The sequence below is a fragment of the Dipodomys merriami genome, unplaced genomic scaffold (genome assembly GCF_024711535.1).
Source record: "Dipodomys merriami isolate MVZ:Mamm:240054 unplaced genomic scaffold, mDipMer1.0.p SCAF_17, whole genome shotgun sequence".
NCBI lineage: Eukaryota > Metazoa > Chordata > Mammalia > Rodentia > Heteromyidae > Dipodomys > Dipodomys merriami.
In genome coordinates, this window is record NW_027203048.1 from 13637586 (window position 1) to 13762642 (window position 125057).

The window sequence follows — 125057 nt, forward strand, 5'->3', positions numbered from 1 at the left end:
AGTTGGCTCAGTGGTAGAGCGCATGCATGAAGCCCTGAGTTTGATCCCTCAGCACCACATAAGCAGAAAAAAGCTGGAAGTGGCACTGTGGCTCAAGTGGTAGAGCGCTAGCCTTGAGCTGAAGAGCTGAGGACAGCGCCCAGGCCCAGAGTTCAAGCCCCACAACCAAGAAAAAAAAAAAAAAATGAAGAGCCAGGCACCAGTGGCTCACTCCTGTAATCCTAAACTACTCAGGAGGCTGGGTTCTAGGAATATGTAATCTAGCTGAGAAAAATAACAAAAGGAGGAAGAGGAAGAGAAGGAGGAAGAGGAGGAAGAAGAAAGGAGAAGGAGGAAGAAAGAAGGAGGAGGAGGAGGAGGAGGAGGAGGAGGAGGAGGAGGAGGAGGAGGAGGAGGAGGAGGAGGAGGAGGAGAAAGGAAATCATCAAGGTCTAGGTTGCATGGAAAACAGACTTCAGGAATGCAGAGGGGAATGTCAATTAGAGAAAGATAGGAAACAAGATTTCTTAGCAAATAAACAGTTCGTTCCAGAAAAGGTGAGAAAGTACTGCTGGAAAATGAGAAGGAAAAAATGGCATACTCTTAGATAGCAAAGGAGCAAATACCAAGTAGATTTGCTTAAAGAACTTATAAAGAACAAATTAAAAAAAAAACTCAGGAAAAAGACTTGCATGGTCTAAATACTCACTGGTTTTAAAGCAAGATACTGCTATCTGTAGTAAGTTAGTGACCTCAAACAAGATTCCTCCACTGAAATTGTTTTCTAACCTGGAAAAAACACCTACCTCATCATGGTAAGATGGCATAAGATTACACCACACTAAGCTGAGGTTTGTAAATGATGGCTGAGTATCAGAAATTTCAGGTAGTTCATAAAGAGTCAACAGTGTCTGTCATGTGGTAAGTGCTCAGAAAGCTTATTAAACTACATTGCCTCATTTCACAAAAATGTGATTTAAAAAGGAAAACCAGGGCTGGGGATGTAGCTTAGTGGTAGAGTGTTTGCCTAGAATTCACAAGGCACTGGGTTCAATACATCAGTACTATATAAACAGAAAAAGCCAGAAGGGGTGATATGGCTCAAGCGTTGGAGGCTTGCTAGCCTTGAGCAAAAGAAGTTCAGGGACAGTGCCTAGGCCCTGGCCAAAAAAAACACATAAGATACCACTAACTCTAAACAAAGCATTATTAAATAAAACCAAAGGACATGAAATCCTCTGAATCCTCTTAAGTATCATGCCTAAAAAAAGAGAAAAAAGAAAACCAGGGCTAGGCACTGATGTTCCACACCAGGAGGCTGAGATCTAAGACTGAGATTCAAAGCCAGCCTAAGCAGAAATCTTTGAGGCTCCATCTCCAATTAACCAGAAGAAGAAAAAAGAGCAATGCTGGAGGCATGGCTCAACTGGCGGAGTGCCAGCCATTAATAAGAAAGCCAAGCAAAAGAATTAGGCTTTACAATAAAGTTACCAGTACATCCATATTCACTGCAGCATTACTTACCATAGCCAGGATATGAAATCAGCCCAGATGTTTCTCAATGGATGAATGGATCAAGAAAATGAGGTATATATACACAATGGAATTCTATTCATCAACCAGAAAGAATGATACTGAATCATTCATAAGGAAATGTAAAGACTTGGAAAAAAAACTGTATTAAGTGAAATAAGCCAGCCCCAGAGAAACACAGGTTGCTTGGTTTCCCTCATTTGTGGTAGCTAGAGTGTGCCTATAAATCTACAAGTAAACACTGGATGGTTTAATTAAAAAAAAAAAAACACAACAGGACATGATGAATTATACAGGTCTCTAGGCATTCATACAGTGAAACAAGAGGAGGGTATTCACAGGTGCAATACCGATGTGCACCTGATCATAAAAACTAGTATTTATCTAAATGAACTCAAGGAAATGGAAACAAGAGGTTTTTTCTTAGTTGCTATTTTTGTTTTCCTTTTGTCTTTGGGAGCCTAAAAGGAGTGAGCACAGAAATGGCAGGACAAAAGGTAAACAAATGCAGCAGTGTTACTTATTAGACACTATGTTGAAAATGAACAATACAACTTGCAAGTGGGGACTGGGGACAGGAGGAAAAAAATGAGAGAGCAAGCTAGGGAAGAGGTAACACTGCTTTAAAAAAAAAATGTACTCTTAGCCGGGCACCAGTGGCTCATGCCTGTAATCCTAGCTACTCAAGAGGCTGAGATCTGAGGATCGTGGTTCAAAGCCAGCCTGGGCAGGAAAGTCCATGAGACTCTTATCTCCAATAAACCACTAGAAAACCGGAAGTGGCACTGTGGCACAAGCAGTATAGTGCTAGCCTTGAGCTGAAGAGTGTAGGGACAGCGCCCAAGCCCGGAGTTCAAGCCCCACGACCGATCAAAAAAAAAAAAAAAAAAAAGTACTCTTTATCTGACTTATATAACTAACTCCTCTGTATCTCACCTTTATAGTAATAATTAAAAATGCATCAAGAAAAAAAAAGCCGTCTTGAGTTCAAACTAGTACCACCACCAATAATAATTCATGTACTGGTTCAGCCACTTATTAGTAGAGTGCCAATAAATCAGTCACTTAACCTTAAATTTGATAAAAAAATAACAACAATAATCATAATTTGGGGCTTCTTTCAAGGATTAACCTGGCAAAGAATAGGTTATCAGATGGTAGCTAATCTTAAAATTCCTAAGTATGTAACACAAACCAGTTGGATCGATAATCAAAAATGTGAAAACAAGCCAGAGCTAGAACTTCAAAGATTTAAAAAATAGGTTTTCAAAGATAGGGTCACAGGAAGGAAAAAGACAAAGACATTTGGGTTAGTAAGAGATAAATATGTTTATCTAACTACATATTTTACATCTAAAATGTATATGATATATACATGTACATGTAACTATACATATGTGTATACACATTTCTAATCTTTTATAAGAGCCACATATTCAAAACAAGAATCACACATACAGTATGGAAGAGCCATTGACAAAACTTAAGAGATGAAAAGAAAAACTTTTGTTGTGAGCAGTTGACTTGGCCAAGGTGAGAAGACAAGTGGGTGCTGTCTAGCAAGCATGAAACCTTGGGCTCAAACCTCAGCACCAAAAAAAGAAACGTTAGCGTTTGTTCAAACTGAAAACTTCTCAAGGTCGAGATAAAGCAAGAATGAAAAAAACAAAGGCATGGACTGGGAGGAAATATTGGCCAAAAAAACCCACAACCATATCTGATAAAAGATTGTTACCCCCAAACAACTCTTAGGGCTGAAGAATATGGCTCAAGTGGTAGAGCAAGTATAAGGCCCTAAGTCCAAACCCCAGTACTGCCAAAATAAACAACCTGTACCAAACAAAAATTAAAAATTCAATCTTAAAACAACACTTTGAATGTGATGACGAGTGCTGGTAGCTCACGCCTATAATCCTAGCTACTCGGGAGGCTGAGATCTGAGGATCACAGTTCAAAGCCAGCCCAGGCAGGTTAAGTCCATGAGACTCTCATCTCCAATTAACCAACAGAAAACCAGAGGTGGCACTGTGGCTCAAGTGGTAGAGCGCAAGCCTTGAGCTGAAGAGCTGAGGGTCAGCGCCCAGGCCCAGAGTTCAAACCCCACAACCGACTAAATAAATCATTTTTTCGGAATGTGTCCTATATCCAGAACTCATAGAATGTAGGACACTAAGAATGAACTGTGGTTATCATGACATGCCGGTGTAACTTTGACAGAAACAAAGATACCAGTCTGGCTTTTAGATGTTGACAGTAGGATAGGTGGGGGCAGGAGGGTGAGGAGGCATGCAGGGGTAACAGAGAGACTTCCTGTACTTTCTGCTCAATTTTGCTATGAAAAAGTATAATAAAACGATGCTTCATATGTACCAAAGATCCAATAAGACTAAATTCTTAAGTATCTCAACATGTATCCTGTTTTTTCTTAACTTATAATCACTACAAATAAACAAAAGAATAGTCTGCAAGTGTGAAGATACTACAGAAATGCCAAGTACTCTGTCACTACCATCTAAATAAGCAGCAAGGTGCTGACAATTACTGCCAGAAGACAATAAGTATCATCACTTGATAGACATACCTTATTTGTGTGGACAGAACAGACTCCTAGATGTTTTACTATAAAAGTCAATTGTGCATATTACTTGAATTGTGCTGTCACAGAGACTATGTGTAGTAGTACTTCCTAGGGTAAGAACAGACCTATATCCTAGTAAAGAAGCAGAGTTACAGTATTGTTCTCAAACATTCAGTACAGAAAATATTCAGTGCTTCCTACGCGTTTTTGTAAGGTGTCTTAAGCTAAGTACTAGTGGCTCATGCCTGTAATCCTAGTTACTTTTGAGGCTGAGATCTGAAGATTGTGGTGCAAAGCCAGCCCAAGCAGGAAAGCCAGTAAGACCCATATCTTCAATTAATTACAAAATGCCAGAAGTGGAACTGTGGTTCAAGTGATCAAAAAGAAAAAATAAAGCTCAGGGACAGTGCATAGGCCCCGAGTTCAAGTCCCAGGACTGGCTGGCACTGGCGTGCACACACACACACACACACACACACACACGCACGCACGCACGCACGCACGCACGCACGCACGCACGCAACTTAAACCTTAAGAAGGTAGCTCAGCCTATAATCTCAGCTACTTGGAAGGTGGAGACTGGAACACCACAATTCAAGAACTGTGCAGGAAAGTTCATTAGATTCCCTCTCAACCAGCTTCTGGGAGCAGAGGTACATACTTGTGAGCTCAGCAACCAGCAGAAATAAGAGGATGGCAGCCTAGGCTGGCCAGGTATAAAGTGAGATGGTCCCTTGAAAACAGTTAACACAAAAAAAGTTTGAGTGCAAACCGTAGTAGCCCCACCCCCACCCCCAAAAAAGGTTAGGAAAAATCAGTTACGTATGGTATTATTTTTAAAAAGCATAACACTTATAAAATGCCATTACCTCTCTTAGAATTGGCGTATAGATTCCTACCTTAATTTGTTCTAAAATAAGCACTTATTACCAGAATTAAACTGAAGGACTTCAAATCTCTTTCAATTTTAATAGTTATAATTTAAACTTTTCTATAATGAAATCAATTCAGATTTCCCTAATGGTCATAGTTGTCATGAGGGATTCTAGTTGTTCCCAAAAATGTACACTTTGCATTTTCAAAATATGTACTTTTACCAATTTGCACAGTAACAGAATCCCTAGTTATCTAATTTTTATTATTTCATTTGGCCTAATCATCATGAATTGACTGACTTTCCTTATAGATTTGAATCCAAGCTAAGGCAGTGATTGCAAATCTAGTGTTTTGAGACAAAATTTCCTTCTTCCCTCCTAATTACACACACACACCACAAAATCATCTTTCACAAAACCCTTAATAACCTAATAATAACCCTTAATAACTACCCCACCTTGAGCAAAAAGGAATTTTTAAAGGCCATAATCACTGGAACTCCCCCTGGGTAAAAGTTCATTGAATTACTGGTAATAGTGACTACCACACTGTTCCCCCTAAGTTCCCATAGCCCAGTGCTATCTTATGTGCCTTTTTGCTAGTGCCCATTCACATTTAGTCCACTAATTGTTGACTAAAACAAAAAATCTCCTTATGAGCCAGGCATGGGTGCATCATGCCTGTAATTCCTAGCTAGTTGGGAGGCTGAGATTTGGGGTTGTGGCTCAAAGTCAGCCCATGAAGGAAAGTCTACGAGACTCTTATTTCTAATTAACTACCAAAGAGCCAGAAATAGCACTGTGGCTCAAAGTGTTCAAGCACTAAAGCTCAGGACCAGCATCTAGGTCCTGAGCTCACGCCCCAGGATTAGGAAAAACAAAAACAAAAACAAAACAAAACAAAACAAAAAAAAACCCTACCTCACATAGAATGTGTTCTTCCTTATACCCAATATGAGTCAACTCTGAGCTCCCTACTTTATGATTAACTTGTTATTTTTCCCTACAAATCTCATTTCCTCAAATCATCATCAGTCACTTAGAAACTTTTACATACTTTTTCTATGTGTAGGATTGTGAATCCAGCCCCAGAGTTTACACAAACACGATGTTGACTCCAATGAATGTACACCCTACAGAACAGTTAGGAGGGCCATTTTCCCAGTGTGTGAACCATACTATTATTAGCTCACCAAGGAGATGTCAGAAAGCTCAAGTTTAATTTCCAAAGGAGTGCTCATCTTTTTCAGAGCTCATTCATTTGACAAGAATACACATGACAGTACAACTTAGACAGACAACCTGCCAGTCATTACTTTTATTAGTTTAGCAAATGCCCTTGGGTCAGCCATTTTAAAAGCTCATTTATCAAAAATAGCATTTAAAAACAACAGCAAAGAGGGTGTGCTGGTGGAAAGGAGAAAGAAGGCTGAATACAACAAAATAGACTATATAAGAAAACATGTTGGGGATGCTATTTTTTTTTTTAGAGGTATTGGGGTAGAGAGTGTGACAGGAAGAGTGAAACTGAAACCTGTGGAGAGGTAACAATGAAATCCCTTGATATAAATCAGGTTTTTTTAATGGCATTCTTTAAAGCTAAACAGCCTTTGTTGGAAAATGATACAGAGGTGAGGAAAGCTGCATTGCTACTGACATCTGTGTGAAAATAACGGGCTGAAGTACTACTTGAGGCTTGCAAAACCTTCCCTAAAACATACCAGGCAACTCATATGGGAAGAAACGTAAAAAACACTTTTTATTAATGATTGTAAGGAACTTAAAAAAACATTATTTACATACATTTTTACAAACATTTCTATAAAATGATTTTTCTTTTTCTTTTAAAAGATTTCAACAAGGATTAAAACATTTACGATAAGCAATAAAACTTTATACCTGTTAAAAGTTATTTCATGGGACTATTTTAACACGGAAAATATCCCTGAAGTTTCTTCTTTGCTTGTTTTCTTCCTCTTTACTGTGCCACCCACCACAAACTTTCTGTAAAACTTGAAAACAAAGAGCAAAACCCCAAGTATCATAAATCCTGGAATTAAAGTTGGTTTCATATACATATGAACTTTGAATAACTGTCTATAGACTTCTAAATTTATTACCTATTGTTAAATAAACTGTGAGGCACAAAGGAAAAAATAAGTCTTTTCCTTCTCTTCATGATTTTCCTTAAATTCAGCACTCATAGAGGCTACCTAAAATGCTAGTGACTTTCACAAGGTCAATGCATTAATTTACTGTGATTAATAGTAGAGCTGCTGTTAGGAGGTAGTGCTAAAGTCATGAGTGTTGATAAAGAACATGAAATTCAATCGAATACATACTTAGCATTCTTCTTGATATTCGAGAACAGGAAAGAGTGAGAACTAAAGGGAAGGGTGGATGTTGGCATTTACTTTGGGCAGAAGGGATGTGTAAGGCATTCTAGACATCACAATAAGAGTAGCCACATACAGGGCATTCAATCTCCTAGACCTTGTTAGGTTGGGAGGATGAGCTACATGAATGGAGGGAAGAAAAGTGGGCAAATGCTCACATTTATGTATTATATAAAATTATATTCAATGTGCATCATGCAAAAATTGAACTATGTAACTTGAGAGTACAGATGGGAGGGGGGAAATGGAGAATGGTGGAAGAGTGACATTGATCAAGATGCACTGAACTCATAACCTGACGTTAGAGAATTGAAACCACTTTGTACTACTTAATAGGTTTTCTTTGTTTTGTTTTTAAGTCATGGTGAGGCTTACCAGGGAATTAATAATCTGCCTATTATCAGGAGCTACAGAAGTAAGAAAAAACCTGAAAAGTAAAAGCTCAAATTCCTCCAAGTAACAGTGGCCTCTTCAAGATTATCAAGACAGGCTTCTGCAGTTGCTCATGAAAATACACAGAGAAAAGAGAAATGGAAGCAGATCTTTGTCTTATGTCTTTACAGTAGTAGCCTACACGTTGGAGGAAATGTCTCCTTCCCTGGTAGCAGATAATACAGCTTTCATTATAGAAGTTCAGCTAGCAATGTCACTAGTTACTCATCTCAATTAACTTAAGGGGGAGGCACACCAATAGAGCTTCTGCTAACTTAGCTTAATTTCTAAATACATAGATAACTAAAGTACTTTTTTAACCAATTTAATACCTAATAATTTGCATTTTAAGTGTTATTTTTTTCACTTATGAATCTCATTATCTTCATGAGTCAGAATGTCATTCTTCAGGACAAAGTTCCTGGGTTTACAATCCCTGTAGTCTGTTTTGTTAGCCCATCCTTCTGTTGTTTTCCTCAGAATATCTGTACACAATTGATGTGCAAATAAATGTAAAAACACGCATGACCAAGTTCCTTTTGTGAGAGACAATTCTGAATGCAGGAAGTTCTGTTCTGACAGAAGTAAGGTATACCTCTCATGATCATCTTAGGCAGAAAACTAAAATTCATTGAAAGTGTTAGCTTACATATTTGCAAAGAAGGCAGTGTAACTGCGAACAAAAAATGGGAGTGGGGAGAGGGAGAGCTGGAGAGAACAGGGTAGAAGCCAGTAAGAAAAGCTACAGATTCCAACCAGAAAGCTTTTGGTTATCATGTGTAGGACTGAAACTACTATAAAAATTTGTTAAGAAATATTTCTTAAACTGTAACAGGAGTAACTGCTGTTACATGTGATGGACATAGAAACTTCAAGCAATTATAAACAATGGTCTCTTTGGTTAAAAGGGTAAATTTTCAAGAAAAACACAAAAACTATATAACTGTATAATGTAAAAGATAATATCACATAATGAACCAAAGAGTCATTCAAGTAAAATACAAGTAATGACTTACTCAATACTGACCTCTATTTCTCTTTTGCCTAAATAATTACTTAACTATTCATTTTAAAAATAGACAAAATCTTAAGTATAAAAAACACTATGAAGTAAAAAAATTACTTAAAATATAAATCATAATCAAGCAGTATTAAATCTATGATAAAGACCTGAGTAAAGGATGATATCCTTTAGACACTGAGTCATAAACATTAACACTGGACCTAAATTAAAGCCTAAATTATCTGGGGAGGGCAAGAGGGAATACAGAAATGGCGGGACAAAGGGTGAGCAATGCAGCAGTGATACTCAATAGATACTATGTTGAAAATGAACTATACAGTTTTGGGGGGGGGGAACCTGGGAGAAAATGAGGGAACAGGTGACACTGTTTAAGTAACTGTGACCCCTCTGTACATCACCTTTGCAATAACAATTTTAAAAATTAAAAATGAAAAACAGGCTTAAGGGGGAGGCTGGGAAGGGATGGGAAAGGGAAACAAAGGAGGAGGCTACAATGCTTGATAAGAAATGTACTCATTATCTTGCCCATGTAATTGTAACCCCTCTGTACAGTACTTTCACAATAAAAAATAAATAAAAATTTAAAAAACAGGTTTAATCTTTTCAACAATATAAACAATATAGTTAAAAACTATTTTGTAAAGAGATAATAAATGTGAAGACTTTTTTAAATAGGAGAAAAACAAACATATATATCAAAACTAAATTACCATAAGGTACGATATTTTACTAGAACAAAACCAATGGAAAGAACTATGGCAATCATAAAGGTTTTTCTTTCCTCTTGTAGTGCTGGGGATGGAACCCAGAGCTGTGCATGTGCTGTTAAGGAAGTGTTCTGACACTGAGCTACATCCCTAGCCCTGAGATCTACTTTTCAAAATATAAATTTATATAATTTTATATATTTTTACTATAATTAAAATATTGTATTTTATATAATAAAATATTTTCATTGTTAAAATGCATCAATGTTTTATCAACAGTAATTTTCCAAGCTGTCAGAAATAGATCAATACTCTCTAAGATTTATCAAAATAACATTCACAGACACAATATTGTCAAACAAACCTACTTGACTCTAAGAGAAGCAGGAAAAAATGAATAGGATGTTATACTTCAATGCCTAGGAAAGAGATGTTGAACAAGAGGCCTATGGGAACAGAAACACATTTTGTTAGAGAGACTATTTTTAAGACTTGTTTTCATAAATTACAATAATATTGTTCACATTTAACATGTGAGTTTAATGTAGATTCCAGAATCGTTTCTGGAGAAATTGTGAAGGCACTAAATTTATCCTTACAATCAATGCTAGCTAAAAAATCAATCCTGTTCTCTGATGATAAGCAAGCAGGTCGTGTAAGAAATGAGAAAATTGGAATCAAATACCATAATTAACTGTAGTAGAACCAAATTGTGTTTTAATTCAATTCTGTTTTTTTAAATAGGTAACCCATTTTATCTGTATCTACTTAACTACTCTCTACCATATATATATATATATATAATTTTTTTAAGACTTCCACTCTAAAATCTTCCACCTAGAATTTTTACCTAAGTTTTAACACTTTCACTCTCTCCTCTTCCTTGGTCCTTATCTCCCCCCCTCCCTCTCCTTGTGCCAGTACAGGGCTTGAACTCAGGGCCACACGCTCTTCCTCACTGCTGACACTCTACGACTTGAGCTCTACTTCTAGCTTTTTGGTTTATTAGAGGTAAGTCTTATGGAGTTGGTTTCTCAGGCTAACCTCAAACTTCAGTCCTCAGCCTCCAGAGAACCTTAGGATTATAGGCATAAGCCACCAGTGCCTAGCTAATCTTTTCTCTTATAAAATGAAGCTAAGAGGGGCTGGGAAGGTGGCTCAGTGGTAGAGCACTTGCCTTGCAAGCCTGAGGCCCTGGGTTCGATTCCTCAGCACCATATAAGCAAAAAGAAAAAAAGCCGGAAGTGGCGCTGTGACTCAAGTGGTAGAGCGCTAGCCTTGAGCTGAAGAGCTGAGGGACAGTGCCCAGGCCCAGAGTTCAGGCCCCACAACCGGACCCAAAAAAAAAAAAAAAAAAAATGAAGCTAAGAAAATTAAATTGGGCATGGATATGATAATAAAACAAATTAAAATAGAACAAAATACTTTTTGGGGGGGTTTGGTTGGGGGGGGGGTTGGGGGATTTTTGATGTTTTTTGTTTGTTTGGTTTTGCCAGTCCTAGGGCTTGAACTCAGGGCTTGGGCACTGTCCCTGAGCTCTTTTGCTCAAGATTAGAACTCTGCTACTTGAGCCCCAGCCTTTTCTATTTATGTGGTGCTGAGGAATGAACCCAGGGCTTCAGGCCTGGTAGGCAAACACTCTACCATTAAGCCACATTCCCAAACCCTTGTTCGGGATTTTGTCCAAAACAAAATCACCTTTTAAAAAATATTTCAGGGCCAGAAGCTGGTGGCTCACGCCTGTAATCCTAGCTACTCAGGAGACTGAGATCTCAGGATTGCAGTTCAAAGCCAGCCTGGGCAGTAAAGTCTGTGAGACTCTTATCTCCAATAAACCACTAGAAAACCAGAAGTGGCACTGTAGCTCAAGAGGTAGAGCTAAAGAGCTCAGGGACAGCACTTGGGCCCAAAGGTCAAGCCCCATGACCCACAAAAAAAGAAAAAAAAAAAAAAAAAAAGAAAGAAATTAAGGGACTCAGGATTTAGTATAGTACTTGTCTATCAATAAGCACAAGACTGGGTTCAATTCCTAGCACTCTACAAAAAAAAGTATAGTTTCAACACTATTAAAATCTTACTTCTCTAATCAAGTGTGTCTTAGTTTGTCTCAGAAACAGACTCCGAGACAAGAATTCACAAACAAGAAGCTTATTTGGAAATAATCCCAGGAAACAGTGATAAAGGAATGGGCAGAGACAGAGAAGAGGGAGGAAGAAAATAAAGAATATGTGTTTACAATTTTTGTTGTAGGCAATGAAGAGGCCTCTTCTGGGAACTCTAGAAAGCAGCATGAAACATGCCTCTAAACTACTACCACAAAGGTTTTTTTGAAAGCTGATACAATTACCCATGACTGGCCAAGGACTGCTCTGGGATAATGATCTTCCCAGTACTTCCAACCTGCTCTGTGTGCAGCTGGGAAAAAAAAAAAAAATCCAAGGCAGTCCTATGTGCTTGCAGGACACTTTCTACAGAAGCTGGAATGGTGCAAGCCAAGTCTCCACCCTCATGTCTCACCACCAGTAAAGATAATCATACAAAAATAAACTTAATCGTCATTATCCCAGTACAGAGAAATTGTGTGTTTTTATGATGTAAGCAAGCAGAGTAGAATTTCAAGGTCTTAAAGTGACTTGACTTATGAAATGGCAACCACTCTGTACAATACCTTAATAACAATAATAAAATTATACTTTAAAAAAAAAGAACTTAAAGTGACCCTTCCAGCAGAGAAAATAAAAGTCTACAGAGTTAAAAGAAGTCCTTGAACCCATAAAAATATATCTATTTTATCTGAATTAATGAAATATATTTCTACATATGATTTCCACTTTAATTGAATTTGCAAATGCCCATTCCTTTTTAAAATCCAATAGGTTATCACAGCCAACACCAAAAACAAAATGCAGAATACAGTGCAATATTTGAAATACATCACACTAAAAATCAGAACAACTAAATTATTGTCCCAAATCTGATACTAATTAGCTATCTATATCCAAATAAGCAGTCATGTAATCTGCATGGCTCTCTGGTACTCTATCAATAAAAATAAGGCAATAATGTCTGGCTTCTTACTGCTGAGATTAAGAAAACAAAGCTGTAGGATTTTTTTTTTAAGATGTGAAACAGGTTTTGAAATTTTCAAAGTACAATGTATTGAATATGTTTATTCTTGTCAAAAGACATCAAAAGGTGGAAAGACTACTACAAATCATATTATTCAATTCTAACCCAACTCTGCTACAGAAATGAATATCATCCTAGGCAGGGTAGTGATTTATTTCAGCAAATTAGCAGCAACTCACCTGTAGAGTTGAAGTGGATTCCAATCTAGTACTTCCAGAACTTCAGAATTGGCTGGACATGTCAGTGAGTATGCAGCTAAAGCACAATTTTAATTAACTTTATTTCAAACATTTTGCAAAATATCAGGTAATGGTATCACAAGATACTCTTTAAAAATGAGCTAGGACTACTCAGGAGGCTGAGATCTGAGGGCTGTGGTTCGAAGCCAGCCCAGAGAGAAAGTCTCAAGAGACTCTTAGTTCCACCAAAAAGTCAGAAGTAGAACTGTAGCTCAAGTGTCAGAGTGCTAAATTTGAGCAAAACAGATTAAGGAGAGTGTCCTGCCCCTGAGTTCAAGCCCCAGGGCTGGCACATAAAAAGAAGATAAGAATCGTGAAATTGTAGTTTACCAAATCATTTCCACTACTATTCAATTTCATTTGGCATTACATATTGTCTACCAAAATCAAATGTGTTCTCTTTAAATTACTGAGGTTGATTTACGCAATTAAAATCTGAAGATGTAAAAAGCCACTTAAAAGATGCCTCCAATTAAAAGGTTTATGGTTTCCTAGAGATGAAAATTGGTTTTTGGTTTCCTTGCTTCAAAATTCAATTCACTGAAGTTGAATAAACACCAATTAAATGTCTATTATTTGTTACATTAAATAAATAAGTTTTAAGTGGAAAGAATTCCCAGAAAAATTCCATTTATAAAATAGTTTAAAGTATCTTTATTAAATCTAATTTTACAATTTAAGTAACTTTTAGACACTCACAAGATTCAGTCAATACGATCTACGACTTTTATTCTTCATGTTCTTAGTACTTTTTCCTTAAGTGTATTAAAGAATTCACATTCTGTAAGGAATTCAGAATATCATGGTCAGAAAATTTAAAATATTTTTAATGTTTACATTGGCAGATTTAAAGATCAGAACTTAGGTCCTGCTTATAGTTGAATACACTTGGCTTTCAACAGCTTTTTAATAATGGCATTTATATTGTCTTTGGCTTTATTACTAGGATGATAGGGAAAAATACGAGCACATCAGTTACATTCCTCACTCTCAGTATGAATGTGCACTGCAACAAAATTGCATCATATTATGGCTTTCACAATCAGAACTAGCTTTTAACTTTTTCCCATTATTTTTATAGGATGACAGCTAAAACCTTATAATTAAAGGTCCAAATGTGTGGGTGCAACACACACCACACACACACACACACACACACACACACACACACACACACACACACACACACACACACACACACACAAACCAGAGAATCAAGGAATAGATGGCAAATCTGAAATACTGCACAAACAAAACCCATTCGCAACAGTAATGAGGCAAAGGCAGGGCTCAGTTGTGGCAAGAAGAAGTTATAAAAATCAGTCACTGTTGACATGTGCAGTGCATTGAATCACATTTGCAGCTATGTGCTGGAAGTAATTTTTATCTGCCAGCTGCTCCTGCCTCTCCTCCTAATATTTTGACATCGGTAATTTTAAAAACAGCTCTCTTGACTTAGTACCCTTTTCACTTCTGATATGGCTATCATGTAAGTTGAAGAAAGCACCTTTGTTTGAGAAAGAAGCCATTTACTCAAAGACTGACTTAAATTTGTATTAGGAATATAACTTTGCTTTACATTTACATGCTCTAGATAAAACAAATTGATTATTCTAGAGTTCCACTATTACTAATGAAGCAACAATCATCTTGCCAAGTCACAATCTCTATGTTTCAAGTTAGTGATTAAAAACAATTTTGACATGAAAATAAGAAGTTTTGTATAAGTGAATTTGATGTTATTTGCACTAATTCTACTAGCTTTTGTTCAGCCTGGTGATCTATGTTTATAATTATTATAATTATAAAATACTTTCAGGTAATAAAGTATTTCCAGAGACTCAACTTTGGGAATCACAGATCTAGTTTTTGTTTAAATACTTCTAAAAAGCCTATTTTCATTATCAGATTCTCATACATTAAATACAGAACCAGAGATGGTTTCTTAATACTATTTTACCCTACAACAAAAAACAATGCTGTTGTTCTTATGACATTCCCTCGAATAGTTGAAGAAATCTCCCTTTCCTTAAACTTATCTTCTCCAAAGTAACTGCATCAATTCTTCATCTTCATCCCACATGGGCCTCTCATCACTCTGGCTTTCTCAGCGGACATTCACTGGCAGTCTGTAACTACTCTGGGTCTTCTGGCAATGAAAAGAGCACTTCTTGAATACCTGGACTATGCACTGACACTGACTTGATGAGATTTTTCAGTCAGCATCAAAAAAATGACAAAATAAGTCTACAGCAATTTTTTTCATCAATCTAAACTTACTTAAATTTTTCTCCTTAACTCTTAAGTTTTTGTCCTTCCTTAACATCAGAGTTCACGGTTTAAATGAGGGTGATAGAAGATAGTAGTTATTTTTCATACAAGTAAAATATTTCATAATCTTATTTAAAATAATGATCTAGTATCCTAAAGCACTCAGACAAAAAAAGAGAGAGAAAATAAAAAGAACTCCAGCCACAGTGATACATATTATAATCCCAGGACTTCAGATGCTAGGTATGATAACCACTGGGAAGCCAGCCTGGTCTACCTAACAAGACCCTATCTCAAAAAAACAAAAACAAAAACAAAAACAAAGTTCACCTGTAAGTTCTTGGAATAATACAAAAAATTGTGGCAGGCTGAGGAGTGTGGTAGCTCAGTGATGGTAGAACATGAGCTTGGCATACATAGGGCCCTGGTTCAATCTGTACCACCAAAAAGATACAAGACATTTGCAACAACTAACCATAACCCTACACTGATCATTCCTTCATTCCATTAATTTATAGTAGTAAGGTAAGCCCATTAGGCTTCAGGAAAAAAAGGATTTCAAAGTACCATAACACTAATTCTAAGAGTTCTTAATTTCCCTTACGTTTCTTTAAAATTTCAGTCACCCCTCACTTGATAGGCTGGTGTTCTACCACCTGAGCCACACCTCCAGCCCCTTTTTGCATTGGTTATTTTCAAGGTAGGGTCTTGCTTTATGCTAGGCCAGCCTGGACTATAGTCCTCCTAACTTATCTTTCCCATGTGGCTGGGGAATACAAGTGTATACCACTGCAACCACCATTGTGTTACTCTAATAGCTGAGATAACAAGAGATGTGTCACTGTGTCCAGTCCCCTATCCACCACTCTCCACCTCTCAAGTAGCTAGGATTACAGGCTTGAGTCAAGGCAACAAACTTATTCTATTCTTTTATAAAGATTTGTTACCTACCCAAGACAGAGCACTTACTTACCTGTCCACTGACTTAATCTCTAACAAACATTTCTCAAGGACTCACTAGTGGACAGTGAGGAATCAAAGAAGACACTGCTCTGTGCAAATCTAAGATTTTAAAAAAATGGCCACAAGTAACTCATCAGTGTATGATAAAAAAGCAACAGTATAAAACTAACTTTGTTTGCATTTTATATTTTATATACAAAATGCTTTCAAAGGCACTTAAAATAGGAAAGCTTACATATAATTTATAATATTAATTATACTAAATAAGGTTAATTCATTTCTGGCTTACATTAAGTAATAAGATTTTCATTTCCATATACATAGAGCTCAAATCAAAAGATAATACATATAATCTGATTAAATTCTGTAGCTACTTAACATAAGTGACACTAGAGTAGTTTTAAAAAAAACCTCAAAACATCAAATAGTTTCAAACAAAAAGGGCTTAATAGATTACCTCCACATTGTACACGTGAGAATGCTTCAATAAGACATGAAACACAAGTTCAAGAGACAGAACTAGAACCCAACACATAACTATTGGCTTGGAATTCATTTCAAAACTAGATATAAAAAGAATGCTTGCATTCTATGAAAGGGTAGAGTGATATTGAGATATTGTAATTATATAAAAGCACAGTACAAACCAAGTGTGGTAGTGGTACTTGCCTGTAACCCCAGCACTAGGGAGGCTGAAGCAGGAGTATCAGGAGTTTGAGGCCAGTCTGGGTTAAAAGGAGATCCTGTCTCAAAAAAGCAAAAATAGAAGTATAGAACAGTACACGATACTCCTGGAGTTACAGGTCACACAACCCAAACAACTCTTCTTTTATCTTTTTATATACCAACTATAAAAATCACAGAAAGAGCCAGAGGTCCATAGCTCACCCCTGTAATCCTAAACTACTCTGAAGGCTGAGATTTGAGGATTGTGGTTTGAAGCCAGGCCAAATAAAAGAAAGTCTGTGAGACTCTTATCTCCAAATAATCAGCAAAAAGCTAGAAGTGGAGCTGTGGCTCAAGTGGTTGAGTGCCAGCCTTGAGCAGAAAAGCTAAGGGACAGTGCCCAGGCCGTGAGCTCAAGCCCTAGTACTGGCACAAAAAAAAAAAAAATTTTTTTTTTAATCCCTAAAGGAAAATAACTACAAAGCAACTCATTCTAAAATTATTAAAGAAACAACCAGTTTTGCTGAACAAATTTGTTAAAGATTAGAAGAAATGTCACTAGTAAAGGGTTGCTACAGTGAGAACTCAACACTACTTACTAATTTGGTACAATCTTACTGAAAGATAATTTGGCATGTTTTAAAGAGCCTAAGACATTCTCACCAGGCAAACCACTTATTCCATCCTATAACTATATCTAGAGAATGAGTCTAGGATAGAATTATGATTTTATAATAAGGATGGCCATCCTACTATAAAATTGTCAAAAGATTAGAAACAACCTAAGGTCCAAAGAGAGAACTAGTTAACTTATAGTATTTTCAAACAATACAGCAGCCATTTTTTAAAAACCACATTTTCAAAGACATGGGTAGGTACTTATAATAGGTTATTAAAAAACAAAGTACAAAACTATATGGTTGGTATAATCTTAACTTTGTTATCACACACACAGCACACTCATACACATGAATAGCGTAGACAAACACTGAAAGAAAATACAAAAAATATTTAACAGTGTTATCTCTGGGTAGTGAGAATTGCAGACAATTTTTTTTCTTTACACTTTTCAGTATTTCCAAATTTTCTACAATACCCATGTGCTAGTTTGATACTCAAAACATTATTCAAAAAATTCACTCTTGACAATTCATAAATTTTTATAGTCTATATTAAGCAAAAAATAAAAACATAAAGTACTCAAAGTATATCTAAATAAATAGATATACTCAAAAGTATATCTGAATAAATAATTGATGTGTAACAGTATAGTTTCTACACATATACGTGGGTAATTTTGAATCTAAAAGGTAATTTTATCTCATTCTTAAGTATAGAAAATTGATAATAAGAAAGGCAAATCTTTAAATAGAATTGGTGCAAGGCATCTAAAGTTGTGCTATTGTCATAACATTGAAGATATAACCACCCTCCAATGAAATACAGATAACCAGTGTCCTGTTAAAATAGGTATAATACACAACATGCATGGTGGCTTAACTGACTGAATTACATTTTGTTTTTTTGCCAAAGTGACTAGAATTGATCTATGTTAAAGAAATAAATACAACACCATACCATTATTTTAGTTGGAAGAGCCGCACCAAAAATCAGGCCAAAAAAATAGGACTATCAGAAAATCCAGTGGGTTTTGCTGCTGTTGTTAATGATTTCTTGCTAAAAATTCAAGTAAAAAAGTCAAATTGCTCAGAGCACTAAAAAAAAATCATAGCAGTGTATGGTCTGCAAAGATTTGAAAAATACTAGCAACACTCTTCAATGTTTCTTCATTTGCAGACTATCAGATATCATCTCTGAAGTAAAGGACTGATCTATGTCTTTTACCATTCTTCAATCCATAGTCTACCAAATACTGTAATGACATGGGGAATGTCACACACAAAGGCAAACAAATATAATTTTTAAAGTTAATTATAAAATCATATTGATTTCTGTGATTAAAAAAATCACATAATATGCAAAATATAAAATACACCCTAAATATATTTTTACATAGAGCTGAGGCTTACCATTTTAACAAAAATTCTGAAATGGAATTAATTTTTTAAAAAACAAATTTCATAGATACCACAGAGCAATAAGTTTAAATCAGACTATTTTGAGTTGTGTAGCCCTTTATTAGCAACTAAAATAGAAGGTATCTGTTGTACAACATGGGTAGTAATTGTCTATTAACTGGGGTTTATTGTATTCTAATACAGATCATTTATAAATGCAATTCTTTATTAAAAAGCTTCCACCCTTATTTTGTTTGTTTGTGTACAATTTGCAAAACTATTTGAAAGCGGAGTATATGTGCACAAGTCTGCAAAGAGTGCAAATTTAGGATATGATAAATGCTTTACAAGTCACTTCCAAAAAACTGCCACAATTTGGCCTTTACATTGACGTCTCTTTTAATCAAAATATTTTTTGATGCCAGCCTTCATTCCACTGCCCAAAACTATAAAGCATTTACTTAATGAGTTGAAATTAAGAAGGACTACACCTACTAGAAAAGAAGAGAAGAAAGTTCTATTAGTTTGAGGTTTCAGAATCCCCCCAACCAAAACCAATGTCTCGGTAAGGGCTGGGCTGGGACCCGGGCAGAACATGAGTATGTGCAGGTGGCATCCCTGAGGATTCAGTTTCAGTGGACCGTGAGTGCTCCAGCCGCGTAACTCACTGAACTGTCTTGCCAGCTTCTACACTGGCTGGACTGGGCATAATTCAAAAAGGAAAAGCTCATATTCATCCCATTCTTCTGGAGTTCTGTGATAGCCTAAAAAAAGAAAAATCTGGTTATGACAAATATCATATAAAAAGCTGAGCAATCTGAACATGATGGATGTTTGACTGCCCATGTCACGACTGAAGCCTAAATTTCTTTCACCCTTATTTTCATAAATGTGTCTTGTCTATTAAATAGAAAAACAGAACTCATTTGATCCTCAAAGACTCTCTTCTAAAGAAGCTTGCTCAATAATTATACATCAGACATCATTAATTCTACCTTTTACTCTAATTTTCAAAAACTGTTTTTCAATAAAACATAGTATCTCCCTATCTTCTAAACCAAATTTTCTGCTTTAAAATGTTACATTAATATCTTGAAGTTTTTGTCTAACTTTGGCTAAATTTGAAATGTGCATAAATTAAGTTTCAAAACTAAAAGACATGCTAGGATTTTTTTTTACTTTACTTATGGATTGGTCATTTATTTAATGAAACTTTTCATTTGGTGCAACTCAGACTTTAGGTAATCAGTGTCACTTATTCTAGCTCAAGCCTCAGGTATTTATTTCCAGGTAGTTTCAGCGCATGTCAGGCTATCTCTCAGTATACCTACCCAGCTTAAGGGAAAAAACGTTAAGGAAAAAAGTCCACAACACATTGTCCTTTAAACCATTTAACAGAATACTAGACAGCAGAAGCTCTGCCTTGCAGATTATTTCTCTGCCTTTCTAAACAAATCAGCCACTGTTAATTCTTGAGTATACATTTTCTCTCTTTTTTCCTTAAGTCCAGTATTTTACTTACTAGAAGGGAAAAAAATCAATGTTTTATCTCTTGAAATCCAACAAAACTTCTGTTAGTACTCTTTAAATGAGATGGGAATTACCATTTTTGTTTTAAAGAGAAAAGCAGACTCGTCACCTTCCCTGCATCTAAAGTTTAAGAGTGGGAATTTGTACTTATCACTTTGGCTTATATTTATAAAGACATACTGGACTAAGGTCAAGAGAAAATATGACTATTCTAAATAACTTTCTGTATTTAGCAGAAAATACAGACTTGTATTCCAAGGGTCAGTTTATTCACACACTGAAAACTGGCCATCTACAATTGTGTTACAGGTACTAGGAAGAAAATGGATTGTGTGTACATACAACCAAAGACAATAATAAGCTCAATGTTTAAGAAGATATTTTAAAATATGACAATATTAAATGTTAGAAGTCAAAATTTCCAAGAATACTCACATTTAATAACACCCCAATAGGATGTCTTCCACATATAGTATTATGGTATTTCTTCAAGTAATTGCTAAAAGATACAGGATCTAATTGTTCTATAATACTCATACCCTAAAAAGGAAAAAAGAAAGAAAAAACACAACTTATTATTCCTTAATTATATTTTAAAACTTAGAGCTAGACATAATTAATAGAAAGGAAACACATTAATTTTAGTGAGATAGAAAACTCATTCATCAAAGGAAATCCCATTATAGTTAATTCTCAACTGACAGAAACCCAGTTCATTTTCTCAAAACTCCAGAAATGTTTCTACACCACCTTCAACTGTCATCATTTAGCTTACAATCTTGACACATTTCACGACATATTTTCTTTAAATTAAGAACACTATAAAAATAAGCATGCTGTAAAATTTTTCACATAAAACCTAAAATTTGATTTGGGTTATAGTTCATTTCTCCCAATGTGGTTTTCCTGCAACTGGCATAAAGAATCAAAAGTCCACCAAATGTAATTATTTCAACAAGATACACTTATATATCAAGGTGTGTAAAGTACTTTATCAGTCATTATCCAGGTATCTGATTAAAAAGAAAACAACATAATCTAAGAAAATAGTTAAAATATTTTAATTAATTTAAAATTGATGAGGGGTTTAGATTTTTCTTTTTACATTTTAAAATGCTTTACTTTCAATATTTTAATTCAGAATATTTAGACTACTGTTAAAAGGCAATCTGTACTCTCCAAAAACATTCAAATAATATGTAATTCATAATCCACGGTAACTTTTATTCACTGAGTCAGGCAAATAACTGGTTCCAACTAATTTGTCACCAATTACTTTTCATTATTTTCTCATTCAGGTTAAACACTTTATATCTCTGTACATCTAAATTACTACCCTCTGGAGAAATATAAGTGACTTAAATGGCACATTCTGTGTGATTTTTAAATATTACCTCACATTTTCACAGAACAGGTATAAAAATGCAGCGAATAGTCAGAAGAACAGCTATAAATAATAAATCATCTGGAAAGTATAATAATCAAGAAGTAACAAATTTTGTAGTAAGGGGCTTCAAAATGTAATTGTATAAATAAGTTTTTCAGAATATTCATAACTTTTACAAGTATCAATTTTACTACAAATGTATCTAAAACATAGCTTGTGCATTTATAATCAACTTTGCATTGCTTACACAAAATTAGGCAGGTATAAATCTATCCACAACTAGTTTTTTGTTGTTGTTGTTTTGTTTTTTGGTCAGTCATAGGGCCTAAACTCTAGGCCTGGACGCTGTCCCTCAGCTCTTCAACTTATGGCTAGTGCTCTACCACTTGAGCCATAGCACTACTTGTTTGTTTGTTTGTTTGTTTGTTTGTTGCGCTTATGTGCTACTGAGGAATCAAACCCAGAGCCTCATGCATACAAGGCAAGCACTCTGCCACTGGGCCACCTTCCCAGCCCCCACAACTAGTTTTTAATGCTGTCAAATTCCCCTAACAACCAGGAGCCTTCCAGGTCAAAAATAATATATGGTGAAAGCTCAGAGGAATATAAACTAACTTAAAAGTTAAACCTAAGAGAAGCAGCTAAACTCTGGTGAAAAGGAAACCCTATAATGTACTACTAAACTAACAAGCAGTAATGCTGAAACCAAATAAGAAAACTCTTTAAAAACATGGAGAATGAAGATTGTATCTCCCCTAAATATGAAAATTAATTATAATAATTCCTTTAATTAATGCCCCCATATAGATGCTTACCTTGAATAGAATTCACTAACAAAAGCTATATGAAATTGAAATTACATACATTTTAATATTAAAATCTCCAAGTACATTTGAAACAGGCTTCATATTTAGTTTGATTTGAATTCAAAGAGAAAAAAACTGATAGCTATTTATAGAAGGCAAGGAATTCCAAGTAGCAGTTAAGAAACCCTTATCCTGAAAGATTTAGAATCATAAAAGTAGAGAAGACTCTAAGAGTTCAAAAATGAAGATAAATGAACTAAATTATAACAGTGAAAAAATTAAAATAAAATAACTGACATTAAAGGATTAAATGTATTTTAAAAAATCTTTAATTCCTTAAAGTATGTTATATAACTTCTAGTGCAAGAGTCAATTGGATTACACTCAAATATACAAATGTGATCTAAAGGTATGCCTTCTTATGTAGCAAGAATAGAGGAATTTGTGCTTTTCTCACAAGTGAACCTCTCCAAGTAGAATTCACAAAGTTTGGAACAAAAGTAATGATGATAAAATCACAAAATGAGAATACTGACAAATACATTTTTACATACAATTATCTTTGATGCTAACAACTGTGAAATGACTACCAAAATTCTAAACAAATGAAACTACAAGTTCAATGTCATATCAAAACTCCAAGAAGATGAAAAGCAAAGGTTTCCCTAAATACATGGATCCTAACTATGCCGGAAGGCATAGTCAGTAGGTGTAATGCCCACGATCGACAGAATAAAAATTTGACTGTATCTCTGTACAATAAGCTGGGTTATTGTCCATCAGATCTAAGTTGGAAAGCAAACATTATAAATATCAAAGCCTATGATGTATGAAGTTATTAGGTGATTTAGCAATTTTAAAAAAGAAGAAATATAAAGAATGAATACTAACTCCCTAATTTTGTGGTACCATTTTGTTAAGTCTCCAAATAATGGGTGAAAACTTATAATGTCAAGTCTCTATCAAGCCTCAGCCCTAAACTGAATAAGCACATTTATTAACTGAGAGAACTGTAAATTCAGGACTCTGGTTAAAAAAAAAATGCATTTAAAAATACAGGCACTGGTGGCTCATACCTATTATCCTAGCTACTCAGGATAATGACATCTGAGGATCATAGTTTGAAGCCAGCCCAGGAAGGAAAGTGCATGAAACTCTTAGCTCCAAAGTGGAGCTGTGGCTAAGCTATACCCTGGGAGAGTAGGGTAGGAAGAGCTTACATTACATTTAACAAAATATCTATTTAAAGATCATACAGGGCCAGGAGCGGTGGTGGATCTAATCTGAGGCCAGTTTCAACAGAAAGTAAGCAAGACTCCATCTCTATCAATAAGGCAGGCATGGTAGAAGTCCATACCTACAGCTATGTGAAAGGCAGTACATAGGAAGATTATAGTCCCAGGTCAGCCCTAGGCTGAAAAGTGAGACCTATCTGAAAAATGGCCAAAGTAAAACAGGTCTGGAGGGACATGGCTCAAATGGTAAGGCACCACCTAGCAAATGTCTTGAGTTCTAATGCCAGTATTAAAAAAAATTACACAGAAGTAAATAAATCTATTCTGAAGTAACAAAATCAAAAGAGAAGCAAATACTTTTTGTTTTGTTTCGTTCAAGCAGGGGCTTGAACTCTGGGCCTGAGCACTGTCCCTGAACTTCTGTGCTCAGGCCTGGTATTCTACCACTTGAGCCACAATTCCACTTTCATCTCTCGTGTGTGTGTGTGTGTGTGTGTGTGTGTGTGTGTGTGTGTGTGTGTGTGTGTGTGTGTGTGTGTGTGTGTGTGTGTGTGTGTGTGTGTGTGTGTGTGTGTGTGTGTGTGTTTAATTGGAGATAAGGGTCTCTTTGAACTGTGATACTCAGCTCTTAGCCTCCTGCATAGCTAAGATTACAGGTATGAGCCTCCAGCTCTCAGCTAAGAAGCATTTTTTAAATGTTTAAGCAACAAGAACAAGAATCATATCTTTTAACCACTTAATCATAATACTGTCAGTCCTTAGAACTATTAACCCAAAGTATAAAGTAAGGATGTATATTTATATGAGGTAAAACACATGTTCAGGGCAAGGAAATATTTTTGTTTCTTGAAAGATAAGACAAAATCTTAACAATGAAAATAATTCTATGCAAAAAAAGAAACCCACCCTAGCAATGCACTAATAAAGGCTGCCATACAGATAAAAAGGGTGATGTGACAAATATGAACACTTTATCTTTCCAAACAGTAAGAAGAAGCAAGTAGCTGATATTCAAGTTAAATGAAGTGGCCAAAAATTCTGACAAGCTGGGAAGCTGGGGCTCACGACTGTAATCCTAGCTTCTCAGGAGGCTGTGATCTGATGACTGCAGTTTGAAGTCACCCAAGGCAAAAAAGTCCAAGAGACTCTTATCTCCAATAAACCACCAGAAAACCAGAAGTGGAGCTGTGGCTCAAAGTGGAGAGTGTTAGCCTTGAGCAAAACAGCTCAGGGACAGCACCCAGGCTAAGTTCAAGTCCCAAGACCAAAATTTAAAAAACATTCAGACAAGTTATAATGAACACTTGCAATAACATTTTCTTCTGCATTATCCATAATTCACTGGAGGCTAGTACTTTACCACATGAGCCATAGCTCCACTTTTGGCTTTTTGCTGGTTAACTGGCTTTTTCTGGCTTGGCTGGTTTGGAATCAAGATTCTCAGATCTCTGCCTTCTGAGAGGCTAAGATTGTAGGTGTAAGTCACCAGCACCCACATAACACGTGACCATTTTCATATTAAATATGTACAAGTATCGCTCATATTTCAGCCAACCTGAAATTCAATAAAATCAATTTCTTAAAATGTACCTGCTTTTGTCAGGATTATCATGGAACATTGCAAAATACTAATTACCAAAGAAAACAAAAAGATCCATAACTGATAAAATTATAAGACTATCTATACTATAATGCAGAATTTCCTAACTACATTTGGAAGACGCATTTATTTTCATATCTCTTTGTGTTTGCATAATTAGTTTCCAAGACACCCAAATGTTAGATACACACATTTTAATAGGAACACCTATTTTCATTTATTTTATTTTCTAGTAACTTAATAATTATAGTTAGTATGGTTTCTCAGATAAAAAGGAGCGAAACAACACATTAATTCTGAACAGATATAATGCAAGCCTCCATACTTAAAGATACCACTTTCTTCATTAAACTTTAAACATGTATACCTTTTATGGGTTGAACACTCTTTCCAAATGCATGACAACAGCAGTGTTTTCAATTTGATGGGGGTTTTTTTCTTCTTTTTTTGGGGGGTCCGGTCATAGGGCTTGAACTCTGGGCCTGGGCGCTGTCCTTCAGCTCTTCAGCTCAAGGCTAGCGCTCTACCACTTGAGCCACAGCGCCACTTCCGGCTTTTTTCTTTTTGCTTATGTGGTGCTGAGGAATCGAACCCAGGGCCTCAGGCATGTAAGGCAAGCGCTCTACCACTGAGCCACCTTCCCAGCCCTTGATGGGTTTTTTTAAAGACTTCTGAAATATTTACATATACATAGTGAGGTATCTTGGAGATGAAACCCTTAAACATGAAATTCATTTATACTGCTAATACAGACTGAAGGCAATTCAAAACAATACTGTGTTTTTTTCTATGACTTGCAAATGTAAATTTTTCACTTGTGCCATCATTATCAGCCATCAAAAAAGTTACGGATTTTGAAGCAGTTCAGATCTTGGAACTGTAGGATTAAAAAAGCTCAACAACATGTAATCAATAACATTTTGATAGTATTTAAACAGAGAACTATCCAACTGTATTTTCTCTCAAATTATTACATATACCAATACAGAGAACCATCCAACTGCATTTTCTCTCAAATTATTACATATTCCAGAATTCAGATATTGGTTCTCAAATGAACTAGCTTCTTAAATAAAATGAACTCTTAGAAAAGGAATATGCACTTAAAGGGAAGGGTGCAGGGAATATGATGAGAGGCAAAATAGATTATAATACAGTGTAAGCATGTGAAGAGATAATAATGAAATTAGCCAATGGAAAAAAATATATATATATACACTAAAAGAAAAGAAAAACAACATGCCAAAGTATATTTACAGTCTGATTGCATAAATCAAGACCTCACATAAGAATCTGCTCAAGACACAGATGAAAGCTAGGGCTTTATTATTTAACAGTATGCTATTAATAATAGAACATACTTGATCCAGAAAATGTGATATATATACACATACATACATACATCATACATACATACATATATACAATGGAACTCTATTCCTCCATCAGAAAGAATGACACCACCCCATTTGTTAGGAAATGGAAAGACTTTGGAAAAAATTATATTAAGTGAAATAAGCCACACCCAAAGAAACAAAGGTCCCATAGTTTCCTTTATTTACAATAATTAGTATACATCTAGGATAATCTTACCAGACAAGCAGAAAAGGTCAAAAGCTATGTACATATGACCATATAAGATGATGCTAAACAAAACAAACCCCAAGATATAGACACAAGAGGTTTTTTCTTTGTTACTGTAGCTTTTAATGTACTATGTGATTTTTTTTTGTTTCTTTTGTATGTTCTTCCTCCTATGGTATAACCACTGTTGTCACTGTATTTGATTCTGGTGCCATGTATCTTATATATGCATTTTTCTAATTTGAGGAAGGGAAGGGAAATGACAAAATGCTGAAACAAGGATACAAGCTGACCCATTCTAAAAATGAGATGTACAAGCCGGGCGCCAGTGGCTCATGCCTATAATCCTAGCTACTCAGGAGGCTGAGATCTTAGGATCACAGTTCAAAGCCAGCCCAGGCAGTAAAGTCCGTGAGACTCTTATCTCCAATAAACCACTAGAAAAATCTGGAAGTGGAGCTGTGGCTCAAGTGGTAGAGCTCTTGCCTTGAGCTGAAGAGCCGAGGGACAGCACCCAAGCCCAGAGTTCAAGCCCCACAACCAACAAAAAAAAAAAAGAGAGAGAGAGAGAGAAACATACAAGACACTATGTTGAAAATGAACTTTATAACTTGAGGGGGAGGGGAGGGAAGAATAGGAGGTGGGAAGTAAGGGATAATAGGGGAAAAACAAAGATGGGGGAACAATGCTCTATAGGAAATGTACTCATTATCTTACTCATGTAATTGTAACTCCTCTGTACTGCACCTTTACAATAAAAAAATCAATTAATAAATAGAGCATACAATCGGGTATCGGTGGCTCATGTCTGTAATCCTAGCTACTCAGGAGGCTGAGATCGGAGGATTGTGGTTCAAAGCTAGCCCAGGTAAGAAAGGTCATGAGACTCTTATCTCCAATTAACCACCAGAAAACAAGAAGTGGAGCTGTGGCTGGCTCAAAGTGGTAGAGCACTGGCCCTGAGCAAAAAAATTCAGGGACAGTGCCCAGGTTCTGAGCCCTAAGACAAAAAAAAAAAAAAAAAAAAAAAAAGAACTCATGATTCACTGAAAATTCTATGTATGAATGTATTTCAATAAGTGAACTATAAAAATTGATTAACTCCTATAAAGTCAAATACTAAATCCAATAGCAATTACTAAATATTTACTTTGAAATTATATACTAGGCTATTTAGGTAAAACATTTAAAACAAGCTTCTAGGAAACTAGGTATATTTAGAAAGTCAATCTGAGTGCTGGTCTACTGTTTGCTTTTTGTAAGCTAAGCAGAAAAGACAACAATTTCAGGAGACACTATAAATTATGACCATTGGAAATGTTCTTTTTGTTGTGTTTCAACATAGGAAACTATGGTGCGCCATGCTGCAAGCACATTGCCATTGACCAACATCCCAGCCCTGGACAACCCTGTTTTGAAAGTATTCTGATTTCCATTGTAATGAAAGAGTTGAGGATTACTACCATGGACAATCTCATCTCATTAAATGGCAACTTAATATGCATCACCATGTTGAGACTTCCCAAACTGTATCTCTAGTCCTGAACATTCTTGTGAGTCCTGCTGATTTCTTAGAAGTTCTAAATTCTATTCATTTCTTCACTGCTCCATCAATACCACCCCAGTCCCAGTTACCATACAATTTTGCCAATGGCCACATTGTTGCTACTCTTGATTCTCTGTAGTCTATATTCCTCAAAAACATCAAAGTGACCTTTAAAACCATGTAAATTACATAACTTCACTTTTCACTATCCTTACATAAACTCTTCAGATAGGCTGATCTAGACTCTTTTAGTTTCATTGTTCCTATTCACCATCCATTTAATGGTCTTTCACTCAACTAATACTGAGGGAGGAAGGAGAGAAAGAAGTATCTATTGATAATCACTAAGAAGAACCCAAACAAAAGAGAACAAAGTCTGTTCTCATGAAGCTTAATATCTAACAGGGGAGACAGTCACCAAAAAAATAATAAGCAGTAAGTCATATTGTAAAAAGTACTGAAAAGAAAAATAAAAGTGGGTATGGTGAAGTCAATGGTTCATCTCAGGACTGTAATGGAAAGTTATGTACATTTTTGGTTGTCCCAATAATTAGGATATACTACTAGGATGTGGTTGGATTCTAAGGATGCTGATATAACATCCATGCACAAAGAACATTTTCAATCACTAAGACTCTGACATGAGAATTTAGGGAGAACTCCTGCTCCTATACTTGTACTTCAATTCCATCTTACCACCAAGAGGAAAAGGTTTTCATATGGTTTTGTTGTTGTTGTTGTTGTTGTTTTGTTTTTGTTTTTTTGCTGGTCATGGACCTGAACTCTGGGCCTAGGCGCTGTCTCTCAGCTCTTTAGCTCAAGGCAAGCGCTCTACCGCTTGAGCCACAGCGCCACTTCTGGCTTTTTCTGTTTATGTGGTGCTGAGGAATGGAACCCAGGGCCTCATGCATGCAAGGCAAGCACTCTACCACTGAGCCACCTTCCCAACCCTTCATATGGTTTTAATATAGTATGGACTTCCCAGAAATGCCATCAACACGTATAGTAGGAAAGGCTGTAGTTTGTTTTATTTACAAGAGTACTAAGGAATTACTCACCATTTTGGAAAATCAATTCATCCTGCATTATCACATATTAATTGGAAAAACAAAACATACCTGTAGGAGTCTTTATTGACTGCTGCTATATTAACAATATTATACCCAAGCATCTAATAATGCCTCTCTTCTAATATAGCTGTGCCTAGACTTTTAAATCCTTCCCACCTCCAGTACTGGTGCTTGTACTCAGGGCCTGGGCACTGTCCAGTGATAGACTAATGCTCTACCACTTGAGCCACAGCTTCACTTTGGTGATAAGAATCTCATGGACTTTTCTGCCCAGGATGACTTCAAACTGCAATCTTCAGACCTCAGCCTTCTGAGCAGCTAGGACTATAAGCATGAGCCACTGGCACCAGGCTGGACTTTCTTTTCATTTCATTTTTATATTACAATTAGGTATTCATGTTTTTTAAATTATGTATACAGGATATTAATTTATTCATTTAAAAATATTTATTGGGCACATATGCTCTACTCACTCTTGTAGGTCTTTTGGATACATCAATGAAAAAAATCAATACCTTAACCAATAAAAATGGAGTAAGTAATATATAGAGCAAAGTTCAGGAAGTCAGGATAGTCAAAAGGCCCTACTGGGAAGATTAAGTGTTAAGGCCTGTGAAAAAATTATATGGAAAAAGAGCAAAAGCCCAAAGCTGGAAACATATATGCCATTATCAAGCAATAGGAAGGAGATGTGTATGTTCACAGAGGAGTAAATGAAGCATGAAGGCAACAGAGAGAATAGGGTACATGCCATGTTGGCCCTTGTGGGTGATAATGGTAGACATTGCCTTTTACAAATAAGGTAATATTATAAGGGGCTTGGAACAGAAGAATGACACAATCTCATTTGGACTTTAAAAAGTGTGCTTTGGCTCATATTTTAAGCTACTTTTAAACTAAAGATTAAAAAAACTAGATGGGGAAAAAAAGTCAGGAAACTATAAGCTGTCAAATGAGTTGGGAAAACTTGCAACTATAAAAGGTTTTTGGTCAGGAGAAAATCGGGAGTTGCAATCAATGACATGATTCATTTTAAATATTAATAAGCCAGGTGCCAGTGGCTAACATCTGTAATCCTACCTTCTCGGGAGGCTTGAGCTCTGAGGATCTTGGTTCAAATCCAGCCCTGGCAGAAAAGTCTGTGAGACTCTTACCTCCAATTAACTACCAGAAAACCGGAAGTGGTACTGTGACTCAAGTGGTAGAGCCCTCTCCTTGAGCTGAAGAGCTGAGAGACAGCGCGCAGGCCCAGAGTTCAAGCCCCACAAGCGACAAAAATAAATAAATAAATAAATAAATATTAGTAAGGCCCCAGTGGAAATACCAAACTAGTAGTTGCTAAGTATGGAATTTATAACAGTGGTCCTTGGAAGGAGTTATTCTTAGCTTTTAGGTGCAAAAGCTGTTGATGATAAGCTGTTAAGATTTTTTTCATAAAATTTAGAGCAAACGCTAAAAAAAAAAAAAAAAAACCACTCCAGAAAGACTTTTATTTACTCTGGAATAAATACTGAGGTATTTTTGAAGATTACTTTCTATATAGTTAGCTCAACAAAGACAATTTTTTTGTTGTTGTTGGTAGTGGGGCTTGAACTCAGGGCTTGGGTGCTGTCCCTCAGCTCTTCAGCTCCAGGTGAGCAATCTACTGCTTGAGCCACAGCACCACTTCCAGTATTCTAGTGGTTTATTGGAGATAAGGGTCTCACAGACTTTCCTGCCCAAGCTGGCTTTGAACCACGATCCTCAGAGCTCAGCCTCCTGAGTAACTAGGATTACAGGCGTGAGCCACCGGTACCCGGCTAGCAAAGACAATTTTAATGATAGGGAAAAACTTAAATGTAATCCAGTGATACTATCTATTTTACATATACACATTCATTCTTCCTACAGATACTCTTCTGTGTGGATGCTGAGGATTAGCACTAGGGTCTTCACATAAATTATCACTGAGTTACTCTCCCAAATCCCTATATTCCTTCCTATGAGAATAAAGAGAATAATGAAAGTGATGCAGAAATAAGAACCATATAGCTGATCTCATTTTGAGACTCTCACCTCTTAAAATTAGACTTAAAATTAGTAATAAACATCACTGGATTCTCAATTTTCATCTTGCTGTTTAGGACACAATGGTAGATATGGATAAACATTTAAAAATCATTGGTACCAAGTTCAGAGAAACAAATGGCAATGTTTTCTCTCATTTGTGGAAGCTAGACTTAAAATATATCAGGACATGATAAATTATACAAGACTCTAGGCATTCACCCACAGTGAAACCAAAGGAGGATACTTTTAAGGGAGGAACACGAAGACACAATACCTATGTGCCTCTGACCATATAAAATAGTATTTACCAAAATGAAAAAAAAAAAGTCATTGGTATATAAAGGGTAGATGAAAAGTAAGGGTATTAATTCCAGTGTCCTGAAAGAGTACATTATGTAGAAAGAAAAGGCAAAATGCCTTCTTCCTCAACTGTGCTCCCTACATCTTCTCCACATCCAATCCGTCAATACCCAAATATTGTTCCTTTCTAATCAGTCAAACTGGTAAAAGGACAATTTTGTCTTTTGTTCATCTTAATTTAGCTTCTCTCCTTAAATTATTTTCTTGATCTGCTCATTTTATTCTTAACGTGACTCATCATACTACTTGATAGTACCCCTCTCTCTTAATTAAAGCTCTTCCCTCCTGGGTTAGCACTCATTCTGGGCAGAATTATTTTACTAGTTATTTTTGATCTTTTCACCCACTTAATGCTGTTTTGCTCCTGTGACTCAACTCCTCTTTTCTTTATGCATCATGTACTCTCTGGACACCAGCACAAATACCCTTTCTATCTACCTTTCATATACCAATGGTTTTTAAGTGTTTATCTCCATTCAGAATCATCTTTGTGTTTTAAACCAGCAGTAACCCTTTAAAATATAATTTGTCATTTAAAATTTTCTAGTATCCACATTAAAAACAAAATGTCAAAAAAGTGAAATTAACTTTAAAATATTTTATCTACACAATCCATTTATATCATAATCATGATAAAAATCATTCGAAAAATTTTTTTCATTCTAAGTATTTGAAATCCAGTGTGATATTTTACACTTACAGCATATCTCAAATCACATTATCAACCATTTTTGGGGGTCAGTTGTGGGGCTTTAACTCAGGACTTGGGTGCTGTCCCTGAGTCTCTTTGTGCTCAAGGCTAGTACTCTACCACTTGAGCTACAGCCACCAGTTTTTGACGGGTTAATAAATTGGAGATAAGGGTCTCACAGGGACATTTCTGCCCAGTCTAGCTTAAAACTTTGAGCCTCGGCCGGGCGCTGGTGGCTCACGCCTGTAATCCTAGCTACTCAGGAGGCTGAGATCTGAGGATCGCGGTTCAAAGCCAGCCCGGGCAGGAGAGACCGTGAGACTCCTATCTCCAATAAACCACCAGAAAACCGGAAGTGGCGCTGTAGCTCAAGTGGTAGAGCGCTCGCCTTGAGCTGAAGAGCTGAGGGACAGCGCTCAGGCCCAGAGTTCAAGCCCCACGACCGACAAAAAAAAAAAAAACTTTGAGCCTCCTGATTAGCTAGGATTACAGGCATGAACGTCCAGCGACATTATCAACATTTTAAGTGAGGGGCTGGGAAGATGGCTCAGTGGTAGAGTGCTTGCCTTACATGCATGAAGCCCTGGGTTCGATTCTTCAGCACCACATAAGCCAAAAAAGCCGGAAATGTCACTCTGACTAGAATGGTAGAGTGCTATGAGCTGAAGAGCTGAGGGACAGCGCCCAGGCCCAGAGTTCAGGACCCATGACAGGCAAAAAAAAAAAAAAAAAAAAAAAAAAAAAACAAGACAAAAAAAAAAAAAAAACTGTGTGTGAGTAGTAGCTATAGTTCAGGAAAATGCACTTCTAAACACAGCACAAAAGCAATGTTTAAAATTGAACTCATCTCAGGGCTGGGAAGGTGGCTCAGTGGTAGAGTGCTTGCCTTGCATGCATGAGGCCCTGGGTTCAATTCCTCAGCACCACATAAGCAAAAAGAAAAAAGCCAGAAGTGGAGCTGTGGCTCAAGTGGTAGAGCGCTAGCCTTGAGCTGAAGAGCTGAGGGATAGCACCCAGGCCCAGAGTTCAGGCCCCACTACCGGACCCCAAAAAAAAAATTGAACTCATCTCTCTCCTTACATCTTCCCTACTATATAAATACATAACAACACCTATGTAAGTATAGAATGCAGAAACTATCCGAAACCCTACATTTCCTTAACATGGTATGAGTAGCTAATCAGTTACTAAAGTTCCTTTCATTCTATCTCCTAATACATCTCTCAGATCTCTATGTTGTAATGGCCCTGTGATAAGTCTGTTACCCACAGGACTTATGTTCAATTAAGTTAGGAACCATGTTTTCTCTTCTTGGTAATCTTCGTATCTCACATGGTACCTTGCACAGTAGACAACCATTAAGTATTTGCTATATGAAGAAAATAAATGATAACTGAACCAGAAAAGTTTTCTGAGGCAATTGAAAACTAAACCAGAGAAGAAAGACTAGTTAATCAATTAAAATAAAAATAACATAAAGCCAAAAGTTAAAAAAATTAATCTATAAGTATTGACAGTCATTGAATTTAAAATAACAATGAAGATAAATATAAACATGATTAAATGTCTTTAAGAAGGTAATCTGTAGTCATGGTACTGCTATAATACTTTATGACATATCTATAATAGAATTTAAAAATATTTTACAGATCGTTTAGTCCAAGTGTCTGTCCTTACAGATGAGGAACTGAAAATAAGAGAGCTAAATGATCTGTCAAAGGTAAGAGAATAAATTAGTGACAATCTTGTTATACTGAATATGTTTATAAGTAGAAAAGGAAAATTACTTGTGAGACTTTTTAAAAACTAAAAATTAAAAGGACTACTATACTGCTCAAAAAAAAAATGATACTAGAGTCAATGTCTATTATACTCCCAGAATAGGTAAGAATACAATTATACTTTGAATTTCTGTATTTACAAAAACCAACTGTAATTCTATTTAGGTAAAATCAAAATAATCAAAATATAAAATAATAAGCTAAAATTTATGGGAAGAACAAAAGGCAAGTGAAAAACAATGTTCTGTATTTATAAAAGTAATTCTTTTTCCTTATTTGACTTTTCTTTTTTTAAATTTCTGTAGTTAGCATAGCAGATATAGGCTACAGGCAATAGAAAATTAAAAGTTAAAGTCATAATAGGTTTTAGATCACTGATAAATGAAAAGTCAAAACATTCTGGTTAAACATTCTGGTTAAAACATTCAGGTTAAAATTAATTTCACTAAATTTATTTTGAGAAGAACTGGAAAGAGAAGTCCAATAAAGACTTTAACTTAAAAATTAAAATATTAAAATAAAGTATTTATAAAAATTGCTTTAGTTTAGCATCCAGGACTTAAGTTGGCTTGATTTTGGATATACTGGAATTCCTTTATCCTATCATCAGAGACCTAGAATGTCAGTATTTAGAGAAGAAAAAAGGTGATAATGGAAAAAACAAGAACGTCAATAAAATAACGAGATTTTAATATTTACTTTCTTGTCTTCATCTATTATTATATGCGATAGGGCACAGACTTCATCAACTAATTCACAAAATCTTCACCATCACTCAAGACCAAGAACAGTTTTCCCTATAACAAACTAAACTTTAAAAAAAAAAATACCAAGTTACTAAAATGTAACAAACAACAATCCATTTAAAATCTCTCAAAATGAGTATTTAGAGCAATCAGAGATTGTCTGCTATGCTTGTTACCGCTTAACAAGCATTAAGAGTAATATCTTAGTATTACTAAGATGCTTCTCCAAAAAAATAGATAAGATCCATATCTATAAAATTTTTATTAAATACACTCATTACTCAAAATTATGATGAAGCAATGATCTACCAGTAGAAAAGTAATTATTATTATTATAGTCAATAATAATGTGAGGACAAATTGCACTGTTTTTCTGTTTGTTTAGTTCTTTTGAAACAAGGTCACACACACACACAGGCTGGCCTCAAACTGGCAATCCTCCTGCATCAGCCACCCAGTACTGTGACTATAGGCCAGTACCACCATGTCAATAAACATTGAATTTGTACTTTTAATTAAAGATAGGGAAAGAATTGTTAGTCCATTGTATATTTAACATGTTCAGTCTTGAATCACTAATCTAAAATTAAAGAAAATGTCTTAAAGCATTAAAACCCCACACCTGAAAGACTTACCATTTTATCTAGATGTTCAATGGATCTATAAATCTCCCCCTGGGATTCATCATAGTAACTGTAACGGAACCTTTGACCTTGAAACAAATATCATGTACAAAATAAAATAGGGAAAAATTAGAAGCTAAAAAGAAAGCAAGCGCTTACCAAATAACTTCAATTGTCATGAAAGGCAAAGCCTCTGAGAGCCATTCCCAAGAGTCCTCAACATAAAAGTAATAGGCATATTTGGGAAGGTAATAAAGAAATGATATATCACCAGTGTTTCATGATGTTAAAACTACTTCATACTGTAGGAACCTGAAAGTCACCAGCAATACAAGGTTAAGAAAGCAAACAGCTTAAAAGTTAGAAGCATTGTTAAATACTCTATCAATCTACAATGAAGGTAAATCCAAAGAAAATTTGGTTTAAGAAAACTATCTCAGTATAAGAAATCAATGAAAGTTTTGTTTCTGCTATATAAATGTAGAGATTTGATCTTTATTACCGAAAAAAAAAGTGTAAGTCAGCAAAACTTGTGGCCTATTTTATTTTTATTATCTCAATTTTAAGTATTTCATTTTTGCACTACTTATAAAAAGTTCAATATGAGTGCCCTATGGATGTGAACAAGACATACAAAAGATAGAATACAATTGTCCTACATGGATAAAATATCTCAGCAAGACCACAAGGCCAAAATACGAAATGTTTAGCTGTTCTGCAAAGAACATAAGTCACAATGAAAGAAGTTTAAAAAGAAGACAGAAAGCAAATTTCAAAATATACTTTTTTCCTGTGTACTCATATGAAATTCAAAAGTTAATATCCATAATTGAGTGTGATATATTTCAGATACACCTACATCCACCTTACTCTATTATTTTTATAGTGTATCATTTTTAAAGACTCGCCAAAAACATTTCTAATGGTATTAGGAGTATTAGCCCATGTCCATACACAATGTGCCTCAGGCTTCGTATTTAAATCACTATTAATATATCCAATTATTGTCCTCACACTTGAGAATATGAGATTTTAGGTAGAATTTTTATAGCTTTGTAACTTTTATATATCTTACTGAAAATACTACCACACAAATAATGGTTAGTGCACAATTATAAACCCTCATTTATGTCTTTTGTTTTTAAATCCACATTTGATATAATTTAACCTTGTTGATTTAATCATCTTTAACATTCATCTTTCTAAAATGTTTCCTTAATTTTCACATTTTAACTTTCCATATATATACATACACACACACACTCAATGTAGCAACTATTAATTTTCTCCAAACATTATTATTAAATCAATATAATTTGTAACTGACAATACCCTTGAGTTGGGCAATAGGGTGTACAGTAGTATCTGCTTTATAAGTATGACAGTAAGGGTTACTATATGTTTCCATAGACATGAGATCGACTATAGCCTCTGAACCAAAATAACGGGGAAGGAAAAGCAGTACTAAGGTTTGAATTCAGAGCCCCATGCTGGGTAGGCAAGTGAGAGACATCCTCAACCGTGTGTGTGTGTGTGTGTGTGTGTGTGTGTGTGTGTGTGTGTGTGTGTGTGTGTGTGTGTGTGTGTGTGTGTGTGTGTGTGTGTGTGTGTGTGTGTGTGTGTGTGTGTGTGTGTGTGTGTGTGTGTGTGTGTGTGTGTGTGTATTCAGAGCCCCATGCTGGGTAGGCAAGTGAGAGACATCCTCAACTCTGTGTGTGTGTGTGTGTGTGTGTGTGAATTCAGAGCCCCATGCTGGGTAGGCAAGTGAGAGACAACCTCAACTGTGTGTGTGTGTGTGTGCGTGCGCGCACACACACACACACACACACACATGCGCGTGCGCGCGCACACACCCCAGGGGGCCTGAACTCTGGGCCTGGGCACTATCCCTGAGCTCTTCAGCTCAAGGCTAGCATTCTACCACTTGTGCCACAGCACCACTTCCAACTTTTTCTGCTTATGTGGTGCTGAGGAATCGAACCCAGGACCTCATGCACGCAGGGCAAGCACTCTACCATCTCCCCAGCCTCTTTTCTTAATAGTTATTTTTCAAATAGAGTATTACTGTTTGTCCTGGGCCAGCCTAGGCCTATTTATGCTTCCTGTGTAGCTTGTGTGACCAAGCTTTTTGCTTTTGAAATAGGATCTCATTGGCTTTTTGCCCAGACTGACCTTAGACTGAAACCTTCTCTACCTCTGCCTCCCAAGGATTATAGGTTTGAGCCACTGCACCCAGCTAATAATTCTTAAAAAAAAATAATAATAATAATGGTGAGGGGCTGGGAAGGTGTATCAGTGGTAGAGTGCTTGCCTTGCATGCATGAGGCCCTGGGTTCGATTCCTCAGCACCACATAAGCAAAAAGAAAAATGCCGGAAGTGGCGTTGTGGCTCAAGTGGTAGATCGCTAGCCTTGAGCTGAAGAGCTGAGGGGCAGCGCCCAGGCCCAGAGTTCAGGCCCCACCACCGGATCCCCCCCCCAAAAAAAAGTGATAATGTATCCATCAAAATCTTTTAAATACTCTATAGATCTTCCTTTCAAAATTTAGAGCTAGTAACAGCCTTTGTTTTTTTCAGATATATACTCTATCTAGTAATGAAAATTACCTTACCCTATTCTTCCCACCTGCCAGGTGGTTGTCAGAGGCTGCTCAAAGCCAAATCTAAAGTTCTTACTAACTCAGTAATTTACTGACTCATTCACTGGTACGAAACTTTTCACTTTTATTTCAAAATTATTTTTATAAAGCTGCCCAGTAACATTGGTAAAAAAAAAAATGGCTAAATTAATAGCTTACATTAAGAAAATTCTGAATCACTGTCACCAGAGTAAGAATTAACATTCTTGAAGGAAATCAAGGTAATATACCGATTCTTTGAACCTGAAGTACTTCAGGTTTCTGCTAATACTTTTTCCCTGTTTCCAGAAATTGCTCTTTGTTTTAGGTACTGTCAGTAAATCTTGTGACTGGCCATAACTCTCTTATCTGAAGACTTACTCTCAGGTCCAAGGAAAAATGCACATTGCATGTAAAAGTCCTTTGCTACTCAATAGTCTACCTCCGCTTACTTCCAGGTTCACAGCTGCTGTCTCAAATGGTAATCTGCCTAACTGTAACTTAAAAATGTAACAATAGGAATTGGCGCTGTGGCTCAAATGGTAGAGCGCTAGCCTTGAGCTGAAGAGCTCAGGGATAGTGCCCAGGCCCAGAGTTCAAGCCCCACGACCAATAAAAAAAAAAAAGTAACAATCTTTTTAAGTGCTATCTTGTTCTACCGATATAGTGGTTTTCTATTTAACTTTCATTTAAAACTGTTACTGAAGGAAAAGTATATAGGATGTTTGAAATGATTTAAGATGCATTATTGTGTGATCTAATAAGAATGACAATATAACAAAGGAAGCAAATTTGTGCAAATGCTTAATATTTTACTATATACTTTTTGTTACTCTTTTATAACCACCTCACACTTAGCAGCTGAAAATTTAAGCACAAATAAGCTCAAATATACAAATAAATACAAACAGGAAGAGCTTGTATCAACTTAGAGGCTATGTCCACAGCACATGTAATTACTACCCTGGATAAATAATTTACATCTAAATGCTCATGCTGTCTCAGGACCACTTTTAAAAATTATACAAATATTTAAAACTTTCTGAGTAGTGAATTCTGGCCAGTAGAGAGGGCATCTAATTTGATGTAAACAATTGCAATCATCTTACTTTAACATGCACGTATTATATGTGTGTCCCTATGTGTACCTGCATACACACGTGTACATGCAATCACGCACACATTAATCAATTACTGCTTGGAAATTGTGTTCAAAAGCCATTTTCTACTTTTTTATTATTAAAATCGTAAGTTTTTCAAGGTTTATTGCAAAAATCACAGCCCTAATATACTAATGATAAGGATACATTTAAGTATTTACATGTCATCTAAAATAAAATATAATTTCATGTATCTTATAGGTAGATATACTTTATCATGTAAGTTTTCATATTTCTGACTTTCAGGAGTACTATGACTCTAACAATGAATAAATACAGTTGCCTTTGTACTTGAAGACCTGGACTTGTGTACTTTTCTAAGAATGAATAAAGCATATCACATAGTAAAAGAAAATTACTTACCTGAAACTTATCCTTTCAGAAGGTACACTGGGAAAATGGATTCTTTGAGCCCCTGTTTCAACTCCAAGTATGAGCTTTCTAGCTTTAAGAGCCATTGACACTGCCCTAGGGGCAGGACAAGCTTTGGAACTCCCCTAGTGAGTATGTCAGTAGTTTCTTCAGGTGCCTTCCCTCAGTTCTTTTCAAATTCAAAAGATGAGAGGAAAAATAACCCAAGAAAAAAATCCTGTAAAGCAGAAACCTTACTCTTTGAGGGAAGGAGGGTAGCTCATTTGTGAATCCATTCCAGAGCACGCTTTCTGAGAAAAAGAAATACAGGTAAGTAATTTTCCTATCTCCAAAGGTGACTGGTGATTAATGAGTGGATTCACAGAGTGTGGAGAGTAGCTCCAGGGATGTCTGTTTCACATACAACAATCAACTAATGAGGACAAACAACAATGGATGGGACAAGAACCAATGCTACTTTTTTAAATATCTCAAAACAAAAGGGAAAAAAGAAAAGAAAATATCTCACATTAAGCTATGCACTAGACTACAGAAATAAGCAACTGTAGAAACTTGAGCTATAAAGCCCCAAAAGATCAATGAGACAGACTTTCTGAAGTAAGCCCAATAAATATTGTACTATGTATATTTATTTCATCATTTGGTTAATAAATTAAGCCTTTTCAAATATTTGAAATCTAACAAAAATCAGTGAGATATATTATCTGGCATTTCTACAATAAGGTTCTGACTTGGGGACAGTCATAATTGAAATCTCACTGACATTAAAGTATTACCAATGAGGTTCAAAATCATTTCTGAAAACTAAATGCTGTCCTTCCATCATGCTGTAGGCTTAGTCATAATGTAAGCACACCTTTCTTAATCTGGGAAATCAGAATGTACAAAGATTTGAGAAGATAAATGTAAAGGTATAAATAAGATACACTTTAGGAATAGGCTAACTTGCATTGAGATTGATTTAAATATTTAAAAGATGGTCATATCCCTGTATCCAAAAGACTAATAGAAAGAATACTGAATCATTCATCGATATGTATTACAAAAGAGATCTGAATAATGATATAAACTTCATAAATACTTAGGGTAAGGCCATTTAAGTGGCACATACTTATATAAAAATTATGACAAACAGGGCTGGGAAGGTGGCTCAGTGGTAGAGCACTTGCCTTGCATGCTCGAGGCCCTGGGTTTGATTCCTCAGCACCACATAAGAAAAAAGCCGGAAGTGGCACTGTGGCTCAAGTGGTAGAGTGCTAGCCTTGAGCTGAAGAGCGGAGGGACAGCGCCCCAGGCCCAGAGTTCAGGCCCCACGACCGGACCCAAAAAAAAAAAAAAAATTATGACAAACATTACTCATATCTTAATAAAATAACACAATAGCTTTAACATTTAGTAAGTATACCATGTGGAAATGATTTGCAAAATTATCAAAAAAGCAAATCAAACAGCCACTTAACTCCACTTCTAAATTTCTTTTTACTGGTGTTTGAACTTAGGGCCTCATGCTTACAAGGCTCTAACATTTGAGCCACTCTGGCAAACCCTATGATTTCACTTTTAAAAAATGAATATCTAACCAGGCACTGGTGGGTCACACCTGTAATCCTAGATGCTCAAGAGACTGAGATCTGAAGTTTGTGGTTCAAATCCAGCCAGGGCAAGAAAGTCCATGAGACCCTTATCTACAATAAACCACCAGAAAACCGGAAGTGGCGCTGTGGCTCAAGTGGTAGAGTGCTAGCCTTGAGCTGAAGAGCTGAGGGACAGAGCCCAGGCCAGAGCCTAGAGTCCAAGAAGAAGAAGAAGGTTGAGATCTAAGGTTCCAGGTTTGAAGCCAGACCCATTGGGAAAATCCAGGAGACTCCTGTCTCCAATTAACCACAAAAAAAGCTGGAAGTGGAGTTGTGGCTCAAGTGTTAAAGGAACGGTGCCCAAGTCCTGAATTCAAGCCTCAGGATTAGCACCAAAGAAAAGTGAAAACTTATGTCAAAGCTATCAACAATCTAAAGTTGGGAATAAAGATTTTAGAGACTCAGGAAAACACCAAAATTAACAGTAAATATGGAGACGACTTGGGGAAACAGTAAAAACTATTAATTAGAAGACTAAAATAAGACTAAAATAAAAGAATGTAGAAGTTGGTTATTAGACCAAATATGGGAACAACTTACTTAACAGCAAATATCAATAGAGGTAAGAACGTCAGGTTAACTAAGAAACATTGCTCTGCTATGCTAATGCACTTCCACAAGAGGAAGAATGATAAAAGGCAGGAATTCAAATTCAGGGCTTCATTTTGGAGAACTCAATCTGAGTGACAGAAAGGAGAAAACAGGATCTAGTTTCCTATCTCGATCTAGCCTTCAATCAATAAAAACAAACTTCCACTATTTATATCTAAGTTATTTGTCAAGAATACTATGCTATTTTTTAATTCAAACATAAGCAATTTAAAATTGTGGTTTTTACATTGTTGTTGTCTTTGTCAATCCTAGGTGTTGAACTCAGGGCCTGGGCGCTGTCCCTGAGCCTCTCTGTGCTCAAGGGTAGCACTCTACCACTTGAGCCACAGCACCACTTCCAGCTTTTTCTGTTTATGTGGTACTGAGGAATCAAACCCAGGACTTCATACATGCTGGGAAAGCACTCTACCACTAAGCCACATTCCCAACCCAAAATTGTGGTTTATTTTAAGGGCCAAACTCAATAAACCTTTTAAGGTCTCTGTGTATTTAAGGAACTGATTTCATCTTGTGAAATTTTTAGAGTTCAATGTTATGATTATTTTTTTACATGGTAAAAAAAAAATCTATCTGAAGACAGGGCACTGGTATCTCACACCTGTAATCCTATCTACTCAGGAAGCTGAGATCTGGGGATCATGATTCAAAACCTGCCTAGGAAGGAAAGTCACTGATACTATAGTTATCTCCAATTAATCACTAAAAGAAGTGTTATAGTTATCTCCAATTAATCACTAAAAGAAGTGTTGGGAAGGTGGCTCAGTGGTAGAGTGCTTGCCTTGCATGCATGAGGCCCGGAGTTCGATTCCTCAGTACCACACAAGCAGAAAAAGCTGGAAGTGGTGCTGTGGCTCAAGTGGTAGAGCGCTAGTCTTGAGCTGAAGAGCTGAGGGACAGCGCCCAAGCCCAGAGTTCAGGCCCCATGACCAACCAAAAATAAATAAATTAAATTAAATAAAGCAGGAAGTAGAGCTGTGGCCCAAGTACTAGAGCACTACTTGGACAAAAAGAACTCAAGGACAGCACCCAGTCCCTGAGTTAAAGACTCAAGACTGGCACCAAAAAAATAAAAATAAAATCAATCTGAGTAGTGTCTTTTTTAAAAGAAAATCTAGGTATGGTGGTTTATACCTATAACCCAGCACTAGGGAAGCTAAAGCAATAGAATCACACAGAGGGCCAGTCAGGGCTAGCAAGACCCCATCTCAAAAAATAAAATAAAATAAAACCCTAAGTATTGTAAGATCATTTTATTTACTTATTTATTTATTTATTGCTCCTAGTGGTACTGAGGTTAGAACTCAGGGCCTCAAGCTTGCTAGGTGGCTCTCTAATACTGTTATTTTGCAGCTGGAATTTAGTGAACTTTTCTGCCCTGGCTGGTCTTGCACCACAGACCTCCAGCTCTCAGCCTCCTGAGTAACTAGGATTACTGATGTGAACCACTGGTGGCTAAAGAGAAGCTGAAATTTAAGGTAATACAGCATACTTATTAAGTTTAGAAAAATGACCAATATTCATGGACCTTAAATTTGAGAAACACAGAATTTCATTACTATCTTGACCTATAGCTGACCAATGAGCCATATAACTTCAACAAGTAGACAAAACAGAAAATGTATCTACAATAATGGCAATTACTATTACAGTAGTATGAAGGCAAGGACATGATCGTTTTTGAAACAGTAGCCATGTCACTGTCTCACCGAACTGACCCCATACTCTCCTCGAAATTCTTAGAATTAGCATAGGGCTTTCTGAAGGTACAAAGTTAATACCAACCATTACGGGTGATGGTGCCACTACAAACTGAACACAGGACAGCTTCATTACGTACCACCAAAGGTAAATATAACTTGGAATTTTCATAGATATCAATATCAGCCTTTGGAAATGTCAAGATGTTCTCTTTTTTGTTTTTTGCATCTATCACCTTGAAATACTATCTTAACTATATAAACCTCAAAATATTTAAGAAGTCAGAAGATAAAATGTCTTTAAAGTTCTCAAATTTTATTTTTCCCTCTCAACAATTGTAGTTATGGACAATGGAGTAGGATTTGTTGGCTTTAGAATTTTTTTAGGAATGAGGTAAAAGGGATGAGTTCCCTGAAATAGCAATGTCAAAGTATCCACTGATGTTTAAGGGAGAGTTACATTGTGATGACAACTTAAGAGCAAGAGCTCAGATTCTAAAGAACTTTATCAGAGGAAATGAAGTGGTTCATAAGAGCCTTCTAAATGAAGGAAGACAGGGTACTTGCCCTAAAATTCATAATTTCCAAAACACGCATTACCAATACAATACTAAAGTAGTTTTTTCCAAAACAATATTCCTTAGCTTCTACTATCAATTATCACAAAATTTCTAATTTCACAAGGGAAAAAAAACTCCTTTCCAACCATCTATTTGGGCCCTCAGAGGTAAGTATTATACTTACAATCATAAAAATGGCTTTTGCAAAACGTAACATATTAACTAACCAACAATTACTAAAAAATTCTAAACTCTTGGGGCTGGGAAGGTGGCTCAGTGGTAGAGTGCTTGCCTTGCATGCATGAGGCCCTGGGTTCAATTCCTCAGCACCACATAAGCAAAAAGAAAAAAGCCGGAAGTGGCGCTGTGGCTCAAGTGGTATAGCACTAGCCTTGAGCTGAAGAGCTGAGGGACAGCGCCTAGGCCCAGAGTTCAAGCCCCATGACTGGACCCAAAAAAAAAAAAAAAATTCTAAACTCTAGAAGGTGCACAAAGAAGCTCAGCTTTTTGCACACCTTCAATCTGCGTTTTTCAACTTTGTACTACTGATATGTTGGACTAGCAATTATTTGGTTGGAGTGCAGAGAAATTCTTTGTGCATTATAGGATGCTCATCTGCAGCTTCCCTGGACTCTACTCATTTGACATCAGCAGCATCACCATCCCTCAAACCCAATCCCAGTTGTGATGATCAAATAAAATGTCTTCAAGCATTATCAAATACTCCCTAGGAAGAAAACCATACCTAATGAAAAATCAGTGCCCTAAATCCAAGCAAAACTTGTCAATATCTCCATACAATATAGTTGTCTTGAACTAAGATGTCAACAATAAGAAGGCCAGTCAGAGAAGGATGTAAGAGGACCTAACAAAGCCAGATCAAAATCTAATCAAATCTGGTAATCAGTGTTGAGACAGCTAGGATGTTTTTCTAGCCTTCTAACACTTTTATTTTTAATTTTAATTTTTTTTGTGAACATACTGTACAGAGGGGACACTTTTATTTTTAAAAGTATATGATTGTGTTTTAGATTTTCTTATAATAACTGATGAATCAACATATACTGGCATCCTTAAAATAGTGAATTAAGTAGATCAAAGAGATGATGTAAGAGGAATGGAACTTAGAAATATTCTGGAACAGTAATGGATAAATGAGAGGAAATGGCATTCAAAGAATGTAGAAACATGGTTTGCTTAAAATAGCCATTAGCAATGTCTTGCTTTCTTTATTCACCATGAAGCATCCTTACTCTTAATACACTATAATCATTTTTTTTAATCATCTTTCTTATTGTTATATTCATGATCAGTGAAGACCATAGTAGTAATAGCCAACATGGTATAATCTTCAGAATGTATATCTACACTGATCGTAATTGTGGGCAAAAGAACAATCACCAAAAAATAGAAGAGGGACTAATTACCAAAAAAGAAAGAAAGAAAGAAGGAAGAAAGGAAGGAAGGAAGGAAGGAAGGAAGGAAGGAAGGAAGGAAGGAAGGAAGGAAGGAAGGAAGGAAGGAAGGAAGAAAGAAAGAAAGAAAAGAAAGAAAGAAAAAGAAAGAAAGAAAGGAAAGAAAGAAAGAAAGAAAACAAAACAAATCTGAGAAAGGACCAGCAAAGTACATACTGCTCTTCCACATTCTACAGAACATGTTTTGCCCACCAAAAATTTTCAGAAAATCTACCATACACGCCAACATAGAAATGGGTCAAAAAGTCATCATTCCCACTGACAAGTTCCTAAAGCAAGAATGCCCTCACAGTGTGAATCCAATTATACCAGTCGCCTTTGGAAATGTGGCCTTAATCCACTTTTATAGTCTGATCCTTTATAAGTGACCAAAAGACTTTATTCACTTTTAAACGTTGTTGCAAAAAAGGAAAACAATTTTAAAAACTGAAAATTAAAGCTTCGAAAAAGATACCTTTAACCACAAGTATATAGTATCTACCATGATATGTTAAAATCTAGAACTTACCCCAGTGGCAGAAATCAGAAGAAACCACAAAGAGATTACTAGGATCCGCTAGATATTTACTGAAGAGTTTTCCGAATTCCTGTTCTTTTGACTCACTCAGAGCTCCAACCAGTACAGGAATAATGGTAAACTCATCCTTATGGCTTAAAGAAAACAGAAAAAAATATATATATATAAAAGTCATTTAAGATATTTTAAGAATAAAAATAGATTTGCAGATGTGTTGACACTAGAAAGTGGAATATTTATTAGCAGTGGTAATAACACATATTGTTGCTTTTGAATTCTTAAAGCATATAAGTTAAATGTCAACAGAAGCTAATATAAAAACATAAGAAGGAACAGATAACTAAAAGAAGAATCTATTGAACTAACAAAAATATATGCTACTTTAGGAAACAAAGCTATTTTACTATCAGGTATAATAAATATTTTCAAACCAAAATAAGCCCATCAATCCATTACCAACTAAAAGCTTCCCAACTATTGACTGAGGCTACAATCACCTAAACAAATCCTCCAGTAATTTTCAACAAGCATTAAAACTATTTCTCACCTATTACAAATAGTATCATTTGGGCACTTACTCTATAACCCTGTCAACCAAGTAAAGCTTAACAAAACTTAATCCTGGTTCCCGTAACATTCACAAACGGCACTTTTACATTTAGCTTAATGATCAGATACAAGCCAGCCTCAAGGTACAACTCAAATTTCATTGACATCCAGAATAAACAAAGTATTAATCTCTAACAGTAAGAAGACACCATACCCATACCCATAATGTTCGTGGCATATTCACAAATCCCTCTTTTTACTCTACAGATTGGCAAATTCATAGAAAGGAGCAAGCAGATTAATAAAGAGAAACTATGATGTGCTGTTTATGTAAATCATTTGTAAAAATTTATTACATTGAAATTTTACTTATATATAAATACAGTATTATTTATAGTCCCAATGATCCTACATTAGAAATCTTAGAAATATGAACCATGTTTGACTTGTTCTGAACAGGTCTTTTAAAAAAATCACAACTATAATAACTGCTTTTTAATATGATAATCTGATACTTCAATATGATAATCTGATAAAGGACAAAGTTCATTAAAGGTTATTTTAAAATACTAAGTTTAAGTGTTCCCCAAATAAATATTGGCTAAGCTACTTACAGCTAAATTTAGGGCACCCAAGCACCTCCCCCACAAAAGCCCCCTTACCCTTGTCAATTGCGAAATAAACAGATCATACAGATCTCCAGTCCCTCTGCAATGCAGGGGCTTCTTGGGCAGAATCTGCATCTATGGAGTAAGAAAAAAAAAGGAAGCTGGCAGAGGAAGCTGCCATGGATATCTCATTCTGTAACTCTTACTAGTTTGCTAAATAACTGTCAAGAACAAATAGGGACCTCTCATTTAGTTAAAGATGATTGTTAATTAAAAGAAAAGAATTTCAGTTTTTAGGAAAAAATTTAGGAAGATTGCCACAAATTATTCTAACCTGAAGAAGCACCTACATGTAAAAATATGGATCATCAAAGAGCCTGCAAGTAATTATGAGATGGTAGAGAAGTAGTTATAATAAAATATGAAGAAAAAGGAGAAGCCAGGAAAAGTATGGATTCAAATTCCATCCTACCCCACAAGTAAGTATAGGTAAGACCCAAACTGAGAACTTATTTTCTTATCTGTAAAAATGACTATACTTGCAAAATCTATTTCTTAAAATTGTTACTTAAGAATAAAATACTTTAGGAAGGTGCATTATCAATGATAGATGATTCACTCTTAAGGAACAACAGGTCTCCTCTCTAAGACATCCACAGCAGTTAACCTCAAATTGAGCTCATAACCCTGTCTCTAAAAAGGAAAAGTCTGATCCTCTGTCAAAACACATGGCTTGAATCAAAGCTTACCTCTTCAATCCTCTTTATAACCACCCTTTAAAATAAATAAATAAAAACTTGTTCTCTATCTTGACAGATAATGCATGATTTTGAAATGTTAGATTTTAAAATCCAAGTTTAAAGACTGACTTCAGAAGAAGTACAAAATTTGTCTCCAGAAAACTATTATAAAACTGAATAAACCTTGAAAAACAACCATTTTTATAATGCTAAATCAACAACTTCTTGATAATAACAGTTTTAATCTAGCATCATACCAGGAGCTACCTCCATCCACTACTCAAGATCAACAGACAGACAAGTTCCATCAAGGTGACATTATGAAAACTAGTGGCTTCACTGCCAAAAGAGGATAACTTCCACTCGGAACACAGAGCAGAGAAGTCACACCAGGTGGAAAAAATAAAAACCTTTTAGCTCTTTGGCCTAAGCACAAACATGGACTACCTAGAAATTAACAAGAATGTTAAAAAAAAAAATGTACTCATTACCTGACTTATATATAACTCCAGTGTACATCACCTTTACAATAACAAAAACTACATATTAAAAAGAAATATATAGGGCTGGGAAGGTGGCTCAGTGGTAGAGTGCTTGCCTTGCATGCATGAGGCCCTGGGTTCGATTCCTCAGCACCACATAAGCAGAAAAACCGGAAGTGGTGCTGTGGCTCTAAGTGGTAGAGTGCTAGCCTTGAGCTGAAGAGCTGAGGGACAGCGCCCAGGCCCAGAGTTCAGGCCCCACGGCCAACCCCCCCCCCACAAAAAAAAATATATATATGTATACATATATACATATATATATATATATATATAATAAATCAAAAAATTAGTAAAAACCAGGGGAAAAGAAAGAAATTAACAAGGAGATCCAGAAAATGAAAAATTGAAGAATTTGAAAAACATTTTTCACAAATCCTGAGCAACTATACACAACTTAAGGCTTCATGTATGTGCAAGTAAGACTCCCAAAGGATACAAGCTCAAATAAAAATTCCAAATGATGCCAGACACAGGTTTCTCATGCTTATTCCTAAGTACTCAAGAGGCTGAGATCTCACAGATCTTGGTTAGAAGCTGGCCTGGGCAGAAAAGTCATGAAAAGTCATCTTTAAAATGACCAGGCATGGGGCTGGGAAGATGGCTCAGTGGTAGAGTGCTTGCCTTGCATGCCTGAGGCCCTGGGTTCAATTCCTCAGCACCACATAAGCAGAAAAAGCTGGAAGTGGAGCTGTGGCTCAAGTAATAGAGTGTTAGCCTTGGGCTGAGGGACAGTACCCAGGCCCAGAGTTCAGGCCCCACGGCTAACAAAATATAAAATAACCAGGCTAAAAGCAGGGCTGGAGGTATGGCTCAAGTGGTACAGCATCAGCCAAACAACAAGCTAGGCAAGCTCTGAGATTAAACCCCAGGATGACAAATAAAAGTCTAGTTGACTGAGTCTAGTTGACTGGGAGCCTGACCTTGCAAAGGGGAAACTTTAGAGTGATCTAGCTTGCTACATACCCCTGATGATAGAAAATCTGCATGTAGGATATAGAATGGGGAGCAGGGGACAGAAACAGGAGGAGACACACAAGAAGTCATAAGACAACCCAATAGAAATGAAATGAAGCGGACATGAAAACAGATTGAACTATGAATGTTCTGTCCAAAGCACACATATTCCAACAACAGAAGGAGAAGAAGACTTACTGGCACAAGATATTTAGCTGAGCCCAGTGGGTAACATCTGTAATCCTAGCTACTCAGGAAACTGAGATCTCAGGATGCTGGTTCAAAACCAGCCCAGGCAGGAAAGCCTATGAGACTCATCACCATTAAACTACCAAAAGAACTGGAAGTAGAGTTCTAACCGAGAGCAAAAAGAAGCTCAGGGACAGTGCCCTAGCACTGAGTTCAAGTGCCAGGACCAGCATCAAAATAATTAAATAATCAAAATGCAAACTATTTTTTTAGTAGTAACTAAAAGTTGAAAAGTACAATAGGTAAAATGAAAATTTACTAGGTGCTCTAAAGAGCAGAAGTGGTATTACAATGGCAATGAAATTAAACATTTTTTAAAAGGCCAGTTGTAATTATGCATGCCTGAAATCCAATACTCAGAAGGCTACAACAGGAGGCTTAAGAGTTTGAAGCCAGCCTGGTACACAGAAAATTGCTAGCTAGTCTAGGATACACAGTAAAATCCCACCTCCAAAGTAAATTTTAAAAATAGAAATTATGCAATCAGCAGAACAGAAAAATATTGGAAAAATGAAGAGGATTGGAGGCATAAATAATATCAAACATACAAGCATATATGTGATGGGGGTACCAAAAAGGATACAGTAAAACTATTACAAAAAAATTGCTGAAAATTTTCTAAAGTCATGAAAAACGGTAACCTACAAATCTAAGAAATTCAACAAAACTACAGTAGAATAAACAGAGAGATCCTCCTAATCTAGTGATTAAACTACTGCAAACAAAGACAAAGAGATCTTGAAGCAACAGAAGAAAATGACCATCACATATAGGACAGTCTTTGCAACAAATGGTACTGAGGCAGTTGTACATCTATATGCAGAATAATTAAAACATAGACTTTTGCCTCACTGTGACACAAAAACGAATTCAAACTGTATCATGAAACTGTAAGCTATAACATGATCATTCCCTTAGAACATGGGTCCGCAAACATCTTTTTAAAGGTATCAGCAAGTATTTTAGGTTTTCTAGGACAGTCTCCAAAGCAACTCTTCAACATGTAGTAGAGAGAAATACGTTATTAAATAAATAGTTAATGTTAAAAAAAATAGTAATAAGAAAGTGGAGCTGTGACTCAAGTGGTACAGTGCCAGCCTTGAGTGAAAAAGCTAAGGGTCAATGCCCAGGCCCTGAGTTAAAGCCCCAGTACTGGCACATAATAAATAAACAACACCAATGTTATTTACAAAAACAAGATGTAAGCCCAATGGGATCAGTCCATAGACTACATAATTCAGTAACTATTACTCAAACAAGAAGATAAAAGAGGTGTGTGTGTGTGTGTGTGTGTGTGTGTGTGTGTGTGTGTGTGTGTGTGTGTGTGTGTGTGTGTGTGTGTGTGTGTGTGTGTGTGTGTGTGTGTGTGTGTGTGTGTGTGTGTGTGTGTGTGTGTGTGTGTGTGTGTGTGTGTGTAAGCGCACGTGTGCACCCACATGCACGTTCTGGCCCTGTCGCTTGAACTTATGGCCTGGGTGCTGTCCCTGAGCTTTTATGTTCAAGGCTAGCACTCTCTCACTTAATCCACAATTCCACTTCCAGCTGTTTTGGTTCTTAATTTGAGGTAAGAGTCTCAGGGACTCTCCTGCCTGGGCTGGCTTTCAACCATGATTCCTCAGATCTCAGCCTCTCAATTAGCTAGGATTACAGGTCTGAGCCATCAATGCCTGGCTTAGGCAAGGATTTCTAATTATGATACCCAAAGTAGAGTCTACACTGAAAACGATAATTTATCAAGATTAAAGAGCACTGGTGGCTCATACCTGTAATCATAGCTATTCAGGAGACTGAGATCTAAAAATTACAGTTCAAAGCCAGCTTGGGCTGGAAAATACATGAGACTTTTATCTCAAATTAACCACCAAAAAAAAAAAAAAAAAGTCAAAAGTAGAGCCATTCTTAAGTAGCCCAAATGCTAGCCTTGAGTTAAAAAGCTCAGCCCAGGCCTAGAGTTCAAGCACCAGAACTGGCACAAAAAAAAAAGTTCTTCATTAGGGGAAAAAAAAAAGGGGGGGGGGGGGAGGGAAAGATAAAGGAAAATAAGGGAAGGGGTAACAAGTTGGAGAAGATATATAATCACTATCTTATATTTGTAACTGTAAACCCTGTGTACATCACCTTGACAATAAATTTATTTTTAAAAGTTGAAAAGAAAAGAAAAGGAAAGAAAGAAAAGAAAAGAAAAAAAAGGCCTGGTCATGGTTGCACACATCTGTAATCTCAGCTACTCATGAGGTATAGGACCAAGCTCCAATGCCGGACCAGGGAAAAAAGTGTAACAGCCTATCTGAAAAATAACTAAAACAAAAAAGGGGCTAGGACATAGTTCAAATGATATGGAACAAGTACAAGGCCCTAGGAAAACAAAAGGAAGGAGAAAGGGAAGGAGGGAAAAATATCATATTAGAGGAGAAAATCTTTGAAAATCATGTTTAACAAAGAACTGTATACAAGAATGTATACATGTATAAATGCTCTTACAACTCAATGACAAATTTATCAAGTAAAAATGAGGGAAAATATAATTATTGCACAGAGAGATAATACCAATGATTAATAAGTACATGAAAAGTTGTTCAACATAATTAGTTATTAAGGAGATGCAGCTATCAGAATGACTGTAATGAACAGTAATAATAGCATCTACTGGACAAGATGCAGAGAAATTGTAACTACCATGCACTATACCTAGAACATCAAATGGTATAGTCACTTTGAAAAAACCTATAGTTTCTCAAAGAGCTAAAAACATAGACATCATATGATCCAGCAATTCTACTCCTAAGTACTGAAAATGCTATGTCAACCCAAAGAATTGTATGAGAATGTTTATAATATCCTCAAACCAGAAATGATCTAACTGTCCACTAACTGGTAAACAGACAAACAACACATGACATTCATATACTGGAATAATCACTTAGCAATATAAAGAATGAACTAGTGATAAAATCCACACATAGATGAACCCCCCCAAAAAAATATGCTGAGTAAAAAGCGACAGATCCAAAAGACTATATGATTTAATTTATTTGAAATTCCTGAAAAATGCAAATCTAGAGCAGAAGAGTATACCAACTGTTACCAAACTTGGATACATGAATGGACCTCAAGTGGACACCAGCTTTCTTTTAGGACAATGAAAATGTTCCAAAACTAGACAGTGAGGATAATTACATAACTCTATAATTTATTAAAACATCATTGAGTCAAACGTTTACTTTGGTGTTTTACATTTTTGAGGTATTTAAATCATACCGCAATAAAGTTTTGTTCATGATTTTGTGGGTCTTGGGGCTTAAACTCAGGGCCTGGGCACTGTCCTTGAGCTTTTTTGCTCAAGACTAACAATCTACAGTAGAATTGAGCCACAGCTATATTTCCAGCTTTTTGGTGATTTATTGGAGCTTTCAAACAGTGTTCCTCAGACCTCAGCCTCCCTAAGAGCTAGGATTACAGGCATGAGCCACCAGCAGCCTGGCTCACTAAAGTTTTCAAAAAATGAATATCCATTTTTGCCACTTACAAGCTTTACTTCTTGCAGGGGGTTACCAACCTAAGCCCCAAGGTGATTATCTGTAATAATTATGTCCATAATACTTACCTGACAGGGGTCTTCTGATTGTTTTAGTAAGGATGTACAATGCTTGTTCTTTTTCTAACCTACAGCTTAAATCATGCTGTAGAAAATTCATACATCTAAAATACGTAGCAGATTAAAGAGCTGAATTCCCAAAACCAAAGCATGACATTCTCTTTACAAATCCACAATGTCACCAATGATCTTCTAGCATACAGCACAAAATACACATTTGAATGTTCAAATTCTAATATAAAAATATAAATTCCTATGTTAAATTCCAAGTGCTGCAAAGCATGGGAACTTGCCTATAATCTCAGAACTCTTGGAGAACAGAGGCAGAATGATCACAAGCTTGTGGTCAGCTTGGGCTACGTAGAGAGTTCCATGCCAGCTTGGGCTTCATCAGCAAAACCCTATCTAAAACATATGCACAACATGTACGTACTCACACGTGTGCACATACACACAAAAATTCCAGTGAGAACAAACAATTTAACTGGTAGTGGATGATTTAAAATTAAATGAGGCTCGGCACCACTGGTTCACACCAGTATTTCTAGCTACTGTGGAGGCTGAGATTTGAGGATGATGTTTAGAAGCCAGCCTGGACAGGAAAGTCTGTGACACTCTTGTCTCCAATTAACCACCAAAACAAAACAAAACAAAACAAAACCCACAAGTGGATCTGTGGCTCAAATAGTAGAATGCTAGCCTTGAACAAAAAAGCTCAGGGACAGCACCCAGGCCTTGATTTCAAGACCAAGGAGTGTTACCAAAAAAAAACAATTAACTGAATCTTTAAAGCTGATACTTTAAATTAGATATGCTGTTGGCAGCCACTTTTTTATTCTTCCTTTGCCTCATTAAATATTTCTTCACTGAACTCACTGACAAATATTTGAATTTTCTTTTCTATGTAAGTTCTTCCAGCTTCCCAAAGAGTTTAGATAGAATTAGTTTCTCAGTATCTGGTAAGAACTAAACTTGCTAAGTAGCCCTCTCTGGCCTTGAACTCTTGGTACAGCTTTCTAAGTGCTATGCATGTTCTTCTGTGCCTAGCTACTAATAACTCATATATAACCAATAAAATGGAATTTTAAGGTGACGCCGCATGGAGGTGCATGTTTTAATCCCAGCACTTAGGAGGCTGAGGCAGGATCATCAGTAGTACTATTCTAGCCTGGGCTACATAGCGAGATCCTGTCTCAACCCACCACTCCTCCAAAAATAAATAAAATGACATTGCTGCACATCATGATAATGAGAAGCAGTTTTCAAATCATATTTTACCATATCATATCATAAAAACAAGACTCTTGAGCCAGATGCCGGTGGCTCACACCTGTAATCCTAGCTACTCAGGAGGCTGAGATCTGAGGATCGGAATTCAAAGCCAGCTCAGGCAGGAAAATCTGTGAGGCTCTTATCTCCAATTAACCACTAAAAAATCATAAGTGGCACTGTGGCTCAAATGGTAGAGCACTATCCTTAAACACAAAGAGACTCAGCAAGGAAAGCAAGGAGGGGAGGGGAAGGAGGGAGGAGGAGGAAGGGCGCAAAAGGAAGATGACAATATGATCCCATTTTAGATGATTAAAAGTCTAAAATGGTTATATATTAATTCATTCAATACTTAATATCTGAATTGTTTTAGCCAAGGTTCAAGGCATAGGATATACAGTGTAGACTAGCTCCTCTAGTCAGAAAGAATATTAAGTAACTACAATGGAAGGGAGTAAGGCTTGCCTATCATTCCAAGATCTATCAAAATCCAGCACCTGAAAATATCATTCACCGAAGACAGAAACTCATTCACCTTGAATTTAGTCTTGTGAATTACTCTGAAAAGTAGAAGGAGACCTAAGTGATGCTCTGTCAGTTCTACACTCAGGTTTGAAATATTAGGAGTTCTAGAAGTTTCAACTTTGACATAATTGCCACCCTCCATAGCCAGGAAATCCAAGTCTATATTGCTGCAGGAGGGAAGCCCTGGGAGAGACAGACTTTGAAAATGAATGACAAAAGGAGACCAATGAGGACTAAGATGAGAATTGTGCTATAGGTGACATCAGGTACTACAGGGTCAAAAGAAAGTCACAGTATCTGGAACATTCAGCCTAAGTTGACCTGCCTCAGCTGACACCTATCACTAAATTTCAAACCCACAAAATCAAAATGAAATAAAAAACAGACAGGTATGTTATCCAGGTACCAGTGGCTGATGCCTATAGTCCTAGCTATCTAAGAGGTTGAGTATAGGCCAGCTTGTGGAGAAAAGACCCTTCTGAACCCACATTGAACACTGTGGTGGTCACTTGTCATTCCAAGCTACATGGGAGGCTGAGATCAAAGGATTTGAGGTTCCAAACCAAACAGACAAAAAAGTCCCTGAGACTATCTCCATAGAGAAAAGCTGGATGTGACATGTACCTGTGATTCCAGAAACCATGGGAAGCCTAACATAAGCAGACCATGGCTCAAGTAAGCACTGAGGCAGAAAGTAAGACTCTACCCTAAAATTAACCAGTGGGAGACAGGGCTGGAGGTGGAGCTCAGCAGTATCATGTCAGCCTGGAAAGTATGAAGCCTTGAGTTCAAAAGCCAATATGTCCCTAAGGTAACACAATAAAATAATACAAACAGTAAGGCATGTTATGATGACTTACTATACTGCAAAAGACAACTGAGTCAAAAAACCATTTCTGGAAATCACAGCTTTTAGGACCCAGAAGAAAATGGAGACTGAAGGACAAAAAGGAGGACTTGCAAATAGGCAGTACAGAAATTGCAAGAGGAGGGCAGTGAACAAGGCGCAAGACTGTCACATGAAGTATCTTAGAAGATTAAAAACGAATATTATGCCAGGTATAACAGCTCATACCTGTAATTCTAGCTGCTGGAGAGGCTGGATCATCAGAAGGATCACAGTTGGAGACTAGCCAAGGCAAAAAATGTGAATGATCTCCCTTGCCCCACCCCCAGATTCCAGTTCTCCCCTCCCTCTTCCCACTACCCCCCGCCCTCCCAGTTGTGGGGCTCGAACTCTGGGCCTGGGCGCTGTCCCTCAGCTCTTCAGCTCAAGGCTAGTGCTCTACCACTTGAGCCTCAGCACCACTTCTGGCCTTTTATGTTGATGTAGTGTTGAGGAATTGAACCCAGGGACTCATGCATACTAGGCAAGCACTCTACCACTGAGCCACCTTCCCAGCCCTTTTGGGTTTTTTTGGTGTTTTTTTTTTTTTTTTTTTTTTTTTTTGGTTGTAGGGCTTGAACTCTGGGCCTGGGTGCTGTCCCTGAGCTCTTCAGTTCAAGGCTAGTGCTCTACCACTTGAGCCACAGTGCCACTTCTGGTTTTCTGGTGGTTTATAGAAGGTAAGTGACACAGACTTTCCTGCCCGGGCTGACTTTGGATCATGATCCTCAGATCTCAGCCTCCTGAGTAGCTAGGATTCAGGCATGAGTCACCAGGGCCCAGCTCCCAACTTTTAATAAAAGCATTTGCCTGTCATCCCAGCTACGTAGAAAGTGTTAATAGGAGGATCAAGGTTAAGACTAGCTTGGGCATAATGTGAGACCCTATTCTAAAGTTTACTAGATCAAAAAAGGTTGGGGGCATGACTCAAATGGTAGACCATTTGCCTAGCAAATGCAAGTCCCTGAATTCAACCCCCCAGCACTGACCTCCACAACACACCCCTAAAACAAAATAAGTTCTTATTAACTTTTGCACCTGTGGATCTGGTGAAGGTGATTTCCAAGCAGAATATCAAGAACATTAATAGCTTTTTATGGTCACAAATGAGAAGATACAAGTAGAAAAACATGAGCTAAAAGTGAACTAGTTAACTTGCAAACAGAATTAAAAGGAAACAGCTCTAATCCCCACAGTAGCCTCTTCAGAGTAAAACACTTGAGGATGAAGATCAACTCTATAGTACTACCAGGAAAACCTGGGCTTAAATTCATTAAATAAAAATGTTCATTCAGACAACAGTTACCAACCATCTTATATGGCTAAAGAGCTATTAACAAAACTTCTGGACCACAACTTAGGGTCCTAAGTAGAGAGAATTCATTTTCAGAATGCTAGATGTGACTTCTTTTCTAACAAACTATAGTTACAATCTGATATACAGACAACCCACAAATATTTAAAGGAATTCTATCAGTTTAAACTAAAAGAAACACTGGTCCAACTGAAAGAAGTCTATGCTTTTCCATTTTGGGGGGGGGGGGTAAGGGGTCTGGTCGTGGGGCCTGAACTCTGGGCTTGGGCACTGTCCCTCAGCTCTTCAGCTCAAGGCTAGCGCTCTACCACTTGAGCCACAGTGCCATTTCCGGCTTTTTTCTTTTTGCTTATGTGGTGCTGAGGAATCGAACCCAGGGCCTCATGCAGGCAAGGCAAGCGCTCTACCACTGAGGCACCTTCCCAGCCCAAGTCTATGCTTTTCAAACTGGCACATTCATGAACCAAACTTAAGGCTGCTGCTTAGGTACAAAGTAACACTCATCTCTTATGGAAAAGTAAAGTGATTCAGAATTAACACTAACTCAAAGGTTCCAGGCCAAAGATCAGAAAATCAGTGAACTGTGAAATCATTACCAAGGATAGAACTAAGTTATAGTCAAGCAACAACTTCTGTTCTGTTTAAAGTTTAGAATGGCTTTGCAGATTCTAGTACATGATGCTCTATGCTTCCTATTCCTCCACTAGAAATGGAAGTGAATATGTGATCATCAATCCCTGTCGAGACAAGGATGGAGGTGATGGTGTGGGGAAGAGGAAAGTAACTTGTCTTCTTTGTTCCTAGGTCCTAATCAAGAAGAACCACATCCAAAGTCACATATACATCCGAGCCTGATGCAGAACAAGGCTCATGGATTCTGATGAAATTTTTAGAAATCCTGGAAATATGGGATATATGTTACATGGTGGAGAGATATGAACTGTCCACAGGGGTAGAACTGTGCCAAGTTACTCTCAATTCTTCCCATTCTTTTACATACATGCTATACCTTCCACCACAGTACAACTCCTGAGAATGGGGTACTCAACTGCAAGAATTTGGTGGAAATGATACTGTGTAGTTATAAGCCCAATTCTTCACAGGACTAGAAATCTCTGTTTTGCTCTTCTACAACCCTGGAATCACCACATAAAGATATCTAGGCCACCATTCTAGAGTGGCCAAGAACAAAGAAAATCCTTAGTTGATGAACAGACTATGCCACTGGAGAACAAATGAGAAGTATCAACTAGAACCAGTTTAAGACCCAATATATCTGGAGGAGATCATCTTTAACTCTCTACCTACTTGAGTCACCTTAGGCAACACCTTGTAAACCAGATCATGCTGGCTGAAATAAATAATAATACTTTGAATAAATAATAATACTTTGCATACTTAATCATAATCATCATCATCATTATAATCATCTAAACCTAACAAGAAAAGATTATACAGAATAACTGAAGTCCTATATATTGCAGGTTAAAAGGTATCAGCCACACAACATTTTAAGAGAAGAAAATAATTCATATGAAATAATTCATATGAAAAGGCCTTGATCTTTTGCTGATCACAAATACATTAACCAAGAGAAAATAAGCTACATCCACATTTTAAAAGTTAATGTGATTTTTAGACTTAATATACTTAAAGTTCTAAGTATGTTCTAAGAACATACATGTACCATCAATCCCTGTTGAGACAGAGATGGAGGTGATGGTGTGGGGAAGAGGAAGAGTAACTTGTCTTCTTTGTTCCTAGGTCCTAATCAAGAAGAACCACATCCAAAGTCACATATATATCCAAGCCTGATGCAGACAAGGCTCATGGATTCTGATGAAATTTCTAGAAATCCTGGAAATATGGGGTATATGTTACATGGTGGAGAGATATTGTTCACTTTACTAAGTGAACAATAGTACCAGATCCACAAAGAAATACTCTTACCATATCAAGAACTAATCTAACTGAAAAGAGAAATGTAACCTACAATGGAAAAGATTTCCTAATTCAAATGCTTCCCTAAAAGAAAGAAATCTCTTGATTTTTTTTTCATTTTAGCAAAACAAACCAATGATTAGGTAATGGACAAAATGTTAGGCACTAAGTATATATTATATAGTAAAAACAAAATAGAGATTGTTCCTGTGTTCACTTGCTTACATTCTAGTGAGCATCTATCCCAAGCTGACATTTAGCTGGGATGTAATGATCCATCGAGTACATCATAAAAGAAATTCACATTCCACTTACAAAAGTTAAAATACATGACCTACAAGGTTACCTCTAAATTTCAATTATTATTAATTATAGCACTATGACCCAAAATACTGTAATTATTCTAACATATAAAAATATCTAGGTATAGAAATGAATATAATGCCACAGACAAACCAAGATAAACACACTCTCTTTGAGAGACACACATGGGGGAGGTTGTTCATGTTTTCACCTATAAAACAACTGCATCAATTTCTATGCCGTTATCATACGCAAATGACTTTTAAACAATTTCAATCCTCATTAAGAAATTTTTATTTTCATCTCAAGTAATAAAAAATCTCCTTATTTAATAACTTTCTTGTGCTAGTTAAAATAATCACAAAGAAATTAATATCTATGATTTCTCAAGGATATCTTATGTTAATATACCTTTCCATGGCTTTAGCTGTGTAAGGCAAATGCATTTCAATACTGTGTTCATCTTCATCAGTCTGTAGGGACATGCGTTCAAACATCCCTGTCTTCCATAGCTCTCCGTAAACTAAAGAAAGTACAAAATACAGTAAGACAAATATATTAGTGTGCATTTTTACTTTGGAACACCACTCTCCATAACACAAAAGTAAAAGACAACAGCACCAAACAGTACTCTACTTCACTTTCATTAAGACAACAACAAATTTTACAGATACAAAAATAATACATGTAAAGACTTACTCATTTGCATAGGTAGCATAGTTATATTAAAATAAGTTAAACTTTTTATTTCTTTATTTCTAAAATTACCTTTGAGTAAAGGCTTTTGGCTTTAATCAGTACTTACTAGGAAGAAAGGTTAATTCCTACTAAAATATGAAAACACCATTAATCTGCTTATGTATACAGTTAAGAATACAATTTGAATTCTATTTTTTTCTAATAAAATATATGGTATTATTATTTCATACTTCAGCCTGTCATACCAAAAACCATAAAATCACCACTTACAAACTATTTTCCTCAAACTTCAAAATTAAGTTCATGATATAATCAGAATATAAATTCATAGTACCATGCCAATCTAAAATGCTCTAGCATTTTTATTCAGACCCTTCTAATAAACTATACTCAAAACTAGAATGAAATCTAGTAAGTAAAAACTGTAATATGAAAATATTTTAAAGTAGATCCTTAAGTGAGTTAATCAATTTCAAATAAATAAATGGTGCCAGGTGCAAGCCAGATACAGCAATACACACCTGTACCCAGCTACATAGAAGATCCAGGTGCCAACGAGGCACACCACTACACACCTGTACCCAGCTATATAGAAGACACAGGTGCCAACCAGGCACAGCACTACACACCTATAACCAGCGACATAGAAGACATAGGTGCCAGCCAGCTACAGCACTACACACCTGTAACAAGCTACACGGGAGGCATAGATGCCAGCCAGGTACAGCACTACACACCTGTAGGCTAAAATGGGGAGAATTATGATTTGAGGATAAGCCAAGTAGAAAAAATTTTAAGCGACTCCTCGATCAATAGCTAAGCATTCTGGAACATTCCTGTCACCCCAGCAACAGGAGATGCCAAGATGAGAAGGACTACAGTTCCAGGCCAGCTCCAAAAGAAAAAAAAAAGTCTGCAAGAATCTATCTCAACAGAAGAAGCAGAGCATGGTGACTTACCATCCCAACTCGCATGGGAAGCAAACAAGAAGACTGTTATCTAGGCATATGACTGGGCAGAGAAGAGGCTATCTCAAAAATAACAAGCACAAAAAGGGGCAGAAAGCATCGCTTCATGGAGGGAAAGGAGAGAGAAGGAGGGAAGACTTCTTCTACAAAATCATACCTATTTAAAAATTACCCATTTCTTTGCTGATAGCGTATCCAAACTAGTTTTCTAAATGCCCCTTAAAAGTAAAGTATGTCCTGGACATCTACCCAGAATATCACATGCCAGGATACTTGCACATCCACGTTCATTGCCGCACTATTCACAATAGCCATGTTATGGAAACAACCCTACAACAGATGAGTGGACCCAAAAACTGTGGTACCTATACACAATGGAATTTTAAACAGCCATTAAAATAAGTAATATTTTATCATCTGCGGGGAAATGAATGGACTTAGAACAAATCATGTTAAGTGAGGTAAGACAAGCTCAGAGAGACAAACAGTGCATGTTTTCGCTCATATGCACTAGTTAGAACTAAAATACACCGGGAAACAAATTATGTAAGACTCCAGGCATTCACATACAGTGAGACCAAAGGAGGACATTCTTAGGAAAGGAACACAAAGGAACAATGACTGTGCTTCTGATCATATAAAATAATATCCAAAGGAACTCCAGGAAATGGAAACAAGAGGGGTTTTTTGTTGTTGTTTTCTATCTTGTTCATTCATTTATCTGTCTTTGGTGGGGTAAAAAGAAAACATAGAAATGGAGGGACTGAGGGTAAACAAATGCAGCAGTGGTACTCACTAGACACTATGTGGAAAATGAACTATACAATTTGTGGGTGGGGACAGGAGAAGAAAACTGGGAGAGAGCAATGGAAGGGATGACACTGTCCAAAAAGAAATAAACTCTTTATCTGACTTATGTAACTGCAATTCCTCTGTATATCACATTTATAATAACAATTAAAAATAAAAAGTAAAGTGTGTCCAGGAGCTGGTGGCACACCCAGGTAACCCCACCTACACAGGAAACTGAGATCTGAGAATCATGGTTTAAAGCCAGCCCAAACAAGAATGTCCATGAGACATTTCTAATTAACCACAAAAAGCCTGAAGTAGAGCTGTGGCTCAAGTGGTAGAGTACTAGACTTGAGTGTAAAAGCTCAAAAACAGCCTTTGGACTGGCAAAAAGTAAAAATAAAAAAGTTAAGTATCTTCCCTAAAACTAGTAAAGCTAGTAATACTGCTGGCAAGGCTAATAATACTCTAGCAAAGCTAATAATACTCCAGTTTCATTAATAAGATCCAGTCTAACAAGTTGGTAAAATACTATAACATTTCAATCCTCAGATTAAGAAAATTAAAGCACTTCCATACAACACCTTAATAACAATAAAATTATATTTACAGAAAATTAAAGAAAAAAAGAAAAAGAGCTAACCTCTTCTTTTGAAATGGAAACTTTTAGTCAAAAAAACTACTGCAAAGTTTATTGAAGCAATATATCCCTGTCATATATAAAATACAATGGAAAAATATATACAGCGTTAGCTGGAAAAAAATAAAATAAAATACAATGGAATGAACTGAAGTATTATTTCAGAGAAAAAGGTAAAACTGAGATCAGGATAAGGAAAACTCTAGGCAAATGGTAGATAGTGAGTACATCTTTTCGCAATACAATTCTATACACTGTTCTGGAATGTTTTCATTTTCTTTCCTATATGCCTAAAAATACCTTTATAAAGTCAAAAGGTGTTGCCATATGTGTTTATTGTATAACAATTTTACTGTGAAACAGCTAACAAAAACTGTGATCTCTGGAAAGTAAAATATATTTAAGATTCATATAACACCATTCAGAATTTTACAACTATAGGCTCTTAAAAATTATCTGAGAACAAATAAAGACATTGTGACCATTATGTACTTAAAGTGAGAAATATGATCCACATGGAAGTATACTAACATGCTAAGAATCTTTCATCAAGTTAATATGGATATTAACTTTTTTTTTTTTTTGGTTGGTTGTGGGGCTTGAACTCTGGTCCTGGGTGCTGTCCTTCAGCATTTCAGCTCAAGGTGAGTGCTCTACCACTTGAGCCACTGTGCCACTCTCAGTTTTCTGGTAGTTTATTGGAGATAGAGTCTCACAGAGTTTCCTGCCCAGGCTGGCTTTGAACCGCAGTCCTCAGATCTCAGCCTCCTGAGTAGCTAGGATTTGAGATGTGAGCCACCGGCACCCGGCTGTATGTTAACTTCTGATCTCAAGGAACAACTACCACATCATTCTTTGAATATAAACAAGTATAGTCTGGAGACTGGTAGATCTGACAGATTGTCTTTGAGGGGTTTTTTTGTTTTGTTTTGTTTTTTTGAGTACTGGTGTTTGAGCTCAGGGGCTCTATGCACTCTATCACTTGAGTAATAACCTCCATCTTTTGCCTCAACTATTTTTCCAATAAGGTACCCTCCCCATCCCCCAGGGAGGACTATGTTCTCAGTCAAAATCCTCTTACCTATTCCTCCTATGTAGCTGCATTTATAAGTTTATTTATTGAGACAGGGATTCTAAAAGCTTCTTGCCTAGGCTGGACTTGAACTGTGATCTGTGATCTGACTTATCTCCACCTCCTTAGTAGCTGACATTACAGGTATAAGCCACTGTGTCCCACCTTGACAGATACTGAAGGTAGTAGCAAGGACACATGAATTCTCATTTAGGGTATGGAAGATTTTCTTTTATTGTTTTTGTTTAATGCAAATTAGTTACAACATTTATTTTTTAAAGTGAGACATAATTCAAAATTTTTAAGTTTTTGAATTAAATTTCAATCCTAACTATTTCAAAGCTCTAACACTTCCTCATACTTACTCTTTTGGTCAATACGAAGGTCATAGAGAGGTGTCCTATATATGTCCACACTGGAAAGTGCACATCGAGAGAGGGGCACGTGATGAGAAGGCCCAAGGATGAAAACTCTCCGTCTAGGAGACACACAACAGAAGACAAAACCATTGCACTTCCACACAAACCTTCCCAAACAAGGAAAAAATAACAACAATGAAAAAATTACTTGTTTTCCTTTCTTGACTATTTTTTATACCCTTCTGTCAACATGAGAGCTGGACTGGGTTCTCCCAGAATTCATAAATGCAGTCCTGACTACAATGGAATTTTGACGTAAGGTCTTCAAAGGTCTGAAAATGAAGCCAATGTGACTGGTGTACTTATTATATAAGAGGACAGAAGAGGCAGCCCTCCTTGTCAGAGAAACCTCAAGGAAATCAGCCTTTCTAGTACATTGGTATTGGACTTTCAACTTTCCAGAACTGTTTCTTATGTTGTTTACGCCACAGTCCAGAAAATTCTGTTACAGAAGACTAAGCAAACTAATACAATTAATAATGATTTCCTCCTTGCTTATTTAAGTTCAATTTCTTATGCTCCTCCCAGCCTCTATCCCCTTATTCCACTGGAGGAATGGCTATATCACAAATGTCCACAGCCAGTTTTGCATTGTTTTTTTTTTTTTTTTGGTTTTTTTTTTTTTTGGTCAGTCATAGGGCCTGAACTCTGGCCTGGGCGCTGTCCCTCAGCTCTTCAGCTCAAGGCCAGTGCTCTACCACTTAAGCCACAGTGCCACTTCCAGCTTTTTCTGCTTATGTGGTGCTGAGGAATCAAATCCAGGGCTTCATGCATGCAAGGCAAGCACTCTACCACTGAGCCACCTTCCCAGCCCCAATGCATTGGTTATTTTTAAGGCAGGACCTCCCTCATGCCTGGACCTGCCTAGCCTTCCCATATCATGGACAATGACAGGTGCATCACTGCATTCAACCACTGTACTTCCCCTATAGCTGGGTTAACAGGCTTGCACCATCACATCCAGCCATTGGTTGAGATGGAGTGAAAACTTCTATGCCTGGGCTAGCCTCAAATCAGAATTTTCTGATCCGAGGCAATCAATTTGTACAATAAAGCAACCTGCTTTTCAGAAGTCATCCCTGTATTCATAACAGTAAGAACAGGTTTTCAGCATTATATTTGATTGAAATTCAAACATGTCAGCTATTAAAATCGCAAATCCTAATAGCTTCTAAAATCCCTCACAAGTTCAATAAAAATAAATAATGGTATAAACTTCTAGAGTTATATAAAAACGATTCCAAATAAACATTTCAGGAAAGTGAATTCCACATTTCTTCCATGGCAGAGAACTCCCGCCCACCCCCTTTCTCTCTCTCTCTTGCCAGTCCTAGGGCTTGAACTCAGGGCCTGGACACTGTTCCTGAGCTTCTTTTGCTCAAGGCCAGCACTCTACAACTTGAGCCACAGTGCTTTTTCTGACTTTTTCTGCTTATGTGGTACTGAGGAATTGAACCCAGAGCTTCATGCATTTTAGGCAAGCACTTTACTACTAAGCCACATTCCCAGCCCAGCAGAGAATTCTTAAGTAATAAGCTTTCTCTATTTTCCTTTCAGTAGAAGGCATCTTCAAAAACAATTGTTGTTGGATTGCTATTTGCACTGAAGTCCAGCTAAAGAAAGAACTGAGCTAAACTGTAGCTTAAATCTTTGCAGTCCCTTTCTTTTCAAGTCAAAAGTATCTCAAATTTCCAAACCAGCTCTGCAATGTAAATTCCAAACAGTCCATTTTCTCTAAAGAGTCAAAGGGGCCAATATTCCCCTACCACACAGTAACAGAAAAACCAATTCCAGACTCACAGAAATACAATGCTTGATGAAGAAGGGAATACAGAACAGGTTTTGTACCTAGTTTTGCACTAAGATGATAGTTTTTCACATCAAAATTTTGTAGGCCAAGAAATGTGTCCAGTAGAATTCAATGCTGTGTTGGACATGATGGCCCATGCCCACATGCCAACTCAGGAGGCCAAGCAACAGAAGCCGATTCTCCTCCCTTCAAGGTCTCATGTTAGAAATTCACCTCATCCTCAGACCACTTCTAGTCAAACGTGTCTGTTTTTACCTTCACCCCAAGTGTTTGAAGCACTATAAGTAACCTTCACTCTCCATCAGTACTCTCTCAAGGACTAGATAACCATTTCAAAAAGTTACATATTCTTAAATGAACAAAACAGAGAAATACCATTTTGTTCTCCTATGTTAAAAATACATAAATATTATGAAAAATGTATTTATTGCAGGCTAAGGTGAAACATAAATAATAGTAATAGGAATGTTTCAGTCACTTGACTAATGCCAGATATGTTGTTCTACAGTCCCAGCTACTCAGAGGCAGAGGCAGGAGAATCGCCTGAGTCAAAGAGGTCAAGTCACTCTGGGTAATACAAGGAGACAGACCTTCATCACTTTAAAAAAGAAAAAAAGACGACTCAAGTAGGAAAAGGGGCATTTTCTGATTGAGGAATAAATTGCTAGAAAAAGACAGATGAATATAACATTTAAAATCCAGAAAATTCTAGGACATCTGGTTAAAATTCTAAATAATACATATGAAATGTCAGTCTAAACTCCAAGGCATATATAACTTTTAAGTTATATTTGTAACTATATGTAACAAGTAATTATTGCCAAAAAGTGACCAGGGCTGCAAAAATAAGCAGTGGAGGTGGGCTAGAAGCCCAGGTCCTCCCCCAATGCTTGCCTTTTTGTCAACCCTAACCTACACCAGGGGAAAAGAGCTTGGAAAAATCTAAATTCACCAACTGTTGGCCCCCTAGATACTTTCCAGTTTGGTAGAAATTCACCCATAGCTAACATAATAAAGTTTCACATTTGATTTAGAAAAAATCAAAAACAAGAGGCAAAATTTTTGCTTAATATGAAGCACTTAAAAATAATATACTCAAAAGCAATGCAGAAAAACTACAAAACATTGAAAGGGGGTAGTATCAGGCATAGTAAGCCAGAAATAATTTCACATAGGTCTTGGTTAGCCAAATGCTTTTTGTTCATCAGTTGAAGATAAGAGTTTTTTAGATTTGTCTTCCTAGGCTGGCTCGGCTTCCTAAGTAGCTAGGCATGAGACATCAGTGCGTGGCATCAGTTCATTCTTTAGCCATCTAACAATTTAGCTTCTAAGGATTTTCTTGTTTTTTAAAATACTAATCTATATTATTAGTACTAAAAATAGTTATCCAATACTGTTCATTGTTACATTATAAGCTAGGAGTATTTTAATATAATTTAATCTTTTTAATTATCACTTTTAATAATGTCTAATCATGTCTCATAAGCAAGAAGTGTTCCAAATTAGCTGAGACTAGAAATTATTTTCTAGTTAACATAATACATTCATCTACCCAGCATATATACCTTGATGTCTTAAACTAAACATTTTACAAGTTGTCACTTAATATTCCACATTTTATCTTGCCATTCTAAGACCTTGTTTTGTTTTGTTTTTTGGTTGGTCACGGGCCTGAACTCTGGGCTTGGGCGCTGTCCCTGCACTCTTCAGCTCAAGGCAAGCGCTCTACCGCTTGAACCACAATGCCATTTCCAGTTTTCTAGTGGTTTATTCGAGATAAGAGTCTCAGGGACTTTCCTGCCTGGGCTGGCTTTGAACCACGATCCTCAGATCTCAGCCTCCTGAGGAGCTAGGATTACAGGCGTGAGCCACCGGCACCCCACTCTAAGACCTTTTTAAAGCATACAAGTACTCCACTATTTTTTTTTTGTTTTTTTTGGGGGGGAGGGGGGTCCGGTTGTGGGGCCTGAACTCTGGGCTTGGGCGCTATCCCTCAGCTCTTCAGCTCAAGGCTAGCATTCTACCACTTGAACCACAGCGCCTCTTCCGGCTTTTTTCTTTTTGCTTATGTGGTGCTGAGGAATCGAACCCAGAGCCTCAGGCATGCAAGGCAAGTGCTCTACCACTGAGCCACCTTCCCAGCCCCAAGTACTCCACTATTTTTAAGTGCTATGAAGTGCCAGATTATTTAAATTGCGGTGCTGGGGTTTGAGCCAAAGGCTCCCTACGTGCAAAGCAAGTGCTCTGCTATGTAGTGCATGTCCCAGACCCACTTTTTTTTTTTTGGACATAGGATCTTAATAGGTTCCCTACACTGGCTTCAAACTCCTCCTGCCTCAGCTTCCCAAATGTGGAAATAACAGGCATGTATCACCATACACAGCCTTTACATTCTTAAAAGATTATCCCAAATGACATGCAGAAAATAGATTAGTGCAAAAAGTAAGAATGAAAACTAGTGATGTAGAATTCTCTCTGGAAACAACTCTGTTTTTCTTCTATACTTCTCATAGTTCCCAGAATTATGTTTTTTCTCTATTTTCTCATAGGACTGCAAAGATACTGCAATCCACAGGAAAGGGCTTTTTTGAGAGAATACAACTGTGACTATCAATTATTATTTTGACATTTAAACTTTTTGTTGTTGTTGTTGGTTGTGGGGCTTGATATCTGGGCCTGGGGCTATCCCTGAGCTCTTCAGCTCAAGGCAAGCACTCTACCACTTGAGCCACAGCACCACTTCTGGTTTTCTGGTGGTTAACTGGAGATACACGGACATTCCTGCCCAGGCTGGCTTTAAACTGTGATCCTCAGATCTCAACCACAATTTTAAAAGTATAATAATTAACTACAAAGTGATTAAAGGACTATGCATCCTTCTTTAAAAATGTTCATCTCTAAATTTTCAAAGAAATTTTTAAATTTTAACTTTTTATAGTTTCAGAATGAAACCAAAGAGAAGGTAAAGGCTAAATGTTCATACACAGAAAAAACCCTAAGGTATGTTCTAACATCATAAAGTCAAATTTCTTTTTTTTTTTGGTCAGTTGTGGAACTTGAACTCTGGGCCTGGGCACTGTCCCTGAGCTCTTCAGCTCAAGGCTAGCACTCTACCACTTGAGCCACAGTACCACTTCCAGTTTTCTGAGTGGCTTATTGGAGATAAGAGTTTCATAGACTTTCCTGCCCAGGCTAGCTTTGAACTGTGATCCTCAGATCTCAGCCTCCTGAGTAGCTAGGATTATAGGCGTGAGCCACCGTCACCTGGCTCAAAGACAAATTTCTAATTCCAATGAATTACAAAAATTACGACAAATGAAAAACAAGTTACTTCCATGACAAAGCAGTCATCATCACATAATTCTGAAACATCCCAGTTTGAACTAACTACATTACTTACGTAATAGATGGATCCACTTGTTTGTAAGCATGGGCAGCACAAGACCCACAGTACGTGTATCCTGCATGGCTACAAAACAAAATAATTTTTTAATCGAATTCAAAATCATGATATCCTGAAAAAGCACTTTAGAAAGAAATACAATTAACTACAGTAAGCACAACAGATTGAGTGTACAAACAAAAAGCAATGTAATGATATAAAGTCTAGAATAAAGAAAACATTTATTCTTTATTATACCGTGATTTTAAATTTTTAAAAAATAGTTTGTAATCTTTGGACTATAGACTATAAATATGAAGATGTTCAAGGCTTTCATGAAGTTGGTCAGTTAGCACTAATAATGTATGTGTTTCTAATCCTCCTCTGCAGCTATATTAAAAATGTTTACAAAGCAATGTCTGTTGTTAGCAGTGAAGGAACGACTAGGTTTCTCTGTACAGTATATAGCCCTCATTTTCTTTCTACACAATCTTCCTTTTCATGCCCTTCTTTAAGCATTGGCAGTTCTCTGACTGCCTACAGATTCCCATTCTCCTTAACTGCACTTTTCTTTCTTGATGTCTTCAAATTACAGAAGTTAAAAGTCACTACCCTAATGCTTGCTCATTTGTATGTAGCCAGTGGTAAAGTGATGAATATTTTAACAGGCTCCACAAGGGGAAAAAAACCTATGCATATACATATGCATGTAACTTTATTCTAAAATTTTACTGAGATAAGCAGACATGTCACGATGTACAAATAATGACAAAAATATGTATTACTGTGCCAGATGCCAGTGGCTCATGTCTATAAATCTAGCTACACAGGAAGCAGAAATCTAAGGATTTTGATTCAAAGCTAGCCCAGGCAGACAAAACCAGGAGATTTTTATCTCTGATTAACCAGCAGAAAGCCAGTAGCTCAAGAGGTAGAGCACCAACCATAAGTGAAAAGAGTACAGCAGGAGTGCAAAGCTCAGAGTTCAAGCCTCAGTACATGCACACACACGTATATACACACATGAACACACACATACTAGGACATAAAGGGCTGGTAGCATAGCTCAAGCAGCAAAATATAGGCAGATGTAAAGCCTTGGATTCAAACCCCTGTATGTATGCATGTATGTATATATGTATGTATGTGTGTGTGTATGTATGTACGCACGTATGTATGTATGTATGCACACAAGGATGGATAGATGAATACAAGTATAAACAGACTTAGAATGAAAGATAAAAGAGTTCCAAAGAAGGTTCACAAAACTATGTAAACATGTGTAACACTACATTCATAGTTAACAAATTTTATGTTATATGCATTTTACTACAATTAAAAAAAAACTTTAGGGCAGATGAATGAAAAGAAAAATAGTGAACAAATATAGCCATAGTACACAAAATGCCTATGCCAAAACTGAACTAAGAAACTGGGGACAAGATTGATGGGGATGGAGATATAAAGAGTGACTCTGATCAAAATACATTGTAAGCTGGGCACGGGTGGCTCACGCCTGTAATCCTAGCTACTCAGGAGGCTGAGATCTGAGGATCCCAGTTCAAATCCAGCCCAGAAAGGAAAGTCCATGAGACTCTTACCTCTAATAGACCACTAGAAAACCAGAAGTGGCGCTGTGGCTCAAGCAGTAGAGCACTAGCCTTAAGCTGAAGACCTCAGGAACAGCGCCCAAGCCCAGAGTTCAACCCCCACGACCAACCAAAAAAAAATGCATCGTATACAGAAACTGACATATTACACAAAAACCCCCTTTGAAGAAAATGTTTAATAATTTTAATGATACAAATAGAAACTTCATCAAAGAATACATTAAATTACTCATAATCTCACAAAAGGAATACTCAACATCAATTTGTCATTAGGGAAAGGCAAAATAAAGCCATAATGAGATACCATTAATACCCACTGGAATAGATAAAATTAAGAAGTGACCATACCAAATGTAGCAAACATGTAGAAAAACTGGGCTGGGAAGGTGGCTCAGTGGTAGAGTGCTTGCCTGCATGCATGAGGCCCTGGGTTCGATTCCTCAGCACCACATAAGCAAAAAGAAAAAAGCCGGAAGTGCCGCTGTGGCTCAAGTGGTAGAGCGCTAGCCTTGAGCTGAAGAGCTGAGGGACAGTGCCCAGGCCCAGGCCCAAGCCCAGAGTTCAGGCCCCACGACTGGATCCAAAAAAAAAAAAAAAAAAAGTAGAAAAACTAAATCCAGAGTACACTGGGTAGATCACATTTCAAGGCCAGTCAGGGCAAAAAGTTATCAAAACCCTATCAAAAACCAACAAGCCACGCAAGAGAGTAAGCATCTGCCTATAATCCTACCTAGTAGGAGGCATTAGTAGGAAGATAGCAGTCTAAGGTCAGCCAAAAATGGAAGACCCTATCCAAATAAATATGTAAAGCAAAAACAAAGGCTGGAGGCATGGCTCAAGTGGCAAAGCATCACTTGCAAACACAAGACCCTAAGTTAAAACCAGAGTCACATTTCATACTCCCAAAAAAAGAAAGAACAACTAAAACTTATACCATGTAACTCAACCATTCTACTCTTAAAATAAAAAGTATTATGTCCACACACACAACTGTACATAAATGAGTCACGGAAGCTTTAATTTCAATAACCAAAAGCTCCTGGAAATAATCAGAGTCCCTTACAAGTGAATGGACAAATTGAAGTACAGCAATACAGCAAGATACTCTTCATCAATAAAAAGAAATAAACTCAAAATAATTATGCTGTTTTAGCCGGCACTGGTGGCTCAAGTCTGTAATCCTAACTAGTCAGAAGGCTGAGATCTGAGGATCATGGTTCAAAGCCAGCCCCAGCAGGAAAGGCCACGTGACTCTTATCTCCAATAAACCACTCAGAAAACCGGAAGTGGTACTGTAGCTCAAGTGGTAGAGTGCTAGCTCAAGTGGTAGAGTGCTATCCTTGGGCTAAAGAGCTGAAGGACAGAGCCCAGGCCCAGAGTTAAAGCCCCACAACTACACAACTAACACACATTCTCTCTCTCTCTCTCTCTCTCTCTCTCTCTCTCTCTCTCTCTCTCTCTCTCTCTCTCTCTCTCTCTCTCTCACACACACACACACACACACACACACACACTAATAATTATGCTGTTTTAAAAGAAAAACAATAAATAAGCATGCTGAGAAGGAAAACACAGACAAAAAGAGCTCCCATTATATGGGAACACATGTATGATCCCATTAAACAAGTCTAGAAAGTTAACACTAGTCTGAAGAGACAGAATAAACTGGTGAACATGATGGGGAAGGAGAGCAAAAGAAATAAATAAATTATAAAAGGACACATGAACTTTTTTGGGGGGAGGGGTCCAGTCGTGGGGCCTGAACTCTGGGCCTGGGCGCTATCCCTCAGCTCTTCAGTTCAAGGCTAGCGCTCTACCACTTGAGCCACAGCACCACTTACGGCTTTTTTCTTTTTGCTTATGTTGTGCTGAGGAATCGAACCCAGGGCCTCATGCACTCTACCACTGAACCACCTTCCCAGCCCAACACATGAACTTTTGAGGAAAAGTATGTTCATTTTCTTAACTGTCAGTGATAGTTTTGCATCCATATGTCAAACATCAAGCTCTATACCTTATATGCACTTGTAAGTTAAATCCTACCACATTACAGCATTTTAAAAAAATGCTTCTCACTGAGCTAACGTAGGTATGGAGGAAAAGTCAATCACAGCAATACAAGTAAGTAACAGGGAACATGCACTGTAACTCTGGTAAGAATGCCTATCAAGCTTCCTCAATATGGGGATGCTCTGGTAACCAATTCTAATCTTAGCCAGAAGGGAATGTAAGTAGTTCTTTGGCTCAGCACACAGCTTTGCCTCATCCTATATTTCATCCTGATACTAAATCTGACCAAGGGACCTGTTTTAATCTGTTATGTTCATTCTCAAACTTAATTTGCTATTTTCTTTCTTCAATTTAAAGACTCTGGTCTCTCCTGTTTTTCTAGTCTGATTCTTGTCCAGCTTCATCAGTCCTGTTTCTAACCAATATCCACTCTAGAAAGCATCCAGAAAGGCTTCTTAGAAACACTGCCTACTTCGTAAAGACTGAGGACAGAAATAGGAAGAGTACAAGAGTAAATACATAAAGGAAGAAAATAAAAGCCAAAAGAATCACAGACACAAATGTTGAAGTGTGTGACAGAGATGAGAAATACAAGACGATCTTAGTGTAACAGAGTAACATGAGGCTAGAATCAAGCAGAGGGGTCTAGGCTTGATAAAACAAAATATGTGAAAATGTGGTGAACTCCTAAACAGACTATGACAACATGAAGCTACTATTAGTACAACACTGCAAACCATTGGTACAAAGGACAGATTAGAGACAAGTATGAAGAAAACTCTATTGGAATCAAGACAATGCTAAATTCAAGCATGAGGCACTTGTGCAATGGCATCAGTGCTAGTGAAAACTGAGAAATTAATGTTCTAGAATCTTAAAAAGAAAAACAGACTAGTGAACAGGAAGATGATGAGAAAGAGGAAGGATAATGGTAACATTTATAATGTATAGTTCAAAGTATTAATCTAATCCATACACTATTCTCCTAAAGACAGAAATCCTCTTCTCGTTTTACAAATAAAGAAACTAAAGCATAAAGGTTAAAAGATGTACTCACTGTCAACTCCACACTAGAACTTGGGGCTAAGTTATATATATATATATATATTCATATTCGGACTTGGGGCTAGCCAGTAGTAATCTATAACCCATGCTCAGAGCAACTACAAGAGACCCTCACGTTTGAAGGAATAATAAAAATAAAAAATAAAAAAAACATGGAGTAAGTAGGGAAAAGCAATAAACCCGCAAACTGTTGTAAATACTTAAGAATCATACCTTATAGAAAAGGATTGATATTGAAACCATAATTAACTATGGTAAATAACATGGTTTATAATGGAAATCAGAACTCTTCATTTTAGTGAAAACTAAGTCTGCTTGAAGTAAAAACAAACTAGTTGCAGGGACAGATAAGTCAATTGGAACAGATCTTAACTTGGACAAAGAATATGCTGAGAGTATTTTTTAAATTAATATATCCCATATCCCCCCCAAGAGGAAAAAATATAATTCATGAAATGAAAGAAAAAAATCTAACATTTTCTTGTACACTAGCTAAGAATCAGGTTAATGAAGAAAGCCAGAGTGATAACCACAAATCTCACTAAAGATGTCTTTTCTTACCCATCTTGTTAACAGAATCTGTGTTTCTACATACATAAAGTTTAAAAAAAAAAAAAAAACTTACAGTAAAGGAGGCTTCACTAAAGAACAGCTCAAGTTTCTTCATTTGACCATCAGAGTCAGAACAAGGAAAACTTGAATTCCAAAGATATTAAATTTTTCATTTTAAAGTGCTCCTCAGCAGGTAATCCCAGCTACTCAAGAGTCTGAGTACCATAGTTTCCCTTATTTGTAATAACTAGTATATGTCTGAGTCAAGCAGAAAAGGTCAGATAAGTTGATGTTAGGGAAATGAACCCTAGGATATGTATTCAAATGTTTTTTTCTTTCAGGTGATTGCTTCTAACACATTTATAAGATTATTTCTATGTTGCTTTGTATGTCCCTCCCCCACGGTATAACCCCTGCTTTCACTGTATTTGAGGTTGATATAATTTGTGGAGGGGAAGGGAAAAAACAAATCGTTTAAAAAGGGATACAGGGGGGCTAGGAAGGTGGCTCAGTAGTAGAGCGCTTGCCTTGCATGCATGAGGCCCTGGGTTCAATTCCTCAGCACCACATAAGCAAAAAGAAAAAAGCCGGAAGTGGCGCTGTGGTTCAAGTGGTAGAGTGCTAACCTTGAGCTGAAGAGCTGAGGGATAGCGCCCAGGCCCAGAGTTCAGACCCCACGACCGGACCCCAAAAAAAAAAGGGATACATGTGGATCCATTGCAACAATGAGATGTACAAGTCGTTTTGTGTAAAAACAAACTTTACAACTTTGGGGGGGGGGGGTAGGATGGGGGGCAGAGTGGGGGAGGATGGGAAGGGATGGGAAGGGGAAACAAAGGAGGAGGCTACAATGCTTGATAAGAAATGTACTCATTATCTTGCCCATGTAATTGTAACCCCTCTGTACAGTATTTTCACAATAAAATTTAAAAAAAAAAAAAGTCTGAGATCTGAGGATCCCTGTTGCAAGTCAACCAAGGCAGGAAAGTCCATGAACTTCTTATCTCCAATGAAGCACTAAAAACCTGAAAGTACAGCTGTGGCTCAAGTGGTAGAATGCCAGCTGAGCAAAAAAAAAAGCTCAGGGACAGTAAACAGTTCTTGAGCTCCAAGACCAGACATCCTCCCCCACCCCCCACCCCCACCCCCGCCGCCAACATACACATACAAAAAGCCAGGTGCCAGTGGTTTATGGCTATAATCCTAGATACAGGAGGCTGAGATCTGAGGATCACAGTTCAAAGTGAGCACAGGCAGGAAATTCTGTGAAACAATAAACCACCAAAAAGCCAAAAGTGAAACTGTGACCAAGTGGCAAAGCACTAGCACTGAGCAAAATTTCTCAGGGACATTGCCAAGAATATGAGTTCAGGGCTGGGAAGGTGGCTCAGTGGTAAAGCACTTGCCTTGCATGCATGAGGCCCTGGGTTCAATTCCTCAGGACCACATAAGCAGAAAAAGCTAGAAGTGGTGCTGTGGCTCAAATGGTAGAGTGCTAGCCTTGAGCTGTAGAGCTGAGGGACAGTGCCCAGGCCCAGAGTTCAGGCCCCACGACCGGACCCAAAAAAAAAAAGAAAAGAAAATCAGCCATTGCTGTGTGACAGGAACTATTAACAATTCATACTGAGACTTTCAAGACTGAAAGAGAACAATATAAACTGTCACTATCAAGAGTCTACCCCACATTCTATGTTAGGTTTACCCCTGAGTAACTCAGGGGTAAGTTGCTGTTTTTGTTTTTTTGCCAGACTTGGGGCTTGAACTCAGGGCCTGAGCACTGTCCCCTTCTTTTGCTCAAGGCTAGGACTCTACCACTTGAGCCATATCACCTCTTCTGTCTTTTTCTGTTTATGTGGTGCTGAGGAATCAAACCCAGGGCTTTTCATGCATGCTAGCTAGGCAAGCACTAAGCCACATTCCCAGCCCTCCTAGGTTCATTCTTGAAGAGAAAAAGAAGAAAAATAAAAAAGGAGGCGCAGGAGAAGGGGGAGGGGGTGGAGGGGAGAGGAGGAAGGAAGGAAAGAAGGAAGGAAGGGAAGAAAGGAAGGGAGGGAAGGAGGGAGGGAGGGATGGAGGGAGGGAGGGAGGGAGGGAGGAAGGGAGGGAGGGAGGGAGGGAGGGAGGGAGGGAGGGAAGTTAGTTTAAGTAGAATTCAAGGAAGTTTTAGTAGTCTTATTTCTACTAACAATAGCAAGAATAAAAGAATAAAAGACTGGATGAAATGAGAAAATTTCAAAAATTAAGATTTTATACCTACTAAGCTCAGCTAAGACATAAATTCTAGAAATTCAGTTACAAAACTTTTCTGCACAGATAAGACCAACTGTATTGAAATGGGCCCTAAACAGTTTACAAAAGCAGCAGCCTGCTCTTTGCCCCCTCAATTTTACTGTCTTTAATTCTTTTCTTTCATAGGCACTGTTCACCAGTCCTTAAGATTTCAGCTTCAACAAAAACATTAGTAGTAATTACATACAAAACAAGAACCAAGTTAGTCATTCAGAATTTTTTTTTTTTTTCTGGCCTCTGGGGCTTGAACTCAGAGCCTGAGTGCAGTCCTTGAGCTTTTTAGCATGGGGCTAATGCTCTACCACTTTACACAGCTCCACTTCTAGCTTTTTTGGTTATTAACTGGAGATAAGACTCTCACAGATTTTTCAAACAACAATCCTTTTTAGCCTCCTGAATAGCCATGATTATAGGTGTGCACCATTGATACCAAGCCAGAATATTTGTTTTTAAAAAACAGCATCTCAGCGGTGGCTCACGCCTGTAATGCTAGCTACTCAGGAGGCTGAGATCTGAGGATTGCAGTTCAAAGCCAGTCAGGGCAAGAAAGTCTGTAAGACTCTTATCTCCAAAAATCACTCAGAAAACCAAAGGTGGTGCTGTGGCTGAAGTGGTAGAGTGCTAGCCTTGAGTTGAAGAGCTGAGGGACAGTGACCAGGCCCAGAGTTCAAGACCCACAACCAACAATAAATAAATAAATAAATAAATAAATAAATAAATAAATAAATAAATAAATAAATAAATAAATAAAACAGCATCTCGTGCCAAGCATCAGTAGCTCAGACCTGTAATACTAGCTACTCAGGATGCTGAGATCTGAGGATCGCAATTCAAAGCCAGCCCAGGCAGGAAAAGACATGAGACTCTTATCTCTCCAATAAACCAGAATATGGTGCTGTGGCTCAAGTGGTAGAGCACTGGCCTTGAGCTGAAGAGCTGAGGGACAGTGCCCAGGCCCAGAGTTCAGGCCCCACGACCAAAAAAAAAAAAAAAAAAAAAAACAGGAGTTAAGGAATTTACTCATTTACTCAAGGACCTCTTTTATGTAAACATCCCTTCTTACTCTTGCATCAATTTTTCCTTCTCTACTAAACATTTATCAATATACACTTTAAAAACTCTCAAATGAAATGAAAACCCTTCCTTGATACCTTCCCATAAAGTAACTGTCCTGTTTCTGTTTTACACAAAAAATACTAAAAAGAGAAAGAAAAGGAAAAAAGAAAGAAAAACAAACTGTATATACTGTGTACATGTGCTGACTTCATTTCCCTCACCTCTTATTCTTTCTTTTTTTTTTTTTTTTGTCGGTTATAGGCCTGAACTCTGGGCCTGGGCACTATCCCTTAGCTCTTCAGCTCAAGGCTAGCACTCTACCACTTGAGCCACAGTGCCACTTCTGGCTTTTTCTGCTTATGTGGTACTTACGAATTGAACCCAGAGCCGGGTGCTGGTGGCTCACGCCTGTAATCCTAGCTACTCAGGAGGCTGAGATCTGAGGATCGCGGTTCAAAGCCAGCCCAGGCAGGAGAGACCGTGAGACTCCTATCTACAATAAACCACCAGAAAACCGGAAGTGGCGTAGTAGCTCAAGTGGTAGAGCGCTCGCCTTGAGCTGAAGAGCTGAGGGACAGCGCCCAAGCCCAGAGTTCAAGCCCCACGACCGACAAAAAAAAAAAAAAGAATTGAACCCAGGCCTCATGCAAGCAAGGCAAGCACTCTACCACTGAGCCACCTTCCCAGCCCTTCTTATTCTTTCTTAAACCCACTCCAGTGATGCTATCATGCCCACCACTCAATAGAAATTTCTTCTCAAGGTCACTAGTGGTCTCCATATTGCCAGATCCAATTGCTAGTTCTCAATTTTCCTTGAATTTGCCCCACTGGCAACATTTGGCACAGTTCATGGCATTATCTTCCTTGGCATACTTTTCATACACTGGCCCCACACACATACCAATTGGTGCTTTCCTTTTTTTTCACTGGTCTTCCCCTCAGTGTCTCCTTTGCAAATGATCCTCGGCATTCTAACCTCAAAAAGGGTGCCTTTCTCACTTTGTTAGGTTAGTCTTAAAGGTTTGGTCCTCTTCTCTCTATCTTTATTTTATTCCTTAGTTGATTTTTTTCTTTAATTTTTTAAACTAGGTTTTGAATTTAGGGTCTTAAGCATTCTAAGCACTCTACACCACTTAAGCTATACCACCAGGCTATTTTATTTCTTAGACAACCATACATTTCTTAGGTAATCTAGAATGACATTTAACTATTTACTTGAATCTCCACTTGGATATCTAATGAGCATTTCAGTATTAACAAGATCAAAACCAAACCCTATATTCTACAATAAATACTTCAAACCTATTCCTCCCTTCCACTTGCCTTCCCTTTAACAGAACAAAAGTAATTTCATCCTCCAGTTGCACAGGTCATCCATGACTTTTCTAAAACACACTGCTTCTTGACACCTCCACTCCTAGCCTCAAGTCCAAGCCATCATACACCAGCTCTTTTTCTATACTATTTTATTGTCTCCTAAACTGGACTCCCTTTCCACACAGTATGTCTAGACAGTAGCAGAAGTTCCTTTTCAAACCCAAGTCAGATCAAGTCACTCTATTTCTCAAAACTTGCTGTGATATGCTTTTTCATTCAAAATCAAAAGTCCTGTGACAGCCTACAAATGCTAGCACTCTGCTGACGATCTCATCTCCTCTATCACTCTCCCTTGCAAAGGCAGAGTGTCCCTTATCCAAACTGCTGGGGACAAGGCGTGATTTGGAATTTCAGAAATTTTCAGGTTTGGGAATAGTTGCATATATGTAATGATATATCTTAAAGACATGAGCCAGGTCTCAGCATTAAATTCATGTATGACTTTAGTGTGTATGTGTGCTGGAACTGGGGCCTAACCTCAAGGCCTCCCACTCTTGATTGGCTTTTTCACTTATAGCTTGGACTCTACACTTTACCCGTGCCTCCATTTCCAGAATTTTGTTGATTAATTGGTAATGAGTCTCATGGACTTTTCTGCACCAGCTAGTTCTGAACCACAATTCTCAGATCTCAGCTAATCTAGGCATGAGCCTCCAGTGTCTCACTTATGCTTTATACATATGCTTATACATATATGCTGAAGATAATTTTTGTTGTGTGCTTGAATGGGGCTTGAAATCAGGGCCTTTCACACTTACTTAGCATTTTCCTCAAGACTAGTATTCAACCAGTTGAGCCACATATCCATTTAAAGCATTTTTCTGGATGAGAAAATTTCAGACTTGTCTGCCCAGGCTGGCTTCAAACCGCAGTCCTCAGCTCTCAGCCTCCCAGTAAAGTACAGGCATGATCTACCAGTACCCAACTTCCTGAAGATTATTTTATACAGTATTTTTAGTGTGCCTGTGTTTTGATTTTTGATGCATCACATGAGATAGGTGGCTGAATTTTTCACTTGTGGTGTGACCTTGATGATCAAGAGTTTCAGATTGGTAACTAGTTTTGATTTTGGATCTATAGATTAAAGATGTTCAACCAGTACATATTTTCCTGGCTATGTTAACAGCTTGCTTTCCCTCAAACACATTAAAGCATATTCCTGCACAAGAACGTTGAGTTTGCTATTCCTCAACCTGATACGTCACTCTTCAAGTGTATACTTTCTCCCATTATCCTGGCTGAAATGTTACTGTATCAGGGAGACTTATTCTAACAATAGGAAATCTCTACCCATACTGTCACTCAGAACTACACAATAACTATTAGGAAGACAGAAAATTGGGGAAATGACAGATGGTAAAACAAATTTTACACTTTATGTCAAGCAGTCTGTATCAGAAAGATTTATCCTCCAATCCAGCAGTAGGACGATTTTTCAGAAGTTATTAAATTTGTTTTGCATGTTCCTTCGTAAGTTGAGGTATAAAGTAACATCTATTGTAAATACTTTTTTTTTTTTTTTTTGCCAGTCCTGGGGCTTGAATTGAGGGCCTGGGCACTGTCCCTGAGCTCCTTTTATTCAAGGCTAGCACTCTACTACTTGAGCCACAATGCCACTTTCAGCTTTTTCTGTGTATGTGGTACTGAAGAATCAAACCCACGGCTTCATGCGTGCTAGGCAAGCACTCTACCCGTAAGCCACATTCCCAGCCCTGTAAATAAAATTTTAAACAAACTTACGGTGCAATAATGGCTCTAGCAGGTCTTTTTGTAGACTGTACTTGTGAAAGCCAACCTTCTAGTTGTGCATTCAGCTGCGGTCCTATAAAATAACAAAGAACAAAACTGGAGTCAGCAAAGTAATGCATTACAGACAACCATACAGGCACAAAGCCCTCATTGAACCTATTTTGTACTCAAATAGCTCAATGGGCAGTGGGATCATCATTTTGGATGTTCAGGTTTGAATTTACCAACTACAAGGTTTCTGGAAAGTCATATGGTACAGTAACTATTAGACAAAGCTTGTTTTTGTTAATTTACTTCTTAAAACCATCTTCATCCCAGAAAAACAATTATTTATAATTTGAAGTCACATTTAAACCTGGCTTTACTCAATCAATAAAATGGCATCTGAGAAAGAGGCAACATTTTGTACCCTCGATGATATGACCCTTTCTTCCATCCCCTACTGGTACCCTACTCTTATGACAATAATGACTGTGTCACCTCAAAAAATCTCTATTTCAAGTACCTCTCCAGTTCATTCCCAGGTCCTACATTTTTTTTTCCTCTTATCCTTTCTTCATTTCTTGTTTATCCTGAGCTCCAACAATGTATCACTATAGTCCTTCCCTTGTCTGTAGCCTCAGTTCTGTTCCTTTCTCCCTCCATTGATCAAAACAGAGTTTAAAATAAACTTTCATTTAATACTACCTAAAGAGCTAATGAAACAGATGAGAAATAACCATATAAACCTCTAAATTATAAGAAAAAATTCAGGAAAGTTTAAGCAGTGCTCAGAAATCATATTACATTAACTTGATCAATTTAGTGTTTCACCTTCAACAGAGAATAATAGCTTCTCTTTTTCTCTTAAGCTTCAAAAACTTTCTTTCATCCCATTGTTACTCCTAGGAAATAAGTAATTCTTTCCATTTTGTCCAATACAAATAATCAGCTGTATACTCCAGCCCAGCCTATCATCCTTGTTTGCCAAGTTGTTCCCAGTTATATCGCTCAGTCCTAAGCAAACAGGATATATTCGTCACCCTCAATTCAAAAAAGAGGGACTTCATCTTTCTACCACTTATTCTGCCCGCTTTCTTTTTTTTTTTTTTTTTTGTTGTTGTTGGTCGTGGGGCTTGAACTCTGGGCCTGGGCGCTGTCCCTCAGCTCTTCAGCTCAAGGCGAGCGCTCTACCACTTGAGCTACAGCGCCACTTCCGGTTTTCTGGTGGTTTATTGGAGATAGGAGTCTCATGGTCTTTCTTGCCCGGGCTGGCTTTGAACCGCGATCCTCAGATCTCAGCCTCCTGAGTAGCTAGGATTACAGGCGTGAGTCACCAGCGCCCGGCTTCTGCCCGCTTTCATTCCTGTTTCAACAAACTGTCTTAGTTCCTAACAAAAACCATATACTTAGCCTGGAGCTGGTGGCTCACATATATAATCCTAGCTACTCAAGAGGCTGAGAGCTGAGGATTGCTGTTCAAAGCCAGCCCAGGCAGGAAAGTCTGTTAGACTATTTCAATTTAACCACCAAAAAGCCAGAAGTGGAGCTGGCTCAAATGGTAGAGCACTATCCTTGAGCACAAAAAGCTCAGTGCCCAGTTCAAGCCCCACATTGGCACCAGAAGAACACACATACACACACACACACACACACACACACACACACACACACACACACACACACACACAGAGTATCACCCCAATGCTTTATTTCCTCTGTGTGTGGGGGGGGGGAGCGGGGGGCACGTGCTTGTGCATTTGTTCTGGTGCTTGAACTCAGGGCCTGGTCACTGTCCCTAAGCTTTTTTTTCTCAGGACTATCACTCTACACTTGTGCCACAGCTCCACTTCTAGAAGGCTTTTTGGTAGTTATTGGAGATAAAAGTAGCAGACTTTCCTGCCCCCACTGGCTTTGAAAAGTGATCCTCAGACCTCAAACTCGAATAGCTAGGATTACAGACATGAGCCACCAGCTTCCAGCTTACCACAATGCTTATTCTAGTCATTTAAATAAACTTTTTCCCTTTAGCTAGAGGCACAACTCAATAGTTAGAATGTCAGCATATACAGTGTGAGGATCTAAGTTCAAATACCAGTACTGCCAAAAACACAGATTTGTCTTGGGGTTGGGAATGTGGCTTAGTGGTAGAGTGCTTGCCTAGCTTGCACAGGGCTTGATTCCTCAGTACCACATAAACTGAAAAAGCTGGAAGAGGCACTGTGGCTCAAGTGGTAGAATGCTAGCTTTGAGCAAAAGAAGCTCAGGAACAGACCCTGAGTTCAAGCTCCAAGGACTGGCAAAAAAAAAAAAAAAAAAAGTGTCTCATTAAAATGCAATGCCGGGGCTGGGAAGGTGGCTCAGTGGTAGAGCGCTTGCCTTGCATGCCTGAGGCCCTGGGTTCAATTCCCCAGCACCACATAAGCAAAAAGAAAAAAGCCGGAAGTGGAGCTATGGTTCAAGTGGTAGAGCGCTAGCCTTGAGCTGAAGAGCTGAGGGACAGCGCCCAGGCCCAGAGTTCAGGCCCCACGACCGGGGGCCACCATTACTTTTCCTTCACCTATACCCCATCTCTCTGGCCCTCTTTGCAGTAATTTTTTTTGGGGGGATCCGGTCGTGGCACCTAAATTCTGGGCCTGGGCGCTGTCCCTCAGCTCTTCAGCTCAAGACTAGCGCTGTACCACTTGCACCACAGCGCCACTTCCAGCTTTTTTCTTTTTGCTTATGTGGTGCTGAGGAATCAAACCCAGGGCCTCATGCATGCAAGGCAAGCGCTCTACCACTGAGCCACCTTCCCAGCCCAGGAAATTTTCTTAAAGGGATGTACTTACATACTTCTTCTCTTCCATCCTTTCTATCTTTTTAACTTAAAAAAAAAAAATAGATCATTCTATATTGCCCAGGATGGCCCCTAACTCCTAGATTCAACCGATAGTCCTTAGTCTCATAAGCAATTGGGAAAATAGACACACCACCAATCCCACCTTTGTTTTCAGACTTTTAGTCAATAAAAACTATGCATTACAAAAGAATCCTGATAATAATATGAAGTACCGATGTAATACACCTATCACTTTCCTGTCTGCAGATTTTATGGTTGTTTCCACAAATTTTGTTAATAATTATATCCTTAATAGACAATGCTGCAGTTACGAACATGTGTTAAGAGTTTCCCTGGAGTGTTCCCTTCGGCAGCACATATACTAAAATTGGAACAATACAGAGAAGATTAGCATGGCCCCTGCGCAAGGATGACACGCAAATTCGTGAAGCGTTCCATATTTTTGTACAAGTTGTCATGTCCAAAACGAGCTTTACAACGTCGGTGGGGGGGGGGGGGAAGGATTGGGATTGGGGGAGGGGGGGAGGCTGGGAAGGGATGTGAAGGGTAAACAAAGGAGGAGGCTGCAAGGCTTGGTAAGAAATGTACGCATTATCCTGCCCATGTAATTGTAACTCCTCTGTACAGTATGTTCACAAATAAAATTAAATTAAATTTTAAAAAAAAGAGTTTCCCTGGAACCTATCTAGAAGCACTGTATGAAAATATGCATATTATTTTTTATTTTTATTTATTTATTTATTTATTTTGGTCAGTCGTGGGGCTTGAACTCTGGGCCTGGGCTATTCAGCTCAAGGAGAGCACTCCACCACTTGAGCTACAGTGCCACTTCTGGTTTTCTGGCAGGGGTGTTGGGGGGGGGGGTGGCGGACAGCACAGCGATTGGAGATAAAAGTTTCATGGACTTTCCTTCACCGGGCTCGCTTTGAACCGAGATCTTCAGGCGTGAGCCACTGGCGCCCGACTTAAAATATGCATATTCCTAACTCTATTAGAACACTGCTAATTTACACTAGAGCAAGTGGATCAATCTATTCTTCAATGTACACATGGACAAATAAAACAAAAATAAGAAGCTTAATTCTACTTACATGCCCCCATGTACTTTTCTGAGAACATTTGCTTTAGAGCACTCATAAACTCTTTCTTAGCCCCTTAGAGATATATGTAAATCTTTCTAAAAGCTAGTTCCATTACCTTTCCTAGGATCTAGTATTCATCTCTTCAAAATGTCACCATAAAGGGAAAAAGCTGTTGGCTGGTTGGTTGGCTGACTGATTGGTTTTTGGTGCTAGGAATAAAAGCTAAGGTTTTACAGAAAAATGGAAACTTTAAAAAAAAAAAAAAAATAGGGGCTGGGAAGGTGGCTCAGTGGTAGAGCAGCTGCCTTGCATGCCTGAGGCCCTGAGTTCGATTCCTCAGCACCACATAAGCAAAAAGAAGAAAGCCGGAAGTGGTGCTGTGGCTCAAGTAGTAGAGCCCTAGCCTTGAGCTGAAGAGTTAAGGACAGCGCCCAGGCCCAGAGTTCAGGCCCCACAACCGGACCCCAAAAAACAACAACAAAAAAAAAAACAGCTAGCTTCTTCAACTTGCAAAATTACTCCCTATCAACAGATATGAATTTATTTTTTTCTTTGAATAAAGCCAATTCACTAACACAAAACATTCCCCAATTACAAAGAAAATTATGTGTGTCAAACAGTACTCCCAGTCCTCTTTTCTCCAGTACTGTTTACTGTTTATCTTGAAAACTGTGTATAATTGGTTGTACCTGCTTGGCTATATATAAGGGTGAGATCCTATCTGAAAAATAATTAAAGCAAAAAAGTCTACAGGTGTGGCTTAAGTGATAAAGCACTTATGTATCAAGATCAAGGCCCTAAATTCAATCCCTAGTGCCACCAAAAGCAAAACCATTATATTGAATACATAAAAAATAAAATGGGCCAGGCCCTGGTGGCTCATACCTGTAATCCTAGCTACTCAGGAGGCTGAGATCTGAGGACTGCGGTTCAAAGCCAACCCCAAGCAGGAAAGTCTGTGAGACGCTTATCTCCAATTAACTACTAGAAAACTGGAAGTGGTGCTGTAGCTCAAGTGGTAGAGCATTCACCTTGAGCTGAAGAGTTCAGGGACAGTGCTCAGGCCCAGAGTTTAAGCCCCATAACTGACCAAAATAAATAAAATAAAATGGACAGCCCACCTACAAGTTGCCTAAGTACAAACTTTTTTTAAAAATCAGTTATAAAATAATGGCATTTATATCTATCATTAAAAATAATAAATCAATTGGACTGAGGACATATCTTAAGTGGTAGAGCACCTATATAGGATGCACCAAACTCTGGGTCCAAAACCGTGCTCTCAAAATAAATCAACAGCACTTAACCAACTTTCCCCCAATTTTCTCTCTCTCCTCTCTCTCTCCCCTACCTTTCCTCTCTCCCCTCCCTCTCCTCTCTCTCACAAATGGATTACTGGGAAGTGGACCATAATTAGAGGAGGTAAGTTGCTAAGAACATGCCCTTTGAAGGCGACATCTTGTCCCAGGATCCTCCCTCTGTGTGTGTGTGTGTCTGTGTGTGTGTGTGTGTGTCTGTGTGTGTGTGTGTGTGTGTCTGTCTGTCTGTCTGTCTGTCTCTGACCATTTGTCTCCCCCCCTTCTCACCCTTAGCCCTGCTTGTCCTGAGGCTTGAACTCAGGGCCTAGGCACTGTCCCTGACCTTTTGTGCTCAAGACTATAACTCTCTACTTCTTCAGCCATAGCTCTATTTCCAGCTTTTGTTTTGGTGTCTAATTGGATATAAGAGTCTAACAGACCTTCCTGCCCAGGCTGGCTTTAAACAGCGAAGAGTTATATGTATGAGACACCGGCACCAGGCCAATTATGAGACACCGGCACCAGGCCAATTCTCTCATTCTCTGTCTTCCTATGACCACATACTTAAGAGTTCAATGTCATACTATTTACAATGTAAACTAAAATCTTATTTTTCTAGTTACATCTCAAGGGATGTTTGTTTTTATGTATCTGAGCTCTCCACATTAAAAAAAAAAAAAAACAAGCCATTGGCACAACACACTGGGGATTATAACACAAGAAATGTCACATTAAATATAACCCAGAGCTATACAGTATCAATGTAAAAAAAGATGATGAAAAAATTGTTGTAAAGACACAATACTCTTGATATATGCCTCAGATAAGCCAAATCTCAGATTCTTTATTAGCTATTTGTTCACTTAAACATTTTCAATAATTTATTTCCACTTTTAGGTAAACTCTGTAGATAGGACTAAAACTGCATAAGAACATTAACAATTCCAATGAAGAATCCTTAGCATGATCAAGTAGAAATCATTTAACCTTTTCATACGCACTCACGGACTCCCAACCCTATCGGTATTTCACATCTAAAATGAGGCTGCAAGCCTGGAAAGTCAAAGCATGCTATTCTCTCCCTATCATTTACAAAATAATGTGAAAATTGATTTAGCACTTATCTATGTAACAGTCCCTTAACTGGGACTTCATATACCTACCCCTAACTTATTGTTAAGAGAAATTCCTTTAAAAGCTGACCAATGATGTCAATAAATCCCTCAGTAATTCTCCCAGCACCTTATCTATTATAAGATCAAAATATCTTTTTTACTATTTTTCTGATTTAGGAAAAGCATGTTCTATATACAACATTGAACACAGATTAGGAAAATGGCATAACCTTTTGGCTATTTTTTAAATAGCCAAAAATCAATATTTTCTAAATTTTCTTCTAGTCTTTAAAATGATAGTTCTAGCCCACTTTTACACCTATCATATTGCATACACCTTTCCCTACAAACTCTTCAAAGATGTATAATGTTTAGCCATATAATGATATGGCTAAAGAGTTCATGGATCTTGCTTCCTTAAACATTAATATAAAATACTTATCTTGTTACAATTTTTGTGTTATCATACACAATTCTTCAATATGTAACTCTGCTGATATAGCTTCTTCCATATTTAAAATTATTTCCTTGTATTCTCAGAAGATTTTTTTTATTGTGAAAATACTGTACAGAGGGGTTACTTACATGAGCAAGATAATGAGTACAATTCTTATCAAGCATTGTAGCCTCCTCCTTTGTTTCCCCTTTCTCAGAAGATTTCTACGCAAACAAATTAAGTCTAAAATATTCTGAGCTAGGGGTATGGTTCAAAGGGTAGAGAACCTGACTAGCAAGTATGAAGCCTGAAGTTCAAACCTTAGTGATGCCAAAAATATATTTTTAAAGGATTCTGATATACTCAAAAGGTTGCAAAAGTGTGTGCCCATTCCTAATACTGCATCATCAATGTTAATGCCTGCTTCACCATAATCCTACCACTCTCCTCAAAATATTTTAAAGGATTAACTCAATTAACTCATAAACTCACTTGATAAAAATTAGAGAGCCCTACTCCGAACTTATATTTGGCACTTCAATCTGATATTTTTCATCAATTTTAATTTCTAAGAAAAAGGTATTTTGCTGGTAAGGTATTTATTTCCTAATTGCACCATGCAATTGCAAAATGACTGCTGAATCTTCTTGCCAGATATATGTTATCCCATAGGGGAAAACTACTATCAATCTTACAACACAAGTAAATTTCAGCACCAAGATTTTATTCCATTATGCTGTTTTAAATTGCCTACAATGGGGGCTGGGAAGTTGGCTCAGTGGTAGAGCGCTTGCCTTGCATGCCTGAGGCCCTGGGTTCAATTCCTCAGCACCATATAAGAAAAAAGAAAAAAGCCGGGCACTGGTGGCTCACGCCTATAATCCTAGCTACTCAGGAGGCTGAGATCTGAGAATCACGGTTCAAAGCCAGCCTGGGCAGGAGAGACCATGAGATTCCTATCTCCAATAAACCACTAGAAAACCGGAAGTGGCGCTGTAGCTCAAGTGGTAGAGTGCTAGCCTTGAGCTGAAGAGCTGAGGAACAGCGCCCAGGCCCAGAGTTCAGGCCCCACAACCGGAACCAAAAAATAAAAAATAAAAATAAATAAATAAATTGCCTACAATGTTGAGTGGCTCCTTGTCAATAACAGGTGCAAGATTTTTCATCCTTTCAGAAATCACAATTCTTACTACTATACTGGCCAAGAGGTGACCTACAGATCAGAATCACCTGATGTGTTTACTTATGAAAGATCTTTAGGTCTTACCACAGAGCTGTGTCATCATGATCTCTGAGGATGGCACCAAGTATTTTTAACAAGTCTCCAGGTAACTCTGATACACACTCATTAACATGTGAGGCACGAGTTTTTGTACATGTTAAAACAAAACTACCAGAAACTGGAAGGTCTGTGATGGAGATTTTTCACTGTAATTCATAAATCGTTACTCTATTAATAAGCACATAATTTTTCCTCTACTCTGAAGCCCCACGATCAACCAAAAAAAGAAAAAAGAAGTAGTGAAGTTCTAGCTCAAGTGGTAGAACACTAGCCACTAGACTTGGGCAAAAGAAGTACAGGTAAAATGCCCAGACCCTGATTTCAAATCCCAGGACTATCACCCAAGAAAAAAAACAAAAAGGGACTGGGAAGGTGACTCAGTGGTAGAGCGCTTGCCTTGCATGCCTGAGGCCCTGGGTTCGATTCCTCAGCACCACATAAGCAAAAAGAAAAAAAAAAAAAAAAACTGGAAGTGGCGCTGTGGCTCAAGTGGTAGAGTGCTAGCCTTGAGCTAAAGAGCTGAGGGACAGCGCCCAGGCCCAGAGTTCAGGCCCCACAACCAGACCCAAAAAAAAAAAAAAAGGGAAAAAAAAAGATACAGTCATGTAACCGAATATTATAGTCATAAATAATTTTGTAAATATATCTTTATTGAAAAAGTCTATCACTACTAAATTTTGCTAACAACAAATTATTGTTATAATGACCTATTGTTAATACATCAAAATAAATAAAACAAAAATGTTAAGAATCTGACTAACAAACACTAAAATATACATCATAATAAACACAGAGTGAAGAGTAAATGTGTAAGCAAACAGTCTCACGAAGTTTCTCTATTAGGAAAAGGGGATACCTGCCTCCTACTCCACTTCCCTAATCCCTGGCAGAATCAAGGAACAAGGAAGCAGTCTAGAGAAAAATAATCAAGCAGAGCACCAGTGGCTCATATCTATAATCTGGGCTACTCAGGAGACTGAGATCTGAGGATAGCAATTTCAAGCCAGCCCTGGCAGGAAAGATCCATGAGACTCCTATCTCCAATTAACCACCAAGAAAAACTGGATGTGGCACTGTAGCTCAAAGTGTTAAGAGCATTAGCCTTGAGTGAAAAAGCTCGGTGACAGCGCCCAGGACCTAAGTTTAAGCCACAGGACTGACAAAAAAAAAAAAAAAAAAAAAAAAGAATCAAGAAATGAGTAAAGACACACATCACGTTGTAATTCTTCAATGAACAAAATGTAATGGATTCAAAAGTTCTCTTTTTCTTGTCTCAGTTGTTTTAATCTGTCAAGTAAAGATTTGAGCTCTGATTTCTCCAGCACTTACCAGATCAGCTACAGAAGGCAAACTGCCATTTGAAGTAATTAACTATACCATAATGCAATTCTTGTTTCTAAGCTTTTTGGTGTGGCCTTGTTCGAAATGTTTCATTCAGTAACATTTGTTACTAGCTCATCTGCCTTAAGAATGTTTCTAATTGAGCAACCATAAAATGCAAACAAAAAAATAAATTCACAGCAAGCTCTTCTTTTGTAACTGTCCAAAACAAAGACCTCACAAGGACACAAGATGGGACAGGAGCATATAAGATATCAGTTACACAGGAAAGAAAAGGGCAAGCAGGCACGGCAGCTACCCCAATAAAAGTGCTCTCCAGATCTGAGATTGAAGATTTGGGAGGAAACTGAGCCACATAGCTAAACAAAGAAGTTGAGGTCTATGTATCTGCCAAACCCTTTCCATGTTCTTTTGGAAAATTAACAACTAAATTTCCTAATAAATATGTCAATATAAAACTTAACTTTCGGCTGGGGGCCAGTGGCTCACGCCTGTAATCCTAGCTACTCAGGAGGCTGAGACCTGAGAATCACGGTTCAAAGCCAGCCCCGGCAGGAAAGTCCGTGAAACTCTTTTTTGTTGTTGTTGTTGTTGTTGAGCGTGGGGCCTGAACTCTGAGCCTGGGCGCTGTCCTTCAGCTCTTCAGCTCAAGGCTAGCGCTCTACCACTTGAGCCACAGTGCCACTTCCGGCTTTTTTTTTCTTTTTGCCTATGGGGGTGCTGAGAAATCGAACCCAGGGCCTCATGCATGTAAGGTAAGCACTCTACCACTGAGCCACCTTCCCAGCCCCGCCCTGTGAAACTCTTATTCCAATAAACCGCCAGAAAACCTGAAGTGGCGCTGTAGCTCAAGTGGTAGAGCGCTGGCCTTGAGCTGAAGAGCTGAGGGACAGTGCCCAGGCCCAGAGTTCAAGCCTCACGATTGACAAAAAAAAAAAAAAAAAAAGAACCATAAGATTTCAGTCATTTGACTAACTAAGGTAGTAAAGACAAGAAAAAGGATAGGTCACCTAAAAGTAGATGGACTGCTAATTAACAGTACAAACCCTGAAAAAGTTCATCTTGGGGAATAATACTGAAAACCCTAGAACTAATTCTGACACTGCAGAAGCTTCCATGGAAGAGGTCAAACACTATCTCTGATGTCAGCTGTGTTGTACACCTATGCTCTTTCTCACCAGCACTAAACTCCAGCACTTCTTCAGGTCTGGAAAAAGCATTTCAATGCAAGCCAAGAACATTACCAAGCTAAGAACTGATTTACATTTCATCATTGAATTGACAATAGTTAGGATTTTTACTGACAAGGAAGGTCTTTTTTAATCTACTAATAACAAAAAATATTATTAACACTGAGAATTCCACATTGAGTTTCGGTGCTGATGAGTTTCTGTTGCCACTGTAGATAACACAGACTTATTCCAAGGAAAGTAAAGAAGGTAAGTTTTCCACCTATAGCAATCATTCATCCAGAAAACAATTCCAGAATCTTTTTTTAAAAATTACTATATATTATGACGTGGTAACTCCTCTGTATACCACCTTAACAACAAAAAGAAAATTTTAATTACTTTATAACTTTGACTAAACACATCTATAACAGAGATCTCTAGATTATTGAGAAGCAAAACAGTAGTCCTGCCATGCATAGGAAAGAAGTCAAGAAAAATAAAACTTCAAGCCAAAGTCACACATGCCTGTAATCCTAGGATTCAAGAGGCTAAGCCAAGAGGATACTGAGTCTGAGAACATTCTTGAATACGTAAGGAGTTCAAGGTCAGCCAGATTTATTAACAAGATCTTGCAAAAAAGGAGAGGGAGAGAGGAGGGAGGCAGGCAGGCAAGATGAAAAGAAAAAGAAAAAGAAAAGGAAAAAGAAAAAGAAGCTGGGGGCTGGGAAGGTGGCTCAGTGGTAGAGCGCTTGCTTTGCATGCATGAGGCCCTGGGTTCGATTCCTCAGCACCACATAAGCAAAAAGAAAAAAGCCGAAAGTGGGCGCTGTGGCTCAAGTGGTAGAGCGCTAGCCTTGAGCTGAAGAGCTGAGGGACAACGTCCAGGCCCAGAGTTCAGGTCCCATGACCAGATGCAAAAAAAAAAAAAAAAAAAGAAAGAAAGAAAAAGAAAAAGAAGCTGGGTGCTGGTGGCTTACACCTGTAATCCTAACTACTCAGGAGTCTGAGATCTGAGGATCATGGTTCAAAGCCAGCCCAAGCAGGAAAGTCTGTGAGACTCTTATCTCCAATTAAACATCATAAACCTGGAAGTGGAACAGTGGCTGAAAGTGGTAGAGTGCTAGCCTTGAACTCAAAGACAGTGCCTAGGTCCTGAGTTCAAGCCCCATGACTGACAGAAAAAATTCTCAACGAATCTGTAATTTACTACACCAAGTCTCCGAGAAGGTAAGTCACATTCTCAGCCCCAAATTTATGTATAAATTCTTTATTTATTCTTTATTCTTTATTCTACAGTGAGATAATGTTAGCAATAACTATCCTGTAATTAGAACACAGAGTGTAGGCTTGTAATGTGGCTTAGTGGTCAAGTGATTACCTAGCATGCATGAAGCCTTAGGTTTCCTCAGTACCACATGCACACAAAAAGCCAGAAGTAACACTGTGACTCAAGAGGCAGACCACTAGCTTTGAACAAAAGAAGCTAGGAGCTGGGGCTGGGAAGGTGGCTCAGTGGTAGAATGCTTGCCTTGCATGTATGAAAAAACCCTGGGTTTGATTTCTCAGCACCACATAAACAGAAAAAGCCGGAAGTGGCGCTTTGGCTCAAGTGGTAGAGTGCTAGCCTTGAGCTGAAGAGCTGAGGGACAGTGTCCAGGTACGGAGTTCAAACCCCATGACCACAAAAAAGAAAGAGGAGGGGGGAGGAGGGGGAGGGGAGGGGAGAGGAGGGGGGAGGAGGAAGGGGAGAGAGATGGAGAGGGGGAGGAGGAGGAGGGGTGGGAGGAGGAGGAGAAGGAAGCAGAGGAGGAGGAGGAGGAGGAGGAGGAGAAGAAAGCGGAGGAGGAGGAGGAGGAGGAGGAGGAGGAAGAGGAGGAGGAAGAGGAGGAGGAAGAGGAGGAGGAGGAGGAAGAAGAAGAAGAAGAAGAAGAAGAAGAAGAAGAAGAAGAAGAAGAAGAAGAAGAAGAAGAAGAAGAAGAAGAAGAAGAAGAAGAGGAAGAGGACGACGACGACTACACGAGACACCAAGAGAAAACTCAAACTCAATTGTATCAATGCTACTGAAAGATTTATTAAGATGAACACAGGTAAATTTGATAAGAAGCTGTTAGTTTCACCAAATGGTCATGATAAAAGAAGTGAACAGGTATAGAGAACTCCAGTTTTACTGGGAATGGCAATAGAGAAGCATGAAGAAGGATTTACAACAGGTTTTGTTTCTAATTAAAATTGAACATTTTAAGGCATGTTGCTTGAAATGATCCAGTAGAGAAAGTCTATTTGTTCAATCAGAGAGATGGGAAATGAAGTACAAGAAAGACAAGGAGATCCAGTGATCTGTAATGTAAAAAGCCAATGAGAAGAGATAAAATGCCAATCAACAGATTTGGTGATTATGAGAAACAGTAACATAAGAGCAATTACCTTTTGATAGTTGGGAGTAAAAGTTGTACATACAAGTAGTTACAGACAAAATAAATTACAAGAAAATGGGAAGAACAAATGAAAACTCTACTCCATGAAGAAACTAAAGGCACTTAAAACTGCTTCGGGCTGGGAAGGTGGCTCAGTGGTAGAGCGCTTGCCTTGCATGCCTGAGGCCCTGGGTTCGATTCCTCAGCACCACATAAGGAAAAAGCCAGAAGTGGCGCTGTGGCTCGAGTGGTAGAGCGCTAGCCTTGAGCTGAAGAGCTGAGGGACAGCGCCCAGGCCCAGAGTTCAAGGCCCCACGACCGGACCAAAAAAAAAAAAACTGTTTCACTATATCTAAATCAAAACTCCCACTGCGAAATCTTCAACTCTACAAACACAATTTATTAACCTTATGAAATGTAACCTCAGGCATTAACAACAAAGAAAGACATCGATTACTGTCATGGGAAAGTCAACGTTCAGGAATTTAATAGCATACTTCTGGATAACTTGCAGCCTTTCAAAGAAGATAAATAGTTTGTAGGGTTTTCCCCTACATTTTCATTTTAAACATAAATTCCTGACTAGTAATCATATAAAACTAATTCTATAGAACTCAAGCCAGTAATTTATGTTGAAACACATATCTACATATGAGGAGCCTAAGAAATCTCACTGAAAGCTATTAAATAGGAAAAGGAAGACCAGGGAAAGGGCAATAAAAGGAATTATCCTGAATAGAATAAATATATGCACATACAAAATACCTTGGTGAAACCCCTTGGTACAATTAACATGCTAAAAGTGACACTGAATGGAAGGAAATGTATGTACTCATTACCTGACTCATGTAACTGTAACGCCTCTATACATCACCTCTTAATAAAAATAAAGTAAATTTTGGTTTGTTTGTTTGTTTGTTTTGTCGATCGTGGAGCTTGATCTCTGGGCTTGGGCACTATCCCTCACCTCTTCAGCTCAAGGTGAGTACTCTACCGCTTGAGCCACAAGCACCACTTCCCAATAAAGTAAATTTTAAAAAATACATGCACCAGGCACCAGTGGCTCACATCTATAATCCTACCTACTCAAGAGGCTGAGATCTGAGGATCACAGTTCAAAGCCAACCTGGGCAGGAAAGTCTGTGGAACACTTATCTCCAAAAAACCACTAGAAAACTGGAAGTGGTGCTGTGGCTCAAGCGGTAGAGCACTCACCTTGAGCTGAAGAGGGCAAGGACAGCACCCAAGCCAGGAGTTCAAGCCCCATGATGGGGGAGTCGGAGGGGGGAGCTAAAAGATAAATGACAGGGAAGTAAAATGGGCTGTTTTAAGAAGGGGTCAGCAGAAGTGGTTAGGGCTATGGGGATGAATGTGGCATTTTCATAAAAGTATGTAAAAATAACAATGAAGGGGAAGGGGCTGGGAATGTGGCTCAGTAGTGCTGTGCTCCCCTAGCATACATGAAGGCCTGGTTTGATTCTTCAGTACCACATACACAGAAAAAACCAGAAGTGGCACTGTGGCTCAAGTGGTAGAGTGCTAGCTAGCCTTCAGCAAAAGTGCCTCAGGGACAGTGCCCAGGCACTGAGTTCAAGCCCCAGGACTGGCAAAAAAAAAAAGGGGGGGGGGGGAGGGTAGTAAAGGAAAATGACAGAAGAGGTGAAGCTGATGGCACACTGTATGTACATACATGACATGAAAAGCCACAACAAAAAAACCTGTACTACTAATATATACTAATAAAAATATTTTTAAAGGTGAGTATAATTAAAAACTAGCATTTGGTTTTGGTAGCACAGCTTTCATCTACAAACATCAAAGTAACCTTTAACTATTAATTATAGCCTCCCTAAACTATCTTGCTGACTGCAGCAGAATACAAGCATGAACATGATTTTACTGCACCATGATAACAGAGTACAATTTTAAATATTTTTGAAATTCAGTAATTACAATACATAAGAATATAGCAGCAAACACTATGGATAAAGTATTTCAGAATGAAAGGTGAAAGGTAACTTAAAAAATCTTTTCAAGTTAAACTTCAGTAACTCTTGTCTGAAAAAATTCACGAATAAGCAATCTTTTTGTAATTGTATTAGGATGGCAACAATATACCCAGAAAAAGAAAAACAACTGCAAAGTAGGAGGACAGAAAAATCCAGAATCTATATTGTACCAGAATCCATAGTGTACTTACACCACTAAGTTCTTTAAAATATGCTATCTTGGGCTTTGGTTATAGCTCAATAGTAGAGTATGATTTTTTTTTTTTAATTACCATAGCTGGGGCTGGGAAGATGGCTCAGTGGTAGAGCACTTGCATTGCATGGCTGATGCCCTAGGTTCGATTCCTCAGCACACATAAGCAAAAAGAAAAAAGCCGGAAGTGGCGCTGTGGTTCAAGTGGTAGAGCGCTAGCCTTGAGCTGAACAGCTGAGGGACAGCGCCCAGGCCCAGAGTTCAGGCCCCATGACCGGACCAAAAAAAAAAAAAAAAACACTAAAATTACCATAGCTAATCTTTTGGCTTTTTTCTGGCTTGTTTTGCAGTGTTATGAATTGAACTCAAGGCTTTATACAAGCTAGGCAAATTATCTACTACTGAACCACATCTCTAGTTCACCTTCTCATGATTTTATATATAACTTCAGGTTTTTATTTTACTTTGTTTTTGGCAGTCCAAAAAAAACTTTTTTTTTTTTGGGGGGGGGTCCGTTCGTGGGGCCTGAACTCTGGGCCTGGGCGCTGTCCCTCAGCTCTTCAACTCAAGGCTAGCACTCTACCACTTGAGCCACAGCGTCACTTCTGGCTTTTTTCTTTTTTGCTTATGTGGTGCTGAGGAATCAAACCCAGGGCCTCATGCCTGCAAGGCAAGCGCTCTACCACTGAGCCACCTTCCCAGCCCTGAAATTTCTTTTTAATTACTGTGCTATAACTTTATTGATTAGATCATGACACATAATATTCAATTATCTCATTCTTAGAAATTATTTTAACTTTTTTCTCACTAAGAGGACCAACTGAAAACCCTGTTGCTGCTGCAGAATTCTGTGGTTGCCTTTCCTATGGAGCTGTAGTTTTCAGCTGAACAGGCATTTAATAAAGGAACTGCTGTTTACAGGAGGGGTGGAGGAAAGTATTCAAGAGCAAAGGTGGGTGCTTGTGGTTCACACCTATGATCCTACTTGGGAAGCTGAAATCGGAGGACTCCAGTTTGAAGCCAGCCCAGGCAAAAAAAAAGGGGGAGAAGGGGCTGGGAAGGTAGCTCAGTGGTAGAGCGCTTGCCTTGCATGCCTGAGGCCCTGGGTTCTATTCCTCAGCACCACGTAAGCAAAAAGAAAAAAGCCAGAAGTGGCACTGTGGCTCAAGTGGTAGAGCACTAGCCTTGAGCTGAAGAGCTGAGGAACAGCGCCCAGGTTCAGAGTTCAGGGCCCACAACCAGACCCAAAACAAAAAAAAAGGGGGGGGGGGGCTGGGAAAGTGGCTCAGTGGTAGAGTGCTTGCCTTGCATGCATGAGGCCCTGGGCTCCATTCCTCAGCACCACATGAGCAGAAAAAGCCAGAAGTGGTACTATGTATGGCTCAAGTGGTAGAGTGCTGGCCTTGAGCTGAAGAGCTGAGAGATAGTACCCAGGCCCAGAGTTCAGGACGCACGACCGACCAAAAAACAAACAAACAAACAAACAAAGAGGGTCCATAAGATTTGTATTTCCAATTAATCAGCAAAAAGCAGGAAGGGGTGTCTGGCTTGAGTGGAAATAGTCAAGTGAGTGTAAGGCCATGAAAGTGTATGCCCCAGTACTGGCACAACTATAAAAATCTTTAAATATACAAGAGCAAAGATGCTGCTTATGGCTAATGCCGAATTCCTAACTACTTGGGAGCTGATACTGGGAGGATCATAATTTGAAGTCAGTGTGAGCAGAAAAGTTCCAGAGACCACTTCTCAGCAGAGCTGGGCACCTAAAATAAGAGGACTTCAAGAGCCTGCCCAGGCAGAAAGTGAGACTTTATCTCAAAAATAACCATCACAAAAAAGGATTGGAGAGTTGGCTCAGCAATAAGAGTGCCTGCCTAGCAAGAGTGAAGCCCAAAAAAAAATAAAAAATAAAAAATAAAAATAAAAAAATAAAAAAAATAAAAAAATAAAAAAATAAAAAAAGAGTGAAGCCCAGTACAGACCTGAAAAAGTAAAGGGAAAGAAAAAAACTGCACAAGTGAATATAAGATACATTATTTGTAAGAGCATTTATTTCATATTTTTGGTTTTTTTTTTTGAGGGGTCCGGTCATGGGGCCTGAACTCTGGGCCTGGGTGCTGTCCCTCAGCTCTTCAGCTCAAGGCTAGCGCTCTACCACTTGAGCCATAGCGCCACTTCTGGCTTTTTTCTTTTTGCTTATGTGGTGCTGAGGAATCGAACCCAGGGCCTCATGCATGCAAGGCAAGCGCTCTACCACTGAGCCACCTTCCCAGCCCCTATTTATTTCAATTGTGGAGTTCATGAAATATGCATAGTAGAAGTACTTTAACATTATACATTTGGGATTTTTCCTGTGATAATTTTGGTTTTACATTGTAGTTTGAAACTCCGTAAGTTACAATGTCACGTTAGTTTCCTAACATTTTATTTTCACATAAACAGATATGGTTAATAGCCTAGGAAGTTAATATACTGAAAGACTTGATGGATGGGTGCTGTTGTCTCATACCTGTAATCCTAGCTACCCAGGAGACTCAGATCTGAGGACTGCAGTTCAAAGCCAGCACAGACAGGAAAGTCTATGAGACTCTTATCTCCAACTAACCACCAGAAAGCCAGAAGCATAGCTGTGGCTCAAGCAGTAAAGTGCTAGTTCTAAGAAAAAAAAAAACTCAATGGACAGTATCCAGGCTCTGAGTTCAAGTCCCAGGATGGTTTAAAAAAAAAAAAAAAGATTTGGATGGGAAGTAATATGAAATGGTGATTAAGAGCTCTGATTTATGGAGTCAGCTGCTTAAAACACTAGCACAAATATTGACTTTGAACAGGTTTTGTTGTATAGTGGCTATACTAAGAAAAATAAAAATGTATATGCCTGGAATATAATAAGGTTCTCAATACCTAATCATTAAGAAGAATCCAGAAATTCTATTATCTTACCCTTGAGACAAGAACTGGATCCAGTTGGACACAGGTGGCCCACACCTATACAATACTAGCTTAGCTACTCAGGAGGCTGAGATCTGAGGATCATGGTTCAAAGCCAGCCTGGCAGGAAAGAAGGTGAGACTCTTATCTCCAATAAATCACCAGAAAACCGGAAGTGGTACTGCTCAAGTGGTAGAGCACTAACTAGCCTTGAGCTGAAGAGCTAAGGGACAGCGCTCAGACCCAAACAGAACTAGATTTATTCAATATGTTTTCTAATATAAAATATTATTATATTGAGCAATGGCTCAAAAACTGTTACTCTATGGAAGTGGCACTGTAGCTCAAGTGGTAGAGCACTCCCCTTGAGCTGAAGAGCTGAGGGACAGTGCCCAGACCCACATTTCAAACCCCAGGACAAAAAAAAAAAAGCCTTTGGGGCTAGGAAGGTGGCTCAGTGGTAGAGTGCTTGCCTTGCATGCATGAGATCCTGGGTTCAATTCCTCAGCACCATATAAGCAGAAAAGGCCTGAAGTAGTGCTAAAGCTCAAGTGGTAGAGCGCTAGCCTTGAGTTTAAGAGCTGAAGGACAGTGCCCAGACCCAGAGTTCAAGCCTAACAACAACAAAAAAAAAACCTGTTAGTCTATCTCCTTATTACTTAGCATTTTTTCTAACAAAATATATTTCTCAAACTTCTAATAATATTACTTATTATAGTCAGGCTGCATTTTACACGTTATACAAACTGTTTTTACAATTTTTTACAAATGTATAAATGTTTTTTAATTTTTTTCTTAGGATAACAATTTGCTTACAATCAGATTTTCTCAGACTGTGTCATTTTATGAAATAATTACCTAACAAAAAACTTTAAAATATAAATACCAAAGAATAATTATAATACACATAGAAACTCCAACCAATATCTACCAAGAGTTTTCTTTAATGTTCACATTATTTTTCTGTCTCCAAAGGTTTATTAATACTGTCAGGTGCTGGGGCTGGGAAGGTGGCTCAGTGGTAGAGTGTTTGCCTTGCAAGCATGAGGCCCTGGGTTCGATTCCTAAGCACCACATAAGCAGAAAAAGCCGGAAGTGGTGTTGTAGCTCAAGTGGTAGAGCACTAGCCTTGAGCTGAAGAGCTAAGGGACAGTGCCCAGGCCCAGAGATCAGGCCCCACAACCAGCAAAAAAAAAACTGTCAGGTGCTGATATGGAAGAAATAATTTGTACTGTCAAAGCTCATAGAATTCACAAACTTTATAGACCATGATAAGGACAATTTGCCTTGTGAAGGTGAAAATATGTTTGTGACTTTAACCAAGGATCACTATTCCACAATACTGTGAAATATGTGAAATTTATGTAATCATCTAATCTCAATTTTTTAAAAAAGTGAGAAAAGGGATGGGTTAGGAGCGATGGGTGACAATCTTGTCAGACACCTTGAATTCATATACTGTTTTGTAAAATGGGAACTTCTTTGTACAACTCCTTAAAGGTATAATAATTTTAAAATGTAGGGGCTGGGAAAGTGGCTCAGTGGTAGAGTGCTTGCCTTGCATGCATGAGGCCCTGGGTTCGATTCCTCAGCACCACATAAGCAGAAAAAGCTGGAAGTGGTGCTGTGGTTCAAGTGGTAGGGCGCTAGCCTTGAGCTGAAGAGCTAAGGGACAGCGCCCAGGCCCAGAGTTCAGGCCCCACGACCAGCAAAAATAAATAAATAATGTAAAAAAACTACTGTCAGGTGCTAGAGTTCACACCTGTAATCCTAGCTACTCAGAATGCTGAGTTCTGAGGAACAAGTTTTGCAGCCAACATGGATAGTGAAATTCTCATTTCAAATTAACCACCAAAAAAAGAAAAAAAAGAAAAAGAAAAAAACGCCAGAATGTAGCTGTGAGTCAAAGAGCACTAGCCTCAAGCAAAAAAGCTAAGGAGTTCAAACCCTCTTACTGGCAGAAAAAGAGAGGGAGAGAAAGTGGGGAGGGAGGGAAAGAGAGAAAGAAATGAAAAAAAGAAAGAAGAGAGGGCAGGGGAGGAAGGGAAGGAAGTAAAAAAAAAAAAAAAGCAAGGATGTTGGGAGCAATGGTGCATTTTATAGCCAGATCCGTGAAATAAGAGATGCTGGGAGCATATTGTGGAAAGCAAGTAAGCTAAAAAGAAAAGGATGAAACATGTCAAAAGAAATAAGGACCAACATAAAAATGTTTCCAATGGCTGGGCACCAGTGGCTCACACCTATAATTCTAGCTACTCAGAAGGCTGAGATCTAAGGATTGCAGTCTGAAGCCAATTCTAGCAGAAAAGCCCGTGAGATTCTTATCTCCAAAAAGCCAGAACTAGAGCTGTGGCTCAAGTTGTAAAGTACCAGCCTTGAGTAAAAAAAAAGCTCAAGAAATACTATCCAGTCTCTGAGTTCAAGCCTCAGGACAGGTACCAAAAAAAAGGAAAGACAAAAAAAAAAAAATTCCAATGACCAAAGCTAGAAAAATCTGAACAAGTGTGGGGTTTGGATTACCTCCCAAAGCACAAAATAAATTAAACTACCCTAGTCCATATGACATAAACAAATCATTGAAGACAAGGGCCAGGGTTAAGAGAGCAAATCTCCCTTACAGAAAAATACAACTAGCCAGGTGTGACTCACAGCGGTTAAGTTAACTCTAGCTACTCGGGAGACTGACATCCAAGGATCATGGTTCAAAGCCAGTCAGGGCCGGAAAGTCCACAAAATTCTTATCTCCAATTAACCATCAGAAAACCAGAAGTGGAGCTGTGGCTTAAAGTGATAGAATGCTAGCTTTGATCACAAAGAGGCTTAGGGACAGCACCACGGCCTTGAATTCAAGCCCCACAACCAATCCCAAAACAAAACAAAACAGGGCTGGGAAGGTGGTAGAGTGCTTGCCCTGCATGCATGAGGCCCTGGGTTCGATTCTTCAGCACCACATAAGCAGAAAAAGCTGGAAGTGGCCCTGTGGCTCAAGTGGTAGAGCTCTAGCCTTGAGATGAAGAGCTGAAGGACAGCACCCAGACTGAGTTCAAGCCCCACATCTGACCAAAAAAAAAAGAAAGAAAGAAAGAAAAGAAAAAACTCAAATAGTAAAAGCAGTTACTTCCTTTCCAAAAATGTAGGCTGAATTTCAGTGACTAATATCCAAATAACAGAATATAGAAATGGAAAACAGTAACTTTTCAGCAGAGAAATCTGAAAAATAGGCTGGCAGTGTGCACAGCTCAGTGGTAGCATGCATGAAGCCTTGGGTTTGATTCCTCAATAACATATAAAGAGTAAAAGCTGGAAGTGCCTCAAGTGGTACCTCAGGGACATGCACCCAGGCCCAGAGTTCAAGCCCCTCCACCGCCCCCCCAAAAAAACAAAACTTTTTTTCACTGCTATGCAACGTGCAGTAGAAAAGGCACTACACCACAACAACAACAACAAAAAAAAAAAAGTAAATGAAGAAGAACCAAGAAAAGAGCTGGGGAAAGAATGTCTTGGAAGGGAACAACAAGCACAAGAGGCTCCAGATAAGGAGAACCATACTGTACAAAACCTGAGAGAGAAAAAACGACTAGTTTTCAAAAACCATAAAATAGGGCAAACAAGAGAGTGAATGACAAAAGCTAAAGTGTGACAGGCAGGCAAAGGCCAAATTATGGACGCTTTACTCAGGGGTCTAAGTACAAGAGAAAATCAATTAGCAGAGTCACATTGTTTTAAGTTCTAAAACATGCATTTATAAACACACTAACAAACAGAATTTAATATGTACTTTGTCATTTATTTGGAAAACTGGTGTCAGAAAAATATTAATAAGTCAGATTAGTCATTCAATCACTCATGAAGCATTCGGTGAGTGCATGCCTGTCTGTGCCAGAAACTGCGCCGGGTACTGGAAGCACAAACTATAGTAGTGATGTCACCTTCCAATCTGAGCAATAAATACAAAAATGATCATGGTGATCTCATCTTCTACGCTGAGCAATCCACTTTCCTTCCTAAAGTTTCAAAACACTAGATATTTAACAGCGCTGTGTATCAGAACCATCTTAAGTGTTACATAGAAAATGTAACACCACCTTTTGAATGTTAAATTACAAGATTAAAGAGACACAGGAGGAGCTTTCTAAGTGTTTTATCCTCAGAAATGGTAAAAATTTGAGAACTCAGCCGGGCGCTGGTGGCTCACGCCTGTAATCCTAGCTACTCAGGAGGCTGAGATCTGAGGATCGCGGTTCAAAGCCAGCCTGGGCAGGAGAGACCGTGAGACTCCTATCTCCAATAAAACCACCAGAAAACCGGAAGTGGCGCTGTAGCTCAAGTGGTAGAGCGCTCGCCTTGAGCTGAAGAGCTAAGGGACAATGCCCAGGCCCAGAGTTCAAGCCCCACGACCGACAAAAAAAAAAAAAAAAAAATTTGAGAACTCTTTTTGGATGGTAAAGACAAAAAGAAGGAAAAGCAAGACAGGCAAAAGAAGGTCCAAAAGGTTATAAATATTTTAGGTAGGTCTCAACTATCTTACCGATCCAAAACCATTGTGTAAGGATTAGGAGTTACTAAATGACATAACCATGAGTCAGAAAGCTTAAAAGCTACTAATAGGAACCATCATCCAAACAGGAAATGTATCTCTCTTATATCCTAAAACAAATCTTTGTGAAACTTAGATGGGAGAGAAGGAGGGACATGTATCTGATTCTCAACTATCAATTATTCTAACCCAATCATTCCTTATTATATTTTGTGAAAAGCAAAGAAATATATCAAAATCACTGGTGACTTATAAATCACACTTCCCTACATCTCTCTTGAGACTTATGCCAAACTGAGTCACTGTAACTAATGGAAAAGTGTATGTGAGATTGCACAGGGAATGCTAGCTGTGGGGGAGGTGAATTAAGATTGAGAACCATTACAAAGAAGAATTCTTTTTTTCTCTTTTCCTCATTTTTATTTGCCAAGGAAGGGTAAGGGTGGGTAAGGGTGTGTGTGTGTGTGTATGTGTGTGTGTGTGTACTAGGGTGTGTGTGTGTGTGTGTGTGTGTGTACTAGGGTGTGTGTGTGTACTCAGTCTAGGCCTTGAACTACCTTAGCTTTTTCACTCAAGGCTAGCAGTCTATATCACTTGAGCCAGACTTTTCTGTGTGTGTGTGTGTGTGTGTGTGTGTGTGTGTGTGTGTGTGTGTGTGTGTGTGTGTGTGTGTGTGTGTGTGTGTGTGTGTGTGTGTGTGTGTGTGTGTGTGTGTGTGTGTGTGTGTGTTCAGTACTGGGCCTTGAACTACCTTAGCTTTTTCACTCAAGGCTAGCAGTCTATATCACTTGAGCCAGAGCTCCACAGACTTTTCAGCCCTGGCTGGAGTCAACAGTGATCCTCAGATTTCAGCCTCCAATATAGCTAGGGTTATAGGTGTAAACCTGTACCTCCCATCTAGAAGGAATTTTATATACCAGAACTTCTCAAAATGGCATGCAGACTATTGGTGATCTCTAAGATCCTTTCAGAAGGTCTGTCAAGTCAAAAGCATTTTCATAATGCTAAAACATTATTTGCTTTTGTTAATGTATTTGCACTTAACTCTGATGACTCCAAAATAATTTTGGATAAAAATCACTGGTATCTTATTGGCAAACACACTATCTTCACAGAAGGATCAAGGTTAACTCATTAAGATTTTTATCATGTGAGGCCTTTTCAACTTATAGTATCCATCTCTATATCCACAATCTAGGGGCTGGGAAGGTGGCTCAGTGGTAGAGTGTTTGCCTTGGATGTATGAGGCCATGGGTTAGACTCCTCAGTACCACATAAACAGAAAAAGCTGGAAGTGGTACTGTGGCTCAAGTGGTAGAGCACTAGCCTTGAGCTGAAGAGCTGAGGGACAATGCCCAGGCCCAGGGTTCAAGCCCCCAACCAACAGACAAGCACACACACACACACACACACACACACACACACACACACACACAAAACCTAATATATGAAAAAAAAAAAAACACATCAAACAAACTCAGATTGAGGGAACATTCTACAAAACACCTGAGAATATCCCTTAAAACTTAGCCAGGCTTACTGTTTCTTGCAAATAAATTAAAAGAAAATATTTTTAAAGTTTCTCAGTTTTAGTTTCTAATTTGATAGCTATTGATAGATATAACTCACATAGACTGAAAACAAGTACTAGAATCAAATGCCATTTTATATGCTAAGCAACTCTAGATTGTTAGGTTTTTAAAAAGAGGTGGCCGAGTAAGAACAGCACCACGCACGTGGTATTCAGGTAAGTGGTAGGTTTATTCAGTAGACCTGCTGGGACCAGGCAAGGTTGGCACTCTATGCAGCTGGCAAAAGAGAGCGTCCAGCTGTTGGTTAGGCCTTATATATAGGGGAGGAGAGGGGAAAGGTGTATCCAGGTAAAGGGAAGTGGGACCAGGTAAGAGGTGGGACCAGGTGGGAGAAAGGTGTAGCCACATCAGATTAAGATGTGACCTCAGCGGATGCAGATGTGACCTCTTCCAGGTGTCCCAGTTGCCTAGGTTACACAGGTACTGAGTGAGGTCTGTTAGCCGTCGAGGAATGGACCTTACATAGATCATCATAGTAAATGTATCATAACTTCTTCTGAAAAACTAGAATAAGAAATGACCACCCCTCAAAAAAAAGGGGGATTGTTATAAGCAGAATGACTCTTGTAAAAAGATTTTCAATTATTAAATTTGCTAAGTGTAAAAAGGCAAAGCAAGGAAGTGGAGCTGTGTGGCTCAAAGTGGTAGAGCACTAGCCTTAAGCAAAAAAGCTAAGGAACAGTGCCCCCGGCCCTGAGTTCAAGCCCCAGGACAAAAAAAAAAAAAGCAACGCATAATACAATCAAATGAGAAAGGAAGAAGAGACACACACATAGAGATGACATAGGAATAATTTTTCAAAGAACAGCTTTAATTTTTAAGACTTATGGTGGCTCACGCCTATAATCCCAGCTACTTAAGATCTGGGGCTGGAAAGCTGGCTCAGTGCTAAGAGTGCTTGCCTCGCATGCATGAGGCCCTGGTTCGATTCCTCAGCACCACATAAGCCGAAAAAAAGCCAGAAGTGGCGCTGTGGCTCAAGTGGTAGGGCACTCGCCTTGAGCTGAAGAGCTGAGGGACAGAGCCCAGGCCATGAGTTCAAGCCCCACAGCCAACCAAAACAAAAAAGAAAGAAGGGAAACAGAGGAAGACAGGGGAAGGGAGGGGAGAAGTGAGGAGGACGAGGCAGGGGAAGAATTGGGAAACACCAGAAAGACACATGGAAGATAACTTTCCCAAGAAAGCTTTCAGGCTTCATTCCTATTATCTCCAGGAAACAAATAACAAAAAATACCTAACTCCTGAATCCAAAAAAAGTACATAATTATCATGAAAGTTAGAAGCCTAATATATGTATGATGGGAAAACACAGAAGCATTTCCATTATAATCATGATCACTGTTAGTTATAGCTTTCTAGGTATATACTTAACCAACACTATTAAATAAAAAAGCAATAATAATATAAAATTTGGAAAGGAGGTAAAATTGTCAATGAACACAAAATGATAGGAATATATTTCTGGAAAAATTCAAATGAATCAACTAGAAAGTATTACAATAATGAAAATTAATATAAGTATCCTAAATAGTTTTCACATACATATAACAATTTAGGAGCTGTAATGGAAAAAAATACAATGTTAAAAAAAAATAATACAGAAGCAAGGCTCCAGTAGCTCATACCTATAATCCTAAATACTTAGGAAGCTGATATCTGAAGATCACAGTTCAAAGCCAGCTTGGGCAGAAAAGTCCATGAGACTCATCTCCAATTAACCACCAAAATCTGGGAACTAGAGCTGTGGTTCAAGTGAAGAATGAAGAAAAAAAGAATTTTTCTTCTATTTAGACAAAAAAAAAAGTAACTAGTGTTGTCAAGAATGTGGAGAAATTACAAACCTCATGCATGCAAAGTGGCGAAACTGCTGCAGCCTGCCAGCCTGGAAGTCCCCAGAGGCTAAACATCAGGACTACCCCAAGGCCCAGTAACTCTAATCCTAGGTATTTACATAAAAGAACTAGAAACAGAGACTCAAATATGAGTACACTCGTGTTGTTGTTGTTGTTGTTTGGTTGTTTGGTTGGTTGTGGGGCTTGAACTCTGAGCCTGGGCGCTGTCCCTGAGCTCTTTAGTTTAAGGCTAGTGCTCTACCATTTGAATCACAGCAACATTTCCAGTTTTCTTGTAGTTAATTGGAGATAAGAGTCTTACAGATAGAGACTGGCTGGCTTTGAATCACGATTCTCAGAGCTCAGCTTCCTGAGTAGCTAGGATTACAAGTGTGAGCCACCAGCACCAGGCTACACTCATGTTCTTAGTAGCACTATTCACAATAACTAGAAGACATAGAGAATCCAAAGTGTCTATCCACAGATGAATAAGGAAATATGATATATACACACGCTGGATTATTTTCCACCCTTAAGAGGGAATGAAATTCTGATCCATGCTACAACATGAATCAACCTTGAAAACATTATACTAAATGACATATACCAGACACAAAGGGTGCCACAGTGATGGCTGCTATGGCTAGGGATACTGAAATGGATGCTGACTTTCAGTTGAAGAAGGTGAAAAGGTTTTGAGATGGATAGTGGTAATAGTTGCAAACACTATGAGTATACTCAGCGCCAAAGAAGTACACTGAAGTAGTGCTAGAATGGTAACATTTAAGTTATATATATACTTCATCACAAATCTTTTTAACTATCATTGCCAGACAGTTTATACGATCTATGGTGAATCTTGGGCCACATTGTTCACAGTGTGACCTCTTATAAGATGTCAGTAGTTAGAATCTGAGCAGCTAAGGTCAGTCATGAGGATGAACCAGGCCTACTTAACTAAACCCCAGGAATACTCTACACCAATAGCTCGGTGACTTTGCCCGGTTGGCAATGCTTCGTGCTACTCACATACCATTTACAGAGAATTAAGCACAGTCAGCACTACTTCACCAGGAAAAGACACATGCACCTGGTTTCTCCTGTACTCTACCACATGCAGTTCTCCTTTTTGCTATTTTAATTTGTATCCTTTCTCTCTTTTCCTCTCTATATATAGATATAATAACAGCTGTAATATATATATATATATACACATATAATAAAAATAACAGCAGCACTTCTAAGCTCTGTGAGTTCTTCTAATAGCTCATCAAACCTTAGAGTGGTCTTAGTGACCCCTGATATAGCTGACAGAAATAAAAAAAAGAAAATCAACAAGAATGCAGATGTAAATACAGTAATCCAACTTAATTAACATAAATAGGGTGTTTAACCACCCAAAGAAAACTCACGATTTTAAAATGAACATGAAATACTTACCAAGACAGACCACATAATTAACTGTATAACAAATCTATTCCAAGTTTCAGGACCTAACCAAGAAAAACAGATACAACATTTTTTTTTTTTTTTGGTTGGTCATGGGGCCTGAACTCTGGCCCTGGGCACTGTCTCTCAGCTCCTCAGCTCAAGCTAGTACTCTACCACTTGAGCCACAATGCCACTTCTGGCTTTTTCTGCTTATGTGGTGCTGAGGAATCGAACCCAGGGCCTCATGCATGCAAGGCAAGCATTCTATCACTGAGCCACCATCCCAGCCCCTCTAAATTTATTTGACCATAAATTCTTTATATAAAAAGACATAAATAGCCAGGTGCTGGTGGTTCACGCCTGTAATCCTAGCTACTCAGGAGGTTGAGATATGAGGATCACGGTTCAAAGCCAGCCTAGGTAAGAAACTCCATGAGACTCTTATCTCCAATAAACCACTAGAAAACCAGAAGTGGTGCTGTGGCTCAAGTGGTAGAGTGCTAGCCTTGAGCTGAAGAGCTGAGGGACAATGCCTAGGCCCAGAGTTCAAGCCCCACGACCGACAAAAAACAAAAACAAAAAGTGTGTGTGTGTGTGTGTGTGTGTGTGTGTGTGTGTGTGTGTGTGTGTGTGTGTGTGTGTGTGTGTGTGTGTGTGTGTGTGTAATTATTTCCAAGAACACTTTGGAAAAAGCACCTTCACACTTTTTTTTTTTGGTGTCAGTCCTGAGGCTTGAACTCAGGGCCTGGGCTCTGTCCCAGATTTTTTTTGCTCAAGGCTGGTGCTCTACCACTTGAGCCACACGGCCACTTTCAGGTTTTTCTGAGTGGTTTAGTGGAGAGAAGAGTCTCCCAGACTTTCCTGCCCAGGCTTACTTCAAACTCTCATCCCCAGATCTTACTGAGAAGCTAGGATTACAGGAGTGAACTGCCAGGACGCAACTACTTTCACACATTTTTTTATTGTTGGTCATAGGCCTTGAACTCAGAGCCTGGGCACTGTCCTTGAGCTTTTGTGCTCAAGGCTAGTGCTCTACCACTCAAAGTGTTGAGCCACAGCTCCACTTTCAGTTTTCTGGTGGTTTTTTGGAGATAAGATTCTCACGGACTTTCCTACCCAGGCTGGCTTTTAACTGCAATCCCCAGATCTCAGCCTCCTGAGTAGTTAGGATTACAGGCATGAGCCACCGGCACCCAGCTCTATGCAAAAGTCTTAAAGAAAGAATAATCTTAATACATTTGAGGAACAGTAAGAATGTTACAATCGCATAAATGAAAGGAGAAATAATAAAAAAAATCAGAAAGTTTACCAGAGAATATACAATGTAAAACCTTTTATTTTGGTAAGAAGTTTAAATAAGATGCCATGAAGAAAAATAACAAAAGTATCTGACTTACATCTTAGTTTCTCTGAAAAGAATAGGATGGAAGCTGTGTGCCAGTGGGCTCACACTTGTAAAACTAGCTACTCAGGAGGGGCTGGGGATGTAGCTCAGTGGTAGAGGTGCACCTGTGAGAAGAGAGACAGGGTGGAGATGGGAAAGGGAGAAGAGAAGGCAGGAAAGGGGAAAGGGAGGGAAGAAAAAGGAGAGGAGGGGGGAAAGGAGAGAAGGATGGGCTAAGCTTACATTTATTTGGCAAAGAAAACTGCCTAGGCAAATCTGCGTGATCAGTGTTTAAAAAACTTAAATCATTTTTTTTAACTTGGCATCTAGAATATGTCATTCTCCTCCTCACGAGACACTTAATTTGTCTCCTTACAGTATTTTCTAATTTCCCCAACCTATTCATGCTGGAAATGTTCTAAACTCCAGCTGAGTCACTGAACCTCTTTTTCTAGTGATTTCATTCTCATAGTGATTTCCAGACCCTTAGCTTTATCATCAATGTAATAACTTTCCCCTATATTCCACATTCATATTAGACATCTCAAACCAAAATTGAGTCCCTAATTTTCCCCCTTCAAATTTGTGCCTCTTACTTAAAAGTCTTCCCTTTTTCAGATAACAGTAACCCCATTTGTGCAAGTGTTTAGGGATAAACTTCAATAAGAGATATTCACGACACTTCTTTCTCTCAAACACCACTTCAAGTATGTCAACAAATCTCAGTTCTATCTTCAAAACACATCCACAGTGCTGGATTAATGGCTCTGAGGTAGAATGACTGCCTAGCATGTACAAGGACAGCATACAAAATATATCCATTCCTTGATGCTATTACTCAGTACAGGCCACTACCATCTCTCATTTAGATTACAGCTTTCCTAACCTCCCTGATTCTACCCCATGCCTTTCTACCTTAACCTCTGCCCAAGTGATTCTATAAAATAGATTCTATTACCAATGACTATCTCACTCAAGTAAAATTCCTTTCATTGGTCCTCAGGAAGTAAATCATAAAACTATTATCATGCTCCTAGCCATTTTTCTCCTGATTCAGACCGTATTTTCCTGTCCAAATTCACTTTATCCCCACTACAATGCTCTATCCCATCTCCTTGATATTCATCAAATACTTCGTGCCTGCTCTAGCCTCAAAACCTTTGAATTTGCCATATCCTTTACCTAAAATTATCTATCCCCAGAAAATATACTGCTCTTTTACCTCCTCCAAGTCTTTCTTTATTCACACATTACCTCAACATCCCTCACAAATTACCTCAGCTCCCAGCCTTTCACATTCCCTACAAGGCAACTCTACTTTGTAACTCTTCATATGGTTTCCCTATTTCCTCTATCTAGAATACTTAAACTGGGGGAGGGAGGTAGAGGAGGTTGGTGTTTGCATGCTCATAGAGTCCTAGGGCTTGAACTCAGGGCTTGGACACTGTCCTTAAGCTTTTTCAATCAAGGCTAGCTTTTCATTTCTGATTTTTTCCTGGCTAGAGATAAGAGAATCACAGACTTTCCTGGTGGGAATGGCTTCAAACCATCATCCTCAGATCTCAGCCTCCTGAATAGGGTTTTACAGGCATAAGAACTGGCCCAGTCTTACACTGTACTTATTATTTGTCTCCTCCAATCAGAATGTAACACTAAAAATTTTTGTCTGTTTTATCCCAAAGTCCCTAAAGCAGTAACTTTCACAAAGCAAAACTCAATTTGTTCATCACTAAATCACTGAATGTTAAATAAAGTCTATTCTAAGTACCAAATTTTGTTAGACCCAATTCAAAAATCTAGGACTAGCCAAGCAACAGTGGCTCACACCTGTAATCTTAGCTACTTGGGAAGCCAAGATAGGAGAATTACGATTTGAAGCCAGCAGTGGCCAGCAGAGGCAGAAAGTCCGTGAGACTTTTTAACCACCAAAAAGCTGCAAGTGGAGCTGTTGTTCAAGTGGTGGGGCACTAGACCTGAGCAAGAAAGCTAGTTCTCGCCTGTAATCTTAGCTACTCAAGAGGCTACAATCTGACGACTATCCTAGTTCAAAATCAACCAAGCAGGAAAGTTCATCAGACTCTTATCTCCAATTAACCACCAGAAAACTAGAAATGGAGCTATGGCTCAAGTGGTAGAGTGCTAGCCTTGAGCAAAAATGTCCAGAGACAACACCCAAGCCCTAAATTCAAGCCTCAACAAACAAAAGAAAAAAAATGCTCTGGGAGAGCACTGAGGCCCTGAGTTTAAGCTTGAGGACCAGTATCAAAAACAAGAATTAGGGGGGAGTATGGGAAGGGATAGGAGGGGGAAACAAAGGAAGAGGCTACAATGCTTGATAAGAAATGTACTCATGGGCTGGGAAGGTGGCTCAGTGGTAGAGCCCTTGCCTTGCATGCCTGAGGCCCTGGGTTCGATTCCTCAGCACCACATAAGCAAAAAGAAAAAAGCCGGAAGTGGCACTGTGGCTCAAGTGGTAGGGCGCTAGCCTTGAGCTAAAGAGCTGAGGGACAGCGCCCAGGCCCAGAGTTCAGGCCCCACGACCGGACCCAAAAAAAAGAAATGTACTCATTATTTGCCCATGTAATTGTAACCCCTTTGTACAGTATTTTCACAATAAAAAAATTAAATTTAATTTAAAAAAACAAGAATTAATATGATATGAACAACAATGAACATTCATTGTATATTTAGTTTTCTTGTTTGTTTTCGCTTTTGCTTTGCTAGTCCTGGGGCTCAAACTCAGGGCCTGGGCACTGTCCCTGAGCTTCTTTTACTCAAAGCTAGCACTCTACCACTTGAACCACAGTGCCACTTCCAGCTTTTTCTGTTTATATAATACTGAGGAATCATGTATGCTAGGCAAACACTTTACCACTAAGCCACATTCCCAGCCCTCATCATATATTTTAGTTACAAGGCTAAGTAGAATGCTTCTTTGGCAAGTGCAAGACACTGAATAATAACTGGTAAACCGCAGAAATACCAAAAAGAAGTGTGTTGGTTATGTGTTTGTTACCTTATTATTCAACACATTTAGTTCGTAATTGTAAAAATGTTTGCTGATCCCAAGAGTCAGAAGTCTAGGTTCAAATCCTACTTCCATCAATTACCAGCAGTATGTCTCTGGAAATAAGGCCTCCTCCAAGTCTACGTTTCTCATCTATAAAATGGCAAAACAGAGATGGGCCGAAGAACTGTCTGCCGTACCTAATGCCTCATCAGTGGATCATTGTAAAAATCAAGGGCTGGGAAGGTGGCTCAGTGGTAGAGCGCTTGCCTTGTATGCATGAGGCCCTGGGTTCAATTTCTCAGCACCACATAAGCAGAAGAAAAAAAAGCCAGAAGTGGTGCTGTGGCTCAAGTTGTAAAGTGCTAGCCTTAAGGTGAAGAGCTGAGGGACAGTGCCCAGGCCCAGAGTTCAGGCCCATGACCGGACCCCCCCCCCAAAAAAAGCAAAAATATTCCACTGGTCATAGAGCTAGTAAAGCAAGAAGGGTAAGATAAGTGTGGTAGATAATAAATGAATGTCCCTAGTAGAGGAATTACCTTTTACACCACATCAATTAAAACCAGTAATATTCTTTAAAAGAACATTAGAAGGAAGAAGGAAAGGGAAGAAAGAACAGGAGAAGGAGGAGGAGGAGGAGGAGGAGGAAAGAGGGAGGAGAAGGAAGAAGGAAGAGGAGGAGAGAGGAGGAGAAGAGGAAGAAAAATGTTCAAGTGGGCACTAGTGGCTTAGGACTGTATCTCTAGCAACTCAGGAGAATGAGATATGAGGTTGCAGTTCAAACTCTGGCCCAAGCAGACAAATCCAAAAGCCAAATATGGAGGTATGGCTTAAATGGTAGAGCAGCAATCTTTTTTTTTTTTTTTTCCCTCAGTTGTAGGGCTTGAACTCTGGGCCTGGGCGCTGTCCCCGAGCTCTTCAGCTCTAGACAAGTGCTCTAGCACTTGAGCCACAGTGCCACTTCTGGTTTTCTGGTGGTTTATTGAAGATAATAAGAGCTTCATGAACTTTCTTTTCTTTTTTTTTTTTTTTTTGGTCGGTTGTGGGGCTTGAACCCTGGGCCTGGGTGCTGACCCTCAGCTCTTCAGCTCAAAGCTAACACTCTACCACTTGAGCCACAGTGCCACTTCCAAGAGTCTCCTGAACGTTCTTGCCTAGGCTGGCTTTGAACCCTGATCCTCACATCTCAGCCTCCTGAGTAGCTAGGATTATATGCAGCTTGATTTTTTTTTTTTTTTTTTTGGCCAGTCCTAGGGCTTGAACTCAGGGTCAGCACCTGAGTTCTTTTTTTTTTTTTTTGCTCTGAGCTTCTTTTTGCTCAAGGCTAGCACTCTACCACTTGAGCCACAGCGTCACTTCCAGTTTTCTGTTGTTAATTGGAGATAAGAGTCTCATAGATGATCTGCCCAGGATGGTTTTGAACTGCAATCCTTAGATCTCAGCCTCCTGAGTAGCTAGGATTACAGGCATGAGCCACTGGCAATCCTCTAAAGCAGCAGTCTTGAGTAGAAAAACTGACAGTGCAAGGCTCTGAGTTCAAGCCCCAGTACCAGCACACAAAAAGAAAAGTTCAAAAAAATGCTTTAAACTACAAATAATATGCAAATAAGTTAAATATTCATACTGTAGTTTGGGGAAAATATGAAACAAATAAAATTGTGTGCTTAGGACAACATCTGACTACAGTGCTTTCTTTAACACTTAGCTCTCATTGTAGAGACAAATTGGTCCCTCCACTTACCTGTTATACCTTAAACAACTTACCTAACCTCTCTGAGTCATTGTTTTCACCTTTATAAATGGAAATAATACCAAATAATACCAGTCTTGCAGAGTGTCATGTATCTATGGGTACATGAAACAACAACAACAAAAAAAAAACACTAATCAACTGACAAGTAGAACTTCTATAAAACTAAGAACTTGATATACTAAAACACCAAGGTTCCAGAAAGGATATGCACAGTGTAGTATACCTGCCAAACATTTACTGTATTAACAAATGACTGTATCTAAAATTAAGAACCACAAATCATTATGAAAAGTAAACAACTCAATAGAAAAAAGGGACAAAACTTAACAGACAAGTCACAAAAGCAAAAGTCCAGAAGCCACATTCTCCTAAAAAGAAATACATTCATTTCCTGACTTATGAAATGGTAACCTCTCTGTATAACACCTTCATAATAACGATAAAAGTGTATTTTTGTAAAAGCCAAAGACCAAAAAGGTGCTCCATTTTATTAGTTACTAGAGAATGCAATTTAAAATGTAATGCAATGTACACATCCTTCCATAATAACTAAAAATAAAAAAGACTGATTGACAACACCAAGTGTTAACAAGGATCTTAGTAACTAGACCTCTGATGTATTTCTGGTAGGAGTGTAAATCTGTAAAGCTAGCATGCACAACTTCAGCAGAATCTACTAAAACTTGTCTAAACCATGACCTAACAATCTATTCTACAAAAACAAAAATCACAAATATGTTCACCAAAAAAACAACAATAGTATAAGCCAGTCACTGCTGGCTCCTAGCTCTGAGGATCTCAGTTCAAAGCCAGCCTGGGCTGGCACTGTGGCTCAAATGGTAGAGTGCTCACCTTGAGCTGAAGCGCTCAGAGACAGTGTGCAGGCTCAGAGTTCAAGCCCCAAGACTGGGGGGTGGAGAGGGACATCTCAAGGACAGTGACAAAGCCCTGAGTTCAAGCCCCAAGATCAGCACTTAGCAATAAAACTACTTTTAAAATACCCTATTGTCGGGCTGGGAAGGTGGTTCAGTGGTAATGTTTGCCTTGCATGCATGAGGTCCTGGGTTTGATTCCTCAGCACCACATAAGCAGAAAAAGTCAGAAGTGGTGCTGTGGCTCAAATGGCAGAATGCAAGCCTTGGAGCTGAAGAGCTCAGGGACAGTGCCCAGGCCTACTTCAAGCCTCAGGATACACACACACACACACACACACACACACACACACACACACACACACACACACACACACACACACACACACACACACACACACACACACACACACACACACACACACACACACACACACACACACACACACAGTGCCCAGGCCTACTTCAAGCCTCAGGATCAACACACACACACACACACACACACACACACACACACACTAGTAGAACAAAGAACTGTCAATAGACAAGATGATGACAAAGAGGTTCTCAAACCTCGTCCAAAAGACAAGATGGACCAGTGAAGAAATGATCAAAAGAATGATAGTCATGGAGCTGAGAAGGTGGCTCAGTGGTAGAGTGATTGCCTCCCATGCATGAGGACCTAGGTTCCATTCCTTAGCACCACACAAGCAGAAAAGGCCAGAAGTGGTGCTGTGGCTCAAGTGGTAGAGCGCTAGCCTTGAGCTGAAGAGCTGAGAGACAGCACCCAGGCCCAGAGTTCAGGCTCACGACCAAAAAAAAAAAGAATAATTGTCATTAGCTTATTCAGACAGCAGTGGTTAAAAGGAATTCTAATTCTCCAGCTAGAAGGTAATGGCCTGAATATGATGAAATGAAAAGATGTACCATATCTGGAAAGAACAGACTTTAGTTCTGGTCACACTCTGAGAACCACTAACCTATACTAGATATCAGCCAATTATTTTTTTTTCAAATAATCTATCAGTTCCACATGTGATCTTTGTTGCATTTCCAGTTGCTATTTTTTAAACAACGTGTTAACGTTTTTTAAAGTATGCTTAGTAAATGAACTTTTTTTTTTTTAATCACAGTCTGGGGGCTGGGAAGGTGGCTCAGTGGTAGAGTGCTTGCCTTGCATGCATGAGGCCCTGGGTTTGATTCCTCAGCACCACATAAGCAAAAAGAAAAAGCTGGAAGTGGCACTGTGGCTCAAGTGGTAGAGCATTAGCCTTGAAATGAAGAGCTGAGGGACAGTGCCCAGGCCCAGAGTTCAGGCCCACGACTGTTTAAAAAAAAAAAAAGGCACAGACTGGATTTGGGGATGTGGGCCACAGTGTGCTGATCCCTGCAGCACCAATAAAGAAGCAAGGATTAACCTTACTGTAAGATTAATTTTCTTAAAATACTACTTGCATATTAGTCCCCAACTCTGAAATCTCTACTGTTGCTCACTGCCAACTAAGTCCAACCCTACGATGACTAATATCCACAAACATCTCCAGCTCCCAACTATACTTCCTGACCTATCAACTGTACCCCTGAAAACCTCCCATTTTTATTGAGTTTAAATGCTTATATTTACCTACATTTGTATCTGTGTTGTTTCCTAACTCAATGCTTTTTCTTTCTGTTCCAAATGCCTTCCTTTTTTTTGGGGGGGGGGGGTCTGGTCATGGGGCCTGAACTCTGGGCCTAGGCGCTATCCCTCAGCTCTCCAGCTCAAGGCTAGCTCTCTACCACTTGAGCCACAGCACCACTTTTGGCTTTTTTTCTTTCTTTTTTTTTTTTTTTTTTTTTTTGCTCATGTGGTGCTGAGGAATTGAACCCAGAGCCTCATGCATGAAAGGCAAGCGCTTTACCACTGAGCCACCTTCCCAACTCGTCCAAATGCCTTCCTTCTAAGCACAATTCAAACCCTAACTCTAAGTGACACCACTCTCAGAACTCCTAACAGCACTAACTCAATCTTTAATTGCTGCCTTGAGTTACAGCTTACTTCAAATAAACTATAAATTCCTTGAGGGAAGATGATAATTTACACTACCCTATATCAATGGATCTAGCATAAGAGAGAAAATAAAATGAAGATATATGTGTATCTAACAGTTAGAGAACTATAACAACATGGTTTCACTCATTTCTATGAGTAAGTGAACACCTCAATTTATAGGTTCAACCTGAACACTACAGAAACCACAGAAGGAGCAGGAACAAACATATCTTTCCTAAATCCTCATGTTTTAAGACTAATCCAATAGAAAAAAAAATAATACAATATAAATAAAATTTTTCCGGGGCTGGGGAGGTGGCTCAGTGGTAGAGCGCTTGCCTTGCATGCATGAGGCCCTGGATTCGATTCCTCAGCACCACATAAGCAAAAAGAAAAAAAGCCGGAAGTGGCGCTGTGGCTCAAGTGGTAGAGTGCTAGCCTTGAGCTGAAGAGCTGAGGAACAGCGCCCAGGCCCAGAGTTCAGGCCCCATGACCAGACCCCCCCCAAAAAAAATTCAGGATAGATGTTACTAGGCCAATTCTAAATGCTGTTGTGTGTAGTCTACTTCTTTTACCTTGTTTTCTCTTGGTTAATTATGAGCCTGGGCACTGTCCCTAAGCTCTTCAGCTCAAGCACTACTTGAGCCACAGTGCCACTTCTGGTTCTTCTGGTGGTTAGTTGGAAATAAAGTGTCTCAAGGACTTTCCTACCCAGACTAGCTTTGAACTCTGATCTAGGTTAACAGACGTTAGGCACAGGTGCCTGGCTTCTTTTACTTTTAAAATACAAATTAAGAGCCAGGTGCCAGTGGCTCACATTGTAATCCTAGCTATTCAGGAGGCTGAGATCTGAGGATTGTAGTTCAAAAGCCAGCCAGGAGAAAATCCATGAGACTCATCTCTCCAATTAACCAGGAAAAAGCTGGAAGTGGAGTTGTAAGTCAAGTAGTAGAAAGCAACCCATGAGCATCAAAATCTTAAGGACAGCACCCAGGCCTGGAGTTCAAGCCCTACAACTAACACTAGCGCGCGCACACACACACACACAATTACAGATTAAGTTTCAAAACCTACATTACTTTAGACTCACCTTTAATTCCTCAATTACTCCTCAAACTAAAAAAAGTATGTACACACCTCTCACACACATAATATACACATATACACTCACCTCAAAGAGAGTTCTCTATGACAACTCACATTTCCAAAATGGTATCACTGAGTTCACCCAGAATTCAGGGAAGAAGAGAATATCATTCTCTACAGAACAGTCTCTACATAGCTGGGTGCCGGTGGCTCACACCTGTAATCCTAGCTACTCTGGAGGCTGAGATCTGAGAATTGTGGTTCAAAGCCAGCCCAGGCGGGAAAAGTCCGTGAGACTCTTATCTCCAATAAACCACTAGAAAGCTGAAAGTGGCACAGTGGTTCAAGTGGCAGGGCACTCGCCTTGAACTGAAGAGATCAGGGACAGCACTGGCCCTAAGTTCAAGCCTCACAAACGACCAAAAAAAAAAGTCTTTGATCTTAATCAAAGTGTGGGCTATATCACCAAACATAGAATGTTCAAGAGCCCATAAGATTTCCTCCAGAATACTTGGTCCACATTCCAATGCAAACTACAACAAAAGTTTAAAATACTTGCATAAGGTATTGAAAACTACATGAAAAGGTAACCATGAATGCAAAAAATACCTTTTAGCTCTTCAAAACACACTTATTTGAGTATTTGGGACTGTGGCTCAGAGGCAGAGTGCTCGCCTAGCATGTACGAAGCCCTGGGTTTGATTCCTCAGTCCCACTTACACAGAAAAAGCCAGAAGTGCTGCTGTGGCTCAAGTGACAGAGTGCCAGCCTTGAGCAAAAGCAGCTCAGGGACAGTGCCCAGGCCCTGAGTTCAAGCCCCAGGGCTGGCCAAAAAAAAAAAATTATTTATAAAAGCTTATCTACCATGAGGGCTATTCTTCTTCATTAATAAGTAATGTTAATAATTCACAATTAAAGGACAAATTCAGGAGCCAACGACTCTCATTTCTCAATTCCTCTTCTACCACTTGCTTAGTCTTGGGCACAGCACTAAATTTCACCATCCATTTCCACACGTATTGGTCAAAATGGCTTAACTGACAGTTTCAGGAGAGAAATGATTAAATGTCTATAAAGTATTTCAAATCCACGAAGGAAAACCACTGTAACCATAGAATGGCCTATTTACTTAATGCAACGCTACAGCTACTTGTGAGCAGTAGCTGCAAATCCAATCCTCCTAATTCTTCTGTGTCTTAACACAGCAAATCCTCAGTGAGTCAGTAAGGTACAAGCACTTCTTGAGCTCGTTTCACACCCTCAGAGCAAAGAATTCCCTTCCAAATCTTTGTCTTCACAAAACACCTTGGCACTCACTACCCAACCCAATGATCTGCAAGGAGAAACGTGGTCCAGCTCGTATGAGGAAGTCACCCCTGGTTATTGGTTACGCCGGTAACAAATGACTGGAGACTGCTAGAGAACCACAGAGGAACTTTTCTTTGTTGAACACACCAGAAATGTGGGGCCGGAAGGGAATCCCAGAAGCTTTATTAAAGGGCAGGTCCGTCCTCCTCCTCCCCCTCTTACATAAAGAGGGTTTTCTGGACAGCTGGAGACACCCGGCAGGATTCGGTGAAAACCTCAACTAACTCGCTGGGTAGGTGCAGCACCCGCTTGGAGATGAAGAGGCTGCTCGGGAAAAGTGCTGATGCCACCTCCAGCTGCCCCAGGGTGACAGCAACAATGCCAACACCCACAAAAGAGCCGGGAGGCCACCCAAAGCCTCCCCCCACGCCCGCGGGGGCCACCAGCGGACAAACCCCTGACAGGTTCCCTCCCTGCCCCCCGTCCCCGGCGGAGCCCGGAGCCCAGCCGGGCAACGTGAGAAAGTGCTCCCGCTCCCGGCCGCCCCGGGCGCGGGGCACTGTAGGGCTGAGGGACCGGCCGCCCGCCTTCCCCGGGCGCCGGAGGAAGCGACTCCGCCACTTCCTCTCGGGCTCCGCGCGAGGCGGCCCCGGGCGGGCCGGAGGGCACAGAGGGCGCAGCGGGACGCGGGGCTCGGGCGCCGGGCACCCCGTCCTTCCCCGCGAGGCGGCGCGTGCTCGCGGGGCGGCGGGAGCCAGGCCCCGGCCGCGGCCGCCCGGGTGGGGGAGGCGGCGGGCGCCAGGCCGCGGGGCCAGCTCCCGCTCCGGCTCCCGCCCCACGCGGTCCCCGCCCGCCGCCGAGGGCCGGGCGGCCGGGCTCCGGCGGGCCGAGGGCGGAGGGCGGCCCGGGCCCTACCTGAGGCTGTGTACCAGCTCCCGGCGTGGCTGGCTTCCCGGCAGACCACTCGGTTGGACATCTTGGTGCCTGTGCCGCCTATGGTGCACGGGGATGAATGAGGAGGAGGCGGCGGCGGCGGCGGCGGGAGCGGCCCGGTGAGGGGACGAGACACCGCGGGCCCAGCCCAGGAGGAGGCGGCGGCGGGGAGGGGATCGGCCCGGCCCAGGAGGAGGAGGAGGAGGAGGAGGAAGAGGAGGAGGAGGAGGAGGAGGCGGCGGCCCCGGAGGAGGAGACGGCAGCCTGGGCGGTGGCGGCGGCGGCCACAATCACCGCCGACTCCAGCGAGCGCCGGAAGACGGGGCCCTCGGCGGCTTTACCGAAGCCCGGCCCCGGAGTCGCCGCCGCTCTCCAGCCGGGGCTGGTCCCACCGAGCCGCCCCCACGGACCCCTCCCCGCCCGGCCTCCCGAGCCGCCGCCGCCGCCACCGCCGCCGCCGCCGCCGGTGACCCCACCCCCGTGACTCCGCGCCCGCCCCCTCCCCGCCCCCCGCGGGGCTCCCGCACCCTCCCCGCCCCCACCCGGAGGCCGGGTCCGCCCGCCCACCGGCCCCGCCCCGCCCCGCCCCGCCGCTCCGCCCGCCGCGAGGTTAACGGCGGAAACCGGACCGGCCGGACGGCCTGGCCAGGCAGCGGCGGCCCCGCGCGCGCGCGTGCGCACGCGCTCGCACACACACACACACACACACACACACACACACACACACACACACACACACACACACACACACACACACACAGAGCGCCCAGGGTCGGCGCGTGCGCACGCGCTCGCACACACACACACACACACACACACACACACACACACACACACACACACACAGAGCGCCCAGGGTCGGGGCCTGAACCCGGGAAGGCAGGCCCGGAGGAGCCAGCGCCTCCTTACTCGCCGCTCTAACGGGTCCGGCCCACTGAGCATGCCCAGCTCCGCGGCCAGGCCCGCCGCCTAGGCAGGGCGAGCACGCTCCGCGCTCCGGGGCTTAGCGCCGGCACGGGCGGAGCTCCGGGAGCAGGGCGCCGTCGCGCGGCGGGCCGGAGCCCCCTTCCCCCGGCTGGCCGGCCGGCCTGCCTGAGCCCCAGGTCGGGGTGCGGCTTCCCACCTGGAAGCCCAGCCGCCAGCCCTCCCCGCCCGGACCCAGGTGTCTCCAGTGGATTCCGGGGTTTACTGGCCGGGAAGTTTCATTGTAGCATGCCTATGTAGTCCCCGCATGTGGAGTTGTGGCTTGACAGGGGCACCCTTACCGCCTAATCCAGGCGTGGGCACCCGATGTTGCCTTGTTTCGGTTTTGTATCTGCATGGCTTCTCTCCCTAACCTCTGGGTGATGCGTTGACTCCATTTTTCCCAGCTGGAATGGGGAGTGGCACTCTAGGACGGTGCCTGGTCAGCTTAGGTGTACAACAGGGATGCCAGCCTGCGCTTCGCATCGTACCCGCTCCGCTCCCAATGTCGGCGACAGAAAAGTCCTTTCCCAGGACAGAGCTGCATGCAAAGGACATCTTGGGCCTCCAAGGCAGTGCAACTATTTGCAGCACACTGTTCCCAAACTGGGAACTGAGTAACAGAAAGTTGCATATTTTCATCTTCAAAGGGAAAGGTTTAGGGCTACAACCATAAAACTGCTTAGTACCTTAGTTCCAAAGGAAGTGAAAGTCCTGATACTGAAATGTATAGTTTTCCCTGAGAATACGCTTTTTTTTAACTTAATTTTATTTGTGAACATACTGTACAGAGGGGTTACAATTACATGGGCAGGATAATGCGTACATTTCTTACCAAGCATTGCAGCCTCTTCCTTTGGTTTACCCTTCACATCCCTTCCCAGCCTCCCCCCTGCCCCCCCAATCCCTATCCTTCTCCTTCCCCAATACGCTTTTTTTTTTAAGATGCTGTTTGTTCTAACACTCTTTCCAACGTTCAGGGCCCCAGAACTCTGTGTGTGTGTGTGTGTGTGTGTGTGTGTGTGTGTGTGTGTGTGTGTGTGTGTGTGTGTGTGTGTGTGTGTGTGTGTGTGTCAACATTTTGCTACAGTTACTAAGCTAAAACGTCCACCAAATCTTAATTTATACACTTCCAAATTTTACCCTCTCTGGCCTAATACTAAGATAACAGCTTTCGGGAAAAACTATTATTAGGGATAATAGAAAAATAAGGCTGGAGCTCTAATTCAATACTACTTTTTCTAGAGTAACAAGACTCAATGACAACTGATGCAGTCAACTTTTGGTTGTAAATTGAAGGATAAAGATACTTAACTGCTGATATGGCAACAGTGATGCTGGTTAATTATTTCTGATACTGTTTCTGCTTCCAAACCTACAGGGGAATGAGATACAATGAAAAAAAGATACAATGAATAAAGTTTCCTATTTCAGGCCCTTCAATGGGAACATCAGATTTCTGACCTGGCTCTGCCACCTGGGGCATCTAGCAATTCTTTCAAGCTTCCAAATGCAAACAACAGTAATAATCTCCCAGACTTGCTGTAGGAATCATCCAAGTATTTGAAGACACTTTATAAGCTGTTCTTCCTAAATATTTGTTCTTCTCATTCTCTGCTTCTAGCAACAACCCTATGTCTCATTCCAAAGTAGTAATTTAATTCAACATTAGGTGGGTGCTATTGACAAACCAGGAGCTGGTGGCTCACACCTGTAATATTAGCTACTTATGGGACTGAGATCTGAGGATTATGGTTCAAAGCTTGCAGGAGTAAGAAAGTTCTGAAAGTCTTCAACTCCAATTAACCACCAGAAAACTGGAAGTGGAGCTGTGGCTCAGTTGGTAGAGCACTAGCCTTGAGCATAAAAACTGAGGAACATCACCCAGGCCCCACTACAAACAAAAAAGAATGGAAGGTAGGTAGAAACGGAGGGAGGGAGGGAGGAAGGGAGCAAGCAAGCATGCAAGCAAGCAAGCAAGCAACAAACTCGTAACATCAATAGTTTGGAAGGCTAAGGTACATGATAGACAAAACATTAATGTAAGGTCCGCTCCTGGATGGCTAGCAGACTCCACCCTCCTCGCAGCAAAGTCTCCACCCAGTACCTGCGTTACCTAGGCAACTGGGACACCTGGAAGAGGTCACATCTGCATCCGCTGAGGTCACATCTGAATTTGATGTGGCCACACCTTTCCCCGCCCATACCCTACATAAGGCCTAACCCAGGCCCAGACGCTCGCTTGCTGCTCTTTCTTGCTCTCTCTGTTCTATTCTAGCTCTCTCTCTGTTCTTTTCTTGCTCTCTCTCTTTCCCAGCCACGTGGAGTGCCAACCTTGCCTGGTCCCATCAGGTCTACTGAATAAACCTACCCCTTACCTGAATACCACGTGAGTGCTACTGTTCTTACCCCTCTCTCTGCTCTTTTCTGACTCTTTTCTCTCTCTTTCCTCTCTTCCCAGCTCTCATTCCCAGGCCTTTCCCAGCCACGTGGAGTGCCAACCTTGCCTGGTCCCAGCAGGTCTACTGAATAAACCTACCCCTTACCTGAATACCACATGCATGCTGGTGCTGTTCTTACTCAGCTACCTCTTTTTAAAAACCTAACAATTAACTTCTTCAGTGTATATTCTTTTGTTTCTTTTGAATTTTGTACCATATCCCTGAGCTACAAATGCCAACTTACTTTTTAATTTTACTTTTCCACAGCTGACAGATAACTTTAGGGTCTCCATTTCACTGACATTCTATAGATCAAAAAACCGTTATTGTAGGGGCTGGGAAGGTGGCTCAGTGGTAGAGTGCTTGCC

The 125057-nt window shown here is 39.2% G+C and overlaps 1 protein-coding gene and 1 non-coding gene across 3 annotated transcripts; one reads left to right on the forward strand and one right to left on the reverse strand.

Annotated features, from left to right (window-relative positions):
- Window positions 1-18909: 18909 nt before the first annotated feature.
- Window positions 18910-121604, reverse strand: Memo1 (mediator of cell motility 1). 2 transcript variants are annotated; one of them, XM_070025319.1, is made up of 9 exons: window positions 121268-121604; window positions 81419-81500; window positions 69738-69806; window positions 64474-64586; window positions 60349-60460; window positions 46453-46595; window positions 35831-35907; window positions 20776-20880; window positions 18910-19574 (listed from the first exon to the last, which is right to left on the reverse strand). In XM_070025319.1, exons 1-9 carry the CDS (start codon window positions 121326-121328, stop codon window positions 19443-19445), a joined length of 894 nt encoding a protein of 297 aa, XP_069881420.1. In that variant the 5' UTR covers window positions 121329-121604; the 3' UTR covers window positions 18910-19442. The 2 variants fall into 2 exon arrangements, with proteins under 2 accessions (XP_069881420.1, XP_069881419.1); XM_070025318.1 differs by lacking the exon at window positions 69738-69806 and having other exon boundaries at window positions 121268-121428.
- Window positions 84586-84692, forward strand: LOC138829337 (U6 spliceosomal RNA). The gene has a single exon (XR_011372545.1). It is a non-coding gene; the product is annotated as a U6 spliceosomal RNA (small nuclear RNA).
- Window positions 121605-125057: the final 3453 nt, after the last annotated feature.

Excerpts from the sequence above, each read along its gene's own strand:
- Memo1 (XM_070025319.1), bottom strand. The coding sequence starts at position 121,328 with ATGTCCAACCGAGTGGTCTGCCGGGAAGCCAGCCACGCCGGGAGCTGG. Across the intron at positions 46,596-60,348 it reads ACAGCTAAAGCCATGGAAAG|CCATAAGGATGAGTTTACCA; the intron begins GTATATTAACAT and ends GTTTTCTTTAAG. Across the intron at positions 19,575-20,775 it reads CTATTGGGGTGTTATTAAAT|GCTATCACAGAACTCCAGAA; the intron begins GTGAGTATTCTT and ends TTCTTTTTTTAG.